Source organism: Alligator mississippiensis, chromosome 6, assembly GCF_030867095.1.
Source record: "Alligator mississippiensis isolate rAllMis1 chromosome 6, rAllMis1, whole genome shotgun sequence".
Lineage (NCBI taxonomy): Eukaryota > Metazoa > Chordata > Crocodylia > Alligatoridae > Alligator > Alligator mississippiensis.
This window is the reverse complement of record NC_081829.1, coordinates 54,632,225-54,761,734: the sequence shown is the minus strand read 5'-3', so window position 1 is coordinate 54,761,734 and position 129,510 is coordinate 54,632,225. Positions and strand designations below refer to the sequence as shown.

General features: G+C 44.1%; 1 protein-coding gene across 1 annotated transcript; it reads right to left on the bottom strand.

Annotated features, from left to right (window-relative positions):
* Positions 1-9,175: 9,175 nt before the first annotated feature.
* MYPN (myopalladin) lies at positions 9,176-105,669 on the bottom strand. Its single transcript, XM_059729881.1, has 19 exons — positions 104,695-105,669; positions 85,887-86,062; positions 85,136-85,187; positions 74,772-74,898; positions 55,163-55,234; positions 54,516-54,657; positions 53,585-53,608; positions 52,053-52,169; positions 50,966-51,335; positions 49,830-50,429; positions 46,456-46,603; positions 30,714-30,935; positions 30,054-30,203; positions 29,589-29,671; positions 28,381-28,507; positions 25,738-25,945; positions 24,093-24,258; positions 19,552-19,685; positions 9,176-15,349 (listed from the first exon to the last, which is right to left on the bottom strand). The coding sequence occupies exons 1-19, from the start codon at positions 105,612-105,614 to the stop codon at positions 15,180-15,182; spliced, it is 4,008 nt and encodes a 1,335-aa protein (XP_059585864.1). The 5' UTR covers positions 105,615-105,669; the 3' UTR covers positions 9,176-15,179.
* Positions 105,670-129,510: the final 23,841 nt, after the last annotated feature.

The window sequence follows — 129,510 nt, the reverse complement described above, 5'->3', positions numbered from 1 at the left end:
TGACCTCTGATCATGTGTGTGGCTCTTCTCTAGACTCTTTCAAGCTTCTCCACATCCTTTTTCAATTGCAGAGCCCAAAACTGGATGCAGTACTCCAGCTGTGGCCTTATCAAAGCCGAGTACAAGGGGAGAATGACGTCCTAAGATTTGCTTGAGAAGCATCTATGGATGCAAGCCAGCGTTTTGCTCACTTTACTAGCTGCAGCATCACATTGAAGGCTCAAGTTCATAGATTCATCGATTCATAGATGTTAGGGTCGGAAGGGACCTCAATAGATCATCGAGTCCGACCCCCTGCATAGGCAGAAAGGAGTGCTGGGTCTAGATGACCCCAGCTAGATGCCTATCTAACCTCCTCTTGAAGACCCCCAGGGTAGGGGAGAGCACCACCTCCCTTGGGAGCCCATTCCAGACTTTGGCCACTCTAACTGTGAAGAAGTTCTTCCTAATGTCTAGTCTAAATCTGCTTTCTGCTAGCTTATGACCATTATTTCTTGTAACCCCCAGGGGCGCCTTGGTGAGTAAAGCCTCACCAATTCCCTTCTGTGCCCCCATGATGAACTTATAGGCAGCCACAAGGTCACCTCTCAACCTTCTCTTGCGGAGGCTGAAGAGGTCCAGGTGCCCTAGTCTCTCCTCATAGGGCTTGGCCTTCAAGCCCTTAACCATATGAGTGGCCCTTCTCTGGACCCTCTCCAGGTTATCCACATCCCTCTTGAAGTGCAGCGCCCAAAATTGCATGCAGTATTCCAACTGCGGTCTGACCAGCACCGGATAGAGGGGAAGTATCACCTTCTTGGTTCTGTTCGTCATGCATCTGCTGATGCACAATAAAGTGCCATTAGCTTTTCTGATGGCTTCGTCACACTGCCGACTCATGTTCATCTTGGAGTCCACTAGGACTCCAAGATCCCTTTCCACTTCTGTGCCACCAAGCAGGTCATTTCCTAGGCAGTAGGTATGCTGGACATTTTTCCTCCCTAGGTGCAGCACTTTGCATTTCTCCTTGTTGAATTGTATTCTGTTGTTTTCTGCCTGTATGTCCAACCTGTCCAGGTCTGCTTGTAGTTGTTCCTTGCCCTCCAGTATGTCCACTTCTCCCCACAGTTTTGTGTCATACGCAAACTTGGACAGAGTACACTTCACTCCCTCGTCCAAGTCGCTGATGAAGACATTAAAGAGTATCAGTCCAAGGACCAAGCTCTGCGGGACCCCACTGCCCACACCCTTCCAGGTCAATACCGACCCATCCACTACGACTCTCTGGGTATGACCCTCTAGCCAATTCGCCACCCACCGGACTGTGTAGTCATCCAAGTCACAGCCTCTTAACTTGTTCACCAGTATGGGGTGGGATACCGTATCGAAAGCCTTCCTGAAGTCTAAGTAAACGACTTAGACTTAGTAAAAGTCTTAGTAAAAACGACTTAGTAAAAGTCTAAGTAAACGTCTTCATGTTGTGGTCAATCATGACTCCCAAGTCCCTTTCATCCAAGAAACTGTCAAGAAACAGACTGCCTCTTTTGCCTGTAATTGGTAAGATATTATCACCTTTACAGCTAAATGCTGGACTTTGCTTTGCTTTAGGCTCATTTAACACTGGATACTTGTAGTAAATAATAAATTTCTGTCATTCATCAAATGAGTTATTGTGTCAGTCCTTTTAACACTAGTCTTGAATCGCATTTCATGATGTAACAGCCACTTATTATAATCAGCTTGCCTATAATATGTCATTCCTTATATCTATTAGCAGCTCCTATGCTGAGGTCCAGTGAAAGAGCTTTCTGGCCTCTTCTCCAGGAATTTTCTGAATAGGAAATATGCTTTATAAATGTATTATGACAATTAACAATAAACTAAATAGCTCACCTACTTCACAGGATTATTTATATGTTAAACAGTACATTAGCCATATAAAGTGTTACGTTAATGTTATTAATTGTCTGCTTTGGGTAGTGTGCATCTGTACATTACATCCCCAGCCTGAGCTATAACACCTGGATCCCAGTGGCTTACAGGAGAAAGTGCCATAAAATTAGATTTTATGCTTCTAATGCACAAAAAAGCATAGGTTCTGGGATGATCTATTTAGGAAACCTCCTTAATGACAAGATCCAGTCTTAAAAAATTGCTTGACAGAAAATTAGATACCTTTCTGTTATAGCTGGGACATGTAGAATGGGATTTTCAAATATACTCATGGTTGGCCTAAGTGTTGCTTTCAGTGGGTATGTCTATGCATGCATTTAATGTACCTGATTATTCTGCACAAACCCCTTTGAGATGGGGCAAGAGACGTGTGGGAATTAAAAAATGTTCCTTGCCCTGCAAGTTTGCAATGTGGGGAGAAAATTAGACCCCTGGATATCCAGGGTTCTAAAAAACCCAAAGTTTAAAAAAGCAGGGCAGGGCATGGACTGTGCCCTGAGGCAACCAGAGGCTGGGTCCTCCACAGAGATGCTTTGGCTTCCAGAGCATTTTTGTATTTGGCCCCTTGCCCTGATGCTGAAACGCATGGCCTGTCAGGCCACGTGTTCAGCACCAGGGCTCCAGTGCCAGTGAGTAAGGGGTCAGGAGGCTAGAGGAGGGGGAAGGGGACCATGGAGGGGGGTCTCCCACTGGCCCTCCCACCTGCCTCCCCAATCACTTCCCTGCCTCTGCCAGCTCCCTCAACCCCCAATCATTTTCCTGCCTGGCCAGCCCCCCCAAACCCCCCGATCACTTCCCTGCCCTGCTTGATACCTGCTCCCCACCCCCAAGCATCCCCATAGTTTAAAAAAAAACCCCAACCCCTGGCACTTACCAGCAGCTGTAGCTGCTGTCTGTCTCATTGGGGCCCCTCCCACAGTGTGGGGCAGAGGGACAGCCCCAGCAGCCCCAGCCCGGGCCCTCCTGCTGTCTTGTGATGCCTGGGGGGGGGGGGCTCTGCCAGGAGGCCCTGGAATGCCCCCCAGCCCTGCTTCGAGGGTAAGTAGCTGCTTTTTTTTTTTTTTTCTTTTTAAAGTGATGGTGCCTGGGGTTGGGGGTCAGCCATGGGGACCTGGGGGTGCAAGTGGGGGGTGGGTCTGGGGGAGCGGGGGGGTGGGGCAGCCATTGGGGGGGCTGCAGCAGCTGGCGGGGGATGGGGCCAGGTGTGGCAGCAATCAGGGGGCTGGGGTGGGGCATGTGAGCCTTGCAGTGGGGGTAGCCCCTGTTGGGGGGCTGTGACCCCTGTGGGAGGGCAGCAAAATATATATTCATGAATTCATGAAACGTATTTAGCATTCACTTTATTTTGATAGGATACATGCTTTAACACTATAGATTTCATAGATTCCATAGACATTAGGGCTGGAAGGGACCTCAGAAGATCATCGAGTCCAGCCCCCTACCCCAGGGGCAGGAAGTCAGCAGGGTCATTGTCCAACTGATCTCTGTCTCTGTCTCACTCTCTCTTTATAGTGGTCTTTTGTTTTACTTGTGGAGAAACATGGATTTTGGGGTATTTTACAGAGTGACTTTGGGATTTTTTTATCAGGGATTTTTCAGTTTTCCAATAGGGGACACTAGAATTCCTGTGAGGACCCTGCCTGCTCAGAGCTGGCACCTTGGACCCAGCTGGCTGTGGCTGACATCCTGGCCAAATGGGGCCAGAAGGACATGCTTTGACAGTTCAAAGCAGGCCACCACACCCGGAACATCTGGGCAATAGCTGCCCATATGGCCAGGCAGGGGGCAAACATGGCAGTAGTGCTGCACAGATGCCAGCTCTGCAGGCACAGCCCACTGGCAGCTGGCCCAGAGGGGCAGATGCCTCTACTGGCTCTGCAGTCCCCATCCGGGTCTGGCAGGTGCACAGCAGGTCACAGCCAGGCAGCAGCCCCCATGGCCAGATTGCTGTAGAGGGTGCAGAGAACTCTCAGGGCTGCTTCAGCAGTCCAGCTGGCACAAGGGGTAGTGTCTCCAGGTACCAACTGGCTGGGCCCCAGAAGCTCCCGAGAGCGAGTAGCCCTAAGCTACTTGCCAGGACGGCTTTTTATAGTGCTGGGGACAGCACAGATGCTGGCCCTGGGCTCTAGCTCCCCCTGGCTGCAGATCCAGGAGGAGCCAGGCAGGGTTATTTTGCCCCAAGTGGCACAATTTGCTCCACACCAAAATGCATGTCCAAGCACATGCGCTGAGGCAGAAAGCCCCGGCTCAAATTTGCACCACTTCTGTTTGAGCTGCTGCAAGCGCGTGTGCTTGCATGTGTGGACGCGCCCCATGGGGCTAGGAGGCAGCTGTCCAGAAGCCTGGACAGCTCTGCCAGCCATGTGGAGATTGGGACAGGTCACAATAACCACAGGGCTAGCAGGCAGCGTCCTGCCGAGCCAAGACAGCTCTCCCCACCCCCTGTGGCCCCTGTTGCCTAGGCTGACTGGAAGCAACTTTCAAAAGACCTTCCCCACCCCTCCCCCCCAAAGGGCGAATGCATGTTCTATTTGCTGATCTAAACTATGGAGCTTATAGAAAATTGTATAATTTAGTTCAATTCTACTTTTGGCTTTTTGGGTGTCTGTCCGTAGCCTTTTGAAAGTCTGTACCTAGCAATTTGCTCCTGGTCAGTGTCTACGCATGCACTTCAGCTCATTAGTTTAATGTGCTGATTTCTAGTACCTATCTATAGGTACTAGAAAACGGCGCATTAGACTAATCTACTGTGCAGTAATTGCTATACACATGTAGATGGTTATGTTTTATTGTGCATAAGATTAGTCTCTTGTAGATGCATCCAGTAGTGTCAAATCAGAGACTTATTGCTGTTGTCAATTGCAGCAGTTAGGCTGATGCTGAGCGTATTTTAAAATTTTGTCCATGTACTGACACTACCAGGGCTTTGCCTCAATTCTATCTGGTAATATGCAGAGAATGAGCCAAGGCTCTGTAAAGACCATGTATGAGTTCTCCTTGAATCCCTATTCTCTTGTTTTTTTAAGGAATTGCTACAGTGGTCTTACAATTTGTGAAGCTGCAATGACCTTTGAGAATCTGCTATGGCTGAACAAGCTAACTGGGATCTTGGGTTCCTTATGGCCAGGTACAGACATTATACTTTTACCAGTGTAAGTGATCAGAAACTGGTCTATACCCATAACAGAACAGAAGTTTGGCACACAAAACAGACCTATACCCAGAACAGAACAGAAGTTTGGCACCCATAGACTGGTTTAAAAATGGAGCAACCTGGTCTAAGATTTACTCCTCTTTCTCTCCCCACCCCAACCAAAGGGCAAATATGTGTTCTGTTCGCTGACCTAAACTACACTGCTTATAAAAAACTGCGTAACTTAGATTGAATCCACCTTGGGCTTTTTGAATGTCTGTACCTAGCCTATGTGCATGTTACCAGGGGAAATATCTATGGTCTGTGACAGGCTTTTGTGTCTCTCTTTCCCATATCACATTGCTTGGTGGTCTGGAAAGTTCCCCTGGTATGCCCCTTTATTTCCAAGTTAACAGCCCTCTGTCTGGTTTGTACTGAGGGGGCTTATTTATTTTTACTAGACTATATGGCTGTAGACCTGGAGACCTTTAGTCAGTGGATTCAATGATCTTTCATGCTTGGCACTGTAGAAATAGAACAAGTTGTGACAGTCCTTGTCCCATAGAATTTCTCTTGCCATTCATGATTCTATCCCAGCTGATAGGAACTGTCTTGATTTTTTTTAAAGAACTGTAACTAAACAAAAGATTTAAGTTCTGTCCTTCTTAGTTTCTATTCATGTCAGTTCTGTGTGCCATTTTCATAGCATTCTGTGAAAGCATGGTTGGTGAAACTGACTTGCCTGCACACAGTGGGCACGTCTCCACGAAACACTTACTGTGCAGTAACCTAATAACATTGTGCAGTAGCATGCTGGTAAAAAACTGCTAATACACTACTGTGCAGTGTTATTAGGCTACTGCATAGTAAGTGTCACAAAAAAACCATGCACTGACACTACTGTTCAGTAACTCTAGTTACTGTGCATTTAGTTAGTACTGCATTAAGCAAGTACTAAACTAAATGTCCAGTAACTACTGTGCATTAACAAATGTGTAGACATGCCCAGTGTGTCATACTATTTTAATGCTACATGTCACTTTTTGGTAACATGGCTGTCACATGTAGCAGTGTCAGAAATATCTCTTATAGTACTGAACTAGGCCAGTGGAAGTTTTGCCATTGACTTAAATGAGATTAATGTTGGGTTGTATTCCTGGGCAGAATTGGGGCAGAGTGATCCAGGGTCTGTAAGTGGTATCGTAATACAAATAATACCTGTGTGGCGAGGTGGGCATCCCTCACTAACTGCAACTAGCTCCCCACCTGCCTCTGGGCACACCGCCTGCCTGTCTTGCCCACCATGCCTTGTTGGTAATTAATAAAAGTTGTTAACTAAGGTGGGAGGCTGCCCATTTTTGCACCCCAATATTAGGGGGTATCTGCGGCTCTGTACCACCCCTACACTGCGGCCCAAGCCTTGCAGAAGGCATCCCAGACAGTCAGCGGAACCCTCGCCTTTGCCCATTAGCTGTGGCCCCCAACCATGGCGATCTTCAGCTTCCGTAAGCCCTGGCCCTGTCTCAGGCCCAGTCAGGACCCCAAGCTTCTGCGCTCATCATGGGTGTCCCTCGCGGTGGGCCCCTGGCCCTTTTGACCCTCAGGTCCTGGCCCCAGCATTGACCAGTCGAGTCCCTCAGTGGGGTCTTCACCTCGTGCCTGCACTTTCTGGAATGGGGTTCCCCATTCCCAGCTCATGTGCTCCTGGGAGCATGCCTGGCCCTGCAGGGTCTCTCCCCAACTGGTTCAGGCGCTTCCAGAAGCTTATCTGGCCTCTACTCCTCCCTTGCTGTTACCCTTTCCACACACCATGACTGGTGCTCCAGGGCCTCACGGGACACTCTCACTCCCCCCTGGAATAGCAGGTCATTGTGCTTGGCCTCAGATGTTGCTCTCTACCCACCAGAACGTGAGAGCTGGGGTTAAGGCGCCCCAGCGCCTTTCACCGGGGTGATCACTGGCATGGCATTTCCTGGGGGCTCCCACACCACTGAGAGCCCCACCAGGCCACCCACTCTTGGCAGGGTGCAGTTTTAGGTCATGCCCAGGACCAGGAGCCTCCAAGCCATCCACTACAGCTCCTCCCTTACCTCCAGGATGATACCAGCATCCTTGCAGCCAGGCAATGTTGCTGCCTCCTCTGCCAGCAGGGAACCGACCCGGTTATAAAGGCAGCCAGAGATTTAAAATGACTGCTGCAATCAGGCACCTGCTGGCAGCTTGGCTCAGGCCCTTAAAGTGGCAGGCACTTACAGTGCCCTGCCACTAGTTTTACTCGAATTATAGTCCCATGAAGTGTGCGGCATTGGAATTCTCTTGCCTGGTTAATGTGAACAGTATTATATCATGACCCAAAGGTATGATTTTGTGTGTGCTTCGGCACTAGAATTATCCCCGTGGGATTACAGCTTCATTGCACGGTGGAGTTTTGCTGCACAGAGAACCCGCGTGCAAAGGAGAGAGTTCCCGCCACTTTGCAGCTGTCTTTGCAGGGTGCATTTTCTTCACAGCACAGAAATGCACGGTGCAAAGAGTTCCCACTATTCAAATGCAAATTTGTTTCCCGCTATTGGCTAGTTCTAAATTATTCCCACGTGGCGGCTAGCGATTGGCCTGCTAGCCGTATAAGAGGCTTGAGCGGTTTCCGCCCAAGCCGAGGAGGACTCCACATCCATCTCGTGGGGACTCTGGGTACGCGGCAGGGTAATAGAAACCCTGTGTGAGATCCAGAGGAGTTTGGCGGCCTGATCCACCACCCACCTCTTCCCGTCTTCGTGCGGTAACCTTCTTTAAGACGTATCTACGAGTTTTCAGCTTTGTGGCGCGCTTGTCCAGGACATCCGGAGTTCTGTTTGCGTGGAGCCTAGCAAACTCCACGTGATTGTTCGTGTTCTTTCTGTTTGTAACCGCAATTCAAGCAAGCTTTCAGCCTGCACCGCGACCATCTTGGTGTAAGTAAACAATCTTAAAATCTACCATTAAGTGTCTGTGCCTAATTCTAGCTCGGCGCCCGCCCTCTCCGACCCGGCGTGCCCGGGCTGCCGGCCACAGCCCGCGTGCAGCGCGACAAGGGCCGCAGGTTTGCACCCGGCCCGCACAGATTACACTTTTAATTTATATTATAAAAACATACCAGACAAGTTTTCTTAATGAATAAGTGGAATTCCCCCTGATTTCAACAGGGAGAGTTACTTTCATCATACTGTCTAGTAAACATTCATTTAAAAAAAAAATTGTCCATTAAACAATGTTTTATTTATATTCTTGTAGCCTATACTTTGTAATAAATACTTTTTAATATTAAGGCTTTGAGATTTTTGGTAAGCAAAATGGGTAGTTTTCTTTCATTTTTAAAAAATGTCTCTCTTGAGTATTTCTGAATTTTTTATCATATAAAAAGGAATTATTTTGTAAATGTATGTTTTGAATGTGTGTAACTATTCTTTCACTGTAAGAAGTTCAGAAACCCACAGTGTATTCAGAATATACATTTATTCATTGAAGAAACAGTCCATCAATTCCCCTACATAACTCAATCTTTACAAACACTTTGGTTTCAGCTAGTTTTAAAAAATGCTCTCAAATACTGCTATAAAGCAAAGTTTAATAAAATGCTAAGAAAACATTGCTTAAAAATGCAAAGCAAAATGCATGTATCATATTTCATTACATATTAAATGTCTTCCAAATGGTAACTTTTAAATCATAATACTGTGTACACTAATATTTCTTCTAATTTGTAATTAGGGTTAAATTGTATAGGAAACTATGTAAAAAGGTGTACCAGGCTAGACAGAAATTTCTCTAAGTACCCACATTCCTAATTTTAGAGAGCAGAGGGAAAGATCACACAATGCAGTAAGTACGTAGTCAGGTTTCCAGCATTTCAGATTGATGACTTCAGTTTTTTCAGTTTTTTACTTGCTGACCTTTAGAAAACCGTATGTCATCTGCATAATAAGGGGTAATATCATGCCATAATTTTTTGGTCAGAACTCCCCATTGAATTCATTGGAGAACTCAGCTTAAGAATTAATAGCATAATATGGTCAGGATTTGTATATGTTATACAATAAGTAACTCTACCTAGCTATAATGAATTCAGGGTCCCAGAGTGTTAATCTCACAGGATTTTCTGCAGCTGTCTAGTACTTCCAGCAGATGTTATGAAACATATGAGAGCCACTTCTTTGCTTATGGAACTATATCTGAGAATACAGCTTCTTAACTAACAGTCACAGAAACCAACTGAAGTCAAGTTATGCAGTGACTGAGAAATATGGGTATATAAGAAAGCAAAATCAGGACTGTTGCATGAAGTGGAGTACATCCTTGTCCTTATTTATACACATGGCTCATTTTAAATTAATTGCAAAGTCTGATACTGGACCCCTTCACAGAAGTGTGCTGAATCATTCACAGTAAAAACTCACATGCGGAAGAAGAGCAAAATAGTCTGAAACCCTCAGTATGTGAATTGCATGTTTGACTAGCTTTCATTCCACTTGCCCATGCTCACTGCCCCAAACACAACCAGGACTTGGCATGTCCAAAATGCCCTTTTTAACAAAAACTGTACAAAGACATTTTGGAAGCCGCTACATAACATTTTCCCAAACTTTACAGTGGCCCACTTGCTAGGCATTCTCAGGGGAGCTAAATATAGGCTGAATGATTAACAAGGCTAGCAGATCTACCATCTGCATGGCTCACCTGACTCAAACCTTCTGAGCAAAGTGGATATCAGTGGCTACTGCAATCCATAGGTTGCTGTAGTGGTTACAGGCTGGATCTGTGACTTTGGCTTGTAACTCGATCTTGTAAATGCGGAACATTCTGAGGATCTAGCCAAGTTTGTTAATTTTAAGCATGCAGGTTGTCCCACAGACTTCTCCTGGGACTACCCTTACTTAAAATTAGATATATACTTAACTGCTTGCCTTGAGTGGGACCAGAATGCTTAGCACCTTACAGAACTGAGCCAGTGAGAAGGATAGTTCTATCCTCTCTAATCCTGCACTGGTTCCCCTGTCTACACCTCGTCATTCAAAACCTGGTGGAGCGGAAGAGAATTTCGCTAAAAGAGCAAGAGCACAAAGTGAAACACAAGCATATTTAGCATATTCACTTCAGTTGAAATAGCTATATCAATTTTTTTTAAAGATTGCTTCTATATTTTATAACTGTTGCTTACTGGAAACACAGTTAATATACACTTGACAAGTAACATGGTCAAATTTTCCTCTAAGTTATTTAGGGCCTGATTCTTTAGGAGCTCTCTCTGTGGACCTTCAATTGACTTCATCAACTGTTCTATAAGACGAGTCCTGAGGAGCCCAGTTGCAAATAAATCTCTGCAGACATGCCAGACACTCTGGTATTCAACTCCAAAGCATTTATTTAAGTTTTGGTGAGGTGAGGGGCATACATTATTAAACAGTCAGGTGTTTATATCTTCCATATGCACTTAAAATATATATTAGAACTTTAATTAACCCCTTTTCTCCCATTAAGGATGACTTTGGAACAAAAATAGAGACTCCAATTTAATCAAGAAAAAATACAGTGTTAAGGCTCAAAGTTAATATTTTTATATTTAAAATAGTAAGATGACACTGAATGACTTGTCCAGTATTTAACAATTAAATGTTTTATTAGGCTTTGCTTCACATGTTTGCTTAGGTACAGTTTTAGTAGATAAAAGAAATCACTTTCTGGAGACTAATGTTTTAATCCTTCTAGTATTAATAGCAGGTTCTTAAGGAGTTATGTGGATTTTGTGGGTTTTTTGGCAGTGCTTTTGTCACTATACACAGAACTAGCAACTGTTTAAATAGTACTCAGTGAAAGCCTGCATATACTGGCTTATTTTTCCAAGCGTGTACTATATTTTTCCCTCTACAGTTACATACATCAGACATTCAAAAGGTATACTTTTTATTTGCTTTCGAAGCAAGAGAGCTGAATCCTGTTGTCCTGTAGTAAAAGTTCTTTTGCAGTCATGGCACATTTTGCCTGCAGGCTGCTGAGAATTGGGTCTGCATGTTTAATGTCTTTGAAGAAAAGGTGCAACACTTCAGCTTTCCAGAATTTTGAAGAAAAATGTTGCCACTTGCATTTCTCTCTGAAATAGCCTGTGTGTTAGTTTGAACGTATGTGAAGCTACAAGACTGGGAAGGAATTGGAAGCTAAATAAAGTTAAAAACAGGATAAATTTTAAAATATTCAGTTATTTTAGAATACAGTTTTAGGGTTCCCATATTTCATTGGTGAAAAGTTCTACTTAGCATTGTAGTTATTAAATGGACAGGTAAAAGATAATGACTAATGTGAAAATTTTGGCATGGGTCTTTTTGTTGTTGTAGCCTTTGCTAAACAAGGCAGAATATATTTTTAGTGCAAAGTCAAATAAGTTACTGCTCAGTTGGATCAAAAAATGACATCAAGCAAACCATTTACAAAGAAAACACAGTCATAGAATCTCTAATGCTTCTTGACACCGTGTTTTTACACAGTGGCATTCTTCATGGGATCTAAACTCTTCAAATTACATCATGTGTGGTCAGTGCTAACTAATTGTTGACCTCAGCTGCTTACATGAACCAGTTTTTCTCAGTTCTTCAATGTCACCAGCACAAATGCAATACATTGTGTCTTTCTCTACAAAGTTTTCATTGTGACAAAAGCCCAGTCAGAATATTAGTTATTAGTATTAAAATGTTTGCACACAAGCTTCCTATTATGGGCTTAGTATATGCAGAGCAGAAATATTCTGTAGCTGTTAACAAGAGGTGAAAATAACAGTGACTTGACAGTTTAGCACTAGACTGATCTCATTTATGCCATATACATTCACAGTAACTACATTAATTTCAATGTTTAGTGTATGCTGCTGAGAGAGATTAGAATCTGAGCCTTAGCTAGTAACAAGACAGTGAAAGATGAGTGGTGTAATTTGACTGCTGAATCTTAGAAGAAATCCATGTGCACTGGCCTGTCTCCTATTGTGGGACATTACCACAACTTCTTTTGAATGACCAAGGGTTGATACTTCATTCATAACCCTCTTAAACATCTCTACAGGGAAAAATCTTTCAATAACACTTCCTCCTCCTTCTCCTTCCTCATTGCTGTCAAAGTGCAGAACACTCATTCTTTAAAACAGTGTGTCACTTGACCTTCATCTTGCCTATCATGGTGCTATTCTTCTCCTGCTTATTATGATGTAAGTTAGGAAAGGCTACAGTGAAATTCAGTGAAGTTATACTGGTGTAAAAGTTGGAGCAAGGGTGAAGAGAGACAGGCTGCATGTTTGGTCTGTATTCTTTGCGTTTAATTTACATAGATAGCTTCTTGGGGTTGGATCACCTCATTCTAAGGATCTGTAAAGCTGTGAGATTTTACTGCCATCAGTAATACTAACAAATATAATTCTGCCACTGGTAACTCAGTATTCATTACATGCTATGTACTTACAGGATAAACGTGCTGCTATTCTTGTCTTCCAACAATGCAAAGAATATAGGTAACATGATAGCTCTTGGACTTATTACTTAATAAAGTAGGATTCATTCAATCTAAACCTGTGCAGGTTTGGGGTTTTTTTGGGTCACATTTAATTACTGAATAACTGTAAAATACTCAGGAAATGATAAGTAAGTTTTCTAGAACTGCACAGTAGCTTGGTGTCCATATGTATCTCAATATAACAATTGATATAAAGCTTTGATTGAACATCTAGGATCAAAATCTGCTTTTCATTTATACCCTGAAATAATAGGAGACTCCAGAGTTGTAGATAGGGGTAGAAGTTGACCCAGTGCTTTTTAGGAAAACAAAACACAAACCAACCATAAACAGCATTAGTTCAAGTGCAAAAAATATCCAATTATTTTCCTTTTCAGAAGGTTATAATGTAAACATAAAAGATTCTGAAAGCAGCATGGGGACTGTTGGCACCAGAGACTGAGGCTCTATGTACTGGAACAAATACTTCAAAAGTAGCCATTAATATTGGGAACCTTGTTCCCTGACTTGACATCCTTTGGATCTGGTTTAAAAAATGCTGAACCCTCACAACTTGTGCTGAAGTCCAGAAGAGCTGTGAATGCACAGCACTCCTGAAAAACAGGCCCAAGGCCCATCAAGTTGGGCACCACAACCCTGAATTCACTTTTGTTAGTTAGGCTTTGTTGTAAAAAAAAATAAATCAAGAAATATAGCTGGCAGTGAGTGGCACTTCTACCTTCTCACCCATATGCCTGGACCTTGTATATGGAACAGCTATCCCTACTGGTGAGAAAATAGCTCACTTACCTGGCCCATTCAATCTTTGGTGCCTCTGCTGAGATTGCCAACCAAAGCACAATGTGTGTTGTGATGATAATTTGGTTATGGTTTCTGCTCAACTAGAAAGTGGACCAACATCACAAATTCACTTATTCTGAACCATTACATAGCCAACAGATAGCAACAATATAGGCTGGATGTGAAGATGATCTAGGAGGGACAGGCTAGCTCCTGCTCACTCCCTTTCCAGACCCAGTGTCCTATTAGCTCTTATTCTTTTACCATTTTTTATATTTGTTTCATGTGCATTCCTAAACTGGTAATATTATATATTCAGTAGTTACTTATAATTAATAGTAATTTGCCATCTTGTTTTAACCTGTGAGGAAACATGGAATTGAAAAACAATTGAATTCAAATCTAAAATTACATTATCAGTGAAAGTAATATTTTATTCCTGTATAAATCTAGTTAGAACTTTGTGGTAATCTCTGACCATCTGTAAAGCAGAAAAGAACTGTTTCAAAACAAGGTCCAAGAAAGAGAGCTCAGCAAGGATTTAAATATGCAGGAAACCATCATATACATTCAAAAGCTCTAAAGCTTGAGTGGAGGTGTTAATGAAATATAAAAAAGAAATATCTTGAAACTGTTCAACTAATAAGTTCACTATGAGGCTGTAAGAAAGAGTCTCTAACTCATTGCACTTTTTGCCTATTATTTTTCAGGGTATAATACTCACTTCAGCGTTTTATACAATCACTCCCTTTCTTAAATAGCATCTTGTTTGCATGTTACTGAGGAGACATTCCCTATTTTAACCTTACCTGACACTAAGGTTTTTAAAATGATCCTGAAAGACCTTTTAATTATACCAGGCCACAATTCCTCTTTCATCAGGTCTGCAAATGAACTGTATGGAAGATGTGGGGTTTTTTTGTTTTTGTTTTTTCTTCTGGGTATGTCAAAAACTTAGATGGAAAAAAACTATTGTATTTAAAAATGGTAAAGGTGTAAGATCTTCACTGTGTGTGTTTTAAAAGCAGGAAATCACTAGAACTGAAAAGGAACAAATATGAAACGTGTGTGGAAATATACAGTAGTTTTTCATTTGTGATGTCTACAGAATGTGCTTAATACAATACAGGATGCTGAGTTTCATACGTGAGCGTCCTAAGCACATACCTGGTATCTTACTGAATAGTTCAATATATCATAGGTACACAAGTCATGGAGTATATGTACACACAAATATAAATATGCATTGTAGGTAGCTTTATCTACATGAAATGCTATACTTATCTAATCTTGATCACCAAATCAGTATCATTTGGTATACTAGTACATAAAAATGATGTTACAGCTTTTTTCATTCCTTTTACTTGTGCTTTGTGAGTATCAGACACACTTTACGTTCAAAGTCATGTTGTTCACCTTTTTCAGAACTATCATTATGCCACTGCTTTCATTGGCTGTATCCAGTTAAATACCATAAATCCTTAGCATTGCTTGTTACAGGTACAGTAGCTTTAACTGAAGCAGTAAAATGTGGTATAGGCTTTTAAGTGCTGAAAACTGTCTCTTTGCTTTATAATTCTTAGAAAAAGGCATAGTACCAAACTTACTGCACTACACACCATACTACAGTCATCCTGTAGTAAAATATTATGCAAACATCTTCTACAGTATGTTACTTGCAGCAGTTCCAGCAGCAGTACACTCACTAAAAACAAGTTGCTTGTAAACCCTGGAGATGTTGGCTTGTACCATCTATGTTTTTTCACAGTTCTCGTATGTCTGCAGGCATAATTGGAACCATAGGTTTTTAAAGTTCTTCACTTTCCACCACATTCTGAGATGGGGATGAAAACAGCATTGGGCTTTCAACAGCTGGGAAGGCAGAAAAAATGTCAAGTCCTTGTCCAGCGAGGTTTGTATACCGGTTGCCTCCTGGTCGATACTTTATTGGCTGTGGGATCTGTTGGTGCCATTGTGCTGAAGCAACAAAGACAAAGAACAGAATAAATAAAATTCTAGATAAAGTACAGTTTATTTTAGCTGTAAAGAAAGCCTACAGAATTCTGAGTGCACACTTGGAAAAGGCAGTTTTCCATGTTTTCAGAGATATTGATCCCATGTATCTTTTTTGCTATTCCCAATGCAGGGCTCAGTCCTTTAAATATGATCAAGTGCATTACTTTATAGCTGTAAGTTGTCCTGATGGAGTTCATAGGGAAAATTTAAACCCTACTAAACTCAATAGGAAAATTTTACTTCAGTAGAAACACTGAGGCTTGTCCTTAGGCATAAGCTCTCCAATTAAAAGGAAAACTTTGCAAGGTTACTGAACAGAGATCAACAAAACCAGGCATGGGTTTTGCTTTACTCTACTGCTTTAGCATGCTTTAGATATTTTTTGGTTTTGTTTTAGTTTTGTGTGTTTTCAAGATGAAAATTCATTAAAAGGCATGGGGAATTTTGGATAAATAATTGTAATTTTGGACTGTCTACTATAGGCTGCAGCTGTTTTACTTTAGGATGACTGCAGTGATAAAAAAACAAGCAGTCTTCTTCAACTTGCTAAGAGAAATAAAATGAACTTTACTGATCTTTCTAGTTGCTAACAGTTTAACTAATATAAACCTGCAAAAATAATATACATGCACTTACACATTTAAAAGTAAAATGGAATATATTTCACATTAATAAGTGCTGTTGTAAGATTTAGCTATTTACTACTAACAGCCATAATTTTTAAAGTATTTAATGAAGGAGGGGATAAATATCATTATCCCCACCTTAGAGGATTTTTTATGCACAAGTAGAAATTAATTTTGCACAAAAATGCAACACATCTCTCTCTCCCAGAAACTACACACATTTGGAGATAGTATGAAGCATTGAAACCCCTTTGTAAAAAGTGTCCTATGAAAAGTAGATCTATCTTCTTAAACCCTGAGGGATTTCACAGCTGAAAACTGCAATTTTTAGATAATTCTGATTTTCATTACTTCATATTTAAAAAAACAAACAACCCACCATACTGGTATTTAGAACCTACAAGGCAGTTGACAATCAATTTTAAATTTGACTGATCTTCTAGAATAAATCAATTGGAAGTAAAACACAGCTCATCACTGGGTACATCTATACAAGACGCTAACTCTGCAGTAGCCTAACAACACTGCAGTAGCATGCCAAGCAAAAACCATGCTAATATGCTACTGCACAATAGTATTAGTCTACTGCATAGTAAGTATCATTAAAAACCTATACACCAGCACTACTGTGCAGTAGCATGAGTTATTGAGCTTTGATTTAGTATTTGGTTAACCAAGTACTAAACTTAATGCACAATAACTATGGCACATTAATAGATGTGTAGACTTCCCCACTGGCAATGTACTTGGTCCACTGTTAGACTGGTTTTGGTAAATAAATGGAAAGATAATAAAATCAAATGAAAGTTCTACAAGAAATTGGGGTATGACTTCTGGGTTAAAACCACTAAGTGTTCAGGCTCCAGTGTTTTATGGTAGCTGGAACATGGTCCAATTAAGGTTTGGGAGACATATAAATAAAGAACTAACTATATTAAATCAGAATGGAAATGCTGTATCCCTTTTCTCTACTGAACTCTTACCCTGGTTGTCTTGAAGGTTCAGGACGGCTTGGATAAACAGCCATCTCTTTCCCTTGGCTTCCAACAGGTTCCTTCCCTGTTTGATACCTCTTCTGTTGACTATACTTCATATTTTTTCTTTAAACTTGGTGTGTTGAAAAGTATAGAGGGTGGACCTGGAGAAGATCTGTTATAACTATATCAGGTCCACCTGCCACTGCAGGATTGGCCCGTTTGCTAGTTTAGTTTCAAATTGATAAAATGATGAGGCTTCCCTTCCAAATGTTCTTATCTCATTTTTCCTGCTTGACCCACCATAAACAATTCTTTTCCTTTCTTGTGATCTGTATCACGTGTGTGTCTGTTAAACTTATCTCCTTCAATGTTTGGAATGCTAACAATATATTTAGTTTATTTCATTTAGGTTCAGTTAGGTTATTTTTTTAATATGGCAATCTCTCTAGCTCCTCAAATATATCAAGGAGGCATTAAGTATAAAATGCAATTCTATGTCCACCAGATGGCAGAAAACTAACAGGGATGTGGATGGATTCCACTGCATTTGTTCGTTGTTTTTGTTATTGCAGGTAGTGAAACGATTTTTTAAAATCGGTTAAAATTGTTTTTTAAGAGATTTGAAAGTTTTCCTCCTTGTAAGTAATGCTACAGTGCAATGACTTGACATATGTATGTGTGTGGTATAATTGTATGCTTAGTCATTCAAGATAATCTTTATTATAATTAGATGTTAGCTAAGCTGTTATTGCAATATATGTACACTTTGCTCTAAAGGTTCATAGTTGTTGAATATTGTAGGTTTAGGCAGTGCTCAAGACAGAATGATTTGTAGGTGGTGGTTCTGCATGTCATAGTGGAAGAACATCAATTAGCTGATCAAGTCAAATGAAATGCTCAGGTATCAAAAAAAAAAACATTTTTAGGCTCTTAGTGGACAGATTCCTGAAACACCAGTATTTAGAGCTAATCTTACATTTTAGGGTTTACTCTGAGTAGACAACTGGAATGTTTTTATGAAGTAAAGATGCAGAGTTATAGACCAGGGGCCTTGATGTGTAAGGAAAAAAAAAGTATTTCTACATTAAGTTATTACTTTCATTAGCGCAGTAGTTCTCAACCTTTTCAGTGTCATGGCACCCCTTGATAGTCTCAAGGCACCTCTTGGAAAATGCCAGCTTTTAGTTTTCACTCATTTTTGGACTACAGACAAATAATAATAGAGTATTTTTTCTCCTGCAGAGAACTCAGACCACAGCACGGCAGAGTGTTTTGGACACTGTGTATTCCTGTTTGAAATCTCTGGGTTTATCCTGGGAATCATGTTTGCACACCAGCGGTGCTAATATGTGGCACCCCATGACACCCTTGAAAGGATCTTGAGGCACCCCAGGGCTGCAGCGTGTTGGTTGAGAATCACTGTATTAGTGCCTAGATCAGGGGTGTCAAACTCATTCAGCCCCATAGGCCAGATGAGCATCCCTGAGCTGGTCTGTGGGCCACACTGGGATTACCTCCTGTGGAGCAGCCACGATGCTGGGTCCACTTTGTCCACCATACCCAGCATGTGTCAGCCTCCAGGGTTAGCATGAGGCATGCACTGCCCATGGTGCATGGGCTGGACTTTATGCTGCATGCAGCATAGGGAGTCTGGGGCACAGGTCACATGTGGCACCATGGACTGACCCCCTATAGTGCCTGTTCTGCTGAGCTGAAACCACTGGGCAGTGTCCTCTGATTTTACAGGTCTTGCTGTGTCTTCTTGGGCAGATGCAGCAACGCACTGCCTGATGTCCTGGGAACGTGAGGTGGGGAGTTGCAGGCCAGTATGGGAGCAAACAAATTTGGCACAAAGTTCTGTTTCGGGGGGAATACTGGGATATACAGATGGTTGGTCACTTCATCAAAAGGCCAAGAGAGTTTAGACTTAGGTTACAACCCAAAAAGAAAAGTTTATTTATTTCTTCAACTCCTCAACTGCTTAAATTGTTCTAGCTACTGAGTTGCATAACTGTCATTTCCCCAAACTGAAAAGTAGATTAATAAAATATGGGAGGTATTTTAGTGGAGCAAAGGTCTGGATTTACTATGTGACTCCATGGCTCAATTTACTCTTATGCACAAAACAACATCCTAAACCGAAAACTAGCCTCTCTATGAAATTTCTCTCCATACATATGTCTTAGAAATGTTTGCTTTTTTTGCATGTAATCACACGATGATTCTGTCCTCATATGAAGTTAATGGGGCAGATTGTACTTTTTAATGGTATAGTGTATATTGTTTAGCGAGAATTTTGCCATAAAAAATAGAAAAAAATCTCCCTGTCAAATTTATTTTTTGAATAGTGCCTATAATTAGAGAGTTTTAAGGGGGAAAAAGCATCACATTTCCATTTCCATTGTTATGAAATTATATTACAAATTTAGTTAATGAACAAACATGAATGGCTTGTTAGGAGACTAACAGTGGGTTAGACAGTCCTGCTTAGTCCTAGTTAAGGGTAGTCTAAATAAATGAGGTAAAAGTTTTATTTCAGAGTTCATAATAGGATACTTACCATATATGTCAAGTCTAGCAGTGCACGACACAATACCAGCTTCATTTTTAGCAGACAAAGTATACCAACCAGCATCTGCTTTCTTGGCAGGCTGAATCAAAAGGCAAACATATCCTGTTGTATCTTGATGCATGCTGGGAAAATAAGTGGTTGGAATTACTAATTCAAAGTGTGTATCAGCTGTCCGATTTAGTATTAAGATGATGGCTATCTAACCTGTATAAAGTGCTGTTCTGCTCTGCAAAACCTTAGTCCTTCAAATAACGGAGGTGCAACACATAAATGCTATTAATGATTGTACAAAGTTGTAATATAATTAATAAAGCAGACTTATAAAGGGAGTAATTAGAACTCATATGAAATTTTTCAATGGAAAATTTTACCATTAGAAAATACCAATTTTGCAAAAACTAAATCTCCCACAGTTGTGTGGTGCTTGCAATAACAATCCAGTAGAAACCTGCCTGGCTCTCTGCCAGCAGACCTTCCTCACTCCCTGCAAGCTTTGCAGTAGCTCAGGGCTTCCAGCCTCCATTGGGACAGCTTGTTAAGTGGGATGGTATGTCACAGAGCAAGGGCTTCTCTGTTCCCTGGTCTGTCCTTCCATTGATAGCCCAGGGGTTTACATCAGCAGACAGGAGACCTGGGGGAGGTGACAGTGGGTGTGTCTACACAAGATGTTTTACTGTGCAGTAGACTAATCTACTGCACAGTAAAGCATCGCTGTCTACACATGTGCACAGTTACTGTGCAGTAAATTAGTCTACTAGGCAGTTAGTTACTACCTGTAAATACAAGTAATAAACTACTTGCGTAGTAACTGCCAGCATATGTAGACGCTGGCCAGAAGCAAATTTACTCCTGGTCAGTCCCTACATTAGGGAGCCACAGGGGATGGGGGAACTCCCCTGGTTCTGACACTACTGAGCTCCCAGCTCCCACCAGGAGCCAGGGCAGGTCCCAGCCAGCTTTGGGCTACTTGTGGAGAGTTCCCCATGCAGCATAGGGCTGGCCAGGAACTGTCCCATTCTGGGGCAGGTCCCAGCCAGCTCCAGGCTGCACATGGAGAGTTTCTCTTGTGCAGCCTGGAGCTGGATGGGCCCTGCCCCTGAAACAGGACAGTTCCCTGCCAGCCCAGGACTGCATGGGGAAACCCTGCTAGGCACAGGGCTTGTCCCTATGTGCATGGGGTGGGAAAACTCTGTAGCAGCAGCTGTCTCCTGGCCCAGTGCACATCAGGAGCTCCCCCTGGCTGCTGCAGAAGGGCAGAGCAGGGCAGGAGTAGCCCCCTACTGGGCTACTCGCAGTGGGTGCAAATCTGCTACCAAGAGGGAGCATGTGTAGATGTGCTCCCTGGTAGGCTTACTGCATAGTATTTTTCCTGTGCATTAAACCTATTTTGAACTAATAGCACATATAGATGTGTCCAGTGTCACTCATATGCTCCCAAGCTGAAGTGTTTCCTTTAAGGGAAGATTCTGATATTCATGATTTTGTTTTGTTCTCAATTGAAATGAAACCTCTAACCTTCTTCATGAGGGATTGACATTCCATTTTTACAGCCAGCTCTAGAAGTATTACTCCTAAAAGGTCATGTTGACCCTTAACCTGCTCAGGTAACATTAATGGAGCAGTTATTTGGGGGACAACTGCATCCTCTTTACTCTGTAGAAAATGTCTCTCGGTTTTACATAAGCTAGTCTGGGAGATATCAGTGGGGGCAAGACGGGTAAACTGGGAAGAATGGCTGCCAATTGGTATTTCTGTGGATCCAGTAGTCCTAACGCTTTACACAGGTGATGCTAGAAGTTTAGGGCTCTGGTGGTAACAAGGTAAAAAACACTTTTGCTGCTAGCCCTGCTGTGTACAATCCCACCTTGTGGCTTTAGGGTGGAGCGGTGGATTTTACCTTGTTGGTGCACCTATGTATGGCTGAATACTCATTGTCTATGCATGCCATGAATTTTATCCAAAATAATTAAAAGTGAGGCAGTCCAGGGCACACATCCTCATGCTTCAACTACTACTTGTAATGGATAGCAGGGAGCCAGTGACTTATTGTTGAGTAGCTGTTTGGCCCTAATTAAAACATTAAGTTGATCAACAGATTTATACTGAGGTAGAATTCCATAGAAGAGAGAAAATAATTAATTTATTGTCTAACCAAAGCCAAGGAAATATATTGCAGTAGGTTGTTCTTTTTTCCATCTAAAAAGCAGTGAATATATATAAACCGAAACATTGAGTTCAAAATACCCTGGAGCTTCAGAAATGTAGACTGAAATCTATGGTGGGACTTGTATTTAAATGCCGCTGTTACTTCCTATCTCTAATATGCTAAACCAAGATCCTAGATGTGATTATCCTAAAGTTTGGGGAAAAATCATGATCTAAATTGTTTGGATCTATTTCTACAAAAAATGAATGCCAAAGAGTATACTTTGATAATATGTTGCTGTTGCCCACACAAATGCAAAATTTCAAAACCAGCATTTATTACAAACACAAGCCCTTCTAGAAAGAGATTTGCTGATGCTGAGTTTATTTTATGGTGGGTTTAATGTCTGACACAGCCACTTTTATGCTTGCCTTAAAAAATTAATGAGATGCTTAATGCAAATTTGCTTGTCACTGTGTGAATAATGAACATTATTTTCTAAAAATCTCTGTATAACAAATGGAACTTTTTAATGGTCTGCACCCTACAAACCTCAAGGGAATTCAGGTTTCTAGAATTTTATGGGCAAAAGAAGGCTACTATAATTCTGTACTGCAATTTCTTTTCATAGAAGAAGGAAATGATTGTCCTTTCTGTAGCTCTCATGAGATATCTCTTCTGGGAACCTTAATATCGAAGATACTGACTCATTATAAGAATCTCAAAGGAGCAATGTCAGGTAGAAGCTCAGAGAGATTTCCCTACCAGGATTTTATTTTAAAGTCAATGAATTATGTATTGTTCTACTTAATAATGACTAAGAGAGGACAGAACTCTTTGTGCCTGTGAAAGATGGAAACCCCAAAGGCTGAATTGGGTGAAACCATTTTTGGATCACAAAAATGGGAGCATGTTAATGTTGCAGATCAACTTTTGTGTGTCTACTGATAAAGGCAGTGGGTTTGCACTACTTTTTTGTGCCCAGAGTAGGGTGATATTGGGGTGGGGATGGGACCATTTTAGAGCTAGGAGGGTTCGCACACCTTTTCTGACTTCTGAATTCTGCTCTGGTAATCCCTTCTCTGGCACAACTTACTTAATATTTTTGCCTAAGTCCTGGGAGCAATAAAAGCTGGACAGCCTCCTTGTAGTTGTAAATTGTGTGTTCTCCAGCATTTTGGGCCTGTAGATTGAAAGGGATTGCTTTCTGAATGTAGATATGTTATGCTATGGAATAGTGCCTTAAGCAAAGCTCCTTCTCTTGGGTTATATATAGGGACCATCCTAGGTTGCTGTGAGGTGAAGGGCTTTTTGTGGCTTGCTATGGCATGCAGAGCCAATTTGTGGGCATTTCATGGCAGCCCCACACCTTGCCACTGATTGAGCGAGCATTGCTGATGGCCCCACCAATTAGCAGAGGGCACTTTCACTCAGTCTACATCACTACTGCTCTTTTGCCCTGCACCTTGCTGCTGATTGGCAAAGGGCATCTTCACTCAGTCTGTCACAATTGGGTTTTTTTGGGTTGATTTTGCAAGAGATCGCAGCCAAAGCTGGATTGCAGCCAATGCTGTTTTATGTGATTTCTGCAAAATCCATGAAACTGCAATTTAAATAGGTCCCTAAATTATACAGAATAATTCTCCCATCTGTTTGTAAAGATGCAGCAGCATTTGATTTCTCTCTAATCAAATATAGCAATAATAATCACCCCCCCCCCCCTTAAAAATTAAAGGACCCTTGCATTGATGGATCTCAGAAGCACTTTGCTGATGGGTTAGCCAGCTGAACTCTCTGAGTTTTGCTTTAAAATATAAAATGTCATGAGTGTTACTTTTATATTTTTAAAGTACAGGATAATAGTGGTAAGCCTAACAGTTAATGTTGACAACATGGTTAGGTTTATGGTGGGAGGAGCAGCAAGGAGAGAGGAACTGATGAAAACAGAAAGGTAGGCAGAATTAAATTCATCCTGGTACAGAGGTACATATTAAGTCATTGTTGTTCAGGCAAAGATTTATATGTTGCTAGAAAGGTGGTTGCTGACTGGCCACATGTGGGAGAGGGCTCTCTGAGGCGAGTTGAGCCATAGGGCCAGTTCCAACAATATGGCATGCAGATAGCTCAGAAGGGCTACTGCACTATAGCAGTCTTTTGGCTAGAGCCCTGGCTGTGGGATTGGAGGGGATTGTACTACAGCTCTGCTCCTAATTCTGAATCAGGGAAGTTGATTTTGCTCTCCTATTCATTCTGTTAACACACATTTTCTTATGCTTTTGGCATTTTGGCTAGAGAGAGGGCACAACCCGCTTTTATCGTTAAAAAAAAATTATTGCAATAGTCAGCCCAGCTGCAAGGACATTATCTGTGTAATCTACAATACCTCATCCTTTCTCTGTGTGCTGGGATGGTTTCATTATCCTTCTTCCAGTAAAACACTGGCGGTGGCATTCCAATCACTCTGCCTTCTAATCTGACTGGGTGCCCTTCAGGGACCCCACAATTCTGAAGCTTCTCCAAGAATACTGGGGCTTTTTTGACTTCCTTTGCTGAAAAACAAGAGGAACAATTGCTGTACATCAGTGATTCTTACAGTGTTTTTACTTTTAAAATCCAAGGCTCTGCCTTTTCTGGGGAGAAGGTTGGGAAGACTGGTATGTCAAGGTGAGGAAGTAAAAGTAGAAAAAAGATAAGTTTAAATACATAGGTGTCCAAACCTAGCTGCTGTAAGTGTAGAGAGCAACTGCAGCCCAACTACAGAGTAATCCCTGGACCTGATTCTTTTCATTGCAACACTTTATACTTTACGTTTTACATAGTAAAACTCTTTTGCCGTCAGTGGAGTCACTCCTGACTTATACTTGTATGACAGAAGACTCAAGTTTAGTACCTAAAAAGTAACATATACAAATAAGCACAATATAATGCCGCATAGTCTTTTCTTTAAGCATTTTACTGTTGGCTACAAAGCACCAACTCACAGGATAATCATAAAATTCTAGTTTATTGAACGGAGGCAAACATCAGACCATAAGCCTTGGTGCTGATCCCCTCAAACACACACACATTCACATAAATACACATACTCACAGTAGTTAGCTCTGAACACTAAGCACTGGTGTCAAGATATACCTATCCCCAAGCACTGGAGTCCTCCGTTGATGGCCAGTTGAGGCTTCTTTCAGTGCGATGTTGCTTCAGAAGGGGGTCGCTGGCTGGTCCTTCTGGCTGGACAGGCAGGGTGCTGGTCAGGTCAAAGAGAGCATCATTGGGGGTCATTCTTTGCTGCCTTTTAACCCCCTCTGGCAGACTTTGGTGACTCCCCAATTCTTGGGTTTACCCAATCCAGGGGTCGTTGACCTCAAGGGACATCCTTCTTGGTAGCTGCTGGATGGCAGCTGTCAGCCCCAGGGGTCACGTCCACACGTACATGCAGTCTCAGGAGTCCATTGATGAATTTTGTTTGATTCACTGCCGTGATTAATAGAGCTCTGGAAGTGGTTGATCAGGGGGTATTTCAGCCCCAAGGGTCTGTTTCCAGTGTTGATTAGTTCAAACAGGGGCTTCTGTACCTTTAACAGTGACGTTTCCGGGAATTCCTGGCTCTTTATTGATTCTTTCCTCTCCTTGGTCTCTGATTTTGTAGGTGTTAATTGCCTCTCATCAACATGCTTATCCAGACTAGATACTGTGTTACACAATCAACCATGATTCATCTAGGGACCTGCTCCATACAGAGATTCCTGCTCTTGCTAACATTGTTATATGGTACAACTTACTTTTAAACTTAAAGTACATTTGTAAAAGCATCTACAAGCTCTAATTTCACTACAAATATACTTTATATAAAAATAGTAATGATATAATAAAAGAAAAAGAGAGAGGAAGGAAGAAAAGGTAGAAAAGAGAAAGCATCCCCAAAAGGGGGCAGATACTAAAAGAGGGGCTTTTGCCATATGGAGGAGTTTCACATTGAGGGGGTGGAGTGGGCAGACAAAAGGGTTTCTTGCTACATTACTAATTCTTACCTACAACAGTAAGCTCCAAGCTAAATGAGTTTTGTCCTGTTCTGTTGGTTGCAATGCACATGTAAGTTCCTGCATCCTTTTGTGTAAGGGGATCAATAAGCAAAGAGTGAATTCCATTCTCTCTGACCAGCATCTTGTGGGTGGCATCTGGTAACACAGGTTTGCCATTCAGGAGCCACATCAGGTCTGGAGTTGGTAACCCACTCACCTAACAGACAATGAAACAGCTAGAGGCAACCGACAGACTGGTAAACAGAATTCCGCACCACAATAAATAAGTCTATCTTCAGATATCTGGATGTAGGAGAGAGAAAATGAGGCCAGAGGGAGCAGAAATGTTCTGGGATAAACAGCTTTTTTCCCCCTAAATATTTCTAGGAAAGAAAATCTGGTTCTACAAATAAGAATTTTTAAAAAGTAAAATGTTAAGAATCTTTTGACTTCAGATTATACAAATGATCAGTTCAAAGGGTCACTTAAAATCAGGTCTGAATCTTTATAGAATATAATAGAAAATCAATGGGGGCTTACAGTTCATTTAGATATGAGTATGCTATACTTAATACAAATGTAAAGGGGTATAGGTTCTAGCCATGTTGGTCTAAGGGCACAGGCAGACAAGGTTCTTTGGGTAAATCCAATACCTTTTACAGGATAGTTGGAAAAATTCTTTGCAAGCTTTTGGGTACAAGTACTTGCCAGCAGTGGCAAGTACTTGTACCCGAAAGCTTGCAAAGAAGAATTTTCCCAACTATTTGAGTTGGTCTAATACAAATTTAAACACATCCTTTCTTCACAATTTTCAACCAACATGCTATAGAATTCTATAAGTTAATATCAACATGTTATAGAAAGACTCATTCTCTGTTACACTCTTTAGGACTTTTTCTCCTATACATATCTGCTTACCCATACTCAAAAACGTCCTGTGTGTATTCCAGAAATTAGAGTATGCTATTGGAACTTTGGAGGCACTGGTAGAAGAACAGCTGGGGAGTAACTAGCTTCAGTGGCATGCTCTCTCAGGAAGCTCTAGATTACTCCTAAGGACAAGTCAGCAGATCTGGGTGTTGCTGCTTCTCAGACCAGCATTAACTTCCTTCTACTTCCTTCAGGATGGGGACCAGCCACATGCATGGTATAGGGAATAGTGACAGGATGGTTGTTTGTAGGGCTATGCAAAATTTTGGCAGCTATTTCATTTCAGAGGTGTTTCAGTCTGTTTTGGTGCCTGAAACACTGAATCCGAAATGAAACAGAAGGTTCCAAAACCATCTCCAAAACTAAATGAAACCATCTCTGAAAAGAAATGAACCATCCCAAATGTTTTGGAGGCGCCCCTGGGAATAGTCCAGCATAGCCCTGTAGCCCTTCTTTTAAAGTGCTAGGAGGCTGGGGCTGGATGGGGGATAGGATTGGGCAAGGCAGCCATGGGGGCTTCTCCTGTGACTCCCCCTGCCCAGGGAGAGGCAGGAACAGCCCAAGGAGCCTCAGGAGAAGCCCCTATGGCTGCCCTGCCCAGCCCCATCCCTTGCCTGGCCCCAGCCTCCTGACACTTAAAAAAAAAAAAAAAGCTCTGTACTCACCAGCTATAGCAGTGGCAATTGGGGCCTCTGAGGGCTGATGACAGACCCCCCCCGCCCCCCCCCACACACCATGGGGAAATGGGGGGCAGCAGGGATCGCCCCCCCTGCTGGCTTGGCACCACGTGGCAGCTGCCTCATGGCGCGGGTACAGTGCATCTCGACAGGGCACCGCGTGCTGTCTGGGAGCTGGGGCTGCTGGGGCTGAGCAGTGCCAGGCTCTGGCTGACTGCTGGAGCTGCCCCAGCTCCCGGAAAGTGCCTGCATCTCCCCGGCTAATCCAAATTTCTGAAACAGCTTCGGAACTCTGAAACAGTTTCAGCCGAATTGAAATGGAACAGTGATCCAAAACACCAAAATGAATAACTGTCCTCTGAAATGGCCAAATCTGAAACTGAAACGAAACATAGCCATTTTGCACAGACCCAGTTGTTTGGATTGCTGGGAATGGGTGGAGCTACCTTGTGGAGCAGCTTCCTTTTTTTTTTATGGCCCGAACTCTGTGATGGCTGCTGCTGGTATTCCTTATGGATCCCTGAACTCTGCAGAAATGACAAGAACATTTGCTAATCCCTATGACCTGCAACTTCCTAAAAGGGAGTGTGGGTCAAAAACTTGGGAGTTCTTTCTTTTCTGTGTAATTTGACTCTGCTCCACACTTTTAGAAGTGCTGGTGTTCAAAGGTTATCAATTCATACAAGGTTTGAGCCTTGGAATGAGTAGTATGTAGAATATAAATGGCTTTCTGTCCCATGGTTATGTGCTATAAGCATTCATGTTCAAGCACCTGGTAGCCAGAGAACTCAGCAGAAGTATCCCTGCATTCTTGTACAGGTTCCTTGTATCTGCACCTCTGCCAAAAGGCAGGCAAAAGACAAGCAATATACTGTAGAGTGAACACCAACATAAATCAGCCTTCTGATTTTGATATATGCTATGTGAATTTGTCATTCCACATAATGTGTTGAATTGGGCAGGGTGTAGGCAAAACATCTCAGTAGTGTAACTAAGGGAGGGGTGACAGGGGCAGCAGCAAAGAACAAAGAAAGCAAATTAGTACCTTACAGTCCAGTCTACAAAGTCGCCCTTCATGAGCTACCATATCTCCAGGTGCTTGTAGAAAATAGGGCCGGAAAAAGCGTTCTTGCATCGGTTCTTTATCTCCTTCTGGCACTCGGGACCTAGTCCTGCAACACAAAATGATACATGTATGTTAAGAAGAAATAGATACAGTTTTTCTAAAATTTAGTGCAGGGCAGAAAGTGAGAAAATTGAACAGATGCTTAGTAAAACTGAAAAGGCAATACCCGAAACAGGTCTTAAGTAAACATAATAATGGCATAGTTTTTATTTAATAGGACTGTTAAATGAGCTGTATAATATAGCAAGTAAAATTAGTCATTTCGGGTGTTTTGGGGGTTGGGGTTTTTTGCAGTTTTCCAAATTCAACCATTTTCCCCCCAGCTCCATTGATACAATGGCTGACTGACCTCTACTATTGCTACTATTACTAATTTGCACTTTTAGTAGTACCTTCTACCTGCTGATCTCAAAAAACTTGACAGACATCAGTGAGTTGAACCCTACTGGTACCTTGATTGGGAATTACTTCCTCCCCCCATTTTACAGATAGGGGGAGTGAAACAGAGGCCAACTCCCCCTTCCTTCCTTCCTTCCTTCCTTCCTTCCTTCCTTCCTTCCTTCCTTCCTTCCTTCCTTCCTTCCCTCCCTCCCCCTCCTCCCCAGAAAAGATGACTTGTGATTTTGGGTGTGATCACTGATACGATCCATGAAATGCACCCATTTTTTCAGGTGGGTGCTCAGCTCGTACTAGATATTTCCATTGGGTACCAAATATCTAGAACCCCCCAAACATTAGCTATTTTGAAAACCTTGGCCTAATTGATTTGCCAACAATAACATGGGTAGTCTATTATAGAAGCAGGAATAGAATTGGGCATATTGTAGTTTTCATCCTCTGATTCTCTTTTTTGTGATTTAGACCAAATGAATCTTTGCCTAGCAAATGTAAACCTCTTGCTCTGTACAATTGCACAAAAAAAAAAATTAAAGATGGGTAAGATGAGCAGCAGTTGAATGTCATTACAACAAATTTTACTCTTCCTGGTAAAATTGTATAGTTTGGCTCTGGATGCACCAGCACCAGGAGATGACAGTATATCACCCAACCTGAAAAGACATCAAAAGGGCAACTTTGATGAATCAAAAATTGTACATTTATGTTTACAGCTTCATACTTCATTTTACCTGTGAGACTGAATAGTTGTTGATAATCGTCCACGTACGGGAATAGTTTGAACCATCAAGTGGCCAGAGCAACTGATTCTCCCCTGAAAAATTGAATGAAAGTAGAATTAAGTCTTGTCTAACAGTTTGTTCAGTTCCTAATTATTAGAGTTTGACTCCTGCAGTATACTATAGTATTTTTATACTGAAAAGAGTCAGAATGAATTACAATAATTATTAGTATCTCACAAGTGCTTTGACATAAAGGGCAACTGAATGACTGTGATTGTGTACTTTAGAGACCAGATGAGTGAAAACATGGACAGGTTTTCTGTATTTCCCCTGTACATAGTTTCTTCCACCATCCCCCAAAGCATCTGGTTTTGGCTGTTGTTCCAAACAGAATATTAGACTAGATGTACCAGTGATCTGATCTGACATGGCAATTGAAACAACTATATAGGTGTGAAAGAAAAATTCCCTTACTTGTGGATTGGCAGCCATAATTGTATAGTTTCCATCGTCATCATTTGTAGTATCTTCAATATGTAAAGAACATGTTCCATCTCCTTCTCTCTTCATCTTGAAATGGTTATTCTTCTTTGAAATCTGCTTTCCATCCTTGAACCAATATACCTGAAGTGAGCCCAAAGACAGACAGCTATTGAAATTTGCTCTGCAGTTGAATTGTGAATAGGCAACGTGCAGATAAAAGTAACATGTTTCTTGAGCAATTCCTATTTCACATGCACAATTTGTAGAACTTTTAAGATATGGTATAGAATGTTTCAGTGCTGGGAAAATGTTAGTTAACTTTCCAGAAATATAGATTACTTGGTTTGGTTTTGTTATGTGTATTTGTGAATGTCACCAAATCAGCCCACACATTTGAAACAGATTAGACCTTTATGTTTTTACAAATTTTGTTTTCCTTAGGCTCAAGGGGTTCTATTGATGAGTCTATGCAGAATAGCTAAGCTTAGCTTGTACTCAGCAATGGTGGAAGACATTACTATTTTAACTGTTTTGGAAAACCACTTATTTGAGAATTATTTTCGCAGAACCACATTTTTGTAAATGTCTCTCTGCAAAGGTGATATCCAGGAATATATAGTTAAACTACATCTAACTGCAAGTATCACCTACCTTGGGCACTGGTATTCCAACAATTTTGCAGGTGAATGTAACAGGAGATCCTTCCATGACCCGGAAATGCTTGAGCCTCTTGTCAAAGATTGGTGCTATGCACTTGCCTGTAGGGATTTCATCATGTTGGATTTCATCATCTGATTCATCCACTGGGGTGCGTTCAAGACGAAACTCTATTTCATTCATCAGTCTCTGCTCAAAGTGTGAAATCTTGTACTCCTGCACAATGATATTGGCAATGCACTGACTTTGATTATGCTCAATTATTTCTAATTCCTTGTTGTCTTAAACTAAATATCATCAAAGAAGAGTGAATTTTTAAAAATCCAAAAAAAATTCACAAGCGGAATTAGTGCTTTATGAAGCACCTGACACTCGTATGTTTAGAGGATCACACTATACTTTTGACATGCATTTTTTTTTTTTTACAAACTTCGGACTGATTTTTCAAAGGAGCTTCAGGCAGATTGTAAAGAATTGTGCACCTAATTTCTTAGGCTGCTTTAAAAATTTAACCTAAAGAGAACGCAAAATATTTAAGAAAATAACTGCAATTTTCAACAGTTTGTTTTTCCAAACTAGTCACATGCTAAATATATGAAATGGCAACATTTAGTATAATACCTTAAGTCACATTTATATCTCCTAAAGCATGAGGTGATCAGCCCTGACAACTTATTCTCTACATCACATTGCTATTTTGTCCCTAGCCTACAATCTCTGACCTGTTTTGATAGAGGTTGTATATTCTTCAGTTGATGTATATGTTTGTTTTAGAAGTTGTGTGTAATAAGGTGCCTGTTCCTTATAAGGAGTAGATGTGAGGGATTGTGATGGCATGGGTTCTGTGTGAATGAGACTTCTTCCTGCTTCTTCTGCTTTCTCTTTTTCCACTACTCTCCAGTGCCTTCTTCAGGGCCATTCCTTCCAAAATACAGACTTGAAGTAGAAGCTAAAACTAGAGTGTGTCAATTATATACTGGAGCATTTGGTCTTATTCATAAGCAGCACCCATGATTGCACCCTGGCCCCCTAACTTCTCATAAGGGACAGACTACCTTGTTACACTATGAAATATGATAATATCTTTCCTGTAACATAACAACTGAAGATTGCCTTTCAGACGAGACAAGCTCAGCCAGATAGAGGCTCCTTTATGTATCCACCAGTAAATTTACTGTCTATAGTCTAGGGTCACTTCTACAGCCCCCTTGTGTCACAAAACTATCTTAACAGGCTGTCTGTAGATTCCGCTGTGGCATGAAGCCCCCAGATAACCAACCTCTGGCATTTCAACACCCTCTTCTAAAAATCTTAGACAGGTTTCCCTTGCGTTATGAGGGTTCTATATGTGCAAATTTGCTCTTATGGGATGACCCATTTTATACCAAAAATTCATTATATGTGAGGTAAATTCACTCTTATGCAATCAGTGTGGGGGAAGCCCACAGTCAGCTGCTTTGTGTGGTGCATTGTGGGAGGGATGTGCACCAAAATATAGTCTCCTGTGTGGATCTGTGCTCCTCACTTGTTGTCTGTGACACGTGTTTCTGTAGTTGCCATCCCCATTATGGTAGTGCCCTGTGCTTGTGTGTACTGTCTGTCGTTGGTGAGTACCCAAACTGTCTTGTAAAAGTGATAGAAATGGGTCTGGGGGTCAGTACAGTCGAGGTCTTGGAACATATCCCTATTTGTTACATTGTAAAATGGGATCCCTTTATGCAAATTTGAGTTATGTGCCATTTTCCAGGAATGCATGTACAGCATAAAGCGAGGGAAACCTGTATAGAGGGTGCACTAGGGATATGAGGGATTGTGCCATGGCATGCAACATTCTGCCTCTCCCAACCTAAGGGCAATTGCACCAGCTAGTACCTTAACCTATAACTTGTGTGGGAAGATGAACTGACACATGACTACCTGGGATAGAGGGTGAGGAAGCAGAGTGTCTGGGCTCACTAATCTTTGGTCTCAGAGTACAGAAGGCCTGCACAGAGCGGTGAAGTTAGCCACTAGGTGGTGGCATCTACTGTTTTAGTTGGTTAGGTTTGCTCTCTGGCTGATTAGTTGGTTAGGTTTGCTCTCTGCTCTCTTACCTCGATCCTGGGTAAGGTTTTTGAGAGAATTATCCTGGCACATGTCCACGAGGGGCCCGCAGGGGAGATTATGTTTAGGAGCAACCAACATGGGTTCATTAGAGGCAGGTCCTGTCAGACCAACCTGGTGGCCTTCTATGACCAGGTCACAAAATCCTTAGACACAGGTGTAGCAGTGGACGTAGTATTCCTGGACTTCAGGAAGGCCTTTGACACTATCTCTCACCCCATTCTCATTAAAAAACTAGGGGACTGAGGCGTCGACACCTACACGTTCAATTGGGTCACTAACTGGCTGGAGGCCCGCACCCAGAGAGTGGTGGTGGATGGGTCATTTTCGACCTGGAGGGATGTGGGCAGTGGGGTTCCGCAGGGCTCGGTCCTCGGACCTGCGCTGTTCAACATCTTCATCAGTGACTTGGACGAGGTGGTAAAAAGCACCCTATTCAAATTCGCAGATGACACTAAGATGTGGGGGGAAGTGGGCATGCTAGAAGGGAGGAATAGGCTGCGATTGGACCTAGACAGGTTATAGGGGTGGGCAGATGAGAACAGGATGGGTTTCAACACTAACAAGTGCAAGGTACTGCACCTGGGGAGGAAGAACCAGCAGCATACCTACAGACTAGTGAACTCCCTTCTTGTCAGTGCAGAGGCAGAGGAGGATCTTGGAGTCATTATTGATGCCAAAATGAACATGGGCCAACAATGTGGGGACACAGTCAGGAAGGCCAAACATACCTTGTCATGCATCCACAGATGCATCTCAAGCAGGTCCAAGGAGGTGATCCTCCCCCTCTATGTGACACTGGTCAGGCCGCAGTTGGAGTACTGCGTCCAGTTCTGGGCGCTGCACTTCAGGAGGGATGTGAACAACATGGAGAGGGTCCAGAGGAGGGCCACTCGCATGATCAGGGGGCAGCAGGGCAGGCCCTATGAGGAGAGGCTAAGGGACCTGAACCTGTTCAGCCTCCACAAGAGAAGGCTGAGGGGGGATCTACTAGCCATTTCCAAACTAGTCAGGAGGGACCAGCAGGCACTGGGGGAGTCCCTGTTCCCCCGAGCACTACCAGGAGTGACAAGAAATAACAGTCACAAGCTGGCAGAGGGTAGATTCAGACTAGACATCAGGAGGCCTTACTTCACTGTCAGGGCGGCTAGGATCTGGAACCAACTTCCAAGAGAAGTGGTGCTGGCTCCTACCCTAGGGGTCTTTAAGAGGATGCTGGATGAACACCTTGCTGGGATCATTTGACCCCAGTACTCTTTCCTGCCCATGGCAGGGGGTCGGATTTGATGATCTGCTCAGGTCCCTTCCGACCCTACCAACTATGAAACTATGATTAGTACCAGCTGGCAGGCAGAACATATCCTTACAGAATTTCCATCTTGCTTAGGTTTTTTCTTTCACAGAGTATACCTCAGCAAATCATTCTACATTATAGGCCAAATTCCCATCTCAGGTACATCCATGTAGTCAGGAGGTACTCTAATTTCAGAGCTGTGATGTCAATCATATTTCCCTGCAGACTACAGGTGTTGGCCATTCACACAAGTCTACCAGGACGGTCAAACAATTCATTTATTTTTTATATCTTATTTTATGCTATATAAATCATTATGAGAACTTCTAGGAACTGCTCTTCTGGTAGCTCCTGAAGAGCAAAAGTATTATTTTTGGTGGAAAAATAATCCATGGGGTTGCATTATTTGGGATCTCCTTACTTTCCAGTGTGGGGCCTAAGCATACCTGGCCTTATCTTCCTTTAGATATTTTGAGATTAATTAAGGGATGATTAAGCTAGCAATAATTCTCTGCTTCATCATCTTGTCACCATGAAAAAGAGTTGGAACAAAACTGGAAGTATGGCATGAATTAATTTTATTTTTTTAATTTGTAAAAAAATGACTTTCACATATTTGCCAAACATTCTAAACCCCCCACAAATTATTTTGATTATTTAGATTTATATTCTGCCATATCCAGTGTCTTACAATAACATACTAACAACCCACAAGATAAGAAACAACACCAGACACCCCAGTTGACACCCTAAGACTGAACCTCCACCTCATCCCAGCCACTCATGATTCCCTCGCTATTACCCATGAGAGCAAACTCTCCAGCTCATCCCAGCTTCTCAAATGATGTCAAGCGTCTCTTTTCTAAACTGAATAGGCCTAGCCTCTTTATTCTCTTCTCATATGAAAGCGCCTCCACACTACTAATCAGTATTGCTTTTCCCTGTACCTTTTCTGGTTCTGTTACATCCTTTCTGAGGTGTGGGGACTGAAACTGGGCACAAGGTGGTGCAAGGTGTGGATGCACCAAGAATTTATAAATTATAAAGGGGCATAATGATATTTTCCTCTTTGTTTACAATTCCCTTCCTAACAATTCCTAATGTATTTGTCTTTTTGATGGTGGCTGAGCACTGAGTTGATGTTTTTAGTGAACAATGACTCTGAGATCTCTTTCCTATGTGGTAACAGCTAATGGAGAGCCTATCATAGTTTATGTATAGTTCGGGTTATTTGTGTCCATGTGTGTCACTTTACATTTATCTACATTGAATTTCATCCACCATTAGGCTTCCCATTCGCTCAATAGTGTCAGATCCTTCTGTAGTTCCTTGCAGTCCTCCTTGGTCTCTACTACTTTGAATAATTTTGTGTCATCTGCAAATTTGGCCATCTTGCTACTCGCCCCCTTTTCCAGATCATTTATGAATATGTTAAACAGCAGCGATGCCCACACACATCCCTGGGGGATCCCACTGTTTACTTCTTTCCATTCTGAAAACTCACCATTTATACTCATGCTTTTATTTCTATATTTAAACCAATTTCTAATCCACAAATGGACCTTACTTATAATTCCATGACAACCTAACTTTGTTAAGAGCCTCTGATAGAGATGACCTTGTTAAAGGAGTTTTAGAAGTCCAGATATACTGTGTTAACTGGATCACCCTGATCCACCTGCTATTGACACCCTCAGAAAACTCTAGTAGGTTGGTGATGCATGATTTCCCTCTGACAAAACCATGTTGATTCCTTCTCAGCAAATCGTGTTCATCCATATGCTGAACAATTCTTTTTTTATTATTGTTTTTACCAGTTTTCCAAGAATTAAAGTTAGATTCAAGGGCTTGTAGTTCCCCGCATCCCCTCTAGAGCATTTAAAAAAAAATATGGGAGTCTCATTGTCCATCCTCCACTCCTCTGGTACCAAGGCTGTTTTTAGTGAGACTAGCAATTTCCAAACTGAGCTTGTTTGGGACACTAGGGTGAATGCCATCAAATCCTGGTGATTTTGCTACTGTTTACTTTATCAGTTTCCTTTATGACTTCATCTATTGAAACCTCATTTTGGTTCAGCTTCACTGTCTTGTACCTAGAGAGGAGTGGATCTAGTGAGGGAGTCTCTCTAACATCCTCCCCAGTGAATACAGATGCAAAGAATACATTTAGTTTCTCAGCGATAGTTCTGTCATCCTTTAGCATCCCTTTTACACCCTGATTATCTAAAGGCCCAACTGACTCCCTGGCAGGTCTTCGATTTCTAACGTATTTAAATAAATTTTTATTGTTACCTTGTATGTCTCTAGCAATTTTTCCTTCAAATTCTTTCTTCACTTGTCTTATTATTTGCCCTCAAAACACTCCAGCAAGCTAGGGAAATGCTACTCTCCTCCCTGTACTGATACTGGAGTACATATTTCAAAATGCATTTGTGCATTTATGGAGCTACAGGACTCGGGGAAGGATCAGGTGACCAAGCTAGGGCTTAGGTAGCAAATATGAAGGCAGAAATAAGATATAGTAAATTCATGAAGTATCTTTACTTCAGGAATACAATTCTGAACTATATTTGATGTTGAAGGAGGATGGAGAATGTTAAGACTTCCTGGAGTTGAAGAGCACTTGGCCCACAACAGTCTGGAGCCCTGAACTTTTAGAAGGTGGGGAGTTGGACTGCTGGAGCCAATAAACTCTGAATCTCCATCTAGTCAGTTGATCCTTAACACTGGAAGAAAGAGTCAGACCCAAAAGAGCAGAGCTGTTAGATCAATTGCCACTCTTTCAACCTCCACTGGGGCCAACACCAAACAATAGAAGTCCTCCAGTTCCTGCACAGTTAAGCAGGAAGTCTTCACAGCACTCCCATTTTCTGTTACTCTTGGACCCAGACCTTATGCATGACAATACAAGACACCAGCTTGTGGCAGAGTTAGCTCAGTAGTACACTGGTTTAAAGTATACTTGTGTGTTACCAATTTTTTTTTTCAAAGGCAAATTTGAAAATAAAAAAATGATAGTGACAAGAAGAATTTATGGGGTAATAAAGATTGCACAAGGAAATTGTACCTTAGATACATCCTCAGCTGTATAGGTGAAGATTGGGGAATCACTGCTTGGTCCCTGAAGACTGCGGACCAGTTTTTCATCATATGATGTTCTCTAGCAGAGTGAAGTAGTGGGATTAAGATAGGAAAAACACTTTAAAGGCAGAAATCTAAAGAGTTGGAGCTGATTTCAGGAAAAAAAAACCCTATTTTAGTGGAGCTTAGAGGTAACAAATACAGAAAGACAGGAAAGTCTGCTACTTGTTATAGATTCCTGGGATATTTCAATATCTTATTTTAAGCTTGTTGCTATAGAAATAAGTATAAAAAGAATGTAATGTAAAAAACAAGCACATTGAAATTGTGCTACTATATAGTCAAGAATACGATGGGGAACAAGTCTGCTTGAAGAGGCTACTCCAAAGTTAATCACGGACAATTTTTCCCATGTGTTTTCTTTTTTTCTTTTTTTAAAGTAGTGATATGCAAACACAAGTGTTTGTTGTTGCAGTATTAAGGCCCTGAACTTGCACTGTGATCCAGGCTGAAAGGCAGCTGGGCCCACCTGGAGCCCCAGAACAGTCAATGAGACTTTATGCAGATGCTACAGTCTGCCCTCTCAGATGACAATGCAAGGTAATAGCTGAGGTTTAAGGTCAATGAGGACACTGAAGTTTTGAAAATCTAGCTACTTCATTTAGTTGTCTAAATAGGACTGGATGCTTAGCTGGTTTGAAAATCCACCCCTTCATTTGGAACTGCATTGAAATGTTAAGCTGACTAGCAATGGTAGGAACACTAATGTAGATAAGGCACAGGCATTCTAAGAAGTCTGCTGCAATTTAGCCCTAGTAAAAGTTTTTAATAGTATAAATGTTGTCAGTTGATCTAGGCTATATTGTTTTTATCAAGCAGTATATATATACTACTTATCCCAGTGTAGTTTTACTCCAGATTTTTCCCAGAGTAATTTTACTTTGACTTCAGGTTAAGTTGCACCAGGAAAGGGCTATATGTCGTGTCCCTTTCTTGTTTATACTAGTCAAAAGGCTGATTCCATTGCTGTCAACACATTATGTGTTCAAGCCCTAAGAGTCTGTTTCTAAGCATTCTTTTGAAATGTCCCTTAGTTTTAACTGTTTTTTAAAACATGCCTGCCGTCTCCCCTTCACTTTGAGAGGTGCAGTAGTCCTTGTGAGTCTTCTTCTTGCCTTGGGCAAGGAATCATAATGCTAAAATATTGTATATTATCCTTAATATGATTCTTCTTATTATAAGAAATCTTGGAATTATTTTATTTCCTACAGATGAATTAAAATGTATCCACCTCTGTTCTATACAGTCAAAAATTAAATAGGAACCAAGAATTTAATAAGATCCCAGCCAGTCAAATAGAATATCCAGACAAACAACATCAAAAGCATAACTCACCACAAACTGAAAATTCTCAGATGTAGATGAGAGGTAAAAAAAAAGAGAAAATGAATAGGGAATATAAAAAGGACAGAGGGCACCTATACACTCCATGGGGTTTAATTCTCATTAAATTAAATTTACAAAATTTAAACTTTATTTATTTTGGAGTGTTGCATCAGTGTTTGCACGCACTAAGTTTTCAGATGAATTAGCCCAGTCCCCAGCCAGTGCCGCAGGAGAGTAGGATAGTCCAGTCCTGTCCTCCTGGCCTGGGCCCCCCCAACCTATGCTCTGACACAGAGCTGTGGGAGCACAGAGCTGGCACACACCACAAGAAAAAAGAAAAAGAAAAAGTGGGAGCAATTTGAAAGCAGAAGCAATTCAAAGGGGTGAACTACAAAAAAGTCGTAGTGCCATCTGGTGGACAAAGTGGCTCAGTACACATTTTTGAGTGCCTTTTGTTTGCACGCAATGAATCCATGGATGTGATGCTTTATTTGCAGCAAGCCAAACTAAACTATATCCAAGGAGTTTTACTTTAATGCACTGGAAAGACTTTTAAAGCATCCAGAAAACCTGCTCATGCAAACAGTCATGCCGCTGCAGCGCAAGAAAGGGCAAAAAACATGGCGTGTACAAAGGCCCAGAGATACCAAACCCAGACCAGCTGAAACAGATGCCTTTCCTGTGAGCAGAAAAACAGCATGAGAGTACCAGTGAGCTGTTTCTCATTTGGCAAAGTCCATGCATGAGGACCCTCATCTTAGAGCTTTCTCTAGTTTGGTCCTGACTGAACCTATGGTTTGAGAGCAGAGCAGATAAACTGTATCTACCAGGCAAGAATATAAAGCATGGGTGTTCTCCACAGATCAGGAAATTTGGTGGCATAGAAGCAGTGGCAATTAATATTGCCACCCTTCCCCCACTGCCAAATTCCCAAGCCCTGCCTGGCTGGGTAGGGACTAAGCTATGTCTCCTCTCCTGTGCAGACAAATCAGGGCTCAGTTGCACTCCATCTCCCTCATGTGGCTAGATCAGGTTCAGGCCACAAGCCCTCTCCCACACTTCCTTCTGTGAGGCCAGAGTGGGCCTTGTCCTGCCTACTCTGTGTGCTGGAATAGGCCCACTGGCTGGATTTGGCCTGTGGTTGGACTGGGCACTGCTCATCCAGACCACAGGGCAAAAATTTTGAGCAAAAATGTTATAAAGCAACAGGTGGCTGCTCAACTACTTAAAACTCAGATTGTTAAAAGTTTTATAAATTAAGATTGATACCTTTAATTTAATCCTTGCCATTCTGCTAATTAGTTAATCCTGTTTCATTTGGATACCTTGCTTTTGGAATTTTGTTTATATGTTTTATATAAAATTACCTCTATATGCTGACCTTCTAGGCAGATCTTCTAGACAAAGCCCATTTTAGAGGAATCTTTTTAGACTGGCTAAAGCATTTGTGATAATAGGTTTTTTTAATGAGGTCTTGTGGCGTGAATTGTTTTTTATGGGACTGGATAGGAAATGGCTCTGACTCATTAATGAATGGATGTTTTATCGGTGGGACAGTAGAATGCATGAAGAGGGACTGGTCTATGATCTGCTGGTTGTTGTGTTTGTTTTTATAAGCTGTTATTTTAACTATCTATTATGGAGCCTTTGTATAAACTCTAGGCCTCTTGTATCCTGAATATTTTTATAAAGTATTCACTAGGGAAAGGGAATCATAAATATGCATGTGAGGGCTGTGAATAATGGCACAATTACCTAAACAGCTGTAGCTTTACTCTTTGTACTAAAAATAAACCAGCACCCACAATGCTATCTATGCCTCAAGACACACCCAAAGAATATTGCTGCATAGTCCTTCATTGAAAACACCATTAATATGTAGGTATAATTTACAATTCTAAAGCCTACAAGGCATCTATGGGCTCAACTAATCAAACCCTAGTACTGAACCCTCAGCTCTAACTTAATTCTTTATTACTGTAGGTTTAATTCTTTTAATTTTACTGTAGCACAAAGGTCTGTGATTTGATTACCTTTTTCCTACTAATTATATGTATATTGTCTGTCTGTCTGTCTGTCTATGGATTAGTTACCCATATTACAGGTAACTTTGCAGGTTGGCTACTGATGAAAGAGGCAGAAATAGGTCTACAGCTGGACCTCTTATTTGCTTGCACTTCAAAACCCAAAAACAATTATCGCAAAGACCAACTCACTACGTAGGACAGTACAACATTGATTCTCACCTATGCCATCTGGGGAGATTAGAGAGGTGGGAGGAGAGTGGCATGCAAATTGGCAGCAGGTCTTCTCAAATTTGCTGAGTTCTTCAAATTTCCCTCCTGCCTGTACCCCATATTTATAGATGGCTGGTATATTATTATATTCTAATAAATTACTTCTGATTTTATTTACATTTCTTTGTTTCACTGAAACCTTGGAACCAGACTGAACCAGTTTTCTTGAGGATGTTAAAGATGTCAGTTAGTTGGCATTTTTGTTTCTGTGAAAAATACGCTTTTGGAGGGAAGGATTCTTATCTCCTTATCTCCTCCATTATGGAACAGTGCTTGCTCTCATCCTGTTTTCTCTCCCCAAATGTATACTCTTCCATAAACAAGGCTGGTTTTTACTCTGTGGTTCACGCTATAGTCATTTTTGCTTAGCTATCCTTCTGCAGCTTGGCCTAGGCCCCTTGAAAATAGCCAAGGCTGGCAACACTATCCATCTATCCGTCGGTTTGTCTGTCTGACTGTCATTGTGGATTGCCAAGGAAATACTGTTGTTAAGTTACACATTTTGTCCAGATAATAGAGTTGTTCCCATTGAAATGGAACTTGTAGGAAGCCTGTGCAAGTAGTTGATGATTTTGTTTTGATTGTCAAGTGGAAAAATGGAAAAAGACATTGATCCAGGTGAAAGCAAATGTAAAATACTGAATTATTTCCTGGCTGAAACAAATGGTTCATTTTGTTTGAGTATGAAGTATTCTAGTCAATCCTTTTGTTTTAGGCACTCATGAGAAAAAGCAAAGGAAATGAAAGGCTACACTCACAAAAGTGCTGGAGCTGGCCATGCTCTCCTCTATCCAATAGTCCAGTAGTTAGAGTGTGCATTCAGGATGTTGGATGGCTATTCGTGGGTATATTATTGTTATTGTTGGTCCATTTTGCATAACTAGCTGGACACGTACTGGAGCAGGAACTGAAACTCAGGTGCCCTGTCTCCCAGACTAGAGTGTTGTTGTCTTACTTGTTCCAGTTCTGATTTGATCAAGGATGTTAGTGACCTAACCACCATGCTACAAGGGATTTCTAAGGGTACATGCAGCCCTAACTAGGGTCGGGTCAATCTAAGTGCTAAATTGTACATACATTTGGGGAGTTTAGATGAGGAAGAAATGGCCAGCTCAATCTAACTTACTTCACCTCAGGAGGTGCACTATATAGATTAAGCTAACTGTGGGGCTGCGCTTTTCTTACCCCCACCCCTCCACACTGGCTGGGGTATTTTTAGCCTTCTGACCCTCCCACCCCCAGACAGACAACCCCCCCCTCCCCCCCTAGGCTGACCAATTCCCTCCACACAGACCTAGCCCCCTCAGTCCTATCCACCCCACACCAACTTACTTAGATCATATTTCTGTTGTGGCTCTTGGCACCAGCCAACAATTGGGGACCTGATCTACAATCACATGGGTTAACGTAAGCTACATAATTGTAGATTGGATCCCAGGAATGTCTGCACGTGCCCTAAGGATTTTAGTGACCTAACCACCAGGTTACAAGGGATTTCTAAGTGTTCTTCCTGAATTTTCCCCCTAATTTGAATGGAGTGGTTAATTATTTGTTGAGCAAGAGAAGGTGAGAGAGAGAGAGATTGTCCTGGGAGTGGGACAGATGTTCTAGTCCCTGTGCCAGTGAACATTAAATTAATTGTGCAAAGTGCAACACTATCGCCAGGAAAGACTGAGTTGCCACTTCCTAAAATACCTCATAACATAGAGGTCTTTGCCTGGGAGATGTGGGTTCAAGTCCCATCAAGCTGGGCATGTCTACATGAAACACTTTGCTGCGCAGTAGAGCTAATTACTGTGTAGTAAGCATCACTGTCTACACATGCTGACCTTTACTGCACAGTAATTTCCTCTACTCTGCAGTTAATTTGCTATCTGTGAATGCTGGCAGCAAATATATTGTCAACTAATTACTGCATAGTATGGCACATGTAGACAGCTGACCAGGAGCATGTGCTCCTGGTCAGCTCCGCAGCAGGGGGCAGGAGATTGCTTTCTGCCCCTGGGAGCTGCCTGCTGCTGTGATTGGCTCTGCCACTGGAGCCTGGGAGGGGACAATGTTCCCCTGCCTCAGCAACAGGCAGCTCCTGGGAGCAGGGAGCAATCTCTAACCCCCTGCTGCTTTCCCTTGCCTCAGCAGCAGGCAGCTCCCAGCTCCATGATTGTGGAGCAGGGCTGGCTGCTCCCTGCATGGAGAGATTTCCTCACCTATCCTGGAGTTGGCTGGGACCCACCCCTGACCTAGACAGTTCCCAGCCAGCTCTGGGTTATGCAGGGAAATCTGCATGTACAACCTGGAGGTGGCTGGAGATTGTCCTATTTCAGGGGCTTACTGCTAGCTGCCCCTTCGGCAGATCAGGGCAGGGGGCTAGAACCTGTCTCTCCCCTGCAGCACTTTCCAAGCCCCCTGCCCCCAGTCAGGGAGCTGGAAATGGGAGCTCACTGCTGCTTGGGCAGGGGGACATTGTCCCCAGCTGGGCTTTGCCACCAGAGCCCGCCCTGGCAGCAGGCAGCTCCTGGGGGCAAGGAGTGATCTCTCAGCCCCCACCAGGAGTTTCTCCTGGCCCCATGCTCCCTGCCCACCCCTGGGCTGGCACCCAAGGGGAGCCTAGAGCTCCCCACACATATAGATGCCTACCCAGGGTGGGCTTACTCTAGAGTAATTTATTCTAGAGTAAACCCACTCCACAACATTTGCACGTCTAGACATACCTGCTGAGGAGGTAATTGGGTTTCCATATCTTAGTTGACCACCCTAATGTCCTCTTCCTATAGTTTTGTGAAGTCTTGTCCCCTCCTTTTTTCCCCAGCTGATAGTATTCAGCAAAATCAGCCTGAATTCATAAACAGTTTGGTTTGGCTGATAGTCCAATTTTTGGTGAATTTATTTTTTGACAAAACATTACTGCTTTGGTGCCACATCTTTATTAAGTTTCACAATTAGCTTGAACAGTGATTATGATTAAAGTATTTGGTAAACATGGCAAATTTTTACTTTATCTACTTGGTCAAATTATATTCATTAGCAAAAACTATGTTTTTACTTCTCCCAGCACTGCCAGTAAACATAGCTGTGAAAGACTATATGGTCATCTATTCTGCCTCATGCATCATCAGCAAAATTACCAACTATATTCTGAATCTAGAATTCTTTATTGTTGGTGATGAATGATGTGCTGGATGAAGCAGAAGGAGTGCATCTGGATTATTAGATATCATGCTGAGTGTGCAGTGCTGACAGTTAGCAAAATCTTGACTTTTAAGCTGAACAATTTTAATCTGAAAGTCACTGCTGGATAATAAATAGGGGACTAAAACATAAATACCTATGGAATCATTCTTGTGTTCATTGCCATACTTTGGGTAATATAACATAATAGTAGCACTTTGCAGTTCTGCTTATCACACCTTTCATTCTTGATATCAAAGTACTGCACAGATTATATGTACAGAAAGCATTTTTCCTACTAATGAAATTCTAAAATACAGTTCAACTTTCTGAATCAGAAAAATAGTATAGAACACTTTTTATGAGACAAAAGCAATGTATTTTAAAACAACATATAGAAAATGCACATAAAGAAGAAAATACCTATGTTTCTTGTGTGGAAATATTTTTATCCATTAACTAAATGCTCATTTCTTATTTGTATTAATGGTCTATGAATATTTATAAAAAACTGAATAAAACTCCTAAAGAATCATTGTCTCCTGCTACCACAACATATTAATATGGAAATCTAAGAAGTGAAATAAAAGCTTCCTTTTTCCAAAATCTGCTTACTAGGGAAGAAAGGAGAGCTAATGAAATTCATGTGAATCCAGACACAGAATATGATGTGTCCATTTCTTAGTTATTGCTCTGCTGACAAGACATGTATCCACTGGTTTGTTTTGTTTCATGTATTTTTTAAAAGATCAATAGTAAAAGCTCTCACAGACATGAAAACTTAAAATTTGCACCTGCTAATACCCAGAAAAAGAGCATCCTACCTCCTTATGAAGAAGTACAAATGTTAGGGATTTTGAATGGGGTTTGGGGAAAAACAGGGGAAAATAATAGATTTAACTCAAGTACTGAGCCTGTAGTGGGGATAACAGTTTCTTTATTTGTGGTGAAACTAGACTACTTTCTCTTTTTTTTTAATTAACTTTTATTTGACCTCTCAAAAATTGGAATGTTGTCTGGTTAATTGCTGTAGTAAGTAGAGATAAGTCAGCTCTGAACTTCCTCAAAGTTTTTGTGCCTTATGATTCAGGACTTTTAATGGCATTATATCTGATGATAAAAACAGCATATATATAGCTATCAGTAGACAACTCTGATCCTATTTTGTAACCATTGTTTCTAAAGAGGTTATCATGCAGTTAACTTGAAAGACTGACTGGTATTTCACAGTAGCTGTCTAAATAATTCATATTACTACCATAGCAGGTACAAATTATAACACTTGTGATTCATCGGCAAAACATACCACATGCCAGTTGTTTTACTAGAAGTGTTTTGGCAGAGCACTCCATCAGAGGAAAGGTCAACAACATAATTAAAAAAACAGGGATTACAACTGCAGTTGTCCACAGTGGGTAATTTATTCCACAGATACCAGAGCTGTTGCATATCAATGTACGTGTTCTGCCAGAAATGCACTTATATATAGGTTCCTTATTTGTGATAACTAGGCCTAAGTCCTCATCTCTTTTTGCAAAACCTGAGGAAATGTGGTTATTATAAAGGGTCCCATGACAGAGGTAAGACTAGAGCACAGTACTTCCTTGCAGACAGTATAGCCACCCTGAAGCTGCTTGTGCATTTCAACATTATTCAATGACATCTATTAGATGTGCCTCGTTAAGGAATTCCCCTAGCCTTCCCCTAGACATTTTACTCGCACCTTAATTTGTTACTGACCCCTGAATCTGAGGTGTGTGTTGAATCTAGCTGAAATCAACTACTATTTGATCCCTTGAGCTTTATTAAAAGCTTGTTATTTTACCAAACTCAGTTAACATTGGTCTTGCAATTTTAGTAAAAGTCAGTAACAATTATAACTTCTTTTCCTGGCAAATTCCTAATGAAATAATTTAATAATTTTGCTCACATGGTTGGAAAAAAATGTTCAGGACACAAAACATTAAGATAGCATTTTATTCATGTTATTTTAAGCCAAGTAAAAACAGCAGTCTGCTATATATCATAATTTCCTTTCCTCCTAATTTGGATGAATTTGTGTGCAATGAATTAAGTGGGCTGGACATTAGACAGAGATATCCAATATGCACAAGTCTCCTATATGCCAACAAAGTTTTATATTCCTCTAGTTTTTCTTATATATTCTCTGTTAGAGGGTAAAAATATAAACTAGCCATAAGAAGCCACAAAGTAAAACCTTCTACAGTCAATTCTTACTTACATCTTTAGAATTCCGGTTTGCTATTTCACGTAGCAGTTACTAGGAATTTATTATAAAATGTAGAATATAAACAAAGCCTTACATACATTTATGTCCTGTAAGACTTAACATTTATTTTGTCCATGGGTGAATGAAATGCAACGTAATAACAATCAGTATGCTTACCTGCTGAATACTATGTTGATTAAAGTCCTCTTTGAAATGCAGCTTTCTCTCCAGATCTTTAACAACTGCTGCTTTATTGTCTCTGATATAATCATCTGTTGCTAACTGCAGAGGTTTTAGATTTTTCTTGGGTAGTCCCTGAGTCGATCTAAACATATATTAAAAAGCTGTTACTTAAACATGCAGATAATAAACAATAGTTGATTCCTTGTGTAAGGACATTCAGTAAGCTTTGAGGATGGCACATCTAGAAGAAAATAACCAAAATAACCATAATAATATTATAATAATAAACATCTTGGTTTCAAATCCTTAATTTCTAGAATGTTGCTTTCACAATAATGTAATCTACGAAGTGCAAAGTGCAAATACCTAGGCGTAGATACAAAAAAGAGTTTAACCTTCTCTTCCACATCCCACTTCTTTAGTGATGAGTCTTTCTTTCCTCTACCTACCTCCGCCCACCCCTTCTACACCTAATTCCCACCTTTCTATTTCTGAGATGTTGCCTGTTGTAACCAAATAGAACTTTAAATAAATTTTAGCTTATTAAACAATAACAGTTCATAGGCTAAGAGTCCACAATTATGGACCATAATTACCAAAGCAACTAAGGGATAAATTTGGAATGCTCTAATATTTACATCAATTGTGTTCTGACTTAGGGAAAGTAATAGGCAGAAGAAATAACTGTTCGTTGTTGTGAACAATATATTAATTTTAGATGGCCCAGCACAAGTCTTTTACTACTTCTTCTATAAGCATTATTTATCCCATCAGTAAAGACTAATAAAAATGAAATCTTTGTAAATGTTCACTGTAGCAGGCTGTACAGTATAGGAACTGCAACTGCAAGCCTGCTCCGTAGGACTGAGCTAGCTGACAAAGATAATTAGCTGGCTCCATGGGCGTTAAGAGGCTCCCAGAGAGAGCCCGGGGGAAGACAGGAAGGCTGTGGGGCTGGAGGTAGAAGCCTGAGCCAAGACTTTCTCCACAGTCTGAAAGACTGTGAAGAAACCCAGAGAGATGCTAAAAGCACCTATACATGAGCGGAGAGGCTGCTCCAATGTGCTGTAATTACAGCATGTCAAAGCAGAGTTGATTAATCGAGTCTGCTGAAGTGTGGTAATTACCATGCTCCAGCAGATGCCAGTATTTTGTGTATTGGTGTCCCTGCACTGAAAAATGGCACTGGGGGCACTTTAATTAAAGCCCATTGAACAAGCTTTAGTTAAAGTGCCCCTGCTGCCATTTTTCAGCACAGGGACGCTGATACACAAGACACTTCAGGCAATTTAATTAGAGCAGCTCTCAGAGCCTCTCTAATTAAAGTGCCCCCCCAATTCCTGGAACATGTGTATAAACTCCTGAGAGACTGTGAGTTGACAGAGAGACTGGGACTTGCTGATGGAGGTAAAAGAGTGAGGAGTTAGTGGTGGCATACCCAAGCCTGGGCACTTGCACTGGTTTGGGAAAAGACCATAGGTTACTTGTTTATTTTATTTGCATTGTTAATTGTCTGTGTTGATTTCTGCCAGAAGGGAGTGTGTCCCAGGGAAACAATGACAATGAACAAGGATTGCAAGCAGACAAAGACTGTTTGAGCAAAGCAAATTCCACAACCTGCTATGTTCACATATTGGCACAAATACTTTTCAGCTCCATATGTGATTATTTTTAAAGCCCTCTATTGAAGAAGGCTAGAAGCTATTTAAATGAGGAATCAGATCTGGACTGGGAGCCAGGAACTGTATAGGGATAATAATTGTTAAGTACCATACCTTAGCAGTGTGGTGAGGATTTAATTAGTTAATATTTGTACAGTGCTTTAGAAATGCAAAGTACTTGTTCACTTGCTCCAATAAGGGAGTATGTTTGTCATTTTTTTGCTTATATTTGTGAAACTGTGAAAGGGTGTTTACAGAAGTTGCGTTTGATGTGCAGTGAGGCCCCTGAAAGCACTCTGCAGCCATAATGTAACAAATATTCACGGCTACAGAGCATTTTAAAATGGCCGATTGTGTGAAAATCTAATTCTTGTCTGATAAAGTATCTAACTCATGGTGCTTTGTATAAAGCGTCATGAGTTAGTGTGCCTCCCCAGTAGGCTGCTTGCACTTGTGTAAGCACCCAAAGATTTTAGGGATTTCAGTCACTGTTTGGTAGAGGCAAAGGTGAAACCCTCAGGCCAAGTACACAAACTCTGGTTTTTGTATCTGGCTTCAGTGCTGTGACTGTAGAGTCCCGGCATGTTCCAGAGGAATTCTCCTCTGTTTAGCAGAAATAAATGGCTCAGTGATGCTGAGCAGTCTATAATGTAGAAGGGGTTAGGCTTCTTGGAGCCTTACTGTGAAAGGTAGATGACTGTTAGGAGCACAGCTACAAACATGTCTAGTTTTATCTGTGTTTGATATAGAGTTATGGTTCAGCAGGGACAGAGCATGGACTAATAAGTCAGGAGGCTCTGTCCCCAGCAGTCACTACACTGTGTTTCATTTAGATCACATATAAAATAGGGCTAGTAATGCAGACTTCCCCCTTTGTGCAGTTTCGAGTTCTATCAAACTGCTAGTGTAAGCCATGGCAACACATGGTTCCTGGTGATTATTGAGATGGTATTATTAATTTCAGCGCTGTCAGCAAAAAATGCAGCTCTTGAAACCAGAACCTTTTGGGCATAACATCTCCCTTATTTGGTTATGTGGAGCTTGCCAGACCATCACATACACCTCTCTCTCTCTCTCCCTGTCGCTCATTGAAACAATTTAGTTGCCTCTTATTTTCCATAGCTTTTCTGTGATGTTATAAATATCTAAATAGTTGCAAACTAAACAGCGTCCTTCTGTAGACTATTTCCTAGATATTCCTACAAGGGTAAAATGCTTACCACTGAGACATCTTTTAAATTTTACCTTTTTTTACTTATAGTAGAAAAATACATATATAAGCTCCTATTGGTAAATACACTTAGAGTTACTTATCTTGTACAATCCTAAAAATAATTTCCTCCCACTAATAGAATTTTCTGTATCGCTGACTGTATCCTGGTAGTCTCCAGTATCCCCTGCGTCCATCCATTTTAAACCTCCCATATAATCATCCTGAGTTCACATTATCTTCAGGGTATCATGTTGTAGCTATCTGTCATCCTTCCAGATGGACCTGTCTCAATCTTCCCCATATGGGCATAAAAGTTGAAACAATCAAAGCCCCTTCTCCAAGGAGTCAGCAAGCAGCTAAAGGATCAGAACTTTTTTTATTTTATGAGGTTATTTCTATAGAATGCCAATTTGAGCACAAAACAGATGCATGCTAGAATTTCCTTTCAAAGTACTTCCTTTCCCAAATCACCATATAAGGCTTCTGCTACTTACGCAGCTGGTGCACTCCTAGGCAGACCCATAGCATTGGTTGGTGGTGTAGATGGAAGTGAAGGCAGGACTGAGCTGAGAAAGGCAACTGGGTTCTGAATACGGCTGGTTGGAGAGAGAGGATTTGGAATTACACTCAGGGGCTGAAATTGGTTCATGTTGGATATAGAGAGCAATAATGGAGGCGACACTGATTCTTTGGGGCTTACTGGAGATGATTCAGTTTTATTTGTAAACCCTCCTGGAGACCTTGATTGGACTGGCTGAGGAGGTCCCATGAGATTCTCTTTGTCATTTTCTCTCTGGATTCCTTGAGACACATTGCTGAATGCAGGCACTGGGGAGCTGGAAGGGGAGTTGATAGGTGGTGTGATGTTCTGGGATGCAAGGAACTGTTTAGGTCGGGTATAACTGAATGTCTGTGAAGGAGAAACTTTGGCCTGCTTGTACAACGTTGATGAAGGCTTCTGGTTGACTGAAGTAGCAGAGTTCAATGTTCCTGTGTTGAATGGCAACTCCCTTGGAGATGTAAAAGATGAATGATGTAACTGCTGCTGTTCCAGCAAGACCTGGTTATGGAGCTGTTGTAACTGGGTGGCATCTCTATACAAAAACAAGGATGGATGAAATGTCATGGGTTGCAATAAGCTGTTACACAGATTGTATTTCCTTTTGGAAATACTAAAGCATGGCACAGTATGGGCGGTTACTGCGCCATGCATGTGGTGCATGGGTAGGTTTTACCACTATGGCAATGTAGCTGGCAATCACATGTAGACCTGTGTGATTGCTATATTACCATAGTGTGCTGTACAGTGACATAGTGTGTTGCTGCATCACCATAGGGCAACGTGTAGACACGTCTAGTATTGATCAGATTGTGTCAGCTCTGGGGCGTCAGAGACTGTTATTAACTATGACTATACAATACTTAGCATGAAAGAGTCCCAGTTCATACCTAGTTGGGGCCAGGTTAATGCACAGGCAAACTAGGCACATGCCTAGAGCCCAAAGTGAAGAAGGTGCCTAGTTGTGCCTACTAACTGGTTAATCTGGCCCTCTGCCTAGTGATCCTAGGGCCTACAATTATATGCATAATTATAATAATATGATTATGTATACAAAGTCTGCTTACTTACAGTTTTGGTTTGGCCAGTACTGGAGGAGGCTCTTTGGAAGGTGAGGTGGGTTCTGGTATCTTTATTGACTGACCATTAGTCCTGTCTTGGAAGTAGCCAGGTCTGATTTGGTTTGTAGACCCAACTCCATCCTCAGATGATGTTTCACTTCCTTTATCATCTTCAGGCAGTTTAAAGTGTACCCGGAGGCCTATCTTGGAACTTGACCTGGGTTCATTGTGATTGACAAGAACCCCTTCCAGTTTAGGCTTTGGGGGCTGGTCCACCATGGGGAGTGAAGGGTTGTGTAGGGAAGGTTGTTGTTCAGTTGCAATTAAATTGATTGAGCTCATTGTATGAAGGGTAGCAGTATTACTGTTGTCTTCAGGCCCTGGAAGAGCAAATATTCACGTTTTGCTGTTAGTTAAATGTGGTGAATCAATGATAACAACGTCTTAGCTGTTTCTGCTGGGAAAGCCAATGCCATGCCTAATCTTTAGAATTAATTGTTTGACTATATGCATATGATTATCTATTCCCCTAAATTTACCGAAGAACATAATTAAGTTAAAAAGGGAATCACTTTGCAATTTGGAAAATTGACTGGTGGTCAAGTGTAGTGGCCCAAGCATCCTCAAAATCAAAACTTTAATTTTAAGAAAAAATCTCTAACTTTTATTGTGGAGAAAATCTTTGAAACATGAATTAAGTACAAGCCAGTGCTGTTGTTTGTCTTTTTTCCATATATCAGTGCTGTACTTCTTGATCTACTTCATGCCTTAGCAGCACAAAGCTGATGGGTAGCAGTTGAATATTTGGCCCAAGGTTTGGGCTCCATGCTATAGTTAAGGAACCGAGAAAATGGAGGGAATCCAGAGATGCTGCAAAACAATGCAAATTTTGCTTGAGAAAAGGCTCCCTGAAGGATTTGGCTCATCATGTTACTGTGCCTTGCTGTATCTTTTCAAACAGAACTTCTCTTAATTAGAATATTTATGTCACTCCATATAGAACAAGATGAGCCAAATCCTACATGGAGTCTTTTCTCAAGCAACAACCTGAACCATTCATTTTACTAGAAAGAATATCTCTAAAAATGATCACTTACCTTTAACTGTTAGATGAGTGATGCTAGAGACTGTGCCATATTTATTGCTTGCAGTGCATGTGAAACTCCCAGAATCTTCTGAAAACACCTCAGCAATTACCAAAGTACAAATCTCCTCTGCAGCCAATCAGAGCAATATCATTATTGTTCACAGTACATATGTTAAACCAACACAGAAATGCCTTGCCCACACTACAGCTGTTTTTAAAAAAAATTCCCACCATTGCTCAGCCTGATTTAGCTTTACCAATGTTAATTGCATTGGCAGCTTTCATATAAAATGGCAACCAGCTGCCATGGGCAGCAGCTGGTATTCCATCCACACTAACTTCAACATTTGCAATATAAATGAAAATAAGCAGGTGTTAGCAACCTTTAGAAAACTTTAACATTTTCTCCTCCTATACACAGAGTTAGAAAACAAGGTCCTTCCCTAAACAACTTAAAATCAGATTTAGAAAAATTAAATGGACCAGATCCTCCCAGACATCACTCAAAGTGTACTTAAAATTCCAAAATTTTAAGATGCAAGGATGGATGCAGTTTACTAAGAACAATTTAGGCAGAATAATAATGTCTGATGAAAAAGTACACAAGCCTAAATGTAAAGGTCTGATGTAAAGGTTTTCAAACTTGCAAGCTCAGTGACATTGTACCTGCAGATCTGAATCAGAAAGTCAGTTCTTTACTCTGGGGACTAAATGTGGGCATCAAACTGAGTAAAAACTGTCTTTGTAAAAATGGCAGCCCAGATTGAAAACTGACCTGTAATGACGATGTTCCTACCTGACCAATGTCTGACATATCCTGGCAGCTGCCACAAGATGATTAATAACCAAAATAGTCAGACTTTCATCCATAGTTAGGTTAGACAGCAAGGGTGGGTAGCATCCTAAGATGCAGGGCCATCCATACTGTCACCTGGTACTTGGCATTGGTAAATCCAACCACTGATACAATTCACTGATATCAGGGATGGAACATTTGGTATGGCACTCTAATATTTCATTGGTCAGGGGTATGATATCCGAGGCAATGTATGACATGGGTAAGCATCTTACATAATGCTCCCCAGCTGTTAAACTGGAGAAAGTTGTACAATTGTATATCATCTGCTATATATTTGACCCTAAGAAAATAGGGGACTTTAATGCAGACTATTTTATTCATGTTTTGCCTGTGAGAAGAGTTCCAATTTGGAATTGGATCCGAAGAGTGTGAAAATTGTATTTTCTTCAAAAAATGAGAGAAACCAATTTCAGTTTTAGTGGATATTCTTCCTTTTGAGAGAGTCTGTTTTCAGTTTTATGGAACAATGCATGGTGAAGTATATTCCTGTAACATCCACTGAGGAAAAAAAACCACAATTACATTTGTTTTGAGTTCAAACACAATAAGTTGCACCCAGAAAGATTCTGCCTCTTGATTCAAAACTGTCATCTACCTTATCTGTGTTCATTTTCTTGTTTTTTGTCTTTGCCAGATTAAATCCCCATGCTTCTATAACCATAAAACAATTAAACCTTACTTACCTGGTTCGGCCATAGAGCGAGGTTCTAAGGGGAAAAACAGTAGCAGAAGAATTACTGTACTAAGCACATTATTAATTTTACTGATATACTAGAGAGTCGCTATCAAGTCTTGTCCTAGTTCTCTGTTTACTGTAACATGGCTTTTGGGGTGAGTTTCTGTGGAAGGATCAGCAAAAAGACATTAAACTCTTATTGTCAAGAGAATGTCAATCCATCAAGTGTGTCCTGCCCTGGGTATACGAAAATTATTTCTTTCTCGGATCTTGTCTCTGGGGTTTTTCTGCATCAGTGTCAGGAAACCAGTGTAAATGCTGCTGCAAATGGATTGTACTGCTGTGAAAAATGACTTGCATAAGGTGCAGCCCACCTGTGTTTTAAATTAATGTAAGCTGCCTTTTTATATCAGTGAAGTTCATTTACACTATGGATCAGAATTGTTTATTTTTCCTGCACTGGCTGAGGGGGCAGTTTTGAATTATGCTTTTCCTCCCAGCAGAGAACCAAGTATAATGGGATCTCAGCTGGGAAGTGTTGCTTTCCCCTCTGTCTACCAGCCTGACTAGCGCCCTGCCCTCATTCTACCTTTTTTCCCCCTTCAGAGTAGACTGTGCAGAACTGGGGGCAGTGGAAGAGGCATAGTAAGTAGAAAAGAGGCCTTTGCCAGCTTCATATCAGGCAGAAATGTCTTCTGCCTAGAGGAATTCTCCTTATGGCACCTCCAGACAGTGTTAATTAATTTCATATTCCACAAGCTGACCCCTGGGTTATACCCAGCAAAGTACTTCTGCTGCCATGACCCTGTTCTGCCAGCCTAAGCTGCTGTTTAATAGAGCTCTGCTTATTGTAACTACAAATTCTAAGTGCAATACATCAATGTTCTTGTTTCAACACCTATAACATAGCAAACAGTATTTTTATGTTATAGACATACTTTTCTGTAAGATTCTAAAATCGGGAGAATCTTCTATCAGCGTCCCTTCTCTGTACCATTCAACCTTTGGAGAAGGAGCTCCTTTTACACGGCATTCAAAAACTACCAGTTGACCCTCAGAAGCTGAAATGTCTTGCAGCATCTAAAATGTAAAAAAGATCATCAGAAATTAATGATTCCAGAACTAAAATTGATTCTCATTTTAAAAAGATGTCACCAAATCATACAAATCTTCAAAAGCCTATAACACAACAGAATTTCTTTTTATACAACCATAATAAGAAATGAAGTTTGTAATTATTCTAATATTATAAAAGCCTAAGTCTGTCTGTCTGTCCATAATGCTTTATTCGCACTCTGACTGGCTGACAGAAACAGTCAATCTGAGTGCTCCAAGCGTGGGGGAGCGCTGCCATGATTCCGAAGCCGTGCTGAGAACCAGACAGAGGGTTGGGGAGCCGCAGGCCTGGCTCCCCCACTTTGTTTCCTGCAAGAGGCAAAACAGCGGCAGCATGGGGCGTTAGGTGGCGGCACTCCATCCCAGCCTCCTCCCCCCCCCAGTTGTTCTTGACGGGCAATTGGCTGGTATATGTATAAAGGTGTAATTGGCTTGCTTCATTTTGAAATGTGCCATAAAAGTAAATTACCTTTGTGAATACAGGAGCAGCTATTATGGGTCTTCCATCCAATCCTTGCAAATAGTTAGTAGGGCTTTGAACCTGTAAGTTAAGACACAGGCAACTGTGAAGTTAAGATATAGCATAGATATTGTGTCTTGCACTGGGGAAACATATCCATAATACTTCAAATGGAATCCTTTGAAAGGTCAGAAGACTTGATTTCAAATCTATTTGAATACCTACCTTCAGAGTACTTCCTGTTCACAGGTTAATATCTGTACACTAGGTTAAACACACTCTGATGACCTGGCCCATGACGGCTCACCAAAATTCCCTAAGTGGCCCTCCGGCCCAAATAATTGCCCACCCCTGCCTTAAAGAGAGGCTTATTCATCAAGCAGAAGTGGGAATGCCAGTACAGAAAAGATTCCAGACAGACACTGGCATTATTTAATCCTGATCGCAGCAAATCTTCGTAGTTACAGTTAAAATGTGGGGAGCTGCCAGAGTCCTGAGTTAGTGCTCCCACCCTCCCTTTCACTTGTGAAGGTGACCAGTAGCTAGGTGTTATCAATGGTGGAAAGATTTCTTCCCACTTTTTCCTACTGTCTTTAAGTAAAGTAGGCCTTAAGATAAGATGTCAGATATGATTATATTGCAGTTAAGCAGGGTGATGTGCCTGGCTTTAAAATTTAAAAAAAAGTTTTCTTCTGAAACGACTAGTTACTCATTTTAAGAAGCATTGTGAAGAAGGCTATCATCAATTTGGAAAGAGGCTTTGTTGGATGAAACAGCATTTCCACAGCAAAATATTGGGTGAGTTGTTGGCGCACGGGAGCTAATGATTTCATTTTGCCTTTGTCTTCAGTAAAGTCAGGATTTCACCATGATTTCACTTGATTCTCCAATCCAAAGTATAGGTTTTACAGATGTTTCATAGTTTCATAGTTGGTAGGGTCAAAAGGGACCTGAGCAGATCATCAAGTCTGACCCCCTGCCATGGCAGGAAAGAGTACTGGGGTCAAACCACCCTGGCAAGGTGTTCATCCAGCCTCCTCTTAAAGACCCCCAGGGTAGGAGCCAGCACCACTTCTCTTGGAAGTTGGTTCCAGATCCTAGCCGCCCTGACAGTGAAGTACTGCCTCTTGATATCTAGCCTGAATCTACCCTCTGCCAGCTTGTGACCATTATTTCTTGTCACTCCTGGTAGTGCTTGGGGGAACAGGGACTCCTCCAATGCCTGCTGGTCCCCTCTGACTAGTTTGGAAATGGCCACTAGATCCCCCCTCAGCCTTCTCTTGTGGAGGCTGAACAGGTTCAGGTCCCTAGCCTCTCCTCGTAGGGCCTGCCCTGTTGATCCCTGATCATGCGGGTGGCCCTCCTCTGAACCCTCTCCATGTTGTCCACATCCCTCCTGAAGTACGGTGCCCAGAACTGGACACAATACTCCAACTGCAGCCTGACCAGTGTTGAATAGAGGGGGAGGATCACCTCCTTGGACCTGTTTGAGATGCGTCCCTACACTGTTGGCCCATGTTCATTTTGGCATCAATAACGACTCCAAGATCCTTTTCTGCCTCTGCACTGACAAGAAGAGAGTTCCCCAGCCTGTAGGTATGTGAGAATTCCTTCATTATAGTTCTCTTCCTAAAGTGGCTAAAGGCTCCTAATAGATTTGATTACTTCAGTTTTGCTTATTAAACAACTCTTTCACTGTATTGCTTCATAACAGAAGCAAAATAAATGAATGTAGAGAAATCATAACTCACTAAAGATACAACTGTACTCACATCATCTGAAGGGAGCTGCCAGGCTCTGGAATGGGGTCCCAAGTGAGGTGGTGCTCTCTCCTACCTTGGGAGTCTTCAAGAGGAGGCTGGACAGATATTTGACTGGGGTGTTATTTGGCTGGGGTGATATGACTGCAGCACCCGTTCCTGCCTGGGGCAGGGGGTCAGACCTGATGATCTGTATAGGTCCCTTCCAACCCTAAGCACTATGAAACTATGAAGTGGTTATGCCACAATACAAAAGGAATTCATAGGTAGTTACTTAAGCCATTTTTAAGCATGTTTGTGCTAGTAGCATAGCTCAATGTAGAATTTGTGCAGGATCCAGTCCTGAATATTTAAACTGTAGAACAAATGTTATTCTCTACAAGATTGGTACTAGTAGTAATTTTTTTGGATCTGCTGTTGTCTGTGTACCACTAGCCCTATTTAAAGAAATTGCTTTATTGTGTCATGAAGGGGCTGAATTCTTTGTTACAATGAACTGTATCAGTTCTGGGTACCATGCCTGGTGGCAAATGGCAAGTTTCTTTCAAGTGAGCATTCTGACATGTAAAATACTTAGGGGTGTTAATTCTGGGTAATGTTAGCCCTATTGTTACCTGTCATCTCTGTGTTCTTGGGGAACCCTGGTACAGTATGCAGCCTGTCTGACTCTCAAAGGACTCAGCCCCACTCCACACCTGAACAAGAACTGATTAGAGCAAGGACTTACAAAAGACAATGAAGATGTAGTGGGAGATGCACCTAAGCCCCTCCAGACAAGGGTGATAGGAGTGAAGCAACTCCCCTGATCTCATTTACATCGGAGATGGAACTGGATGACAACTCATTTACATGGGAGATGGGACAGGAAAGCATCTTCATTAGCATTCAGGATGGAGAACAGATTCCAAGGCAAGGACCGCACTGAATTCTGGGACCAGAGAAGCAGGGAAACACTGCATGATGGGGGATCCCTGCTCCAAATGCTAATCAACCCACATCTGCACACACCCAGCTCAGCATTTATCAGACCAATTCCAGCAATGACTCCTTTATTGGTACCCAAAACATTGAATTTGCCTGTCTGTATTGTGAGTTTCCTCAGAGTAATGCCACCCATAGCCAGCAGTGGTCAGTTCCTAATATCCAGCATATGAGCCATTGTTTACCCATAAACAAACCTAGTGCTCTCCCTTGAGCCATTGTTAGTTCTCTACAAAACCCCCTACCCAAGCTCAAGTTTCTGTCCTGGTGCTTGGAGCCAAAGCTGCACCAGTTCCACTCCTTTTCTGCCTGGAATACCTTCAATAAGCATGCTGGGGGCTCTGCCTGTCTGCAAGCTCCAAAAACACCTGGGAACCTTGAATGGTTCAAGCTTCGCTGAGTGGTGAGATCCCAACTCTCTCTTTCTCTCCTGACTCCAGGAACCTGACTCTTGTTCTCTTACTCCAGGCACAGCTTTCTAAACTGGACTTTTGCTGATCACTCTCTCTTTCTCTCTCTGACTCCAGGCACAGCTTTCCAAATCTGACTTTTGCTGATCAAACTTGAGCTAGACTTTCCCAAATACCTAACTGAAACGATGTAACTGTTTTATTTGTGTATCTTGTATGACTGTTACTACTGGTATCATCATAAATTCATATACCTGGCAATAAGTAACGTTTATGGTCAAGCTGGTGGCTATATTTTCTCTCTGAACCTCACTTACTCTTCCTTCCCCTTGACCTTCCTGTCATATTGAATGTAATATTTGAATGTTTGTAATAGTTGCCCATTAGCCAGTTTAGGAAGAAGACAAGATTCATCTTCTTATCTTCGACCTGGAAGGGTGTGGGCACTGGGGTCCCGCAGGGCTCGGTCCTTGGACCAATACTCTTTAATGTCTTCATCAGCCACTTGGACGAGGGTGTGAAATGTACTCTGTCCAAGTTTGCAGATGACACAAAGCTATGGGGAGAAGTGGACACGCCGGAGGGCAGGGAACAGCTGCAAGCAGATCTGGACAGGTTAGACAAGTGGGCAGAAAACAACAGAATGCAGTTCAACAAGGAGAAATGCAAAGTGCTGCACCTAGGGAGGAAAAATGTCCAGCACACCTACAGCCTAGGGAATGACCTGCTGGGTGGCACACAGGTGAAAAGGGATCTTGGAGTCCTAGTGGACTCCAAGATGAACATGAGTTGGCAATGTGACGAAGCCATCAGAAAAGCCAATGGCACTTTATCGTGCATCAGCAGATGCATGACGAATAGGTCCAAGGAGGTGATACTTCCCCTCTATCGGGCGCTGGTCAGACCGCAGTTGGAGTACTGCATGCAATTCTGGGCACCACAATTCAAGAGGGATGCGGATAACCTGGAGAGGGTCCAGAGAAGGGCCACTCATATGGTTAAGGGCCTGCAGACCAAGCCCTATGAGGAGAGACTAGAGAAACTGGACCTTTTCAGCCTCCTCAAGAGAAGGTTGAGAGGCGACCTTGTGGCTGCCTATAAGTTCATCACAGGGGCACAGAAGGGAATTGGTGAGTATTTATTCACCAAGGCGCCCCCAGGGGTTACAAGAAATAATGGCCACAAGCTAGCAGAGAGCAGATTTAGATTGGACATTAGGAAGAACTTCTTCACAGTTAGAGTGGCCAGGGTCTGGAACCGGCTCCCAAGGGAGGTGGTGCTCTCCCCTACCCTGGGGGTCTTCAAGAGGAGGTTAGATAAGCATCTAGATGGGGTCATCTAGACCCAGCACTCTTTCCTGCATATGCAGGGGGTCGGACTCGATGATCTATTGAGGTCCCTTCCGACCCTAACATCTATGAATCTATCTAGGCCATTGTTTTGGTCTACGTGCGGAAGGTCCTGACTTTGCTCAAAGTTTTAACTCTTGAATTTTATCTTTAGAGGCCTTTAACAAAGTTAACATAAAAATGACCCTTAAGCAAACATCCCACATTCCGAGAAATCAAACCCTAGGAGCCTTTTAAAAGATTGGAAATAAAAGTCAATTCAGTGATATGGAAATTCCCCAAAGTAATTAAAATGGTCAAGAAAAGAAACTGAACCCAGCAGAAATCTGTTGAGTAAGGTCTGAGCCCAAATTTGGGAGTAGTGACAGGTTTGGGTAGGAGGGGCCCAAGACGGCAACTCACTCAATAAAAACTGTAACCTACTGTTCCAATTTGGAGGTAACCTCAATTGCAGAACACCGAAGGAAGAGTCGCAAGTGTAGGCTGGATCAGACTGATCACCTGAACCACCCTCTCCGTGAAGACAAATCTCTTAGTTCACGCTGAAGCTGCGGAGCACCCGAAAGGGACTGAAGGAAGGGGACTTAATCCTATCAGTATTGAGGCCAGCCCATTGAACTGTACTACTGAGGCCAACCCATTAAATTGTACTACTGAGGAATGAAACCATATTTAGGTGTTTGGCTTCTCAGAATTCTAGGATTGTAAGTATATTATGAAAAATAATAGTATTGATTCAAATTTAACTTTTAGTTGTAATTGTAATTGTTTTAAAGAAGTGCATTTGGAGCATTGTTTCTGATACATGTAGTTATTGTGTTCTTAATGTTTGTGGTATTTCTTAAAGCTAAGCGGTGTTATATGCGTAGCAAAGAATTTTAAAATAAAATTGTGCCGTATGAATTAAGTGTGCAATCATTGTGAAATTGTGCAATCAACTAACTACTCCCCCAGCCAGTGCATCAAACGAATCAGTAAGTTGTGTGGGATTTTCTCTGTTCCATAACCCACTAGACACACTTCCCATTTGCTCTGCCGCAACGCTTCTTTTACCTAAGCCAAAGATTCCTGCAATGCCCAAAACTACAGTGGCGTCTGCTTATTAAGGGAGTTACTACTAGGACCATTGTGACAAGAGATTGGGATGTGCTGAGTTTTGAGGCTCATGAGGGTATCAGCTGAAAGTGCTGATCAGACCCAGCCTTCTCAGACACTTAGACATGCATACACATACGCTAACAAACTGCATTTATTATTGTCCTGCTGAAATAAGGGATGAACTGAGTTTAAGGCACATGAGGCTGTCAGCCTGTCAATGCTCAATAACCCGGCCCGGCTCAGACGTGCCCTGTTAATCTGTGTGTATATGCGTAAATGTGTTTGACTGATTTAGTGGCTGGAGGAACCCAGCCCCATTGAAATTGAGTCCAGCAAGATAGCTCCATTGGGGGTGAGGACTTGCAGAAGGGAGAGATACAGCTCCATACAGAAACACAAGTAACACAAGCAGCACATCGATAGAATTACAGAGACCTCAGAAATGTACCCCTAATAAATGAGTGCACCCCACAGTGACAGGCAAATCTGGAAACACTATGTATAACCTCCGTTGTAAAACTTCCCCTTTGCCAAATGCAAGCAGAATTACAGAAGAGAAATACCTCCCCAGTGACCTTCCTCAGCAGGACCAGTGAAATCAAAATGATACTATCATGCTGCCGAATTTTTTTTTCCAGCCTGTATTACCTATTCCCTTTCTCTGGGGCAGAATGGCTGCAAATCAACGTAGTTAAATATTTAGTGTTCCTGAAGTATGGAGGCATTCAGGTTTCAGAGGCAATCTTTTACAATACTTGAATACCCCAGGCAGTATGGTCAGTGATAAGTTCAATCAAAGAATCAGCCATGTTCTCATTGAAATCAAGAGCAAAATCCCATAAATTTAGTAAATCTGCATCAGGCTTGAAGTTTCTAGCCTAACTGTAGGAAACAAAGAAATTTACTATGGTTCAGAAGATCTCATATTTCTATTTGCCTCAGAAATCTATGTTGATTGGTACCTTGAAGCTGCCCACAATTAGCTGATAAATACTCTGTATAATAGGGGTGGGCAATTATATGGACTGGAGGGCCACTTACGGAGTTTTTTGTGAGCTGTCACAGGCCGGGTCAGCATTCTGCCAGTGCTGTGCTGGGTCAGCATCCCTGCTCCCCCTGCCCACAACAGCTCACCAAAACTCCCTAAGTGGCTCTGCCCTGCACTCGGCTGGGCAGGAAGTGGGATGGGTGGGTGGGTGGAGCCAGGGTGGGGTCAGGATCACTGGGTGGTGACAGCATGGGGCCCGGGCCTGGGGCAGAGCCGCAATCTGACCCTGCAACAGGCACCAATTCCTGGGCCCTGATCCTGTGCTGTCACCACCCAGAGATCCTGGGGTCTCCATGAAGACTGGCTGGGACCTGCATGGGCAAGGTGTGCATCCAGGCTGATGGAATGGAGCTGCTGGTGGGCAGGGAGTGGTGTTTGGGACTGGGATGGGCAGGTAGGGTCTGGGGTCAGGTCCAGGTCAGGGATGTGTGAGCAGTGGATTGTGGCTCTGCCCAGGGCCATGGCCCTGTGCTATCACCACTCCGTGATCCCAATTCTAGTCCCAACTGTGCCCTCCTATCCTGCTCCTGGATGCTACTCCCTACCTGCCCCCATCTGCCTGGCCCAGTGCGCCCTGCCTGCTTGAGTTCTGGGCTAGTCCCCATGGAGACCCCACCCTCCCACTCCACCTGGTACCTCAGTGGTGGGTGCAGGGCAGACAGGTTGGGCTGCCTGGGCAGCAGAGTGGAGTCTGGCAGTGGAGATTGGCAGTGGCAGCCAGAAGGAGTCAGCACCACACTGGATGCTGGGAAGTCAGTCCAGCTGCTGCACCATCCCAGCCCTGCTGTGCATGCCTTGGGGCCTGGGTAGCATAATCAAAGATTTTTAGCTTGCCAGAATTTTTCTTTTGTGTGCTAGTTGCCTGATTTTTAAAGATACTGAAGTGCATAAAGAAGCAGGTAGGCACCTGCTCAGATATCAAATGTGCTTAGATTTCTAAATTGCACTAGGTGCCTACATGCATCTCTACATGCTTGTGACAGAGAAAAGGAACAGCTAGGAAAGGAGTGAGCTGTCAAATGACCTCAGTGGCCTTTAAGAGTAAGGGGTGTGTACCTCTTCCTGGAAGAGAGGAAAAATGGTGTGAAAGGAAAGGCCTTTATATCTTGGAGCATTTCTGCTCGTAAGAGTGTTTGGATTGATCTATAAGCTGTATCCAAGATGGTTAGCTATTTCAGTGTGGCACATTATAGTAAATGCTCTTTTTATTAATTCTTTTTTCTATTGTTCTTTCAGGTGGTTAATAATGGTCTCCAACAACTTTTTGCCAATGAGATTTTGTTGGTAACTATAAATAGAGAGTCTTGGGCTAAATGATCTGAACTCTGGGGAAAATGACTTGCAGAAAGCTGAAGGTAGGTAACCTTACTTTGAGGACATATGAAGCCACATTTTTAGGTGGGCTGTAATTTTGCTTACGTGAATTCTCTTTGCAACTATGGAAGTACACTTTCTGCATTTCTGTGTATAAATTGAATATTTGGACACCCATATACTAGGGCTGTGTGAAACAGCACCATTTCGTTTTGACTTCCATTTCACCATTTTGATGGGACAGTGTTTTGTTTTGAGTTTCATTTTGTTTTGAAGTACTGTTCCATTTTGTTTCATCGAAACTGTTTCAACTTTTCTCCCATAGGCTATAATGGGGAATCATGAAACTGCCTATAACTTTGTCATTTCTTGCCTGATTCAAATTAAAACAGCAGAGAGAGTAGCCCTTGCTGAGGCCACAAAGCCTGTCAAGTTTCAAGGAGATAGCTGAAGGGGTTTCTGGGAAATGGCACCTCAAAATCTTGAAAGCAAAACTTGTGTCACTTGTAAAGGTGAAGGCACAGGCGGGTGAAAACTACAGGCATGGTAGCCTCTTCTGAGGCCACGAAGCTTGCTAAGTTCCAAGGAGATAGGTGAGGGGTTTCTGGGAAACTGCATCTCAAGCTGCTGACAAGCAAAACTCATGCTGTCTGACTTTGTGTATGTGTTAAGGCATGCCCTCACTGGCGCTGGGGCCTCTACATGACATGGTAGTGTGCCCCAATGAGGCTACCTCCTCCTCTACAGCCTCAGCCCAGTCCACTACTTTAAATAACAACAGGTAAGCAGGACAGTAGCACTAGTAGCATCTCAGGCAACCAAACTTTCACAGAGCCTTTCTTTCCTTTCCTGCAGGAGCTTCTTCTCCAGCAGTTGCCAGAGAACTCTCCCTGCCAGCCCTAGCCCTGGGGTTTTGATGTGCCCAGGGCCCTTCATCCTTTGGGTCAGAGACCTGACTCATAGACTCGTCTGTGAAAACTGGTTGTAAATTCAAACAGGCACTGAACCTCACTAACCTCATCACCAGAAGCCAACTTCCTACAGCCCAAAATGCACTGAATGGATCCAGGCCATGCCATGACAAGACATGCAAAACCTGTCAACAGTATCTCTAGTATGACGATATCTTCACAATACAATACATATCTCCATGAGGGCACGTCGCAGAGCATTGAGGTGCCCTGCTCCTAAAGAGGGGAAAACTGCTAGGGAAAGAGCCCTAGCAGTGAATAAGGAGCCCAGCTGTTGGTTGCCAGGGCAACTGGAGGGAGCAAGAGATCACACTGCCAGCGGTCAGCTGATTGAAAGGGGCAGGGCCTGGCCTTTATAAACTCTAGGAGCTGAGGCCAGAGGCAGTTCACTGCTTGCAGCCAAGGGGGAAGGAGCTCTCTGCTATGGAAGAGAGGGAAAGCCTAACTGAAGGGGCAGTGTCTGACACGGCTGAGGGATGGAGTATTCCCTGGTAGGCTGGACTGTTGTTATGGCCGGGTGGCTTCCATTTATGTTATAGCCAAGTGGCTTACGTTTGTGTTGTTGTTTGTAATCGGTGGTTTGGGTGAGGCTACTAGGGGTTGGAAGAGGCCTCCTAGGGGACCCACAGCAGAGTGGGGACCCCAGCGCCAGTGAGGGTGCAGCATTGTGGTGAAGCCCCAGAGAAGGGGGAAGCATTGTGGAGAAGCCCCAGTGCGGACGCGGTGAGCCCTGGAGAGGGGTGGCATTACTGAGGAACCCTGGAGAGGGGGCACTACTGAGAAGCCCCAGTGCAGGCGTGGTGAGCCCAGAGAGAGGGCAGCCTTTATCGAGACAGCCCCAGAGAGAGGGCAGCATTACTGAGAAGGCCCCAGAGAGGGAGCACTACTGAGAAGCCCCAGTGCGGGTGTGGTGAGCCCAGAGAGAGGGCAGCCTTTATCCAGATGGCCCCAGAGAGAGGGCAGCATTACTGAGAAGGCCCCAGAGAGGGGGCATTACTGAGAAGCCCCAGTGCGGGTGCAGTGAGCCCCGGAGAGGGGGGCATTGCTAAGAAGCCCCAGTGTGGGCGTGGTGAGCCCAGAGAGGGGGCAACATTACTGAGGAGCCCCAGAGAGGGGGCAGCCTTACCGAGAAGCCCCAGTGCGGGCACAGTGAGGCCCTGAGAGAGGGCGGCATTACTGAGAAGGCCCTGAGAGAGGGCATGGAGAGAGACAGGGCTGCGGAGAGGCCGAGTGCCAGAGAGGGCGTGGAGACAGAGAGAGAGACAAAACAACGTCCGTTGCACCTCCGAGGCTTGGGGTGAGGTACAGGGGTGGTAGGAGCCACACATAGCCCATAAGGCTGGGATGTACGGAACACCCGAGACAGGAGAACCGTGGCCAAGAAGACAGAAGGCAGCCTCCCTCTCGAAATATATAAAATCAAAGTCATGGCAGGCGAGAATTGGAGGGTGCGAGTCGGCAGCTTGGCATGGTAAAGGAGGCGGCAGGGGAGAGCACGGCGACCCTGACCGCCCTCCTGTTACAGGGCACCAAGTGCCCTGATGGAAAATACGTAGGCGATACCAACAACTGCGCACCAGAATGAGCGCACACCAAAAATCTATCAAAGACAAGAACAGAACACTACCTGCCTCCAGTCTTTCAGGCCTGATCCTTAATGGGAATTTACAGACCACTTTTCATAGACGAACCTAGGAACTGCACTACATCAACCTCCTAGTTACAGAAACTCATGGACTCAATATAGAAAGTGGAATTCTGACACACTACAACCTGCCAGACCTCTGACTCCCCAGGTAACCCTCCACTTTTACCTGCACTGCTACATCCCCCTCTCCCCTCCCCCCCAGCCTGTCCCTCACCCCCTGACACCTCTATTTCCATTTTCACTAATGGCTTTCTTGCCTGCATTGTGTGCCAGCCTCTGGCTTCTTCACTATTCCTTCCTTGTACTTGTAGAAACCAGATTAGGCAAGCTAAGGCAGAAACCAAACTAAAACTGGCTACAAGAATCGAGGACACGAAGTTCTTCTTTAGCTACATAGGGAGTAAAAGGAAAACTAATGGGAGCGTGTGGCTGCTGTTCAATGCCTCAGGGTACCTGATCACTACCACTCAGGAAAAAACAGAACTCCTAAGTGACTACTTGCCTCGGTCTTTCACAAGACCAAGGGGAACAACACGCCAGGTAGGGCACAGAACGAACAGGGTGGGATTGACACCATTCCCACCATTGACACAGACTAGGTATACGATCAATTAAAGAAATTAGATGTATGTAAATCAGCAGGACGGGATGAACTCCACCCAACAGTGCTGCAAGAGTTGGCTGAAATAATTGCAGAGCCCCTGGCAAAGTTCTTTAAAAAATCATGGGCCTCTGGAGAAATCCCAGAGGACTGGAAGAGGCCCAATGTTGTGCCCATCTTCAAGAAGGGGAAGCATGAGGACCCGGGAAGCTACAGGCCAATTAGCTTAACTTCTATTTGAGGGAAAATACTAGAAACATTTATCAAAGAGGCTATATGTGACAAACGTGCAGAAGGCATGATACTGAATGATAGCCAGCATGGCTTTGTCGTGGGCAGGTCTTGTCTGACCAACCTCACTTCTTTCTGTGATCAGGTTACTCATCACCTGGATGAGAGAAAAGTGGTTGACATCATATACCTCGAGTTCCAGAAAGCCTTTGACCTGGTATTCCATGAGTTACTGATCAGAAAATGGGAAGATATCGGGCTCAACTGCCAGACTGTCAAGTGGGTGCAAAACTGTTTGCGGTGTAGGATGCAGAGTCCAAATGAATGGATCAGTGTTGTCCTGGTGAGGTGTGGGCAGTGATGTACTCCAGGGGTTGGTACTTGGCCCAGTGCTGTCAATACCTTCATCAACAACCTGGATGAGGGGGTGAAAAGCCCATTGGCCAAGTTTGTGGATGACACCAAGATATGGGGCTGCGCGGACACAAGTGCAGATAGGCTGCAGATACAAGCAGACCTACATAGGCTGGCATGTTGGGCAGAACAGAACCAGATGAGGTTCAATGTAGAGAAATGCAAAGTGCTACATCTGGGAGCAAGGAACCACCAGCACACCTACAGGCTGGGCAATGCTAACCTGACCAGCACTACAAATGAAAGGAATCTGGGGGTAACAGTAGGCCCCAGCATGAATATGAGCCAGCAATGTGATGCAGTAGCTGCTAGGGCCAATAAAACTCTGGCATGCATCAATCAATGCATCTCCAGTAAAACCAGAGAAGTGATTCCCCTGCTTTACTCAACATTGATGTGACCGCAGCTGGAGTATTGCATCCAGTTCTGGGCACTGCACTTCAACAAGGACGTGCTAAAGCTTGAGAGGGTCCAGAGAAGGGCCACCTGTATGAGCAGAGACTTGCATGGCAAGCCATACAAGGAGAGGCTGAGGGATCTCAGACTCTTCACCCTAAAGAAAAGAAGGCTGAGAGGGGACCTGATTGTGGCTTACTGCTATATCAGAGGCATACATCGGGGGCTCGGTGAACAACTGTTCACCAGGGTGCCCTGGGGGAAAACTAGAAACAACAGCCACAAACTCCTAGAAGATAGTTTCAGGCTGAACATTAGGAAAAACTTCTTCACAACTAGGGTGTCCAGACTATGGAAAAACTCCCCCCAGAGGTGGTACAATCATCTGCCCTGGAGGTCTTCAAGAGAAGACTGGATGGTCACCTGGCTGGGGTCACCTGACCTCAGATGTCTTTTCTGTTCATGCAGAGGGCTTGACCAGATGATCCTTTGGGGTCCCTTCCAGCCCTATGATTCAAAGATTCCATCCAGGAAGAGCACACACACGCCAGCTGCAGGTGCTTCCTTAGCCTGTTGAAGGGTTTTTCAGCCCAAAAGCTGGCATCCCAGGCAACTAAGCTGAGTTTACCTACAGCTTGACAACTCCACTGCAACCAGCAAGCCTCAGGACTGTGTGTGTGTGTATGGTGGCTGGAGGTTATGATGCCTCCTGCCCACCTTTCACCAGGCAGATTCTCAATCCTGGCATTTCCTGAGGCTACTGTGCCGCTGGCAGTCCCACCAGGCCTCCCAACCCTGGCAGAGTGCAGTTTTAGAGGTTATGCCCAGGACCTGGGGCCTCCTCCTTCCCCATGCCCCAGGCCATACCTCCAAGTTTTTCCTGGCACGGGAGCTCAGCAGAGACATGTGCATTCCTCATACATGGAGGGCACCACCGTCCCGCTGAAGGTGGTGTGTGCGGGCACTTTGTACGATGGGGCCACAAGTGCCATGAGCCGTCTGAACCCTGGCCACTCAACTAAGGAGAAGGGCTGGCCATTGAAAGCAAGCATCTCCCCAGTGGGCTAGGTGATCTCACTCACCCTTGCAATGCCCCCACCCCCAGTGGGCAGGAGGCATCATAACCTCCTTTCTGTCCACCTTTCTCCCACTGTTCCAGGGTGGCCTGCCTCTGCTTTGTGAGAATGGGGTCTTTGGAGCAAGAGGGGGACTTCTTTTTGGGCATGCTCCCACTGGTGCCAGGCTGAGGAGAAGCAAGGGCAAGGGGGTGGTGCCTGCAGAGATGCGTCAGAATCCCCATGTGCTCATGTGTTTCGTTCCCTTGCCCTGGCTGGTTTTGGCTTGGCAGTGTAGGCAGATAGCTTATGTGGGATCATCTGCCAGCTCAAAATGATCCCAGACCACACTACCCACTCAATTCTGGGTACATGTGCAGATGCTGCCTTTCCCCCCTCCTCAGCAGGGAGAGGCACAGCAACAGGAGGAGTGGACTCAGTTGAGCCATTTGCCTCTGCAACCTCTACCTTAACCTCCTGTAAAGTGCCTTCTGGGGAAGGAGACCTGGCTCTAGGGGAAACTTGAGGGGTGTGGAGCAGAAACTCAGCTGATTCCAACTCCTTCCCCAGATTTTCCCTTGCTAGGGCACTGAGATCCAGCTCCAGCTCTTCCTCTGGCAATGGAAGGCTCAGCATGGGAAGTGAAATAGGGGTGGAGGAGACTTATGCTGGTGCTGCTGGTTGTTATCATGGTGGTGGTGGGGGGGGGGGGAAGGTTATGGCTGGTGTTCTTGAAAGGGATGCAGACTCAGGCACAGGCAGTGGCACTGGCACTGCTTCCCTCTCTTCTGCCTCTCCCTGAAGGCTTGCCAGCTGCCTTTCCAGCATGCTTTGTGGTGTGTTTCATAGTGTCTTGTCTTTGCCTTGGTGTGCTGGAAAAGCTGTGTGTTCTTCTGTAATGATATCTGATTTATGTAATATATGTACATAAATGTATATGTATGTGTATTTATGTATTGTATGTATGTATTTATGTAATAAATAAAAATATATAAATGCATGTATGTGTTCCTATATAAATTCTATATTATAATATGCAGTATAATTATGCTGTGCTTCCCTGCACAGTGAATGTAATGCACACTGTAAGAGAAAGCACAGATTTGAAAAGAATCCAAATAGACTAACAAAAACAAAAAGAGGATTTTGGGGGAAGAATAAATTGAAAGAAATTAATTAATATAATAATAAAATAAAAGGGTATAGAAAGCAAAAGGTATTGATGAATCACACTTTTTAGGTTAGCAAGTAGGAAATGAATGGTAGCATTTGTTGTCTGACGCTGCTGAGCTGCTGGAAGACAGTTCAGTAACTGACCCCAAGGCAGAAAGCAGCTCAGTTCAAACAATGCTGCTTTTTATGCTGTTTTTCCCATCCCTCCTCCAGAGCACTGGGATTGGAAGGGACCTCAGGGAAGAATCACAGTCACTGGCCAGCTACACAGTCAATCTCAGAGCAGTCCTTTCCCCCTCTTCTCTCTCCCCCTCCTTATTTTCTGTTTCCCTGCAAGCAAGCCCAGCTTTAGCTTCAAAACTAGAAATGTTTTGAAACTTTCAAAATGTTTCAACTGCCCTGGTTTTGTTTGAGGCTGTTTTGAAGCCCTTCATTTAATTTCTATTTTACTGTTTCGAGCTTAAAATGAGTCAAAACAGCATTGAAACAAAACAGCTGGCAAAATTTTGCATAACCCTACCATATATCCATAGATTCATAGATGTTAGGGTCGGAAGGGACCTCAAAAGATCATCGAGTCTGACCCCCTGCATAAGCAGGAAAGAGTGCTGGGTTTAGATGATGCCAGCTAGATGCCTGTCTAACCTCCTCTTGAAGACCCCCAGGGTAAGGGAGAGCACCACCCTCCCTTGGGAGCCCATTCCAGACTTTAGCCACTCTAACTGTGAAGAAGTTCTTCCTAATGTCCATTCTAAATCTGCTCTTTGCTAGCTTGTGGCCATTATTTCTTGTAAGCCCCGGGGGCGCCTTGGTGAGTAAAGCCTCACTAATTCCCTTCTGTGCCCCCGTGATGAACTTATAGGTAGTCACAAGGTTGCCTCTCAGCCTTCTCTTGCAGAGGCTGAAGAGGTCCAGGTGCCCCAGTCTCTCCTCATAGGGCTTGGCCTGCAAGCCCTTAACCATACAAGCGGCCCTTCTCTGGACCCTCTCCAGGTTATCCACATCCTACTTGAAGTGCGGCGCCCAAAATTGCACGCAGTAAATGTGTGTTTAACTCAAATTTAAGAATGCCAAGCAAAAAGTTACTTCTGGAAATGTGGCCCTTAAAGTCTTAGGAAAAAAAAAAAGATGAATACTATAAGTTTTGAGAATCTGGAGATTAAAAAATGTATTGAAACAGTTTCCCAAGCAAGGATGTGTGGATGAAAACCCATCAGTTTAATCTTAGAAATGTTCTTCTCTCTGCATTGCTTGACAGGATCATAGAATGGAAAGCTTGTTTGCTTGACAGCCATAAGTGATAGCTGGCATTTGTCTCCTCATGAGGCAAATACCCCTCATCTGTGTAATTTCTTATGAGAACATAAAAAGGATAACAAAAGTGAAGAGAGGACCCACATCATTTAAAAGAGCAGGGCTGGTAGATACTTTTCAACCTAAAACTTTTCCTATCCATTTTACACTATTCTAATTTGTATAGGATGCCTATGGGCTGTCTGTAACATGTATGGCTATCACAATTCTGTTGTGTAATTGCCATTACCATCATGCACATCCAGAAAAACTCTGGTTTAATTGGGGTTAAATCTGACATATGCAGGTGCTTGTACATGTGATGGATGTCACAATGTACATGTGACAAAAATGTAATTTGTGTGGCTTAATGGCATCAAGCAATTACACATGTGCCAGTTTTGGGGGTTTTAAATGACTTTGCATCATTGCAAATGAAATTATGTCTGGATGTAGTTTACTTTGCAATGTTGCCAAGTGCAATGAAGCAGCTGTCCGCTCGCCTTCCAGCTGTGGGAGAGGTGGGCAGGCCTCGCAGAAAAAAAAGGGTTGGGCCTCTCGCCACTTCTGTCTTCAGCAGGCATTTCACTGTTGCAGGCACCTACTGAAGGCAAAAAGTGGCGAGGGGCCCAAACCTTATTTATTTATTTATTTATTTTGCAGAGCCTGCCTGCCTCTCTCACGGTTGGGGGGGGGGGGGGCGCAAGCTGCCAGTGGGCTGAGCAGTCCCTGCTAGTTCTTCCCTTTTCTCCTTCCCTCTGTGGCGGTGGCATCCCCCCCCCGCCCCCTGCCTGGGGCCACCCAGGCAGACTGGCAACAGATGGGTTCTATCCTAGCTCAGAGGCAGCACCCAGCCAAATCAAGCTCTTCCCCAAGCCCACCAGGGTTTCCAGCACCCCGTGCACTGTTCCCACTGCCTGGGACAACCCAGGAACAGGCTGGCTTGCCCCTGAGACAGTGTGAGGAGGCAGCAGAAGGGTGGCTGGGTGTGCTTGTAGTCAGAGAAGGCTGCAGGGATGGTGGACAGGGTGCTGGAAGCCTATGTGGGCTTGGGGAAATGTGGGCTTGGTGGACTTCCAACACCCTGTGCACTAGGGGTGTGCAAAACTAGGGGTGTGCAAAAAAAATAGGCCCTATTCGATTTGGATTTGGATTCAGCCTGAATCGGGGACAGTGATTTGATTTGTTGATTTGGATCACTGTCCCTACTTTGATTTGGCCAAACCTGAATCTGAAGATTCGATGCTGATTTGGAGAATCAGTGATTCGGCCATAGACACAGCTTTAAGTATTTTTTCTACATACGTCAAGGTACTGGGCATGGCTCGTGAATGCTGCAATGTTAGGGTGGATGGAGTGTCCCACAGGAGCGTGGGGGCCCCCATGCATCCTCAGCAGCGAACCTGGAAGTGGACTGGAAGTATTTCTGGTCCACTTCTGGGCTCTCCACCAAGCATGCAGAGCCCCCCCCTCCTTCCCCCCCGTGCTTCCCTGGCTTGACGATCAGCCATGGGGGGACCCGGGGTGCCCCCCCAGGCCCAGGAAGCACCAGGCACTGAGCTGGAGGAGTGCAGGGGGGGCCCCAGTGCGCTCTGTGGCAGACTCAGAAGTGGACCAGAAGTGCTTCTGGTCCACTTCCAGGTCTGTTGCCAAGCATGCTGGGGAGCCCCCCATGCTTCCGTGGGACACTTCATCCTCCCCACCATCTCAGCATTCACGAGCCACCTGCTACCTAGAGGTATGTAGAAAAAACATTTAAAACTGTGTCTATGCCTGAATCGCTGAATCTCTCCAGATTGATTCAGAGGGTTCTGATTCAATTCAGAGAGATTAAAGGGTCCTCTGATTTGATTAAGATTCGGAGATTCAGCGACCGAATTGGGCCGAATCTTCACTGAACGAATCAGGGACCGAAGCTTCGCACAGCCCTACTGTGCACCATCTCCACCACTTTCCCTGCTTGCCCCAGGGGCAAGCCATCCCATTCCTAGGCAGTCCTAGGTGGCAGGAAGGTGGCAGGACAGTGCATGGGGCATTGGAAGCTCTGGAGGTCTCAAGGAAGAGTTGGATCTGGCTGGGTGCTGCCTCTAAGCTGGGGCAGCACCTGCTTGCTAGCAGCCCACCTGGGTGGCTCCAGGGGGTGCCTCTGCCATGGAGGGAAGGACTACAGTCCCCCGCAGCTCAGGAGCCACTTGGCCTGTTTCCAACTTGCCCCCTGGCTGTGGGAGAGTCCACTAAAAAATAAAAAAAAGTAAGATCAGGCCCCTTTCCACTTCTGCCTTCAGCAGACAACTGCTAAAGGCAGCAAGAGACCTGAACTTTGTTTTTTTTTTCTGGTAGGGTCTGCCTGTGACCAGGGGGAGCTGGTGGTGAGCCAAGTGGCCCCTGAGCTGTGGGGGGCCCGGTCTTTCCCTCTGCATTGGCAGCACCCCCCAGGGCTTTCCAGGTGGGCTGCCAGTGTACAGGTGCTGCCTCAGCTTGGAGGAAGGACCCAGGCTTATCCAACCGTTCCCTGAGCCCTCCTGGGGAGCAGTGCCCAGCAGGCTTCCAGCAGGCGAGCATGGGGAACAGTTGGATTGGGCCTGGTTCTGCCTCCAAGCTGGGGCAGCCCCCAGGCTGCTAGCAGCCCACCTGAGCAAGGCCCCCTGACCGGGAGGGCACTGCTACCACAGAGGGAAGGACCAGGGCCTCCTGCAGCTCAGGGGCTGCTTAGCTTACTGGCAGCTCCCCCTCTGGCTGCAGGTAGAAAAAAAAGAAAGGATTGGGCTCCTTGCTATAACATAATGGAAAAATTGAAATGATGGGTTTCAATTACCCCCCCCCGGTTTCAATTTAGAGGGCATAAAATAAAAGCTTGGGGATTAAACCCCCAACATTTGTACAAACACTCTACTATTGCAAACCGGGGCTGAATTCAACCAGGTTTTTCTGGTTTAGTTTTTGCTCACCTTTCAAAGCCATAAAATATAGTAAAACTAGCTGTGCAAATAAGATTCCACCATTTCTATTTCATGGAAGCTGTCTTCTATATTCTGTAGGTACACTGTACTACTAACTGGGTGGACAAAAATGTCAAGCCACATAAATAACTCTTTTTCACTCATAGCAAAAAATAGGAAAATAAGCTTAGACTGAACATTTAAAGGAAATTACTTGTCAAAAATTAATTTGTATCTCCTCAATTTATTTAATAAATGAAACAGCTAATTGTTTATTTTAATGAGGGAAAGAGTTTGCATTTAAAAGCAAATATTCTGATCTCCTTCAATAAGAGGGAAAAAATATCAGGTAAAATTAATCAGAAAAACTCTAAATAAGAATATGAAAATGTTATCCTAAATACACACACACACACACACACACACAAATATATATACACACACATGCCCACATACATAATATATAAACACAAATCATAATAGTTTTGCTAAATGGGAATGTACTTCAATGAACTTTCTTAGGGAAAAGAGAACTCTTAGGCTACATTATGATATGCATGTCACTCCTGAATATGAGCAAGTCAGTGTGCAATATGAAGACTTTAATGAACTGACTCATATGTGCAACTGCCTTTTACTAGAAGGAATGTCTGGAGTACACTTGGATTCCCTCTGCTGGCTAAGTTAGTGCAGCTGCTGCTTTTGCTCAGTAGCTTATAGATGCTTGTACTCTGGGAGCAAAAGTTTCCATTCTTTGCTCTGTGTTATCACTTAGCTGGCAGTCATAGCATCCTTGTGTGTAGGCAACTACTGCTAGATTCCAGAATTCTCTAAATTCCAGAGAACAAGAGAATTTTATGTAAAATTTGGCCAAAAAAGCACTCCTAATATTTTGTTCTTTATTAAAATAATCCCTGAAGAGTAGTGTCTTCCTTACCTGCTGAACAGGTATTGACACAGGCCGAACCACTGGAGATGGCACTTTAGGTGGCTCTTGATGGGTAGTGGTAGCATTCATAACAGGAGATGGCACATTCGAAGACACATCAGTTGGTTTCTGGACCCTGTGAAATATTAAGCAAAAAAGAATTCTAATGTGAATTCTAATTCTAATGCTTCTCTGATGACAGGAGTGTATTACATAGGTATTACATAGGTAATTTAATCTCATATTAATGATATCCTTGAATGCATATAGTATTACAGTATTATATTATGAACAATGTTGTTCTTGGCTTAATTTAAGCTGATGTAGAGTAAGTTTTACATTGCAATATGGAATTACAGGTAGGTGTCAGGCTGTATAACAGCCAATGTAATCTCTCATAGCTAATTTAACCATATTACATGCTTACAAAAAACAACATGGAGGGTGCATCTACATGAGATGCTTTACTGTACAGTAGCATAGTTACTGCACAGTAAGTGTGTGCGTCTACATGTGCACATTCTTACTGTGCAGTAAACCTTGCTAATCATAAATAAATTTGTTACATGCAAATGCAAGTAGCAAATTTGCTTGTGATTAGTTACTGTGCAGTAGCGCTCATGTAGATACCTGACCAGGAGCAAATCCACTCCCAGTCAGACAGCCACCAGGGGGCTGAAGATTGGTCCCTGCCCCTGGGACCTGTCTGCTGCCAGGGTGGGCTCTGTCACTGGAGCCCAGGTGGGGACTATGTCTCTGCTCCTGCAGCAGGCAGCTCCAAGCTCCACACTCTGAGATCATGATCAGGGAGTGGGGGCTGGGACCATGGAACTAGCACTGCTGGGTCCACAGTTGAGGAGCTGGCATGGGGAGCTCCCTGCTAGTTGGGGCTGGGGAGCCTGTTCTCTGCTCAGCTCCATGATCGCATCCTGTTTGCATCCAGCTACGCAATTGTAACAAGAAGCTCCTTCTTGCTTGCACCCCCTATTTTGTGCATTTCTTTTTCCTTCTAAGTATTGGCAGAGACCTGGCACACTCATTGCCTGGGTGTGGCAAGGGTCAGAGCAAGCCAGAAAGCTGAAGTAGCTTTTTGTAGGAGAAACCTACAAACTACATCTACATATCAATTAAATTAAGTGTCACTAAAGAAAACAAAAGAACTAAAATATCCACTTTAAAGCAAAGCCTTTAAAGGCCAAGGTACATTGAAAACAGGACTGTAAATATATCCTGGTGAACACATTCCCCCTTTGCTTAAAACCTATTTCCCAAAGCAAACTTCCCATATCTGTCTAAAGCTTATGCTAAATCAGCCTACTGCATCTAACCTAATTCACTTACTGTCCCCAGTGTTTGATTCTTACTACTTCACAGTGCATGTTTATATTTCATCTGTCTCATCTTTACCCTGGAATTCAGTATTTTATATTTTATACCTTTTAATTTTTTAACAAATGTATTTTTCTTTAAATTAAAGTCATACCTTGTATTACTAGAACTATTATTGTAAGAATGCATTGGAATTGTAATCACTGGAATTGTATTGCTGTATTGGGCTGGTCCCCCTTGAGTGAATGCGAGTATGTATGATGAGTCAGTAGATAATTGAAGACAAAGCAAGAGACTCTGGCTGTTAATTGACAATCACCTATCAAGAGAAACTTAGCATTACACAACTCTACTCTACAAGCCATTTTAGGCTAATCAAGTCAAGGAACTGATTCCTGGGACTGCATACCCACCCTGTTAACTATTCCTGTAACCAAAATGCAGCTATCAAGTTAATAAGTCAAGGGTGGACTCCCGAAACTTCAGGTAACAGTGGACAGAGACCCCTGTGACTAACAGCTGTCATGCACTACTCAAGACCCACGTGGGACAGCGACCTCCAGATTGGGCAGCCAAGATGATGCTGGGGGATCACACAAGTCTGTCAGAAAGGGATAAAAGGCAGTGAAGTGTGATCCTCAGTGGTGCCCTCTCATCCAGCACCTGATCTACTGAGACAGAAGGACAAGCAGACAACCCCCTTCTGGAGAAGACATCGCCTTGAAGGAAGCTGACCATTGACAGCAGAGTCCAGGGCCTCGGATAGGTAGATATACTGACACCAGTGCTCTCACAATCATTACAGCAGCTACTATACACTATACTACATGGGTTTAAATTACATGGGTTTGCATGAGTGAGTGCATGTGTGTGTGTGTGTGTGTGTGTGTGTGTGTGTGCGCGCGCGCGCATGCTAAGGTGACCAGTACCCCATGTAACTCAAAGTTTGCATTTAACATTTTATTGGTAACTTTACATCCTGTACAATAAATTAGAATGTATTATGATCCTGTGAGTTGGTCCTTTGTAGCCCACACAATCACACAGCTGAGCTCAGTTCTGTGATTGCGGAGCTGGGCGGGGAACAGGCTGCCCAGCCCCTGCCCCACCATCATGGAGCAAGGGCTGGGAACTGTCCCAGTCAGGGGCAGGTCCCAGCCCCAGACCCGAATCAGATGATTGAGGCACATGGCTTGGAAAGAGCTGCAGTAGTGTGGCAGGTCCCAGCTCTCTGCCCTGATCTACTGGTGGGGTACCTAGCAGTGAGCTAGTTGCTAGCTGCCCCACTGGCGGATCAGGGCTGGGGGATGGGACATGCCCCTTCGCTGCAGCTCTTTCTAAGTCCCCTGGCCCTGACTTGGATGCTGGGGCCAAGAGCTCCCTGCTGCTGGGGCAGGGAGACATTGTCCCTTCCCAGCAGCAGGCAGCCCCTGCAGGATTGGGCGCAGTGTCACAGCCCCATCCAGGAGGCAATTGTCGCCTGGCCCAGTGCTTTGTGCCAGTCCCTGGGCTAGCACCCAGGGGGAGCCTAGAGCTCCCTCTGGTGGCAGCAGGGGCCCATTGCAGGGCCCCAGGAAGCGGGAGCAATTTGCTGCCATTAGCAGCAAATTGCTCCCGCTTCCCTACACATGTAGACGCCTGCCCAAAAGCATTTACTTGCGAATAATTTACTCGCAAGTAAACTGCTCCCAGATCCAATGCTCAGGTAGACCCCCCGGAGCCAATCAGGTGGGCTGTAGACCTGCATGGTCTTGAGAGTTTGGAGGAACTCACATCCTCAGGGGAAGCCGGCACTCCTGCAATAATTGGCTGCTGTGTGCAGTCAATTAAGCCAGTGCAGCATCAATTACTGAAGAAAAATAAAAAGGAGAAGGAAACATTTGATCGCAGCTTCAGCGATCAAGCATTTATGGATAAAGGAACTGGGAAGGGAGAGCCTGCATCTGAGTCCCCTGCAGCTGGGAGAGGCACCACTGGACGGATGGCAAGTTTCCTGTAATTTTGCTTCTTATGCCAAGAAGTTTTGTTTCATTGAGTATAGTGGGTCCGGCACTGGGCAGGTGACAGCCAACACTGGGTTAGGGAGTCATCACCCCTCCATCCATTAATTAGGTCCTCAAAATCGTGGCAGGTGAGATAATAGAGAGGAAGACTGACTCATTTGCGTTGGCCAGCACCGGCCTTGAAAGAGGGAAACCAGTGAATGTCAACAGGATGTAAAGGCCCACGTCCATACAAGTCATATCATGACTAAGTGGTGCATTGGCCGGGAAGACTGATGATGGCCGAGGGGAAGCTGACTATATGGAGGTCTCGATGGCAGCGGCAGCAGCCAGAGCAGACCCTATCCAGCAGACACTTCATTTGATGGGACAAGTCCTCCAGCAACAATAACAGCAGTTGGCTTGTCAGCTTGCCCTGGAGGAAAATTGGATCCAACAACAAGCATGGCACCAGAGGAATGCCATGGAACTGTGGGTATCCAAGATGATAGTATATGGTGACCCAGAGGTATTCTTGGAAAGTTTTGAGTGAGCAGTGTTGGCAGCTGGACTTGAGAAATCCCGCTAGGCTGGACAGCTGGGAGTGTTACTAATAGGAAAAGCTCAAGCAGCCTGTGGGGCTATGGCATGAGATGAAGCCATGGATAATGATAAGGTGAAGAGAGAAATCCTTTATTGCCTGGATATTAATTCAGAGACCTACTAGCAGGTGTTCAGGGCCAGAAAGAGGAAAAGGAGCCATGGACTCTGCTGCAACATCTAGCTGACCTGGTAACCAAATGGTTGAAGCTGGTGGAAAGTTCAAAGAATGATGTTTGCGACCGGATCTTACTAGAACAGTTTCTGAATGACCTAGATGAGGAAACCGAGAATTGGGTCCGATACCATCAGCTGGTATCTTCAGCTGAGGCACTGAGGTTGGCTGAGAACTTCAGCAGCGCCCTAGGGGAAAGGCCTGCAGATTGGAACGTGAAGGCTGCCGAGTACTCGAGACCCTGTGAGTTCATGAGACCAGGGAGTAGAGAGATGTGAGACCATCAGAGACCCAACAGCAACTCAGTGATCTGTTTCCAATGCGGGAAGGCAGGGCACATGTCCCAAGACTGCACCAACTTGATGCAGACAGTACCTAAGGTGGTACATTCCCCATTCGAAGACTTAGGTACCACTCTGGGCCCCGGAGAATCTGGAGGCATGGAGTCCATGGACTGTAGCATAGGGAAGGAGATTAAAAGTGGCCCCTTGCCACGGCCAGTAGTGGAGGCATGGGTCGGAGGTGAGAGGTTTGAAGCCATCATAGATACCGGGTGCGCCCACACATTTATACATGAGACCCTAGCACCTGGTGAATACGTGCAGAAAGCCACTCCGATCCAGATGATGTGCATGCACAGACAAAGCACTTACTACCCCCGGAAGGTGTATCAGGTTACTGTATTGGAGACCACTAAGGAAATGACTGTTGGAGTGGCCCTTGATTTACCATACCTGATGATTCTAGGCTGGGACTGGAGAGAAATCTACAAGGTATTAAACATCATGAGAGGAGACAGGCTAGGCGAAGCTGGCCTATTAGGGAGCGAGGAGGATGACCCAGTGAAGGAAGGCTTCAACGTGGAATGGCTATCCTGTAGTAGGTCATTCCGGAATGTGCAAGAGGTAGAGGAGGAGTTCTGGACCATCAAAGAGACTGAGTTGGCGAAAAATGATGAGAAAATGGTGGACCCAGGATGTTACGCAAGTCTGCCCAGATTTGAGGTCACGAGGGGGTTGCTTTATAGGATAAAGAGAGGGCCCCAAGATGGGGGAAGAGGTAGCTCAATTGTTAATACCATATCGATTTAGATGGTTGACCCATGAAAACCCCTTGGACGGACATATGGGGTATAACAAGACAGAAGCCCGATTAACAAAATGGTGCTTCTGGCCTAAGATGTACAAGCAGGTGGAGAATTTCTGCCGGGCTTGCTTGGCATGTCAGAGGGTAAGCACGCATAAGCCAGCTCGAGCACCTTTACAGCCTATACCCATGATAAGAGTTCTGTTCTCCCTTATTGTGCTGGACATGGTGGGTCCCCTCCCTAAAAGTTTGGCAGGACATCAGTATTTATTGGTTATCATAGATTATGTGACCCGGTTCCCCGAGGCAGTCCCTATGCAAACTGTCATTGGGCTCTGGGTGGTGGAAGAACTTCTAAAATGGATTGCCTGGGTAGGCATTTCCAAAGAAATTGTCATGGACCAAGGGTCTAATTTTATGTCAGGGGTTCTGCGGAGTCTGTGCAGGGTACTACAAATTAAACAACTGCATACAACCGTATACCACCCCCAAACCAATGGGTTAGTGGAAAGGTTTAATGGGACCTTGAAAAATATGCTGTGGTGGTGTGTGCAAGCTGAGCCCTGTAAGTGGGACCTGATGATTCCGTTGCTGTTGTTTGCGGCATGGGGGACCCCACAGTCATCTTTGGGGTGTGCCCCGTTCAATTTAGTATATGGACATTGTCCAAGGGGCTTGTTAGACACAGTGAGGGAAGGTTGGGAAGAAGTACCTCAGGAGGGCATGAACCACATAGAGTATGTGCAAGAATTAAAGCAGTGCTTGCAGAGGGTGGCAGAGCTGTCATGTGAACACTTGAAGGTAGCACAGAGTACTCAAAAGGCTGCCTATGACAAGAAGACTCAGGGAAGAAGCATTCAAGTAGGCCATAAGGTCTTGGTGTTACTCTTAGATACTGGGAACAAACTCCTAAGGTGTTGGCAAGGGCCTTTTGAGGTGGTTCGGCAAGTTGGCTCCATTGATTATGTGGTATATAAACCAGGGCATAACAGAGAGGCAAATATATCATGTTAATCTTCTTAAGGAGTAGAGGGACCAGGAGGGTCTGTTGAGTGACCCCTCTCCACCAGACGGGGAGTTTGGTTGGGATGTGGTGGTGGACCCGAAGCAGAGTGCCGAGGGGATAATCATCTTGGTTGGGGTTCAACTCAGTCCTCGGCGACAACAACAGTTGAGGGCTTTGGTGGATGAGTTTCAAGACATTTTTAGTGAGGTTCCAGGATATGCTAGAGGGATAACGCATCAGATAATAACCCCTGTGGGACAGATTGTCAGAGAAAAATGGAGGAGGATTCCCCACTATAGATATGAGGCTATTCGGATGGAAATTACTAAAATGTTGGAACAGGGCATCATTCAGGAGTCCCGAAGTCCGTGGTGCAGTCCCATTGTGGCAGTGACTAAGCCTGATGGGTCGTTGCTGCTATGTGTGGACTTCAGGAAAGTGAATGCCATTGTGGCGGAGCACAGGGTGCTCCTGCCACTTTAAGGGCCTGGAGCTGGCAGCCTCCAGGTGCCTGATTAGGGCAGCCATTTTGGGGCCTACATAAACCAGGCAGTTTGGCTGCAGGAGAGCAGGCAGCAACATCGCCTGGCCTTAGGGCTGCTGTGAATGACCCGGAGGTAAGGGGGAGCTGCAAGGGGTTGGCAGGAGGCTCCTGGTCCTGGGCATGACCTGAAACTGCACCCTGCCGGGAGTGGGTGGTCTGGTGGGGCTCTCAGTGGTGCGGGAGCCCCCAGGAAATGCCAGGCCAGTGATCACCCCAATGAAAGGCGGGTCGGGGCGCCTTAACCCCTAGCTCCCACCACCACCGGGTGGGTGACCCCTGAGTTGGATGAGGGCCGAGAGGGCCAGTGTTTCTGAGGGGCCCAGAGAGGGCGGACCCCGAGAGTGGGAGTAAGGTGGGCGAGGTGCCGCGGTTGCTCCTAGGAGGAAGGGAGTAGTGGCACGGTGAGGCCCAAGGAGTAGAGTGAGTGGCTAGAAAGACCCAGCCCGAAGGGGAGAGTTCCCTTGACTGGCCCATGCTGGGGCCAGGACCAGTGAGGGTCAAAAGGGCCGGGGGCCCACCGCGAGGGACGCCCAAGAGCCGGGGGCCTGGGGTCCCGACTGGCCTTGAGGTGGGCCAGGGCTAGGTAGCCGAAGGTTCCAGGGGAACCACACTCGAGAGGGGAACAAGGCTTCGGGAGGGTGAGGTAGCCTAGATGACGGCGGAGTGGCCGCCTGAGTAGAGAAGACCATAGTGGGGTCTTGCATAGAAGATTCTGGGGCCCAGTGCGGGGGCCGGTGAGGAAGAACACCATGATGCCATCTGCGAGGCTTGGGCTGCGGTATTAGGGGAGGTCGGAGCCGCAGAGCGCCCCTGGGCATCGGGGCAGTCGAAGGGCAGCCTCCCGCTTAATTATCATCTTAATTGAACTGATTATCATCAAAGGCGTGGCGGGCGAGATGAGCGGGCGGTTGCCCAGAGACAGGTGGGTGGGCCATGAAGAGCTTGGCCCTGAGTAGGCCTGCTGTCATGGCGACAGGCGGGCGGGCCACAGAGCTCGGCCCCGGGAGGCCCCCTGTCACAGCCATATTGCAATTTGATGCTTTTCCCATGCCTCAGATTAGTGAGCTGCTGGAAAAAGTGGAACAGACCAGGCTTATCTCAACCCCGGATGTGGCAAAAGTGTATTGGCAGGTGCCACTGTGGAGGGAAGATAGAGCCAAGATGGCATTTGACACTGTGGGGCTTGTATGAATTTAGATGGATGCCTTTCGGGCTACATGGGGTGGCAGCTACCTTTCAAAGGTTAATCGAGTGGGTGTTGGCCCCACATCAATAATACGCCGGCCGCATACATAGACAATATTATTATTTATATGCAAGGTTGGGAGGAGCACCTAGAAGCAGTTAAGGCAGTGCTGCAAGAATTATGCCAAGCTGGGCTCACAGCCAACCCAAAGAAATGTGTCCTGGGTAAGGCAGAGATGAAATACCTAGGGTTTATGGTAGGTCAGGGACATATTTGCCTGTTAGCTGACAAGGTAGAAGCCTTGTGTAATTATAATCCCTGCCAGAACTGCAAACAGCTGAGGGTGTTCTTAGGTCTAGCAGGGTATTATCATCGATTTATACCCCAGTTTGCAGAAATCGCAGCGCCCTTAACTGACTTACTGCAAAGGAAGAGTAAGGGCCCCCTTAAATGGGATGCAGGGAATAAGGCAGGCATTCAAGAAGACAAAGAAGCCCTCTGTCATGAGGCAGTGTTGGAGACTCCGGACTTGGAATCACCTTTTACCCTACAGACGGATGCCTTGGATAGAGCATTTGGCACTGTTCTTTCGCAAGAAGTTAATGGAGTTCTCTGGCCCATAGCCTATGCCACCTGGAAGCTGAGTCCACAGGAGAGAGGTATGTGATGGTCGAGCATGACTGTTTGGTCATCAAAGAGCATGTCGAGTCCAGAGGAGAGCCACGTGCATGATCAGGGGGCAAGAGAATATGCCTTATGATGAAAGGCTGAGAGCCATGGGACTCTTCAGCCTGGAAAAGCACAGGCTCAGGGGTGACCTGGTGGCTGCCTATAAGTTCAAAAGGGGTGTGCATCAGGATCTGGGGGAATGTCTGTTCACCAGAGTACCCCAAGGGATAACAAGGACCAATGGTCATAAACTCCTTCATGACCACTTTAGGCTGGACAAAAGGAAAAACTTCTTTACTGTCCGAGTCCCCAAGGCCTGGAATAGACTCCCTCCAGAAGTGGTGCAGGCACCTACTCTGGACTCATTCAAGAAACGATTAGATGCTTATCTTGCTGGGATCCTTTTACCCTAGCTGACTTCCTGCCCTTGGGGAAGGGGGCTGGACTTGATGATCTTCAAGGTCCCTTCCAGCCCTAATGTCTATGAAACCTACGAAATCTATGACATAGCACAAATGGATAAACTCTCTGTCTCAACCTTATGATTGAGAAGAACTGTGTTATATGTGAGACATTTAAAGAAGACATTGCTAGTGTTGTGCCATGTTTTCATTATACAACCTTGACCCTAGTAAAACTCCTGATCTTGAGTACATTGTAAGTATAACATTTTTGGCAAAAGTCACAATTCAAGCTAGCCTAGGGTTTTTCGTGAGTGTGAAGCATGTGAAGGTAAGGTTTTTCTGGTTCCTGCCTAAAATAAGGGAAAAACAGAGCAGGTTTGTCCAAACTTGGCTTTGAATTTTAAAATCAAAATGAAATTCCCAGAGATGCAAACCCATCTCATGAAAATTAGAAAAAAAGAGCCTGCTTGAGTCCCTTTGATTAAAACAATTTGGATTTTTTTTCAGGACTTCTTGCCTTTGATGTTAAATTAATGCACTTGAAGGAGTTCAGCATAAAGCTCTGACTGCTCTGGTTTTCAATTTGATTCCACCTCCATATCCATTAATGAGAAGACTGACATTGATTTGAATAGTATTGAATCAGAATCTAAATGTGAAAGATGGTGGATTTCACTATGAAAGGGCTGAATCATTTTCTAAACTTTTACCTAAATAGATATGACACATTGTTGGCTTTCTGGACCTTCCTAATAAAACAAGAACTTTTCTATCTCATATTGATATTACAGATCTCTGAAGGGTATCTTACAAATACTAATTCCCTGACTTTAAATATAACTAGTCCTTGTATAATCACTTTCTGCAACAGAGTGAAGACTTCCTAGCATGTCACTTTTTTGCTATCTATAACTGGAGAAAACTTTACTAAATTCTATCTAAAATAGAACTTGGATATAACATTTAAGGAAACTGAATACCTGTATTTGGTCAAAACATCAAGTTAAAGGAATTAATATACTGGTTTACATTTCTACTAAAAAATTTCTCTTTATGTCTGAAATCTGAAATTTTTCATTCTGCATGAATTTGCAGTTCATTTAATGTATTGCAGCTCACAGACATTTATATTAATATTTATACCTTTCAGCATTGTTTGTAAACAATCATTGTAGATGTGTGCAAGCAATCATTGTACATGTAGACACTGTATACAATGTGCTGCATTTAAAAGCTTATCTTGGTCTATCCCAGCTATGCAGTTGGTCTAATAAAAGATATCAACCACAAAATCCTTGCACCTCATTCCTAAAAACTTAAAAATTGCATCCATATTTTGTTTGTTTGTTTTAAATAATACATTTAGAAGATTTAAATTAAAGTAACACTTACTGATCCATTTCCTCTTTGCTAATTTCACCTTCAGATTCAGATGAAGAGGCACCTGTAAAAAAGCAAAAACATTTACTTAGCTTCTTACTTTTTTCAGCAATTTGTGCAATGATCATACAACCCTTCATTACTGGAATTTTTTGTATAAGTTTCTGAGATCAGAATATTAGATAGCTAAAATAAACTAAAAGACGTGTTGTAAAAATAAGCAAAGTTCTGTGCTGAAATAAATACAGAATGCCAGTAATAAATCTGGAGGCTGGGATTTAAATGAAGAAAACAGCATCCCTAAGTGAATGCCTGACTGGGTACGCTACTGGTTTCCTTATCTGTTACTAATAGGACTAAATTTTTTGATTACTACATACCCTGGGCCATATAAATTGGAGTTTTGTGTGCTCAGATAAAGGTTTCACTCAGATGTCCAGTACTACCATCACAAAAATATCAAGGTCTGATGACCATATAGGGCATGTCCAGATGAGCTCAATGTGCTGTGGTCCCAGGCACACATGAGGATACTGTAGCTTGGGAGCAATAAACTCCAGTGTAACCTGTGCCAGAGTTTATTCAGGTGCATTCATTACACACGTAGATGCACCCAATGATAACTAGATTCATCCAGAATGGAGTTGTTCTTTCTTCTAGATCATCCCTGAGAACCTGTAAATCTAGTGCTAGTATATAAAATACATCCTACTTTTTAAATTATGTCTTATTAATTGCTTTCTGCAAAGATTTATAACATTACCTTCTATGTAAATCTCTGCAGAAGTTGAGTCTGTCCCATAGATGTTTGAAGCAAAGCAAGAATAACGTCCTGTGTCCTCTTCAAAAGCGTCAACAATAACCAATGAGTGCTGATCCCCTGACTGAACAATTTGAATGTCTGGTGAGTTTTCAAGCTCCTTTCCCTCACAGTACCACCTGTAAGGCAAGCATACATTTTATCATGACAGAAACTTGACAACCAGAACGAGGTCTAACGAACCAGATGGTTTATTGCCTTAAGCAAATAGCTGTCATGGGCAAATTAAATTGACAGTGAAAGAATAAACAATATATGTCTTTAGAATATGTAATTACAGCAAATAGTGTGGCTGTTTTTATATGGCACTTACATCATATTAACACAGTTTATTTAAAACACCAAGAAGTATGCTTCAGGAGCAACTTTTTTTCCAGGTTTTGGGATATAAAAGAAAGGACTGGAGAGAAATGAAGAGCTCTTTTTTCAGGTATAGGGGTTTAACAGGATAAAAAGAAGAGAAAGAGCCCATACTTTGGAGTTCTGTTTCAGTTTCTTTTCACATCACATGAATTAGATTACATTTACTTGAATAAATTGATATACAAGGTGTATACATTTTTTGAATATATTTTGAGAGAGCCAAAAACAATTTTATTGGCACTATGAAGCTTCTCTTTGATCCTTTTCTCTCAGTTTGTTTATGTAACTCTAAAATTCAGGTGGCATCCTTTCCTGATGTTCATTATATGTGGCGTGGGAGACTGGGACAACAGACTGGATCAGTGTTTCCTTAGTAAAGATGGTTATTCCTCCTTATTATGTATGTGATATGCTGGTTTTTTGTACTGATGTTTGGCAACTGAAAAAAAAAATTAGCAGATGAGATAGGGTACTCTCAGTAGGCTGAAGGTGGCTTCTTACCAATTACCATATTTTATCACATACAGCACAGACTAAAATAAAATGCACAACCTTATTTTTGAAAGTCAGAATGAAGGAGAAAACATCTTTCCTTGTAATAATTAACTAAAGGTGTGTACAAAAGTTCAGGCAGAATGTTGGAGAGGCGCTCTATGCTGGTTTACACAAAATGCCATGAGTTAGAGCACCAATGAACCCAAGAAGGGTCTTGTGGGGGCTGGGCTGGGCCCGCAAGCAGGGGGGCTCCATTTTCCCCAACCCTGCTCCAGCTCTGGGAATGCCAGCCTCTCCTGCTGTCAAGATGCTCACGCAGAGGCTGGGGGTGTGTGGGAAAGGAGCCTCCTCTTTTGAGTGTGCACAGGTCTTGGGGGGTGGGGGGAACAGGTTTGGCCCGTGTGGTGGGGGATGGGTTCCCTACACCCCTGCGCTACCCATGTGAGTGTCTTGATAGCAGCAGCCTCATGCCTACTGCACCCAGAGCTGGGGAAGGGCAGGGCAGGGAACGGAGGCCCCCTGCCTTGTGACTGCTCCCCATTTCCCCCCCAAAACCCCAGTAGGGGTAGGTGGGGAGGCATGTACAGCAAGGGAACCTCCCTTCCCCCCTCCTGGTGCGAGCCCCCCTTATGCACACACCCAACCACCTCCTGCCCATGGCAGGGGACCAGACTTGATGATCATATAGGTCCCTTGCGGTCCTTCTATTCTATGATTCTATGAAAACTGGAGCCTGGCCAGCCAGAGCCATGCTCTGTCTGCTGGTTAAGTTCCAAGCTGCAGGAGTGACGCAGCTGCAGATTCTCCGGCATCTAGGACCCCAGGTAAGACTGCTAGGTGGCCCCCAGCCTACTGTACCCTACCTGAGGTAACCTGCTGCATGCTAGAAGGTTCGTGGCACAGGCATTCCCTAGGGACAATTAGCAGCAGCACAAGGTGTCCTGCTGCTAGTTGTCCGTAGGGAACCAAATGTCTACACTCATTGGGAGTTGGCCACCGAGTGCCAGCAGTTAAGCTTGCTCACTATTCTGTTCCCTGTGAGTCTTGAGCAGATTTTACTTTTGCTTTTGCCTGGTAACTGGCAGAAATTGCTCTTCCTGTATTTCTTGCATATGATGCCCACTATCATTTCCAGCAGCTAGTTTTTGGAAAAAAAATATGTATTGTATGTAAGAAAGTATGGTATCTGTCTTCCAGACACAGCTCTGTCAAATCATAAAGTGCAGATCCAGGTATGAACTCCTCCCAGGATGTATACAGATCACTGTTTTGGTTTAGGCTCATTTCTACTTACAAGGAGTAAATTACTTGGTAAAAAAATCTGCCTTAAGCTTTATCCCTCTAAAGTGTCATAACAAGTTTGGAACAAAGTAAAGCAGAGCTGGAATTTACTGTAATATTGCTCTTTTTACTGTCACATAATGCTGCATTTATAACCACTTCATAATTTAAGAAGAAGGTGTAGGGATAATGTTTATATGCCAAGGAAAAAGAAGTTTTCTATTACTATATAAAATATTCCCATGAAGAAGTACAGTTCAGGCAGTTGGGCTCTGTGCCATAATCTGAACCCTCTTGCCTTTTAACCCTAGTTAGGAGGTTGCTTAGGTTTAATACTCCGGTTGAATAAGCATCTTGGAAATATTACATTTCAGTCCAACGTGTGGCATACATCAGACAGGATGAGAATTCTGGATAATCTTCAGAAAAGCCTCCTGGCAAAAGAAGGGAAAGGCAGCTCATGGCACTGGAAGATAGAATCTAACAGAATCGTAACCCATAACTGAAAGCTGAGCCCCAAGGGAGTGTTGTAATTAGTGCAGTTTTAGAAACCTGTAGTAAAAAGCAGAAATTAAATACTAATTACATAACTGAGGAGAAATCAGCTGCCATTTGTGGCCCATTAATCTTAATGTGGTCTTTTTAAAGTGGAGAGGGTATTCCTTAATTTATTTTGCGCTGGTTTTAGTTTAGATCCATGCCTGTGGAGTCAGTTGACATGAGTTTACAGCTTGTGAACCATAAAGTTATTGGCTTGGTGGCATGAATCTGATTGCTTGTGTTGCTTTCCCATTAGAAGGACATTCCTTTGTACTGGAGTGTTGGAGTTCTAAGGTTAAATGACTGTATGTGTCACTTTTGTGCTTTCACGTGTCTGCTTTGCTTATCTACTTTTAGAAGTTACCAGCAATGACTATAACTAGTACTATAAATTGATCTAATTAACAGGGATCTTCATTTTTCCTGATAAAAAGATTTGCAAATTCTCTAACCCCCTCCCTCTGCCCCCCCCCCCCCCAAATAAAATCTATGATTAAAATGAAAGGCCCCTCAACCCCCTGGCCCTGCTGTGGCCTGTCAATCCCTGTTAGGGAGGGGGTGGGGGGGGAGGTGCAGGAGGAATATGTTGGTGGTGGGGGCAGTGACATGCCAGTGCCCTGCCTCTGCCCATTTTATTGCCCCTCACTGACAAGCCACACACCCCGACCCCTTGCTGGTGCTCCTCACTTCCGACCCACAGCCCCCTAGCACTGCCAGTGCCCTGAACACCCAACCCACAGTCACCCATCCTGTCTCCCATGCCCTTCATTCCTGATCTGCAGCCCCCTGCTCCCTTCCCAGCCCTGCCAGTGCCCCTTACTCCCAACCTGCAGTCCCCTGCCCTGCCCCCCCAGCCCTGCTGGTGCCCCTCACTCATGACCTGCAGATCCCTGCCTCCCTCAGCCCTGCTGCCGAAGCAGCTCCCACATCTCTCACTCTCTTGCCAGAGTCCATGCAGGAAGCACATGACACCTGACAACCAATCACCTTGCTCACTGCTCCCAGCCCCAAGCAGCCGGCCTGGGAAAGCAGAAAACCTGGACATTTGCTCTTATTTTTAGCCCCTGCCCTCCAGATGCAGCACAGGGGTCCAAAAAAGAAGACGTTTCTAAGAAAACCCAGATGTATTAGACTTACTGCTTGTGACTGGGGGAAGTAGTGTGTTATGAGCACGCATGATGTAATTTAGTTTTTAGGTTGTGGGCAGGGACTTGAGCCAATCTTGTTTAAACCTTTTCAGGAAAAAACTATAGATAATTGAACCTGGTCTTTCTTGCTGCTGCCACCACCTAGCCAGAAGGATTTTACAATAACTCAAAGGAAGTCTATATTTTAAGGATTGGTTGGCTAGCCTAGTACTATTTCTCTCCTAACAGCTACAATGACATTGCATAGCTCTTTACTCACTCTTTATTTGGCAAAATCCTGTTGGCTTTTTGTTTATATATGCTCACTATACTGTGTCAATAGCTAAGGTACTTGCTATTGATATATTTGTGTGTGTGTGTGAATATAAAAAACAAATGCTTGGTGCATTTCCACAAGTATATATTATATTTTCTGCTCATTTTCCTTGGTCAAGAAGCAGCGACTCCAGGGTTGCATCAGTTTGGTACACACACCATTAGTGTGGACAGAACCTATTCTAGTATATTCAAACCTATCATAAAACCCTTTTATTTGAGCTAAAGAAGAACTTTCATTTAGTTTTCTCTTTGTTATGGGCAAACCATGGGAGGATGACATCTTTATACTTATTAAATAGGTAAAGCTGTCTGTTGAATGTGGTTTGTAGTACAAATTATTTGATATTTTTAAATGAATTCATGGTTGCATACATACAAACATTACAAAAATTAGGGAGGATACAATTTAGGGGTTTGGCATCTGGAAAACAGGACTTTTTTTCCTGAAGGAATAACTTTTTTGGCAATGAATAAGTCTAGGAGCTCTTATCAGCCATAGAAGAAAAATACAATCCTGTGCACTAAAACCCTGACCACAAACATCTCATTGAAGTCAACAGAACTCTTTGGATTAGGCCCTACTAGGAAATTTCAGATGATTATCCTGTAATCCGCAAAGAGCAATAAAGGAGGTCATTAGCTTGATCTAAAGCATGGCTTATTTTTCAGTTCTTTCACTTGACAGTAATGGTCAAGTTTTCAGAAAGGAAGGCAAAAGCTCATTTGCAGTTGTATAACTAGAAACATCAGCAGTTACTTGTATGTGAAAGAGACCATTTTGATGTGTAGTTGCCCATTACTTTAGGTAAATGTGTCATAGCAATACAAATGCATTTTTATATATGCACTTCATGCAATTAAAAAAAAAAGTAGTCTTATGGCAACAGGTGATCTTGCTTCAACAATAATGAAATATACTATTATAGAGAATAAAGAATTACCAGTACAAGTTTCCATACAGAAACCATACAAGTTTCAGCAGTATCTTGCCAAAAATAGTGCACATCTACATGTGCAATTAGCACAGCTGAATAAACTGTGCTGCAGTTCATGCCACAGTTCATTGCTCCCAGGCACAGCGTATTCATGTGCGCCTGGGACTGCAGCACACGGGGCTAGAGCGGTGCAGCCCCAGCTGACAGTGGGCCCTAAGGGTCAACCTGCCAGCCAGGAGCTGCTCTGCCCAGACTCCACATGCTGCAGAGGGGCTGGCAGGGGCATGAGGGTGCTACAGTGTGGTGCTAACTGTAGCTCCCTCATGCCCCAGCCAGCCTGGGTCACCATCCACACATGCATTTGAGTGCATGTAACTGCTTCTGTTGGGCTGTATTATCCAACAGTGGAGTTAATTAGTTTACTGTGGCCTAATAGTACCACACATGTAGATGATGACACTTTACTGTGGAGCTAATTAGGCAACTTGCAGTAAAGTGCACATGTAGACACACCCATAATATACTTTAATTTTCCTTTTTTTAAACCCATGTTGTTTCTTTGTCCTCTTAGATGTTTCCTATCTCAACACACAGATAAAGTGAAATGTATTATACTAAATGTTCTGATACAAGCATCACTAAAATAAAATGGTTATTGATATTTCTAATGACTAACTTACTGAGTAAAATATAAGGATTTAATGATTATATAGGGTCATGTTGGAGACTATATTTCACTTGCTTCTGAGGCAAGGGCTTTTTCCATGCAAGGAAAATGAAAATACTGCGTAAGCTTTTTTTTCCTTTCAATTAACTTGCATGAATGCAGAATCCTGCCATTAAACCCATAAGAAGAGATGATGCATAATTGGGTTATTTCTATCTTTTCCTCTACACTCACTCTTCCTCTCACCCCTCCAAAATTAGCAACTTGAGTTGGTTAAACTGTTCAGTAAACTTCAACAGACACTTTAGACATGATCTCAGTTTTAACATATATCATTTACTTACTACTTTCATTTTACCTGAAGTTTGAGTTGAATTATTTAAAAATCATGAAAAAAGAAAACGAAAGCTCCTTTGTAATTCCTTTCTAATTTTTATAAATGTAAAGAAATATTTATATCCAAATATTATTTTCTTCATTACCACTTTAAGGAATGTTTTAGTATGATTTTACAACCATCATATAAGATTTCAAATGTCATATACTTCTTACTAATTAACATTTTATTCTTACTGTTGAAATACTGTACGTGGTAGCAATGAAATGTCAGTTACAAAGGGAGTTCTGACATTGAGATACATGGCATGGTTAAAGTACCAATAGTCTCTGTCACTGACATTTTATTCCTGCCATGAATTGCAATAATAGCTCCATGGCACAAGTCAGATTCATATTAAGCACAACTAGCGTCAAATAATCTGTGTTGCTTTCATCCCTGGTATAACTTCAGTGATTTGAGTGGAGTTACTCCAAAGCTGAATTTGGCTCCTTGAGCTTAAGATAAAGCTGATAGATGTCTTTATTAAAATCTCAGGAAATTCTTACAGCTTGATGGAGGTTAAATGACCTTTAACTATAAATGAAATAATTACAGGTTTATTGTCTTTTTAGTTCTCTGTGTGTATGTTAGAGAATGCTTTCATAGAAATCTCATGACATGCAGCCTGTTTTTAGAACTGCAAACCCTCATGACACTTGCAGGATGGTTGTATATGCCAGACCATGCAATGTGATTCACAAGTAAAATTAACTTAGCAGTGATGAGCCAAACAGTTTGGAAAAATGTGGACACCTCTCAACCCGAGAGGATAAGGAAGGTCCATCTGCCACCACTAGGGTGGATTGTATGTCAGACATACCACATTACATGCTTCCTTCTGTATCAGAACTTCAAAAATTGCTAGAGGAGGTTCTCATAACTTATAACTTCATGAAAGCACATGAGAGCCTCCCTCCACTAGTGCTTACTTCTTATCTGCACTGTAGCCAAAATAAATAGAAGTTACTGTTTCAGAGTTGTGGAGGGGATTTTAATTGCATTTTACATTAGAGGTGTGGACAGAAGTTACATTTTTCATGTGATGGGCCCCTTGAAAGTGGTCTACAGCCTTGCCCTTACAGAAAGGCAAGGCTGTAGAGCACTTTAAAAGTGCCCGACTGCATGATAATCTGAACCCCTGTTACATGACTTCTGAGGAAGGTGCTCCAAAGCAGAGCACTTTCATTAATGTCTGTGAACACACACCAGGAGCAGGGCTGGGCTGATGCAACCCATCCCCACCCCTGGTACTATCTTCAGAATGGGAGGGGGAGAAGGGAGGGGAGGGAGTTCCGTCTGGGGTTTGCCCAGTTTGTGCCCCCCTGCTCCACTTCCAGTCCACCCACCCCACCCACCCTCCAGTGCAGATTTGGCAAACCCCAGATGGAACTCCCTCCTCTCCCCCTCCCATTCTGAAGACAACACTGGAGCTGGAGTGGGGAAGGGGGGTGGGCAGGGCTAGGGAAGAGTGACTGCAGCATGATGTCAATCCAAACTGGAGCTCAATCCCCTCAACCCCCCAGACCCAGCAGCAAATGTCTGTTGGGCCAGGAGGAACACTGTAACTCACGATGCTTCCTGCAAAGTGCCACGAGTTACAGCAGAGAGCTGCATTTCTGTCAGTGCCCTCAAGTTTGTAGGTTGCAAAGTCTTTGAGCAGGGACTGGCACTTGTACATGTTTGTCTAGCACAAGGGACCCCCATCTGGATGGTCTCTAGAAACTATCTCAATGTACACATTAAAAAATCTAAGTGGTGTTCTTCAGCTATGACCTACATTTTTGGGTTAGCATCATACCAGGTCTTACGTTGTCATCCTTGTCTTTGTCCATTTTTATTCAAGTTAGTTAAAACTTGTTTTTTTAGATAAGCAGAACCAACTTCACCTTGTCAAATGCTTAATAAAATCTTCTGAGATATTTGGGCTTATTTTCACTACATCTGACTTGCAAACATCTTTATGGTAAAGTCTGGTTGCCTGAAAGGTTGGGATGGATTCAGATGGGAATCCAAATCAACAACTAGCTCTCTAGAGCTCTACTTATCACTGTGTTGAATTAACTTCTAGCTCTTTTCTTGCTCCATCAGTGTTCTGTCCCTCAGTGAATACTCTACATCAACATTTACAATTGTTTTCTGCCCTGAATCAACCCAACGTGAAATTTACCCATTGTTTACATCAACTCTGAATATGGTCCTTCGTACATCCCATTTAACATCACTTTTGAATATCAGATCTTTCCAAATTCTGGTCAATCTCTTTTGTGGATCAACCAATTTCTAAACTTATCTTAGTAACCACCATGGAACCCATGAGGGTTCCATGATGGTTAAAGGGGATAAAGTATTTCTCCATTGGGTACTCTTATTTCTTCTTGCTGCTGCGCCACATATAGAGGTTGATGACCCTGCTGCTGCAGCCTTGGATTTTTTAAATATGCCAGTAGAACTGCAGGGCTTAAGGGGGATCACAACATGTGCAAGTGAGCTTGCCAGCCCCACAGAAAGTCCACTATAGCAGCCAGGCTGGGACTAGAAGTAGGTTTTCCACCCAAAAAAATAGGAAATCACTTCAGTAGCGGGCTCGTGTTTTTAGATCCAGAGGTCTTTGGGTTTTTTCCTTCGTGCTGCTGACCTGCTCAAGAGCATGGTGTTACTTCTTAAAAATGACTTTCCTGTCCATACATGGCTCTTATTCAGCTTTACACTTAGCACTTGGAAGAGAAACTGTGTAGGATTGGTTTGGCTCTTTTGGCAACCTGCTTCTGAAGTATAATTGGCATTCAAATATAGTAAATTACTCAATTTTACTTATCTCTCTGTATTAAATCCATTAAGTATGAAACTTCATCAAGAAGGCAAAAGTCCCATATTTCAAATGGATCATTAAACAATACAGAACACAGAGTTCATTTAAGCCATTGTTTGTACTGAGTGCTACAGCATCTGGTAATGCTGCTTCTGCAAAGAATTGGTCAACTGCTGAACAAGAAGGGCATAAAAAGACTTGATCATTTGCAGCTTGTAACTGGCTTCTTAAACCTTTTTCTAGAAAATTGTTATTGTAACAGTATAAAACACAAAGATTTAAATGGAAAGAAGAAGAAATGACACTACACAAAGAGGTATGGCTTTTTCCCACACTGCACCCTGTTTCCATATGTAATTGAAACATCTATTTGAGTTCAGGAGCAAGTTGCTCATGGAATTACTTGCATATCCTTGTTCTGGTGAAGTGGGAAGAAAGAGAAGACATACAGAATGTGGTTTAATTAGGTTATAACAAGGGTGTCAAAGATCTGGCCTGCAGGCTACATTTGGCCCATAGAGCCACACCATCCCCTGGAGGGACCATAGATTCATAGATTCATAGATGTTAGGGTCGGAAGGGACCTCAATAGATCATCAAGTCCGACCCCCTGCATAAGCAGGAAAGAGTGCTGGGTCTAAATGACCCCAGCTAGATACTCGTCTAACCTCCTCTTGAAGACCCCCAGGGTAGGGGAGAGCACCACCTCCCTTGGGAGCCTGTTCCAGACCTTGGCCACTCGAACTGTGAAGAAGTTCTTCCTAATGTCCAGTCTGAATCTGCTCTCTGCTAGCTTGTGGCCATTGTTTCTTGTAACCCCCGGGGGCGCCTTGGTGAATAAATCCTCACCAATTCCCTTCTGTGCCCCCGTGATGAACTTATAGGCAGCCACAAGGTCGCCTCTCAACCTTCTCTTGCGGAGGCTGAAAAGGTCCAGTTTCTCTAGTCTCTCCTCATAGGGCTTGGTCTGCAGGCCCTTGACCATACGAGTTGCCCTTCGCTGTACCCTCTCCAGGTTATCCGCATCCTTCTTGAAGTGTGGCGCCCAGAATTGCACGCAGTACTCCAACTGCGGTCTGACCAACGCCCTATAGAGGGGAAGTATCACCTCCCTGGACCTATTTGTCATGCATCTGCTGATGCACGATAAAGTGCCATTGGCTTTTCTGATGGCTTCGTCACACTGCTGGCTCATGTTCAACTTGGAGTCCACTAGGACTCCAAGATCCCTTTCCACCTCTGTGCCACCCAGCAGGTCATTCCCTAGGCTGTAGGTTTGCTGGACATTTTTCCTCCCTAGGTGCAGCACTTTGCATTTCTCCTTGTTGAACTGCATCCTGTTGTTTTCTGCCCACTTGTCCAGCCTATCCAGGTCTGCCTGCAGCTGTTCCCTGCCCTCCGGCGTGTCCACTTCTCCCCATAGCTTTGTGTCATCTGCAAACTTGGACAGAGTACATTTCACTCCCACGTCCAAGTCGCTGATGAAGACATTAAAGAGTATCGGTCCAAGGACCAAACCCTGCGGGACCCCACTGCCCACACCCTTCCAGGTCGAGACCGACCCATCTACCACGACTCTTTGGGTGCGACCCTCTAGCCAATTCGCCACCCACCGGACTGTACAGTCATCCACATCACAGCCTCTTAATTTGTTCACCAGTAAGGGGTGGGATACCGTATCGAAGGCCTTCCTGAAGTCCAGGTATACGACATCCACCCCTCCTCCTGTGTCCAGGCGTTTCGTAACCTGGTCATAGAAAGAGACTAGGTTGGTCAGGCACGATCTTCCCGCCACAAACCCATGCTGGTTTCCCCTCAGTATAATTTGTCCTGCCGGGCTCTCACAAATGTGAGCCTTGATAATTTTTTCAAATACTTTACCAAGGATGGAGGTGAGACTGACCGGCCTATAGTTGCCCAGGTCCTCCTTCCTCCCCTTTTTGAAAATGGGGACCACGTTAGCCCTTTTCCAGTCCTCCAGGACTTGGCCCGTGCGCCACGAGCGTTCGAATATTCCTGCCAGTGGCTCTGCAATGATGTCGGCCAGTGCCTTCAGCACCCTCGGATGGAGCCCATCCGGGCCTGCCGTCTTAAAGGCATCCAGTTCTTCCAAGTGACTCTGCACCACCTCAGGATCTACGCATGGAAGTCTGGCGCCTTGCTGCTGCCTCTCTACAACCCCAGTGAGAGACTTGTTGTGCCCCTCGCTTAGGAACACTGAGGCAAAGAACTCGTTGAGGAGTTCAGCCTTGTCCCCCCTATCTGTCACCAATTGCTTCTGTCCATTTAGCAGGGGTCCTATTCCTCCCTGGGCCTTCCTTTTACTCCCTATGTATCTAAAAAACAATTTCTTGTTGTCCTTTACTTGGGTTGCCATCCTCAGCTCCATGGTAGCTTTGGCCCGCCTAACTGCCTCCCTACAAGCACGAGCAGAGGAGGTATATTCATCTTTAGTGATCTCACCCTGTTTCCACTTTTTATGTGCTCCCCTTTTGGCCCTTAGGCTGCCCTGGATTTCTCTGGTCAGCCATGGAAGCCTCCTGGCCCCTTTCCCTCTTTTGCCTCGCTCGGGGATCGTCTTGCTTTGTGCCCAAAGGATCGTTTCCTTTAGGCACAGCCACCCTTCTTGGGCACCCATCCCATCAAAATTCCTACTCTGCAGTGCTTCCTTGACTAATCGCCTGAGTGCAATGAGATCAGCTTTCCTAAAGTCTAGCACTTTCACCCTACTAGTTACCTTACCCACTCGCCGTCTTATGTTGAATTCTATCATAAGGTGAGCACTGTCTCCCAGATAGCTACCGATCTGGAGGTCCCCTATCATGTCATCTCCCGTTGCCAATACCAGTCCAGGACCCTCCCAACATGCTGGATTCAGTGCCAGCAGCACTTGCTCTGGCAGGTCTAGGACGTAACCTGTGCAGTCAGACCTGAATCAGCCAGAGTAAGAGCTGGATCCGGCATATGAAGGAGAGAGTCCACAGGCCCTGCTTCCAGTTCTGTTTTATTGGGAAGATGGCTCCTTATGGAACAGAATGCACTACCTGCTGTGGATCCCTACCCGCTGCTACCTACCCACCCTACCCTGTCCCAAACACCATACCAACCAACCCGAATCTCTAACCTACTGTGGGGAAGGCAAATATACCCATCCTGCCTCAGCCATACCTGGGTGGGGTAGGGAATGTTTCTTCCTAGCTACAGAGCTGGCAACTAGTATAGTGAGTAAAATCCAGTTGTACTCTGGTCTCAATAGTGAAGGAACCAGAGCAGCTGTTCAGATGCAAAGTATGGGTTCTGAACAAGTAGGGCAGGAGTGAATACATCCTCAGTTTAACTGGGTGGGCTGCTCCCCATAAGTAGCTTCTGGCTGGGAGCATGGCTTTATGCCCCACCTTGGAACCTGAAGGGAAGAAACACTGCTGCCCACAGAAATTTTCAGGCGTGGGAAAAATTCTTAAGTTAGGTCTTGCTCCCTACCAGACACGCATATACCTCTTTGCAAGTATTGAATTATGTTCTTGACTGCTTTTAGTTATGTTTCTGTATTTTACACAAGAATAACATAGGTCTACCATGGTTTTAATGTAGAAAATAAAATTAGTAAGTTTTATGTAAAAATCATTTATAACCCCCTTAAAAACACCTGCCACCTCTGGACAAAATTTGAGTTTTGGCTCACCTGATAAAGATGCTGTTTATTCACCCACACGTCTACATAGATTCAGTTATATATGAGATTCAGAAATACTGGAGCTAGCTTCTGGATAAGATATTCTATTCATGTGCCCTTGTGTGTTTCTGCCATCATTTAGCAGTGGATAAAGATTATGGGTGCCTATACACATGCTCTGATGCATTCTAATTGTGACTCCCACAAAAAATATTTTTCTAAATCTGTACTTGTACATCCATAGGGTGTCTATACATGTGATCTGGTGTGGGTGGGTGTATTTTAATTAGAGTATTTCTCAGGGAGCTGATCTAATTAAAATGCTGAAGCATTACATGTATTCGGTGTTCTGTGTTTCAAAATGGTGGTGGTGGCACTTTAACCTAAAGCTAGTTTGATGAGTTTTAGTTAAAGCACCCCTGCCACCATCTTGAAACACCTTGGAGCAAACTCGATTAATTGAGTCTGCTGGAGTGTTCTAATTAGAATGCTCCAGCATGCTGCGGGGTCGTGCATATTCAGCATCCCATATTTCAAGACGGTGGTGGGAGTGTTTTAACTAAAACTCATAGAATGAGCATCAGTTAAAGCGCCCCCACAGGCATTTTGAAATGTGGAACACTGAATACATGTGATGCTGCAGCATTTTAATTAGAGAGGTTCTCTGGGAGCCACTCTAATTAAAATGACCCACCCACCCAGAGCACGTTTATATACACTCTATGGATGTACAAGTGCAGATTTAGAAGAATAATTTTTGTGGGAGCCACAGTTGGTCCTGGAAGCACAAAAGCTGAGCTAAATAAAAGGGTCTGGTGTTTGGCTTTGGAGGAAAAAACTAGAAACAAATTTAAGTGGCATCAACACTCCCTATTTTTTTAAATACAATTTTAGGGCCAAAAAAGGGCTAAAAGTTGTCTTTGTGCTAGCTGAATGCTATGTTACTGCACTAACATGTTTTAAGGGTTGCCACTAGATGGATAGTTTTCTTAAACATAATGAACACTTTGGCCAAAGTACCAACTACAGTTTGCTGTGTTTGATAGAGTAATTTCATTCATATATGTTAAGATAACTGAACTAATTTTTTGCCATTGTTCTGGGCCTAAGCCATTGATGGTGCCATAGATGGTTTTGGAGGATCTTGTGGACAAATGTGGATCACAAGGGACTAGACTCAATACTCGGGTGCACAGTTGAAGTTCTGTGCATTTAACTCCTAAGCAGACATGAAAATATTTTTGAATTCCAGAAGTTTAACACATTTTAGCAAAAACATTTGTCTGAAAATTCATATGGGAATTATGTTATCTTCTGTTCATCTTAAGAATATTTTAATAAGCTAATTATACCAGCATTTATATAACATAGCTTCTGCTATGATTAGCTAAGCCATCACCCAGTGAAAATAGTAGTGAATAGACAAAGTGAACCATCTGTGAAAAACCCGTGGTCTGAAAGTTATTCATCTTCATTATTCAGGAAAAGTTGACAAATACATTGAAAAATAATCAGCTGGAGTAGCCCATAGTAGATGGCTTTCTTCCCTGTATTGAATGGTCCTTACAGTTAAAAGTAGTGGTGTGTATGACTGATCAAACTCCTAGGGAAACTTCCAATGCCCACCCTTAAGTCTCTTGGGCATCCCTAGGAAAGAGAAATTCAGTTAAGACCTCAGTTCAAGACTTCAGCCTATAACAGGATATTCAGATCGTTTTATCTCAAACTGTTGCAACTTCTACTAAGCATCTGAATAAAAAAAGTCAGACAAACTCCCACTTTGCTTTCTTGCTACCCCATGATAATTGGGTAGTAGTTTTTCCCTAGAATGATGCATCAATGATGAAAACACTTTGCAATGATCTTTCTACAGTAATGAAATTCACTGGACTGGAAACACTGAACATGATAAAATTCTGAATCTAAATTTCTTGTTGAGAAATGTAAGTACTTGTCTAGACATAGTAATAACAAGGTCAATTGCAAAATATATATTATTAATAAAGCCCACATGACAGTACCACTATGTGCTAGAAGTTATCACAAACTATGGCTTTGAAAGGTGCTCTCAGATAATTGGATGCATGTCCTAGGACAGAGGTGGACGATTATTTTGGGTGGAGGGCTGCTTACGGAGTTTTGGCAAGCTATCGAGGGTCGCATGACAGGCAGCCAGGGGCAGATAAATATTAATTTTCTAAATTTTTTAGGGGCCTCGCAGGCTGGATAGAATGGACTGGTAGGCCACATCTGGCCTGCGGGCTGCATTTGGCCCACCCCTGTCCTAGGATCAGTCACCTTGACAGCATGAACTAACCTTTGCTACATAGCTTCATAAAACTTTGGATAGATGTCTAAAGAAGAGTCTCTAAAAGGGCATGGATTCATGTATTGTCTGTACAATTAATTTGCTGTAGTTCATGGCAAATGGTAGTGATGATGCTTTTTTAAAGCACATGCATGCAACTATTAGAGAGCACCTTTCAAAGCCATAGTTTGTGATAACTTTTAGCAGATACTGATACTATCACATGGGCTTTATTAATAATACTAGCAAATTGCAGTCATGAATGACGGGGGGCAGGGGTGGGGATGGAGCACTGCCACCCAGTGTCCTGTGGTGCTGCTGGTCTGCCTCTGGCCCCATGTGTCTCCCCCTGCATCCCCCCTACCCCCTGCATTTGGCCCTTTGCACCCCCCTACCCCCCTGCCTCCATCCCCATGTGCATCCCCACCCCCCACATCTCCCCCACCCCCACCTCTGGCCCTGTGGCCTCCCCCGCCCCCTGTCGCTCCAGGTTTGGCCCCATGCGCCCCCTCATCCCCTGCCACTCCACTCTGTGCCACTGGCAGCTCCCAGGAATGGGGGGGGGGAGGGGAGCTTGCATGCAGTGGCAGCCTCCAACACCTGGCAGCACGCAACATGTTCCCCCTCCCTGCCTCCCCTGTGTAACAGCTAAAAATTGTGTCTAAGGTGCTTGCTAAACACTGTAAAAATCAGGCCAAGTGTTTTTCTGTCATTTATTCAGATATTAAGCTATATGTTGTTATTAAAAGCCTAATTAAAGTCAAAGATGTAATAAAGCCTCGTATGTAGTAATGAGGCCTAGTAAATTTAGCAAGGCCTTATAAAAGTAGTGGTAAGCTTTGTAGTGTAATTAAAATTAACCTTATCAAAAAAATGCAAGGCTTGTACTGCTATTAGTCAGTCCTAAAAATAATTATAATAAAAAACTCTAAATAGCTATAAGTTATCAGCATAGCTCATAAGTTATAAATTAGCTGGCACATCCAGAAATCATTTAAAAGGAAGATGCAGCTCTGTAAAAGAAACTACTAATTAGCTGCTGACCTGGATCAGTGGGACCGTGGATCTCAAGGAGCCCAAGGACTGAATACCATTCTAAAGGGGTCCTTCCCAGTACCCCTCAGACAGCGCTGATCGGGGATGCCTAACTTTGCGAAGCTTTGCAGAAGAGGAACTTGTCATATATCAGGCATCAGAGGGGACTGCCAATAAGTTGCCAACACAAATTATTATTGTCTGTCCTTGTTTTGTTACTACACGTAGTCGTGTTTTTGTTAAGTCAATAAACTTTTCTTACCTTTTTACTCCCCACCACTCTCTCAATGCCGAACCCTCCACAGGTGGCTAAGACACCCTCCCCCCTCTCCTCCCTCCCTCCCTCTCTGCCACCTCCCCCTCTCTGCTGGCTGTTGTTGGGGCTGGGCAGCGGTGGGGGGGGTGCAGCGGCAGTGGGGGTGCACTGCCACCGGAAACGCCCCTTGCCCTCCCCCCTTCCCTTCTTCCCCTCTTTTTCACTGCCTCCCCCCTCCCTGCCAGCTGTTGGGAGGGGGCAGACTGGTGGTTCCCTCACTCCGTCTGTCTATAACCCTTATAGCCAATCAGCGCACGCTCTCTAAGCAGCGCATGTGCAGTTGGCCCAGAGCATTATGGACGCGTAGACAGATAGACAAAGGCTTTTATTATATTATAATATATTTTCCAATTAACCTTGTTATTACTGTCTCTAGACAAGTACTTACATTTCTCAACAAGAATTTAGATTCAGAATATTATCATGTTCAGTGTTTCTGGTCAAGTGAATTTCACTACTATGCATTTACAATGGAAACACTTTGCAATGATCTTTCTATAGTCATTTCTACTCTTTTTACTACTAACTTAATACAGTCTTAGGAATCAGAAAAAGAGCCCAGTTTAACAACATTTATGTGTGCAATAGCCACTTCTTTTGAAGGCAGTGGTGTTATTTAAACTTACACCAGTGTAACTTAACTCAGAATAACTCTATTAGAATAGAAAAACATTCTCAAACTAAATGTAGGTATTCCAGTTCAAGATGGTAGTTTGCATCCAAGAGGGAAAAATGGCTTCTAATGTCTAGGCAAAAACTCCTTTTTTTAGAAGCTAGAGACTTCTTCAGAACAGGAAACGAATATATACGGGCTGGAAGTATAGCCATTCTACTGTTTTCAGGAAAATCTCTTTCCTTTTATTATTCTCCTTTCTAGCAGGTTTCTCTTCTACCAGACAGAGGTCTGAACTCAGTTTAGCATTTTGGATGACATAAATGCAACAACCAGATTATGAAGAAAAGAAAAGACTCCCCTCCCCCAAACTCTTAATTAGACCAGAGAGTTTGAGTAAGAAACAAACATGCTGGAAGGTTATTGCCCCCAAGTAAGATGCTTTCCTTCAGTTTCAGCTTAGGAACACCATGCCTCTTCTATTGACAGCTAACAGATCCTTTGGAGGAAATTCACATTCCTGTCACTGACAAATCTGGCAAAAGATTCACTGTGATACTATAAATCATGGTCTAGCTTGGGGGATTGAGAGCATAGGCTCAATGGGGACAAAAATGGCCTGACAATCTCCATTTAGAATGGCTTCTCATAAATGGAGGAAATTCTTTTTGTCCTCTTTAGAAGGATTTTCCATAGTTGAAGACTGGCCAAAACAAAAGGAATTGTAGCTCTTCACTCCATTCCTCTTAACAGAGGATCATACTGCCAGGACTCCTTCTTTCTGAGAGATAGCAACCACTGGGGAGTGAGACTGAGAGCACAGAAGACAAATTCTTTACCCCAGAAATCTCTGAATGCCTTTCATTTGATGAAGATGACACTTACTAGGGAAGCTATAAACCTAGTGTTGAATGATAACTCTGAAGGCACAAGAAAGGCCCTTCAATATATTTTAGAAGGCAACTAAGATTTATCTAAGAAAACTGTAGGCAACTAACCTACTTTTTTAAAATACTAAAGTTATTAATAAGAAAATTAAGTAAATAGCATTTCCTTAGAAGACAAATCAAATTCTCCTTGTATTTACACTGACACAACCTCATCAAAGTCTATATGGTTACACCAACATAACTGAAAGAAAAAAATGCCCTATAATCTATATTTTAACAGTTTTAGGTTTAGAAATACCAGTGAAGACTGAGAATTCCAGGATAAAAGTGACAATTTTAATAATCCGTTTCCCACCCGACCTATATTTAATTTCCAAAAATCTTTACAATCACTTCCTATTTAGTCATCAATATCTCCCCAGCTGCAGGTGGAAACAGTGACTAACTGAAACATTTATAGATGGAGAAACTAAAGTTAAGTGTGAGGAATCATTGCCAGAATCTGGATTGGTATTGAGGTGTTTCTGGCTCTGCGGGGATTTTTAATCTCTTATTGATATACGTATTTTGTAATTTTAAAAAGTCTCTTGCTTATGCAATCCTGTACATTTTCAATTTAAATGTTTTCTTACTTCTTACTCATCATCATTAACATAGATTATTTCTTTTATGGAAACTGAGCAAATCTTCATAGTGAACAAGCTGAAAATACCTTTCTCAGCGATTTAATTGCAGAAGACTTGCCTCTTTAACAACTGTGCTCTAAAATTTAAAGGAAAAATTGTCCTTAAATGTCTTAAATTAAAATGGCAATAACTTTCTGGATAGTTTAAAGAAGACAGCTGGATTTATTTCTAGTCAATGGTAATAACCAAAAACCAAGAATTGCTTCTATAAATTACCATAAAATATATTTTAGCACGGTGGAGCATATACCTACCATTATCATAATGCAAAATGGCAAGAGTCGAATATGTTTACCTGACTTCAGGTGCTGGAATTCCTACTACAATGCAGTCCAATTGCACTTTGGTTCCTTCAGGAACTTCCCTGCTCTTCAGTTTCTGAGTAAAGCGTGGTGGTTGTCCAATAGGCTCATCAGAATAGAAGGATGTAGGTGCTGACTCCGTGTTTGCCAATTGATTCATAGCTTCAGAGTTTGCCTCTTGTTGATCATCTGTTTTTTCAAGTGCATGCTCTGAGTTATTGTCAGAGTCTTCAGGTGTTGGAATAGAAAGTCTCTCTCTGTTTTCTGATAGAGTTGGGAAACTAGAGCTACCTTTTTGAGCATCCTTGTTTTTAGAATCAAGTTTGCTCCTGTAGTTTTTGCATGTTCTAGGTCTTATTCTTTCTGAATTATGTGCTTTGAAAAGTGAGGAAAGCTCTTCAATAAAATCTGCTGCCTTATTTAGGAATTCTTTCTTTGATTCAGCTTCAGAAGGAAGCTGTTGTTTCTTTAGATCCTGAGAGCTCTTCTTGGAACCACTGACATGATCATGACAGAAGTTTGAGTGCAGAGCATTGTCTGAAGTTGGCAAAGCTGTAGACTGGGCCACTTGTTTATTTGAAACTTTTCTCACAGAGTTTTTCAGCTGATCAGAGGGATAATATGTCAGTTGTTCATCCTGCTTACTTTCAGGTGGATTCTGATCAATTGCTTGTCTTGCCAGATTTACACTTTCATCTAACTCTTCTTGGCTCAGAAAGGCAGAGAGATCTGGAAGGTCATCTTGGGCAGTTACCTCATCTGAATTCCCAGAAGTATTGCCATAATGGATAGTGTGTGGAGATGGTTCTGATCTACTTCTTTCACTGTTCCCTTGATGTTTAGTGTCAGCTAAATAACTCTCTCTCAGAAGTTGAGATATTGAAGTAGAAGTTTCTAAACTGTCGTCTTGCATGCTGTCAACAGAAAGGACAAATAGGACCACGCCTCATCAACAGCACAGAGTTATATAGGCCTCTGAAAAGCAGAATACAGTGTTTTAAGTGCCCTTGCATGCTGAAAATTAGCTGCAAATATGGCCCCTTCTTTTTAAATAAAGTTGCTTCTGTGTATATTCAGGTTCAGACATGCAACTTTACTAGGTAAAATATTTTTTATTACTTTTTACTCTTGGCAGTCTTGCAGAGTTAAAGAGGCTCTGGAATAATCTCTTGTATTCTATTTCAGGTAACATACCATAAACAGAATTGTAACTCAGTTAAAATTGCAAAATGTTGGTTATGTAAGAGCCAGAAAGACTTATGAAGAACTGGCAATCAGGGGAAAATTACAATACTTTTAAATTGAGGAAATTTAATCTGCACATCACTGAGAGACAATAAATCTTTTGACCTCACAAAATCATCTTGAGGAGATAAAAATATGCAAAATAATTTTTCATTGAAAACTCCTAAAAGATATTGCATTACAGGAAAATGCAGGTACAACATCTAGTACACTTTACTCAGATTCTCAGTGTGCAATTAATGTGCCAAATTATGAACATCTTACATTGTGGATAAGATGATGCAGGATACTCATTTTGTAAATTAAATATGTAAAATAAAGAAAAATGGACCTCTATCGTATACTTCAACTTGATCGTCCTTTGTGTTACTAGCTACTTAAACCCCTTTCTTAGAGTCGTGGGGCACCTACAGATGTACTGGACGCCTGCTTCAATGCGTGCTAATTAGCACATGGAACAGACTCGATTAATCAAGTCTGCTGGAGTGTCTCCAGTAGCCTTTGCGTCACATGTATTTAGCATCCCCATGCTTCAAAATGGCAGCAGGGGTGCTTTAACTAAAACTTGTCAAACAACTTTAGCTAAAGTGCCCCTGACACCATTTTGAAGTGAGGGACACTGAATACACGTGATGTTGGATCATATGTAAAGACACCCATGGGCACCATAATTAAATGCACTGTGTCCCAGGGACGCTGGGGTTAGAAGGGTACCCCGGGGCCGAACCAGGGGGGAAGTAACCATTTACTTACCCCACGCAGAGGCCGGGACAGGCAGGGACACGTGCGCGACGAGACTGCCAGCGCAGTTTGTAAGCCGCACTTATATACAGCTGGGGCCGGGCAACGCCGGCGGGAGACGCTGCCCGGCAGAGATAAAAGGCGGCCCTGGAAGCGGGGCCAGAAGGGAAGTGGGGAAAGCCCACAGGGAACCCCAAGAGCGGGACCCGCGCCCGCGGGGCCCATGTACCCAGCCCAACGGGGGAAGTCGTGGCAACGGCAGCGACGTCGGCAACGGCAGCTGCAGCAGCGAGAGCCGCACCGTTAAAGGGGCCGGCGAAGAAAGCTGCAGCTACAGCAGAGAGAGCTGTGTTCTTAAAGGAGCCGACGGAGAAGGTGGAGACGACGTTGGCAGCAAGACTAGAGAAGGAACCAGCTAAGGATCCGGTAAAGGAGCGGGCAGCGTAGCCGGTGAGGAAACCAGCAGCGGACTCGGCGAGAGAGCTGACAGATGGGCCGGCGGAGGAACCGGCAGTGGGACCGGCAAGGGAGTGAACGCCGGATACGAGGCTCCCAGAGAGCTGGAGCCACAGTCCTGGAGAGTAGACTCCCGGGGGAGTCGGTGGCCTTAAGCCACCCAACGGACTCTGAGCCAGGGCAGCCTGTCGATCGGGGCTTAGGCACCCAGGTCAGATTCCGGGCTAGGCGTGATAGAAGGGCTCGACTTTCTGTTTTGTTGTTCGCTTTCCTTTAGGCTCTCCTCTCATTTTGTGTTGCAGTGGCCTCGGGTCAGTATAGGCTAGGGGCAGCAGGGAATCAGGGGGTGTGAAACCCTCAAGGCGGACTCCAGCCTGGGAAGCTTGGTTCTCTGGAGTGGGGACCACCGGGAGGCACAGGACCGGAAACACGCCGGGGCCCCCTGAGGAAGGCCACTAGAAGACCAGCAGCAGCAGGTGGCGATTGGCCGGGGTGTAGGGGAGGTCGGAGTCCCGTGAGTGCCTGCCGAAGGCGCAACGACCCCAGGAGGCAGCATTAATGGAGACCCCCACCACTGAGATTACATTCAAAGTCGTGGCAGGCGAGGTTAGGGGGCCTCCCGTCACCACCCGAGGCACCTCCCGGGGCCCTCTCGTGAGCTTGTGGCCAGCGAGAACGGCCACCCGGGCTAGAGCAGCCCGGGAGCGCCTGGTCGAGCGGAGGCGGGCACAACGTGGTGCATTGGCCGGGAACATGGAGGACCCCAACGTGGATCCCTACGCCAACATGCAACCCGCGGCTACAGGCCCCGTCGATGTCCTGGGGCAGAACCTACAGGTTCTAGCTCAGATCCTGGACTCCCAACAACAGATGATGGGTAGGCAACAAGATTGGTTTCGGCATGGCCTAGCTTCCTTTAAGATGCCCAAAAGATGACGACCCGGAAGCTTACATTGAAGCCTTTGAGCGGCACGCCCTCATGACAGGGCTCGATCAGAGCTGTTGGGCTAGCCAGTTGGGCGCCCTGGTCGTTGGCAAGGCCCAGGCCGCTTATCGGGCCCTCTCGAGAGAGGATGCCCAGGACTACGAGCTAGTGAAGCAGGCCATCCTATACAGGCTGGAAATAAACCCGGAGCACTACCGTCACCTATTCTGGGCCAAAAAGGGGTCTGACGAGAGATGACCCAGAGTGCTATTATAACTATTGAGGGACCTGCTAGATAAGTGGGTGAGCCCAGCCGGACAGGACCGAGAAGCCCTGGCAGATCAAATCGTGCTCGAACAGTTCCAAAACGACCTGGAAGAATGGACACAACGTTGGGTCCGGCAGCACACCCCACGCACCTGCAATGAAGCCCTAAAGCTGGCGGAGGCGTTCACGGTCTCGGAGGCCAGCTACCCTCGAGAGAGGCGGAGCCCAGGGTACTTCCCGGGGAGCCCCAAAGAGCCGGAGCGCCGGAAGCCGCTGAGTCGGGGGGCTACCAGGGAAACCGTGTGCTTCCGGTGTGGCCGTAACGGCCATTTTTCTAGAGAATGCCCAAACCAAGCGGTGGAGCGCTGGATCCCTACCGACAGGTCGAGAGCCTCAACCGAAAAACGGAGGGGTCCGGAATCGGGCAAACCAATGGACTGTAGCTATGCGATCGGGGAGGAGAATGCAGCCTGGAGTTGCCCAGTCATGAAGGCCTGGGTGGAGGGTCGCCCTGTGCAAGCGACCCTGGATTCAGGGTGTGCCTAGTCACTGGTGAGGTCAGATCTGGTAGGGCCACAGGGCCGGCAGGGGGCCCACCCCGTGAGGATAGCTTGTCTCCATGGGGAGTCCCGACTAGTCGAGCGCCAGTGGGTTCGCCTCAGGGTGATGGAACATCAAGGAGAACTCCTAGTTGGGGTGGTACCGCGATTAGCATGTGAGATGTTATTAGGGCGAGACTGGGTGCCTGTGTACGATGTCTTGGACAGGGTAAGGGACACTGAGGTAGCCCGTAGAAAGATCCGAGACTGCGAAGGTTGGCTGGGCGAAATGCAGGAGGATGAGGAATTGGCGGATGAGGCGGGCGAGCTAGACCTCAACAACTTCACCAGCTGTCTACAGTTTCGGGAGGCTCAGACAGAGGACCCAGAGATCCGGGAGTTGCAGGAGTGCGCCCAGGGTCCCCAAGACATCCCAGCACCGCCGCAAGGAGGGCCTTCCTACTTCGAGGTAAGGAACCACCTCCTTTACCGCGTGCAAGGGAAGTGGTGGAGGGAGGCCTTACACTCCCAATTAGTGGTACCCACCCGATTCCACCAAACCATCTGGCGATTAGCACACGCGAGCCTCACGGGTGGGCATCTTGGATGGGACAAGACCCTTGCGAGGATAAGCTGGTGGTTCTTTTGGCCCGGGATGGGGGAGGAAGTGGCCCGCCAGTGTGCAGCTTGCCCCGAGTGCCAGAAGATGAGAACTGAGCGTCCGGCACGGGCACCCCTCCAGCCTATGCCCGTCATAGACACCCCATTCTCGTGGATAGCCCTAGATGTCATTGGACCTCTTCCCCGTAGTAGCTCAGGGCACCAATACATATTAGTGATGGTGGATTATGCCACCCGATACCCAGAGGCCATCCCCTTGCGAGCGGTGACCGCCCCGCGCATTGCGGAGGAGTTAGTAAAATGGATCTCCAGGATGGGGATCCCGCACGAAATATTAACAGACCAGGGGAGGAATTTCATGTCTGGAGTCTTGAGAGCCGTGTGCCGAACGTTACAAATAAAACAACTCCGCACCTCAGTCTACCACCCCCAGACTAATGGCCTAGTGGAGCGCCTTAACGGGACAATAAAATGGGTGTTGCGGCGCTGCATTCAGGGGGACCCCCGAAAGTGGGATCTCCTCCTCCCGCTAGTATTGTTTACCCTAAGGGATACCCCTCAGGACTCGATGAAGTTCTCGCCATTCGAACTAGTGTTAGGGCACCGGCCACGAGGTCTGTTGCAGGTCTTGAGAGAAGATTGGGAACAGGAAAGAAGCTCCTCTCAAGAGCCGCAGACGTACCAAAGAGAGTTTCAGCAAAGGATTAAGGTGGCCCAGGACCTCGCTCGTGAAAACATGAGGGAAGCCCAGGCCCGACAAAAGGAGAGGTATGACAGCCGCACGCGAGAACTGGAATTTGAACCCGGCCAAAGGGGTTCTAGTGTTGCTCCCGACATCCACCAGTAAGCTCCTGACCCAATGGCAGGGGCCATTCGAAATTCTCTGACAAGTTGGACCGGTAGATTACGAGGTCCATAGGCCCGGCCACCGTCGGGAAAAGCAAATCTACCATGTGAACCTCCTGCGAGAGTGGAAGGAGCCCGAAGGGTGGGTGGCCTTTTCTGAAGCAGATAACAAGGACCTTGGACCCCAGGGTTTGGGGAGAGGGGCCAGGGTCACCAAGGGGGGCCCCTTGGTCCGGATCGGAGAGGAAGTGGGCCCCGTACAAAGGCAAGAGGCCCGAAATTTGGCAGAGGAATTCCGAGACGTATTCCGTGAGGAACCCGGGTGGGTTCAGGATGCCGTTCATGCTATAAAGACCCCCCCCCGGAGCAATAGTGAGGGAGAGGTGGCGGCCCATCCCACACCACCTCTTGGAAGCCGTTCGTAAAGAGGTAGACTCAATGCTGAGGTTAGGGGTCATTTGGCTGTTGAGAAGCCCCTGGAGGAGTCCATTAGTGCCAGTGCATAAGCCTGACGGGTCATTGAGACTCTGCATAGACCACAGACGATTGAATACCTTGGCGACATTCGACGCATTCCCGATGCCCCATGTGGAAGAGCTAGTCGAGAGAATAGGGGATGCCCAGTATATCTCAACCCTCGACCTCGCAAAGGGGTATTGGCAGATCCCGGTGGCCAAAGAAGATCAGCCGAAGATGGCATTTGGCACCCCATGGGGGCTGTACGAGTTTGTCAGGATGCCCTTTGGGTTACATGGTGCGGCTGTGACGTTTCAGTGCCTGATGGATCGGATACTGGCCCCACATGCCGAGTATGCCGCGGCCTATATAGATGATATCGTCATATATACCCAGACATGGGTACAGCACAAAAGAGCCCTTCGAGCCATCCTGACGGAATTGAGACGGGCGGGGCTAACAGCCAACCCTCGAAAATGTGCCCTGGCCCAGAAGGAAACTACATACCTGGGGTTTCTGGTTGGCAGAGGCATGATCAGATCGTTAGCCGATAAAGTGGAGGTTATCCGCAATTTTATGCCCTCGCAAAACTGTTGCCAGCTTCGATCATTCCTGGTGCTCACCAATTATTATAGGCGGTTTGTACCCCGCTTCTCAGTATTGTCCGCGCCTTTATCAGAGGCACTCAGAGGGCGGAAAACAGGGGTAGTCAGGTGGACGGAAGAAATGACGTGGAGTTTCAGAAAGCTGAAACAAGCCCTCTGCGAGGAAGTGGTAATACACACTCCTGACTTCAAAAAACCCTTCGTTTTACAGACGGATGCCTTGGAGACTGCGTTGGGGGCCGTCTTAACCCAGGAGGACAGGGGCAGTGAAAGGCCCGTGGCGTACGCCAGTCGCAAGCTGCTGCCGGCGGAGAGAAGGTACTCCACCATAGAACGGGAATGCTTAGCCATACGGTGGGCAGTAGACTACTTCAGGTATTACCTGATGGGCAGAGAATTCAAATTGGTAACGGATCATGTTCTGCTAAGGTGGCTGAGCACGGCCAGGACCGATAACGCCCAAATAACACGGTGGGCCCTGGCACTCCAACCTTATAAGTTTTGCATAGTACACTGACCAGGGAAGGATAATGCAGTGGCAGACTTCCTATCCAGGTGTGACGGAGAAGACCAGACCGGGAGCCGAGATGACCAGCCAAGTGGACAGACCAGCCTGACAGGTACGACCCGAGCTGGGTCCGAAGAAGCGCCCCAAGGCATCTTGAGGGGGGGGTTGTGTCCCAGGGACGCCGCGGTTAGGAGGGTACCCCGGGGCTGAACCAGGGGGGAAGTAACCATTTACTTACCTCACGCAGAGGCCGGGACAGGCAGGGACACGCACATGACGAGACCACCAGCGCGGTTTGTAAGCCGCACTTATATGCAGCTGGGGCTGGGAGACGCTGCCCGGCAGAGATAAAAGGCAGCCCCGGAAGCGGGGCTGGAAGAGAAGTGGGGAAAGCCCGCAGGGAACCCCGAGAGCGGGACCCACGCCTGCGGGGCCTGTGTACCCAGCCCGACGGGGGAAGTCGTGGCAACGGCAGCGACGTCGGCAACGGCAGCTGCAGAAGCGAGAGCCGCACCGTTAAAGGGGCCGGCGAAGAAAGCTGCAGCTACAGCAGCGAGAGCTGCGTTCTTAAAGGAGCCGGCAAAGAAAGCTGCAGCTACAGCAGCGAGAGCTGCATTCTTAAAGGAGCCGATGGAGAAGGTGGAGACAACGTCGGCAGCAAGACTAGAGAAGGAACCAGCTACGGATCCGGTAAAGGAGCGGGCAGCGTAGCCGGTGAGGAAACCGGCAGTGGACTTGGCGAGAGAGCTGACAGACGGGCCGGCGGAGGAACCGGCAGTGGGACCGGCGAGGGAGTGAACACCGGATACGAGGCTTCCAGAGAGCTGGAGCCACAGTCCTGGAGAGTAGACTCCCGGGGGAGTCGGTGGCCTTAAGCCACCCAACGGACTCTGAGCCAGGGCAGCCCGTCGATCGGGGCTTAGGCACCCAGGTCAGATTCCGGGCTAGGCATGATAGAAGGGCTCGACTTTCTGTTTTGTTGTTCACTTTCCTTTAGGCTCTCCTCTCATTTTGTGTTGCGGTGGCCTCGGGTCAGTATAGGCTAGGGGCAGCAGGGAATCAGGGGGTGTGAAACCCTCAAGGTGGATTCCAGCCTGGGAAGCTTGGTTCTCCGGAGTGGGGACCACCGGGAGGCACAGGACCGGAAACACGCCGGGGCCGCCTGAGGAAGGCCACTAGAAGACCAGCAGCAGCGGGTGGCGATTGGCCAGGGTGTAGGGGAGGTCAGAGCCCCATGAGTGCCTGCCGAAGGCGCAACGACCCCGGGAGGCAGCATTAACGGAGACCCCCACCACTGAGATTACATTCAAAGTCGTGGCAGACGAGGTTAGGGGGCCTCCCGTCACCACCCGAGGCACCTCCCGGGGCCCTCTCGTGAGCTCGTGGCCAGTGAGAACAGCCACCCGGGCTAGAGCAGCCCGGGAGCGCCTGGTTGAGCGGAGGCGGGCACACACTGTTACAGATGACAAGATGCTATCAGGAAGCCCAAATTTCAACACTGAGTAAATGAATGCAAATGGAAACCAGCTTATTATCATCCATTCTGGAAGGCCTGAAGCTCCCTTTGGTCCTGCTTATGGACTGTACCAATCTAATTTGGTTCCTCTCCTACCTATTCTTCTCAGATAAACAGCTTGGGTTTCATATATGCATCAAGGTTAAAGTCCTGAATTATCCAGAGTGGGTGAGGGGTGGCAGAAAATCATTTAAATGTTAATCATTTGAAAATATATATAGAGATAAATATTCTATATGTAAAATACTTCCTGTGTGAAGTTTTTTTATTGACAAAAAAGAAGCCAAAGAATGATATGACCAAAACTCTGAACTTTAAAAAAATACAAAAACTGCTGATTAAGGGTTTTCATACTTTCTGTTCAGTTTGTAAAACTATTATAGTGATAGATCCAAAAGCTTTTATGGTGAAAGAAAATTTACATTTATGGGCCAGGAGACCTGTTTTCACTGGTCAGTACTTTCAAAGATGTTCTCACCAGAACAAATAAGAAGAATGAATCCAGGCTATCCTCTAGGTCAGTGGTTCTCAATCTTTTTAGACTTGAAGCCCTGCTGGATAGGCTTGAGGCACTCTCTGGAAAATGCCAGCTCTTAGTTTTCACTATTGTTTGCCTATAGAAAAATAATGGAGCGCTTTTTTCTGTTGCAAAGAACTCAGAAAGACCACAATTATGGATTTCTATTTGAAATCTCTGGTTCATCTTGTGAATTATGTTGGTGTCCTAACAGTACTAATATTGTGTGGCACCCTTGAATGGATCTCAAAGAACTCCAGAATGCTGTGGCACCCTGGTCAAGAATCACTGCTCTAGGCAGCTCGTAAAATGTGAACCTAAAACTCCTACTGCTGTTCCTTTTACAGCATGTCTGTTTCTTCCCTCAGACTATTCTTCTTGTCTCTTTTATCCCTTTTTGTTGTCTTCTTGAATAGGAATCAGCCATATTAACTAGGAGGGCCAAGTACAGACAATCAAAAAGCCTGAGGCTGAATCGATTCAATCTTTGCAGGTTTCATTAAAATGCCTAGATTGAACTGATAAGCAAGTGAACTGATGTTCATTTTTCAAACTAGAACAGCAGCCAGACCCCTGCAATGGCCCATACCAGTATCTGGGGAGTGCTATCTGGGCAATGCTAGAAGGGGCGGGGGGGGCGCAGAAATGGCCTCTCCAACCCAGCTCTGGACCTCTGCTGGGCTGTACCTAGTGATGGCAGGGTGGGGGGAAGCCCGAAGTGGGGGCTTTACTCCCCCTGCCCTGGGAGCTGGCTGCAGGGGATGGAAAAGTCCCCACTGACAGCTTGGGATGGGGCCAGCCCTGCTCTGCTGGAGTCAAGAGCACAGCCCAGGGCTGCACAGCATCCTGAGATGGTGGAGGACTGTGAGTTAATGTGAATTGGGAGGGGATCTGAGACAGAAGTTCCACACACTGGTTTGACCTAAATCAGTTAAGTTTGATACTACATCTATACAGGTTTATCTTAAATCAGTTTCAGCCATTTTGAAAGCAGTTTAAGTGCACTGAACTTCTGTTCTGTTACAGGTTTGAACCGGTTCCTGTTCATGTACGCTGGTTTGTATGTAACTTCTGTCCCTAACTGAGAAGTCGATTTTTGCATCACTTTGCCGTGACCAAATTAGGAAATTAAAAAGAATGCTCTGGCAGGCAATTTTTGGCATAGTTTGCCAGGTTCTAGGGTGAGTAAATAGGTTGCACAAGGTGCTACTATGTGCCTTTTAGGTCTTCTGTCACCCGAACTGCTAATGTTCAAAACAGCAGTTGCTTTTTCCTAGTTGTTGCTTTTCTTTTTTCCTCCCTCACGTGCATTTCCTTTCCTTTGTTTGGAAAAATGAAATGGATTTTCAGAACAAAATCTAGCAATTATGTAAAAAAAATCAACTTTTTTCGCCCCAACAAGGATATTTAGTAGCATTTTTCTCTTAAAAAAACACCCAGTCCTCTTCCAGCAAGATACTTAAGCATGTGCCAAATAGTAAGAAAATGAGTAGCCCTATTGACAAAAATGGAGCTACACTACATTCAAACTTAAGTATAAGTTTATTGAACTGATGTGCAGAGGAAACTGGAAAAATGTTCAAATAAGCAGTTATTTAATATTTTATCTTAAATGTCATTTTGTATCTGCAGTTTTATGACTCTGTTTTGGTAATGTCAAACAAACAAAATTATAAGGGACAAAAAATCTGAAACCCAGTTTAGTGTTACAGGTGAGTCTGTAGGAAAAGTCACACATAGAATAACTTTAAAATGTTAATTTGGTGTGCATCCTATTCAGCTCCTAGCACTAAACCATCTCCATTCCTTTTTATGTTGGGACAGTCTATGATATTCACGGAACAAGGAAGCATTGGCACTAAAATTGATTGACACATTGTTCCAGCAGATCTTTAGAACACAGAAGAACATTGATTTGTGGTGCACAGAAGATGGAGGTACTTGATGAAGGTAACTGTGTTGTAAACTGCTTCATGACTGGATGGAGAACATAATACTACCTCATAAGAGTACAGCCGATACCTTTTTGATGCACAAGTCAATGCCAGGATACATATTACTACTTAACCAATAATAATCTCCTTGCCCTGAAAAGATTACCATCTAATAGATAAACAAGTGTCATAGAAGAAGAAGCTGTTGGACTGAGTAAATGGCAATGCCTAGGACCACGTTGACCTTAAACCTAGCATACATGGGTGATGGGACAACACCCTAGAGCTACTCTATCTCATTTGCCTATATCAAACAGAGCCTATGTACATTTTCAGTTGCTCTTTTGCTAACCAGGAGCACATCTCCCTCAAAAGCAGGTGAGGCAGAGCTGTAGCCTTGTTCTTACTCGGCACCATGAAGCTGGCTGGGCATTAAAAGGAAATTGTGCAGCCTATTTTCAGTGGATGTTATAGGAAATACAGCCACTCCAAAAGTACCTCAAGTTGATCAACTCCAGAGGTTTTATAGGTGTAGCAGCATCAAAAATGGACTCACCTGAAGGAATAGGGAGGGCTGCCCTGCAGAGGGACAGAGTGTGAAGAGACAGAGTTTGTCCCAGCAGGGACACTGTTTGCCCTGCCAGTGAAGCTGCTTTGGAGGTAGCCCTCTTGGAAGTGGGAGAGGTGATGTAACCTCAGCAGGGTTTGAATGAGAGACCTTAGCAAAAGCCTGGGAAGAGCCCTGGTCTGGGATAGGCTGAGAGGCTTGTTTAAAAGAGGGGAGCAGTTTTTCCCGGGGAGGAGAACAAAGGGGAGAGAGAGGAGGTGAGAGACAGGCTGGAGACCAGGGAAAGGATCTCTCCAGGGCCGCCCCTCTGAGAGCCCCTGTCAGAGCCCTGCAGAAGTAGCAGCAAGAGGCTGCACAAACAATGTGTTCTCTCTCCCTTCCTCTCCGAGCCCTGCCAGGGCAGGACAAGAGAGGAGCTGCCCGTGAGGAGACTCTGAGCCTGGGAAGACCCTCCTGCGGCTCGATTCAGTGACCGAATCTCTGAATCCGAATCAAATCACAGGACCCTTTAATCTCTCTGAATTGATTCAAATCAGAATCCTCTGAATCAATTCAGAGAGATTTAGAAAAATTCAGTGATTTGGGCATAGACACAGCTTAAATGTTTTTTCTACATACCTCTAGGTAGCAGGCAGCTCATGAACGCTGAGATGGTGGGGTGGATTGAGTGTCCCACAGAAGCGCATAGGGCTCCCCAGAGTGCTTGGCAGAAGCACTTCCGATCCACTAATGGGTCCACCACTGAGCGCACTGGGCCTCCTCCCCCCCCCACTCCTCCAGTTCGGCAACTGGTGCCTCCTGGGTCTGGGGGGTGCACCCGGTGTCCCCCTGTGGCTGATTGCTGAGCCAGGGGGATGTGGAGGGGCCCCAGTGTGCTCAGCAGAGAACCTGGAAGTGGACTAGAAATACTTCCGGTCCACTTCTGGGTTTACTGCCGAGCATGCAGGGGGGCCCCCCACACTCCTGTGGGACGCTTCATCTGCCCCAACATTGCAGCATTCACGAGCCATGCCTAGTACCTTGAGGTATGTAGACAAACCATTTAAAGCTTTGTCTATGTCCGAATTGCTCATTCTCTGAATCAGCATTGAATCTTTAGATTTGGGTTTGGCCGAATCGAATTGGGGACAGTGATCTGAATCAACAAATCAGCAAAGGGCCAATGTGGTTCCCATTTTCAAAAAAGGGAAGAAGGAGGACCCAGGAAACTATAGGCCAGTCAGTTTTACCTTGGTCTTGGGTAAGCTTTTTGAGACAGTTATCCTGGTGCATGTCCGTGAGGGGCCAGCAGGGGAGATTCTCATTAAAAAACTAGGGGACTGTGGCATCGACACCTGCACAGTCAAATGGGTCACTAGTTGGCTGGAGGGCCACATCCAGAGAGTGGTGGTGGATGGGTCATTTTCGACCTGGAGGGATGTGGGCAGTGGGGTCCCCCAGGGCTCGGTCCTCAGGCTTGCACTGTTCAACATCTTCATAAGCGACTTGGACGAGGGGGTAAAAAGCACGCTGTTCAAATTCGCAGATGACACTAAGATGTGGGGAGAAGTGGGCATGCTAGAAGGGAGGAATAGGCTGCAATTGGACCTAGACAGGCTACAGGGGTGGGCAGATGAGAACAGGATGGGTTTCAACACTGACAAGTGCAAGGTACTGCACCTGGGGAGGAAGAACCAGCAGCATACCTACAGGCTGGGGAACTCCCTTCTCATCAGTGCAGAGGCAGAAAAGGATCTTGGAGTCATTATTGATGCCAAAATGAACATGGGCTGATTGTGGGGAAGTGGTCAGGAAGGCCAACCGTACCTTGTCATGCATCCACAGATGCATCTCAGGCAGGTCCAAGGAGGTGATCCTCCCCCTCTATGTGACACTGGTCAGGCCGCAGCTGGAGTACTGTGTCCGGTTCTGGGCGCTGCACTTCAGGAGAGATGTGGCTAGCATGGAGAGGGTCCAGAGGAGGGCCACCCACATGATCAGGAGTCAGCAGGGCAGGCCCTACGAGGAGAGGCTAAGGGACCTAAACTTGTTCAGCCTCCACAAAGAGAAGGCTGAGGGGGGGATCTAGTGGCCATTTACGAACTGGTCGGGGGGACCAGCAGGCATTGGGGGAGTCCCTGTTCCCCTGAGCACTGCCAGGAGTGACTAAAAATAACGGTCACAAGCTGGCAGAGGGTAGATTTAGACTAGACATCAGGAGGCGCTACTTCACTGTCAGGGCGGCTAGGATCTGGAACCAACTTCCAAGAGAAGTGGTGCTGGCTCCTACCCTGGGGGTCTTTAAGAGGAGGCTGGATGAACACCTTGCCGGGGTCGTTTGACCCAAGTACTTTTTCCTGCCGTGGCAGGGGGTTGGACTTGATGATCTGCTCAAGTCCCTTCGGACCCTACCAACGATGAAACCATGAATTGAATCACTGTCCCTAATTCTTCCCGAATCCAAATCCTAATCGAATAGGGCCTGTTTCACACACCCCTACTAACAGCTAGATTTTGACTAACAACAATACTGGCACACAGGGATCAAGGTGGGCTTCTTCATGTGACCAAGCAAGGTAGTTCAGACATGTGGGGGACAACAGAGGGTATATACCAGTGTTCTTTACAAGCAGGGAAAGGCCAAAACAACGGTTTTGCCTTGGTTATACCTCAACCAGGAGAAATGGCCAGGTGTGAGTGGAAGGATACAAGCAATATCCCAGGAAAGGGATGAAGTAACTTACTTTCTCCCACTCATCAGAGCAGATAGGAGCACAGAATTCTTCCTGAGATAGCACAGTGAGGCATAACTTCATACAGTACTTGGCCCTGAAAATAAAGGGTCAGTCTGAACTGTTTTATGCTTACATTTTTCTTTAGAGATCATGCAAGGTCATGAAGTTATAGCTAACTCTTTGCTATGTTCAGCTTGCATAGAAAATTATTTTGTTCTATTTTTAGCAAAAAAGTAATTGGCTACTAGTGAAATATTGCACTTTGAGGCAGCACATTGCTATTTAAAATCAGAAATATTGTGATCCTCATGATTTCAAGAGTCAAATAAAGCAATGCTGAATTTCAGCAATAGGTTGTCTTGAGACAATCAGACATCCAAGTTACATCTAAGGCTTAAGAGATGTGCAGTTTATTTTCTTTTTTTTTTTTTATAAGGAATTGTATACCTTAAGCACTACCAGGAGCAAAGTGTTAAGGAACACTATCTGGGTAAGCTAAAGCTGTCCAGATTTTACATCTAGAAGAGAACAGCCCAGCTTCAAATGAGGTCAAGCACACAGTCTGACAAGGTGCCAGAATATGGGGATAGGACTAAATTTAATTTATATACTAAAATACTAATATATTTATTACCAAGCTTCTTTCCAGCAACCAAAAAGGTCATTAAGCAGTGGTTTTCAAACTTTTTCATTTGTGGACCCCTAAAAAATTTTGAATGGAGGTGCAGACCCCTTTGACTTGTAAGTGTGGGTAGTCATATACTTTCCATTGATCATAGTAATCTTTTGTAGACCCCTTAGACACAGTCTGTGCACCCCCAGGAGTCTGCAAACCACTGGTTGAAAGCCATTGCATTAGAGGAATGACTACAGTGTTAGAGACTTGGTTAGTAATAGTGAATGATACCACTTAGTTCTTGTATGGCAAAGATAGGATTCTAAGCTGTAAAGTTTAGGTCAGGATCTGGGTCAATATTTAAGATGCCCCTACTGGCTCAGATATCATGTGGTCAGGTCCCCAGTTTAGGATGTGACACAAATTTTTCTGGGGAACTCCATTTTTTTCTTCAGAACTTTGGAACAGTGAAAAAAAGGCTGACCTTCATGATCCATTCCACACTTTACAGTAAACTCAGTGCATGTTGGGATAAAATTTTGGGAGTGTAAGAAGTACTGTGTGGAATACCTATATAACACTGGTGTGATCAATAAAGCTTATGCTGTAGCCATACCGCTCTACTGTAGCTTTCTAATTTCATTTATGGAACTCCTAGTAATGCACAGCTCAAGGGAGTATCTCTAGTACGGGGTGGGCAATTATTTGGGCCCAAATGTTGATGGTACTGACCCAGCCCCAGGGCCCAGCTCCACACTGTTACTGCCCAGCAATTCCCAGGGGTCTATGGAGACCAACCTGGAACCCATGTGGCCAGAGCACAATCAGCTGGATGGCGCCATGGGCAGGGAGTGGTGTCAGGGCGGGAACTGGTGCAAACAGGCACCTGTTGCAGGGGTGTATGGAGAGTGGATTGCAGTTCTGTCCTGGGCCCTGGCCTCCCATTTTTAACGCCCTGCAATCCTGACCCCGGCCCCAGCCTCGCCCACCTGTCCCACTCCTGGACACTGCTCCCTGCCTGCCCATGGTCCCATTCCATCTGACCAGCCACATGGCCTGTCCATGCAGGTCCTGGGCTGGTCTCCATGGAGACCCCGCCTACCTGCTCTGTCTGGCACCCCCAGCAGACAGGCTAGGTTGCCTGTGCAGTGGGGCTGGGTCTAATGGCGCCAGCAGCTGGAAGGAGTCACCACCACATGGGCTACTGGGAAGTAAGTCTGGCACCAACACCATCCCAGCCCCACCAGGGGTGGCAGGACTGGCTGCAAATGCCATGGCTCAGGCTGCCCCCCATGCCTGGGCCAGGCAGGGACAAGGGCCCTGCTGTAGGCCAGATAAAATCCCTTCACAGGCTGGATGAAGACCCAAGGCCATATTTTGCCCACTTCTGTTCTAGCAGGTACTGAGTGGTCTTGATTTTCTCAGGTAAGTGAAACATCAAAACCTTAGCAAATTTATTGCAGTGGAGAGTGATAAAAATATGGTTAGGTTTTAATGAACCAAAATCACAGTAAAAAAACCCCCATGTGCATATTTGATTTAAATGGCTTGTTAGTGCCACTTAGGATGGCAAATGGAGAAATCAAACCTCATTGTCTCCACTGGCATAGGAAAGCATCCAGTCACATTGACTAGGTAGTTCCTCTGTATTCTGCTAATTTTGGTTCAGTTTCTTAACTGCATAATCGCTCTGAGTTTCTAAGAGCCTACATTTCTGCCAAAGTTCCATTGTTAGCCAAGCATCCTTTGTGATAAGATACATTACAGTGCTAGAATTGGCTTCCAGTTTGATTTGGCAGTGGCTTGACCTAAATGTCAGCTTGCAGAAAGCAAGGGGATTCCTAGGTGAGGTGTCTGTCCCATGACGCTTTTGTATACCGACACATTTTATATAGCACAAAGCCAGTCAAATTAATTGCTTAGTTGTCACAGAAAGAATCTGGTGCCTCATAAAAAAAAAATTGTAATAATGAAATCCCAGCAAAAAAAAGGAGTTCCTGAATTTGCTGTGCACAGGTCATCCTTTCTTTGCTTGGTTTGACAGAGCTTCAAATGCCTGATATTGCAAGCACAGGGGTTGTTTTTTTTCCAGAGAAACATTCCTCCACTTATCTAATAGTAAAGTGCTCAGCTGGAAGCAAAGCATTCAAACACCTTCTTTGGAGGTCAGTCTGATTTAAAAATTAGTAGATTTAGTCTAAACTTTCATTTTTGCCTGTATCTTTTAACTTCAGTTACTATGATATGAAAGGTTTAAATCTCTTAGCACTAGAATTTCTAGGGAATTGCTAGTTTCTGTCTCTCTTTCCTTCCATTGTGGCATTTGTGGGTTGCATTTACCCAAAGAAAATTGTCTACAAACTGTTGTTACTGCATTGAAATCAATGATTCATGGCAGCTTTGGCTCAGAACTCTATGTAGCTACCATGTCAGAATAAAAAATAAAAAAGCTTAATTATAATATTAGAGACTATATACATCTTCAGTTAATTAAACTGAAAATAAATCATCCCTGCTCCATTTTTTTTAAAGATACTGGCTTTTCATAAAACTTTAATACTAAACAATTAAATAGGTTTTTATACATTCTTGGGGTTATGAAAAACAGGCATGGAGGTAATGTGCAATTTTTTCTATATCTAAACATCATGATCACACTTGTCCTTGTGGAAATTGTCACTGAACATTTGCCATTGTTTCTGCTTCCAGTTACTGCCTGTTGATATGTTGCAGTGTCTGGGTAGACAGAGAATTGAGACTCCAGTTGCATGAAAGGTTAGCCTGGAGCTGGGTCACCACTCTTGTCTTATTATAAGCCATTTTTAACTTGCACCCTGGCAAATTACTTACAAGAAAATGGATTTTCATTGAGTTTTAGACACATTTTAGTAACACTGAATTAAGTTCTCTATAGCAAAGGTAGGCAATCAGGTAACAGAACTCTAATTTCCAAAGGTTGGCCATAACAGAGGAAAATGAGAGATTTTCAGTGCTTGGAGATTACAGCAATTCCTGATGGAGAAAAAATGCCTCTAGCTGGAAAAAGGTGAAGGGTATGTCAATATTTAGTACACAATCTGTTTCTTCAGTTATATTTTCAAGAGTCTTTTCTATGAATAAATGTGTTTTTATATAGCCCACCCTTTGCTTAATTTCTAACACATATTAAAATACTTATAATTGCCATTTGATTGGAAATCTAAAAAATACATATAGCTATTTTCTACTTGCAGCAACTTGGTAAATAAGTAAAAAGTATTTTTAGCATCACTACATATTACTTTCTACTATTTCTGAGTCGCATGTAAATATACAGGTACAAAACCTTTTGGACAACAAATCACATTTGTCTTTTCCTTCTAATTTTGTGTGTGATCTTACCAACATTTTTGTTTTGAACTGTTACAAATTGTTTTGTATTATGGGTGGGGAAAGAGAGTGAGAGACAGAGACTTTGAATTTTTAAATCTCTATTATGAAAATACTAAAAACAAAAGATAAAAATACAAAAGTATTTAGCCTTCCCAGCAGCTGAGCGTGTAGCACTTGTAAGCAACAAAAGCTATGTATAGATGTTCCTGGGATCCAATCTACGATCTTGAAGCTTTAAGTGTCATGATTGTAGATTGAATGCTGGTTGTGCAGATGTTTGCCAGTGCCAGGAGCCCGATCAAAGTAAGTCAGGATTGGGGGAGGGACTAGCAGATCCACAGGGTTGGGGAGTTGGTGGTATTAGCGGGGCTAGCAGGTCTATGTGGGGGGGGAGGTTGGTAGGATCAAGGGAGCTAATGAGTCCATGGGTGAGTGGGGTTTGCAGGATCAGTGGGGCAAGCAGGTCTGCAGTGAGGAGGTTTTTAAGTTTGGTCATGGTTTGGCAGGACTAGGGGAGTTGGCGGGCCTGTGTAGGGGTTGGTGAGATCAGGAAGTCTAGTTGGGGGACTTGTGGGTCTGTGGTGGTGGGTTGTCCATCTGGGAGTTGGGGAGTGGAGGGCTAAAGATAGCCCGATCAGGGTGGAGGTGGTAAGAAAAGCATAGCCCCAGGGCTGGGGTGAGCAGCTGGGCTTTCCAGCCCTAGGACTATACTGTGAACATTTATGCACATTCCTGGTATCCTATCTGCAATCACATGGCTCACTAAAAGCCTCATGAATATAGATCAGGTCCTGTGTGTGCACATGTTCACCAATGCTGGGGGTTGCACTGGGAATGTGATCTAAGTAAGTTGGGCTATAGGGGGGCTAGCAGGTTTGGGGGCATGTCTGGCAAGTTTGCAGAGGGGTCTAATAGGTCCATGGTAGGGTTGGTGGGTCCGCAGCAGGGGATGTCCATCTAGGGCTGTGCTGGTATACAGGTTCAGGTTAGATCAGGCATGAATTAACCAAAGCTACATAGTTCACCTTTTATGTGAACTAAAGTTAGATCAGGCTGGCTTTTTTTACTTGATATAACTCTTCCAAACATATGTACAGATTGGCACTTAGATTAATTTAACCTTAGTTAGGTCATTCTGGGCACATTACACGTCCAATGAATGCAACTAAATATAAATTGAGCTGGAGTAAACTAATCCTGATGTCACCATCTACATGTGCGTTTAAGCACACTAATTTACTGTGCGCTGGATACCACTTGTATTTGATGGGACTATCCGGCAATGCAGTAAATTAGACTACTGCGCCCTAATTACTGAGCATGTGTAGATGGTGATGCTTTACTGTGCAGAAAATTAGTTTGCTATGCATTAAAGCATCTCATGTAGATGCACCCTCTAAGTGTAACTTTTCTACATACACAAAAAAAGAAGAGAGAGATTGAAAACTAGTGATTGAAATTAATGACTGGAGTACAAATTGCACTATCAATTATGCAGCAGTGTGCATCTGAAACAATTCTACTGACTTCAGTAGAGTCACTGTGGATTTACACAGCAGAAGGAGAGCAGAATTAGACGCTATGTATTTTATGTACTGTACAGTTAAATTTAAAAAAAAGATATCTAGGACCCCATCCTGTGACTAGATTTGCTTATACAGAACACTGCACCCACTTGGAAACCTATAGGCTTCCCAGGATATGGGGGTCAACTGTAGCAAATCTAAGTGAAGGTTTGGAATGAAACAGGCTTCTGTGTTTGTGTATGCTGAATTCTGTGTCTGTGTACAATTGCAGGGTTGATTTCCACAATTTTATTGGGAATCTTTTGATATTTTGGTTTTTTAAGCCCCATCACCTAGAGCAGGGGTATGCAATTATTTTGGCTGAGGGGGGCCACATAATGAGTTTTGGGGGCCTGTTGAGACCCACATCCATCTCTGTTTCACTCTCTTTCTCTTGTCTTGCCTCTTCTCTTTTCTTCTGTTGTCTTAGTCTCTGTCTCAGTCTTGGTCTCTCTGTCTCCCTCCCCTTCCCTGTCTCCAGAACCTGGCCAAAGCTGTTGTTTGTCAGAAGCCCTGATGCTCAGCTGTGGACCCAGATGTGGAATTCCATCTGGGCTCACAGCTGTGCATTGGGGCTCCTGGCAAACTACAGCTTTGGCTGGGATCTGGATGGGGGGAGGGAAGGAGTGGGAGAGAGACAGAGAAGAGAAGAGATGGAGAGAGACACTGCTACTGACCTGTTGTAGCAGGAGCTCCTGCCTGGGTCCACAGCTGATGCCACTGGGAGGTTCCAAGTTGGGGCTCCACGTGGGAGCTTCCACCATGCTGGGAGGGCAGTGGGTCGGCTGTGGTTGTTACCAGCAGGTTCTGTATCTTGGCTCTCGAACCTGCATGCAGCGTTCACAACTGATGCCTCCGGCCACCTGCTACAGCCGAAGCCCCATCCGGGTCTACAGCTGATGCTTGATGTTGCTGGGTGCAAGCAGTCCTACCCGCCTGCCTGGCACCACCCGGCAGCTGGAGCCCCTGGCTGCCTTTGGGCCAGTTCCAGTAGTTGGTGGCTGTCTACCTGCACACCAGATCAAATCTGTTGGTGGGCCAGATCAGGCCCATGGGCCATATATCGCCCACCCCTGTCCTAGCGTAATCTTATAAGAGATTCTCAGCTTTCACCTGGTTATAAAGAGTGAAAAATATGGCCTCTAAAAGCTTAACAATACAAAAGACAAATACAAAGAATTCAACATTTACTATTTTTGTAACGTCTCATTATGTTTATGCCAGTCTGATGGTTCTTGGGGAGCTATCTTAGGATTTTTGAATGACCAGGTTTGGCACTATTGCAATTAGATCTTTAATTGTTAGAAAAGTCTTTCTAAATGTATCCCCTCCAGGAATTTCACTGCTAAATGAATGTACAATTCAATTACTATATACACATTGTTAAAAGACATGCATGCAGTAACACTAATTTTAATTTCAGAATATATTTTTAATGTTTTACTATGTTATGGAACAGGACTATAAATAGGATCCAAAATTGACAAATAATTTAAAGCTGGGAATATTAATATTTAGACATGTATTTTCATATAGTAGAACCTTGAAGCTGCCTATTGAAGCAATTTATGTCACTTTTGCCACAGTTCTTTCCCCCTACCTGGATGTGTTCTATGTTTCACAAATATGGTAAAAAAAAATGCATGAATATTAGAAAATTAAGGTCACTGGTTTTGCCTGAAAATAGTGGGTTTTTTCTATAGCTTTTTGTAGTGTTATAGGTGTGGTGATAAGAAAACTGATGAAGAAACATTAGATGAATTCAGATGAATTAATCTTAAAAAAAGAAGGCTGCAGGGATTTGATAATGGTCTTCAAATGCAAAAAGGATTATTACAAATAGGATGCGTCTGTGTCCACTGGGGACAGGACTAGAGGTAATAGTAAACTGCACAATGGGAGACTTAGATTAGATATTAGGAAGAACTGTTTATGAAAGTGGTTAAGTATGGGAATAGATTACCTAGAGGTGTAGAATATCTACAAAAGGAGGTTTTTAAGTGCAGATTAGACAAGCATTTGTCTGGGATGGTATAAACAGATGACAATCCTGCCTTGAGTAGGTAGTTAGACTAGATGACCTTTTGAGGTCCCATCCAGCCCCTGTTTTTCTGATTCTGTGATTTTGCTTCCCTCCATCCAGTGCTTTTATCCTGACCTCTTTCCCCCCCTCTCCCCCATCAACATAATCATCTATATTTATCCAGGCTGAGCTCTGTTTCTTTAGTTAATAAGAGAAGGACTTTCAGCCAAGCACAACCCAGAAAAAAAATGTTGACTTTACCCTCTCACAAACGAAACTGAAATCCTCATTAACACATTACTTTGTTGTGGTATAGGGCACTGCTCTGAACATCTATTCACGTTTAAGTCTTTCACTTGAATACATATTCATCTGATCCTTTACCTCAGGCTACAACAGGGACTCTAAGCAGCAACATACAACTTTCAAACGTCCGTGAAGCAATATTGTACATAATTTTTCCCCTTATTCTATGTTGTTCTTTTTTAATGCGTCTTTCATCTTGTTATATACTAGGAACAACACTTGTGGTATCACAGTGCGCTCATGATAAAATACTTTTATCATTAACATTCATAGCAAATTCTGTTCCTTATTTAGAAGTTGAAACTTGTGTTGCTTTTAAAAAAACAACAAACAATTTCTTGTCCTGTTTTGACTTATCTTTACCTCCTTGGGGCCTTTTCTTGGATGTCAAAGCAAACAGCATTTTTGAGCAATACTAGTTAAAATCAAACTGAAACTAAACCCAAATTAGCAAGAATATCACAAGGCTGCTAACGAAGTGCTTAGGGCTGCTTACTTAAGGGGCTGCTAGGGGTGTTCCTCCCCAAGCAGGTGTCTTCCTTCATTACTGGGATGTGAGGTCTGAACTTCTGACTTTAAAGGATTTGGGAACAGGCTCTAAGTGCAGTGCAATACTGGAGGCTTTTATTGACTCTAGGGGCGCATCTACACATTGCTGTACAGTGACATTGCCTTTTGGAAGTACTAAAGCATGGTGTCATATGGGTGGTTACTGCACTGTGTGTGAGGTGCAGTTAGATTTTGCCACTACATCACTGTAGCAGCACACTATACTGGGGGAACATACTGCTACAGCAAAGTAGCTGGCAATCACATGTATACCCATGTAATTGCTATGTCTCCATAGCACACTGTACAACAAGGTAGCATGCCACTACGTCACTGTAGGTCAACATGTAGATGCACTCTAGTAGTCCTGAATCACATGTAGAGTCCTATATATTTCAAAGATTACTCACATAAGAATGAGTTATATAAATTCATACAATCATAGAAAAATAAGAGTCTGGAAAGGACTACCAGAGGTATCTAGCCCAGCCCCTCTGCCAGAGGCAGGATCATCCCAATCCAAATCATCCTATATACATCCATTGTCTAACGTATTAGCAAAACTACACAGTTAACCCTGACACAACCACAAGGCATAACACCGTAGCCTGCCACAGGTAAAGCAGGGGGGAACAAATTGTTCATACTGTAGTTTGTATGAACTTCAAAGACTTGGATGAAAACTGGAGTGGAATTTGGTGCCATGTGTACTTACAAAAATCTGTAACTGGAAAAGCACTATGAGGCACAAAACTTCTCATTCTTATTTTGGCTCCTACTCAGACATGGAGACAGGGATTCTGGTCCATATGTTTTATTGAATTTTTGGCCTGATTTAGGTTCAATCCTATGTACTCTAGTCATTTAGATCAGGGGTATGTAACATATTGCCTGCAGCACTTCTTACGGGCTAGACAACCCACAAACATAGGCTAGATGTGTCTTATGGGAGTCATTGCTGAGGCTGCCAGAGTCCCTGCAGTGGCAGTGTTAATCCCTGCTGTCTCAGTGCAGCTACAGAACTCAGGGAATTAAGGCTTCTCCTCCCTCTCAACAAACACCCAGCCTGCCATTAAAATCAGGGTTTTTAATTATCCCTGATGACTAAAACTGATGATGGGGAAAAGAGGAGATCAGAAGCAGAAGCGAGAACTCCTTGGGTTCGATCGTCACATCAGAACAGTAGCTCCTGCAGCCTTAGGGATTAATGCCTTCACTGCTGTTCCCAGGTTGTCTGGCCCTTGAAAAATTCTGAGGTTCAGATCCAGCCTCTGAGAAGCTCCTCATTTTGGCCTGTGGGGCCCAATGAGTTTTACAGCCCTTCTTTAGATTATTTCTGCCAGTGGCACTATGTCTGGGGCTGAGGACAGCTATAGTCTCACATCTTGCCTGGAGGTAGACCTTGGACTTCAGTGTTAAAAAAAAAAAAAAAAAAAAAAAAAAAAAAAAAAAAAAAAAGTAATATAGTGCATCTGTTCACTGTTAAAATGGCAGATTAAGACCCCAAATACAGTACTTTATCCTAATTACATTACTTAAGTCACATGCTGAGCTGTTACACTGGTGTACATGTAAGGTGACTGACTGCACTCAAGTTCATAGGCATATCTGAAGGCTGAGCTTTGTCCACTGTCTTATAGGAAGGATGGGCAAGCAGAGTGGTATATGACACTTTGAAAACTTGCTATGTTATTCTTTTGGGTAAAAAAGCTTATTGTTATCAGAATTTTTTTAATCGTGTAATTTAAATGTATGCTTTATTAAGATAAGAGAAGAAAACAATATTTTCTAGAAAAAAAGAAATCTGAGCACTATTAGGGAGAGAAGAGATCTGTTTTTTTTTTCTTCAGATTTTCTTCTGATTATCTTTTTTCTCTCCTTTTTTCAGAATCTCACTATATTTGTTTTTTTCTCTGTCTG

Bases quoted from the DNA above. Each gene is read 5' to 3' on its own strand.
- MYPN (XM_059729881.1), bottom strand. From the start codon at position 105,614: ATGCAAGACGACAGTTTAGAAACTTCTACTTCAATATCTCAACTTCTG. The intron at 52,170-53,584 runs GTAAGTAAGGTT...GATTGGCTGCAG, and splicing joins TCGCTCTATGGCCGAACCAG to AGGAGATTTGTACTTTGGTA. The intron at 30,936-46,455 runs GTAAGCATACTG...ATCATTGTGCAG, and splicing joins ATCAACATAGTATTCAGCAG to GAGTACAAGATTTCACACTT.